The sequence below is a fragment of the Sceloporus occidentalis genome, unplaced genomic scaffold, assembly GCF_023333645.1.
Source record: "Sceloporus occidentalis isolate IW3139 unplaced genomic scaffold, rSceOcc1.0.p SCAF_3, whole genome shotgun sequence".
Lineage (NCBI taxonomy): Eukaryota > Metazoa > Chordata > Lepidosauria > Squamata > Phrynosomatidae > Sceloporus > Sceloporus occidentalis.
The window spans coordinates 48,878,596-49,022,774 of record NW_028316983.1 but is presented as its reverse complement, the minus strand read 5'-3'; the positions used below and the strand labels follow the sequence as shown (position 1 = coordinate 49,022,774).

The window sequence follows — 144,179 nt, the reverse complement described above, 5'->3', positions numbered from 1 at the left end:
TCAAATGATTTTTTTCATATTATCTCAAAATAAGGCCATATTTTGAGGTTTCTGTGTACATCAGAATCTTCCTGCCTTCAGGCCTCCTGCCTTTGAAAATATCATCTCCTGTGCAATAGTAAACTTGAAGCAATGATTTTTGTGCTGCTGAACTCTCTGGCTGTTCATTGACATTTGAATTCATTTGATTCTGTTTGGTGCATCTCCGGCTCCTAATTCATTTACAAAATATTACTCTTGTGTCTGGACATTTTTTAATCTGATTGACCTTTATGTGCTGATCACAAATATCCTTTTCTTATTGAGTTGGTATCTGAGAGATGAAATAGTTGTGAATTTTATTCCCCTTTACCTCTCTGATCATTTCGGACTATAATAAAGTTTGGATTGCTTTCAGTCATAGAAAATAAATTACAATGGGTGCATTCCCCCTCCCCTTACAAGTGCTAGCTAACAGAATAAAGGTGACGGCCTCCTTTGTTGGAAATACTGACGCCCCAGGGCTGAACAAAGTATCAGAATGAGCTTGCAGACAACATACCTGTCAAAAGCATTTGCCAAATTCCTCTGGCTCCTAATTTATACTTTTAATTTATGAATGGTATTGTATGCTCAAGGACTGCTGGCCATTTATGTGGATCTAATGAATGTAAATGGTATTATCTTTGTCCTCAAGTATCTGTATTACCAGACTGCAAGGAAGCATGCAGAGAAACATTCTTTATAGATAGCTTTCAGAGGTGAAATACCTCTCCCACTGAGACTCATTGAAGCAATGTTTAAGTCTGAGCATCTTCCAGAAAATAATTTTATTGTTCAAGGTGCCTTTTCCTAAAAAGGGAAGAGGGTTAGGATGAAAGTTCGATTGTTGTGGTTGGGATTATTTAAATATTTATTTAATGTCCAGCCTGTCTCCCACCACAGAACTCAAGGCAGCTGGTTAACACATTTGTGTTAGGGTTAACAATCTTTGCATACCTATACTCACACATTACCAGTGTGTATTATACTGACTTCTTTGTTGCTTGTCTTACCACACTTATTGTTAACTTGCAGCCATTTGTTTCTTCCATCTTTCTCCTCCATTAGGCCATGCATTTGAGTATACACATATTTTAATGAGTAAAGCTATTTTTATCTATTTTACAAAGAGGACTAAGGGGGAAAACATACTGGCAAAATGGGGCATCTTCCCAGCAGCTTGGGGATGTGGCATACAAACGATACACACACCCAAGATGCCAGGAACACACCGTGAAGCAGCCCTGCTGCCCAAACAGAGGCAATTTTTGGCACTCTAGTGGCACTGCATTTAGACGTTGCATGCCGCTGGACTCTGAAAAGCCACCACCGCTGTGGCAAAGACATCTTCCTGGTGCAAAAAAGAGCTGCTTTCTGGTTAGGGATTGCTGCAGCACTCTGTGACCGCCCCAATACAGTGTTTTTGGACCATATGTTTTGGCCCTAAGCTTGATTTGTTCTTTTGTAAACCTTATGAATGAGTGAGTGAGCATGGAGCTGGTTGTTGTTCAGCTTCTGCCTTGCCAGTTGATTAATCAGCTTGAAATATCTACTCTTATCTTTCACAATTTCCAACAGTTTTTTGCAGAACATAATTCTGCCTTTCCAAATCTGTATGTCAAATAAATTTTAAAATCAGACTAAATTCATTAATCTGACAAAAGCTTCATCAGTATATAAGTAAAGAGTCCCACTGCAACAATTGTCAAGAATATCCACCTTCTTCATGGTGCACTCCTCAGACCCACAATCTTTAGGCAATAACTGTATTTTAATGTAATAATTTACTGTCATGTTAAACAAAGGCATTAACACAAGGTGACTTCAGAAAGAAGAATACACAATATAGTTAAATCCTGAAATTAATGTCAGTTTAATTCAATTAAAAATTGTCAGAATGTCCACTGTTCTTAAGATAGCTATAGCAATTGCAATAGCAAATACATTTCTATACTGCTTATCAGTGCACTTAAGCACTCCCTGAGTGGTTTACAATATATAAGCTAATTGCCCCCAACAAGCTGGATACTCATTTTAGTATCCTCGGAAGGATGCAGGCCTGAGTCAGCCCTGAGCCCCTGGCTGGTATTTAACTCACAACCTTGTGGTTTGTGAGTTAATGGCTGCAGTACAGGCATTTAACCACTGTACCACCAGGGCTCTTAGTTGGTGTGTATCGGTTCTAGAACTGGATACCAAGATTATGCATGTGTCCCTCAGTTTGGTCAGAAGCTTGATTTAATGATTTAGATTAGATCCCAATTTGATTCAGGCTAATTCAGACCCAAACTGGAAGTAATACAGCACAGCTAGTGGCCATTGATAATCTTTTCCTCCAAGAATTCACCCACTGCAATATAAAGGCATCCAAGGTGGCACCTGTGAACACAATGTCAATTTTAAATTTTCTGGTTCAAGTTTTTACACTTTATTCAGTACTGTCTGATGACTGGGAGGACTGCCCTTGGAGTTGTGATATTTAAATATTATTATATTCATTATCTTTATATTAATAATATTTAAATATTACTACTTAACATAAATAGATATTATTCAGTATTCAAAGAGAGTGGAGACAAGCATCAGACAATAGAGAAGGAAAAAATATTCAGCATTTGTTTCTTGCCCCGAAAAAGGTTTTCCATATATTCAGAAAAGCTGGCTGGAAAAATAACACAGTGACAAGAATTTTGGGCAAAAAGAACAATTTTCTCTCTCTCTCTCTCTCTCTCTCTCTCTCACACACACACACACACACAAAAGAAAAACACTGTTTCTAAAATAAAAAAAACACATGAAGACTGGTGAAAACATTGTGAGGTTTTGGTGAGAAACAACTTCTAAGTTTGCACCAAACCAAAAGTGTTTTTTCCATGAAAAATGTATTTTTGAACTTATTTTGAGCACACACAAAATCTGTTTCCAGAAACCTACATGGCATTTTTGTGTAAAATGGGTGAGGAACCCTAGTAATTTTGCACATGCACAATCCTCATATTGCTGTTTGGAAACAGTGGGGTTTTTTGCACACACAAAGCTTTTTTCCCACCCAAAAACAAGATTTTATCACAAATCACCTATGTGTATTTCTGCACAGAATGCTTTCCTGGAGCACTTTGGAATGCATAAATACTGAGCAAGAACTGTGCAAAATTATTCATTTTTTCTAATTCTTTGCCATCATTTGCAATGAAGGAATAATTGAATATTTGCATCCCTAAGTAGACATCACTCTACTGTGGAAGCAGTCATTCAACACGGACAAAGGCAACCAATTCAGTTTTAACATCTTTATCCAAACTCTAGGCTGAACACTAATCTCTTCTACAAAAGCAGGTCACTCTTAACTGAACACCTGCAGTGAACACCAAAGAAGGTATTGTTTCCCAGCAGCATTTGAGTGAATGTGAACTGCTCTCTCTGATTAAAACTCACATATAATCCTTTGCAACACATTTATTTTACCATTGTCACCTGTGTTTGTCATGTTCAGACTTTTTTGTGATTGTGGAAGTGAGGGTTCATTTGGTCCCAGTGTGTTCCTTTGCAGCAGATGTTGCATCTTCCACGTATCTGCTATGACCCTACAACATCTTGGATTTTGTGATGGGGAATATCGTCCAGGTTTTGAGTGAGTAACGCTGATGTCATGTTAGCACCATCTCCATGATGGATAGAACTTTGGCAGCCAAGTGGTGTCATACACAGTTAAGCTTGCGGCACTGCCATTCATTTTGGGAAAGGTGATAGTTTGATAGAGTTATGGTGAGCCCATTTCCAACAATGGAGTTTTAATTGATTCCTCTGCTATAGAATCTATGCTATAGGAAATGTGCTTTTTGCAAAATGGACTTTTATATGGCCACTATTCATATATCCTCAAAAATAGTTTGCAATTCTGTTTGACTTTGCTGTTCTGTTTCTCTACAAATAAGTTCCATAGGTTCTATCCATCTAATGGTAATAACATATCTATCCTTATGGGAAGCTTATTCTGAGCTAATCATCATCGTTTTAAAAAGGGCAAATGCTGTCATCAATTCCCCTTCCAATTCTGGTATTGAGATAAGCTTTGTGAAATTGCTTTTTTGCATAAAATGATTAAATATATGTGATCACTTTTTTTGGTGAATGTTACCTTTTGCAAGTCCTTTACATATAGAATTTGGGTCTTTTTAAAAATCTAGCAACCAAGAGGACAAAATACATTTATGTCAGCCCCTATGCTCTGATCTAGGAAGTTCATTAGAGCTAAGAGAAGGGAAGCACTCATCAGGGGCCCTTCAATGCTACACAATTACATCACTATGATTCCATGTTAACTGCCATGGCTCCACCCTTTGGAATTCTAGGATTTATAGTTTATGGAGGGGTACTTACAATTCCCACTTAATGAACCCTATTGTTTCACCAAACAACAAATCCCAGGATTCCGCAGATTGCAGCCAAAGTGGAATTTTAATACAGTGTGCCCGCGTTATACACGGGCGTGCTTTATGCGATCTTGAGCGTACGCACTCAAGACGCAGGGAGCATGTGCGGCGCAAGGGGCAGTGCGTCCGTGGAGCCCCACACGCCACTGCGCCACCGCACCACCATGCACGAGCCCCATTGTTTCTAATGGGACTTGAGCATAGGCAGAATTTGCCTTACGCGGGGGGGGGGGGGTCCGGAATGGATCCCCCGCATAAGGCAAGAGCCGACTGTACTGTAATTGTGTAGTGTGAAAAGTCCCCAGGAATATGTGAGAAGCACATTGAAGCAGTTCAAGAAGAGCTTCTGAAGAAAAGGAATGTAATGGGCAAGATGGCTGATTGGCTCATGTCGTACAATCCATTTGTCCCAATTAATCCTCTGTCAACCTACATTTTAAGCTGCTCTTAAACTGTCCCAGTTTTTCCCTCCTCCTCCTCCTCCCACTTTTTCCCTTTGTGCTCATTTTACTTCATCTGCTGGAAACAGAGTTGAGTGTACAAAAGTAGTTTGCACTCAGTTAACTAGCCAGGAGAGAGGAGGCAGTAGAGTCTTTCCCTTCCCAGTAGGGTCAGGCAGGAGCAAAGTTCTGCAGCCTTTCCTAGCTTATATGTTCTTAATAGCATTTGTCATCTTGACCACAGTCTGATGTTGTTGGCCACATGTGTCCCAGTTTTTATCTGTGAATGTCAGAGGGTACACTGTACAGTTCTTGCTTTTGGCACTATTACTCATCCACTTGTCCTTTCCCTCTGGACCCAACTCAGGAGCACAGACTAAAGCAAGTGGACAATACCACTTCATCTTCTTCCTTTTTGCACTCCTTGCAAGCACAGACAGGGTCAGTAAACAGGCTGAAAAAGCAAGGTCTAAGAGGCTTCAAGGGTCAGCAATAAGAGCTCCCATGCTGTGCCATGGCAGCCCCTTGATTTTGATGACACCTGATGCCATGTCTGGAACAAACCCTTGCACAAAGGATTTATCTGGTACATAGAAGTCGTTTGTTCCCAAGCTTGTCATGGAGGAATGAATAGAATAGTCTTGGGTCCTTACTTTACAGCTGACAGTTGTCTGTTGGAAACTACCCATTAGAAAGGATATCAGCAGCTCATAAGAAGGCTGATGTAGGTGTTCATCAACAGTAAGCATCTGGAGAGCAGACTGATCAGGCACATAAGCTTTATGGTCGCAGTTGGTGAGATGTATTGGATTTCTTTGCAATTAAAGTAGTAATTTCCAAATGCTAATCTGTATACATAAATAAGTGCATAAAATTTTCCTGCAAATCAGTGTCGTCATTTTGACTTATTTCTTCATGATGTGTAAGTCAATGGTTCTCAGGCATTGGCCCTCCTGATGTTTTAGACTTTAGCTATCAAATCCCTGGACAGCATGGCAAGTGGTCAGAGATTGTAGAAGTTATCTGCCACCAGTCCATGAGTCAGACCAGCCCATGGAATATTAATGGCATGGAACTAGAAAAAGAGGACAAAAGGTTGTGGAAGGAAGGGGTTCAAATCAGCTGAGTGATAAAGCTCTGCCTTCTGTTCAAAGAAATTTGGATACAAATTTCCAAATGATATAATTATCCTATATTTTAGATTCATTCAACTGAAAACACATATTCTCTGCATTATAACAAGCTACATCTGAGCCTATAGCAGCACCATGCAATGAAACTAAAGCCATGCAACTTTCCAGATCATGTGATGAACTACAAAAACTTTTATTTTCTGTACTACTCTGAAATTCTTGTTATTGTGCAATTAATAAATGGAATGAATAAAATTTCAGCCCTGTTTTCACACTAAATTTGCTGTCAAATGTGTTCTGTGCCATCTCTTTTAAAAATAAGCCTGTGTTGTATCAGGCCATGATAGCTCTCCATTTTGAAGATAAAGCTTTAAGTTCTTGGAAGAAGCTAATAAAAGTAGCTGGGTCTTTGATGAACTTCTTAGAAGTAGCCAATCCAATCTTGTTGTTGTTGTTATGCTTTATATATAGTGCTGTAGATTTACACAGCGCTGTACATATAAACAATAAAATAGATAAAGTAAACCTGCCCATGGCATACAGTCTAAGAAATACTAGCATAATACATATAAATAATACATAACAGTATGGGAAAGTAAATAAAGTAAAGCAGGCAATAAATTAAAAATGTCAAGTAACAAATAATAGTCAGAAACATGTAAACTAGCACTTACTGAATTCTATGTCAGCTGCCAGCCTCTGGAATCCTGGATTTTGTGGTTTGGTGAGGCAGCAGAGCTCTCTGAGAGAGAATTTTAAATAACCCTCTCTAAACCTAGAATTCTATGGGATGGAACCATGACAATTAAAATGGAATCATACTGCCCTAATTGTGTAGCCGCCTACACATTTCAGAATTCTGTAGGGTGGAACCATTGTAGTTATTGAGCAATTTCAAACTGCTGTAATTGGACAGTAAAGCTACACTGTGTATTTTGCAATGAATCTCTAGCCCTTAGCCAATTCAACATTCTTTCACTGGACACTTGCCACAGATGTCTGAAGCATCCTTGTAGTCCTGGGAGCTAGAAGCTTGTACTATCCCATTTCTATGCAAAGTAGTATAGCTAAGATTCCAGCAGGGACGTAGCCAAGGGGGGGGGGTTCTTGGGGTCCGGACCCCCCCTTCCATTAGAAAAATGAATGGTGTGTGCTGCTGCGCCGCTGCACCCAAGCCCCATTATAATGGTGGCACTTAGTCTGGACCCCCCCCTTCCTAAAATCCTAGGTACATCCCTGATTCCAGCCACCTCGGAAGCCTAAGATCCTCAAAGACCAATCCATGGTATGCACAACTGTGCTGTGCCTTTTCAGAAACAATGTAGACATTCATCATTGGCATGGCCATCTCAGAGTGTGAAAAAGTTGTTGTTGTGGTTGTTGTTGTTTGGACAATACAGCTCAGAATTCCCCAGCCAGCCCAGCCAGTGATGATGCTATGAGGGGTTCTGGGGGAGTGTAGTCCAAAATGTGACATTCCCAATCTGTGGTCATTACCTGTGTAATGTACACCCAGCAGTGGCTTCTTGAGTTATTCCCCCTGAGCCATATCCTTACTGATGCCCTTGAGGAATTTATCTAGCTCACAGGAATGTGCCTACATCCCCCAAATCTGGCTGAGTGTATGAGAACAAGAGCCACAATTTATAGCAGGCTATAGCTTTGAGCTGCACACAGACACTGGAGTCCAGAAATGACTTCATTGCCTTGAAAGGCAATCTCATCATCTCTCATTCTGTGTGCTGGACACACACACACACAATGCTATCTCTATTCATCTTCATAGACCAGAAGTTTAATAGCAAGCTCTGATGCAGAAAAGCTCCTGTTTCCACAATGGAAACAGATGATAAAAATGATAAATCATTTCCTAAGAGTTATGATAATGGATTATTGATTAATAGGAGAGGGCAAAGGAAACATAGAACATGATGGAGGTCATAAATCCTGTAAATTAGTTAACCCTTTCTGCCCCTGAGATCTCTGTGAATTCAGTGGTCAGAGAGCAATCTGAGGGAGAAAGAGACTCCCCGGGTATTAATATTCAGGAAGAAGAGGCAATCAGGGCAAGTGATCACCATTTGTATCTGTTCTTCTTCTTCTTAACATTTGAACTGCATATCCCATGGACTTTTTGGAATGAAGTCCATAGAAACCCTGCATCCTGAAGAAATGCATGACATGAGTTCATGTTTAAGAGATATTCTTGCATATGGCAAGACATTTCACTTTGGCCCCACATCATATGGCAAGACATTTTGCTTTGACCCCACATACACACCTTCACATACTTCCCACAATACTTGTTTCTTCCTCCCAGAATTACAGGCTAAATTTTTTATTTTACATTTTTGTTTTCCATCCAAACGAATACAGAGTTTTTGCAGTTGTTTTTGTGGAGCCCAACACACCCTGATAAATTTTTACAAGCTTGCCAAGAATATAAAAAGAAGCAGATTCTGGGATTCTTAAGTAGGGAAATTTGTCTGCAGCGAAGAGGAACTGAGCACAACCAAACTGGTTTAGTGTTGGACTAACGAGCTTACCGCTCAGCATTTGAACCAATGAGAATGGAATGGAATAGAACAGAATGGAACAGGGGGTGGGGGGGATGTGTGTTACCACATGGGAGAATGCCGCGGATGCTGCCAGAAGTCTCCAAGCCATTCCCCAGCCATTCCATGGCAGCCAATTTTGAAGGATGATTTTGAACTGTTCTTAAAAATTGACTGCCAGGAAAGACTGGGGAATGGCTTGGGGACTCCCGACAGCATCGGCAGAGTTCTCCCATACAGTAACACATGTTTCCCCCCCGCTCCACCGGTTCCATTCTGTTCCCATTCCTCCAAGTGCCATGCAATAAGTGCCCAAATTCAGCTGCCAGGAATGACTAGGGAATGGCTTAGGAACTCCGGGCAGCATCGGCAGCATTCTCCCATACAATAACACACATTTTCCTCCTGTTCTGTTGCATACCATTCCTGTTCCTTCAAGTGCCATGTGGTAAACTCCATTATGATTCTGGAAATCAGGTTTTTGAATCCACACTTGGCGATAGAAATATATTCTGTGACCTTGGATTAATCACACACACTCATCCCCAGAAGCCCCCATGATAGGGTCACCATACATCAGAAACTACCTGAAGGCACACAGCAACAACATAAACTGACAAAGTGTTGAACTAAATGGCTGCATTTTTAAAGGTTTATAGGCCAGAACTTCCCTAGGCAGCAGATGCCAGACACAGAAGAAACAGTCTCTCCATTGTTTTTCCTGCACCCCTAAAGTAGTCTGCAGCTTCCAGATGTGATGGAACATCTTAGGCCTGTTACAGACTGCCAAAATAAAGGTGCTTTGGGTCTCTATGAAGGTATGCTATTTAAATGATGCATGGGCCCTAACAGTCCGGAGGTCGCGCCAAAGCCACACTCCATTCCTAAGCACTGGAGTGCAGCTTTGGTGCAGCTTCCAGATTCTTAGGATGCATGCATCATTTAAACAGCATATCTCCAAAGAGACCCAAAGCAGCTTTATTTTGGCAGTCTGTAACAGGCCTTAGTCTCTTGCTAGAGCTGAACTAAAATTTAAGTGCTAGTCAAATCAAGTTCTGTACATGGAATTGCATTGGGACCTTGCCTCAGGTGGCTAAGTGTCTTGAGTCAGTTCTGTTCAGGGAATTCAACTACTCCAATAAGGAAAAGGAAAGACAGAAAAATGATAAAAACAAAAAGTGGGACATTTAAAGAAATAGAAAGTTGTCAACCTTTTTAAACAATAAAACAGTTTGAATGCAGGGTGCCATCAATAAAATGATGACACTCAACTCTATTTGTTCTTCTCATTGGAGTTGGTTGGGGTTGAACAGGAGCTGGACTGGTGCCTCGATATTGTAATTGGCTGGATGAGGGCCAATAAGCTGAAGCTGAATCCCAGTCAGACAGACCTTGTGTGGATTGTGGTTCTGGAGTCTGTCAAATGGGTAAACAACCTGCCCTGGATGTGGTTGCACTCTCCCGAAGGAGCAAGTATATAATATGAAGTACTCCAAAATTCATCTTTGTTACTGGAAGCTCAAGTGGTTTCTGTGGCTAGGAGTGCTCAGTACCAACCCCCTTTTAAAGGTTTTTTCCCCTCCCCTATCAGTAAGTGATAGCTCAAAAACACAATTTATATTGTGTACAATGTGTATTGCACAATACGCTTTTGATATTCAATATCGGTATCAGATAGATAACTAGCAAGTATAGTTTGTATGTTAGACTATGACTTTGGGAGATCCAAATTTGAATTCCAACTCAGCTATGGAAATCTATTTGGTGACTTTGGGTGAGTTACACTCTCTCAGCATCAGAGGATGGCAATAGCCAGTCCCTCTCTGAAGAAATCACGCCAAGAAAACCATGAGATAGGTTTGTTTTTGATTACTATAAGTCAGAAATGACTTAAAGGCACACAACAACAAATAAATCAAACAGACAGATAGCCAGAGAAATAGATCTATATCTATATCTACATTGATCTAAAATTCTATGAAAAACTATTCCTACATGTCATAAATTATTATCAACCTTTCCTCTTTTCTTCATATTCTCTTGCCAGCAGTGCTGCGGTTACAGACACACATTTTATTGGCACCTTCCTCCTCTCACTCCCATTTGTCTTCTGCCACTTTGTGACAAACTTTTGCAAATCATTTGCATAACCCAGTACTGGAGGCTGGAACTGAAAGTTAGATCCTACTCTAGTTAACTAACATTCTTCCTTATGCTGAAATCTGGTAGAATGACAGTACGTACACCTACCACTCCATGCAATGCCTAAGTTATCTAAGAGCAGACATAATAATAATAATAATAATAATAATAATAATAATAATAATAATGATAAGTTTTATTTATATACCGCCCAATCACTGGGAATCCGAGCGGTTTACAACAGAGGGGATAATAGACGGTTCCCTGCCCTCAGGCTTACAATCTAAAAGACACGACACAATAGGAGAAGGGAATGGTGAGTGGGGGAGGGAATCAGGTCCAGTATTCTTCTCTCCCTCTGAGGCCTGGACCAAAGCAGATGGACCGGAGGGAGGGCTCTTCTTCTTCAGGCTAGCCCTGATGGAGCTGGGCCAGCCTATTCTCTCCCTCACAGGCTGAAGGATAACAATTATGGAGAGAGGGGCCTCTTTCTTCAGCATAGCCCCTGATGACGCTGGGCCAGCCTACTCTCTCCCTCAGAGGCCAAAAGATGACAGTTAGGGAGGGAGGAGCCTCTTTCTTCAGGCCAGCCCCTGATGGAACTGGGCCAGCCTACTCTCTCCCTCAGAGGCCGAAAGATGACAGGGAGGGAGGAGCCTCTTTCTTCAGGCTAGCCCAATGGTACTGGGCCAGCCTACTCTCTCCCTCAGAGGCCGAAAGATGACAGTTAGGGAGGGAGGAGCCTCTGTCTTCAGGCCAGCCCCTGATGGAACTGGGCCAGCATACTCTCTCCCTCAGAGGCCGAAAGATGACAGTTAGGGAGGGAGGAGGGAGGAGCCTCTTTCTTCAGGCCAGCCCCTGATGGAACTGGGCCAGCCTACTCTCTCCCTCAGAGTCCTACTTAGAAAAATTATTCTGCCTTGTTGTTATACATAGTGTGTGTGTGTGTGTGTGTGTGTGTGCGCGCATGTATATGTATTTAAAAACCTACACATTTATTTCTAGGATATTGATTTGTTTTGGTTTTCAGGTATCTCAGCTTTATAGGATTACAGCTATTGCTTTTTTGTTATTTTTATTTTTTATCATTCCCACCTTCCTATGTTCCACACTTATTTATGTTAATTCACTCAATCTGCACTTATTTTCAGGTTGAGCTGGATTCAATTAGGGTAATTTCAGATAACCAGGGAGACCTCCATTCACATAGCAGTGAGTTTGTCATTAATGGATTGTTGTTGTTGTTGTTGTTGTTGTTGTCAACTGCCCTCAAGTGTATCTCAAATCATGGCGATGCTATGGATGAGACATCTCCAAGATCCCTTGTCCTCAACTGACCTGCTCACATCCTCCAGTCTCAGGTCCATGGCCCCTCTGGTAGAATTCAACCATCTGGCATGTGATCTTCCTCTCTTTCTACTGCCCTCCACCTTTCCTAGCATCAGTGTTATTTTTAATGAGCCATGCCTTTCCATAATGTTGCCAAAGTATGGCAGCCTTAATTTAGTCACTCTGGCTTCAAGGGAGAGTTCTAGAATCTATTTGTTTGTCTTCTTGGCCATTCATAGTATTCTGAGTACTCTTCTTCAGCACCACATCTCACATGAGTTGATTTTCCTTCCGTCGGCTTCCTTACTGTCCAGCTCTCACATCTACGCATGGTGAAGGAAATGCAAAAGCTTGGACTATCCTCACTTTCATGTTTAGGTTTATATCTTTGCACTTTAGGATCTTGTCTAGTTCTTCCATAGCTGCCCTGCCCAGTCCTAGGATATAGTACAATAAATGATTCTCCAAGACTGGTAATCCTATTAACACTTGTATGGAAGTAACCCATACCAAATTCTGGGGAGCTTATTTCTGAGTACACATACATATTAGGATGAAAATGGAATGGGTGTGGGACACAGGGAAGCTGTGGAACTCTTCATCAGTGATACCCTGAGTACTAGCCAAGAGATATCAATGATATTCTTGATCTCAGGCCAAACTGCCCAGTCACTTGAAACTGCCCAGTCACTTGAAAAAGAAAGAGAGATCATTGCTGAGTTATAGTACAGGAGCTTCTTAGGGTTCAACCACTGCTGAGTTCCCTAAAGTAGAGTAAGACAACAAGACTCAATTTCACACTATGCACTATGCAATTGACATACTGTGTAGTTTAGCCCTGAACCTTCAGTAAACTTCTGCTCATGGAAATGCTGCCTTGAAATACACTCAACTTAGTGTTTAGCATGCCAAACTAGGTCCAAGGATACCAGATTCAGTTCCTCTTCAGGGAAGATCATTGAATGACCTCGAGGCCAGTCACCATCACTCAGCCTCACTTACTTCCAGAATTTGGAAACATTGACCACAACACCTAGAATCCCCCAGGCAGCAAACTTCCCTATTTGGGAGGATTCTGGGAGTTGTAGTCAGTTTCCAAAGAGCCTCTGCCTATTTCACATAGTAGTTTGTTTGTTTTTTAATGAAAACTCTGCTTTTTGTCTCTTCCTCACTTCTCCATCTAGTGAGTATTTAAAAGTGGCAGCTGTATTCTTTTTAGCCTGAAAAATGGGAGGAGTGTTTGTTTGTTTGTTTGTTTGTTTCTTCATCCATCAGCCCTTGTTACTTCTTCCATCCTAGGTGCGAAAGTACAACCATCTCAGCACCTGATTTGAATGCCTGCTGCATCCTCTCGCATTCCATTTTCAGACTGCTAACTAAATGCAGATTGCATGGCTTGAACATCAGTCATTTTTTTCCCTCACCTCCTTTGTTTCCATGGTTTACTCTTACATTTGATAAAGAATTTTGGTGAATTCTAAAAGCTTTTGTGACCTTGATGTGGGCTATTGAAGATATTGTCCTAATATAGATGTTGAAATCTACTTCACAAGGGTGTTGTCAGAATAAAATGAAAGGAGATATATATACACCTCCCTGAGGCTCCAATAATATTAACACCATTCTAACTGTCATGGTTCAATACTATGGAATTCTGGGATTTGTAGTTTTGTGAGCCTTCCCTGCCAGACAGCATTGGTGCCACAACAAGCTACAAATCCCAGGATTCCATAGCACTGAACTATGGCAGTTAAAATGTTGTCAAACTGCATTATTTCTGCAGTGCAGATGCAGTCTGAGAAGGTCATGAGAAAATAAAGACAATCAATTCGCAGAAGATCCTTTTTACACACACACCCAAAAATGTGTCCTTTTCATACAAACTGCATCTTTTTTACACAAGAAGAACAGACTATAGCCATAAATATTGTTCAAAAATGAATTTCCTCTTTCAGTTTTTGAACTTAACTCTGCTGAGTACAAATCTAAGATATCAGTACAAGCAATCACAGTAGTTTTGACATTACAGCCAGTCATCTTCATGCTCAGCAATTGATATGCATGCTAACTTTTGTCAACCATTCTTATCACTCCATTCCTGACCATGCAATGGTGATACTGGAATAAGGAAGGGAGGACTGTTTCACTTTTGCTAAAAGTAATTTATGTGAGTGCAACCCACCCATTTTCCTCCCCCCAGAACAATTCTACCTCTTTCCCTACGTATGTGCTTCCATGTATGTGTGTGGTATGTGTGTGTATGTGTATGTATACACTTATCTGCCAATCTAGACAATTTTCTAACTTGCTGACAGTAGACAATGAAATCAATGCAACAATCATTCTGGAGATATTTGGGACTGTCTTAATCACACGTTAAAGTAATATTACAGTTGCAGATGCTGGATAGTTTGCTTTAGCACTACACTGCCCTCTTGTGACTTCTACTGTAATGGATTGCAATAAAGGCGCTGACAGTAAGCAAGAAGAGGTGTTAATGTTTCCTTGACCTGTAGACCTGCTGAAATGAGATTTTTTTTTCCTCGCCCTACTGCAAATTTCTCGATGTAGAGTCTAAGACTCTCAGGAAAAAAGGCAGGTTATGTCGGAATAAACATCAAATTCTTCTTTTACGAAAGAAAGGGACTTTTTTTAAAAATGAGGAAGAGGCACATCCAAGCAGACAAGAGTCCAAAGCAGGTAGATTGGAAACCACTAGTGGGTTTGTAGGTTATTTGCACTAGATTACCAAAGGTTTTGATTTCCATTAACTTACTATATTGTGAGAAACTGATCAGTGCTCATAAGTCCCTTCACCAGGGTGACCAAATGTCATAACTGCAAAGGAGAACAAGGCACCACAAAATGTAGAACATTCAAGAAAAACGTAGGAAAGTAAGACATGTCCTGGTAAAGGAAAACAGAGGCTGGATGAGAGTGCTTTGATTGTGTGTTCCTGCATGGCAGGGGGTTTGGACTCAATGGCCCTTGTGTTCTCTTCCAACTCTATGATTCTGTGATTCTTCCCTTACAGTTTATTTCTAAACATGCTTTATACTTCCAGACAGTCTGGAGTTTGCCAACTCCAAAGATATTGAATGAATGAATGAATGAATGAATGAATGAATGAATGAATGAATTTATATTCCACCTTTCTCTCAATATGAGATTCATTCTCTATCTCTTATAGTGTTGGCAGAAGGAGGGGAAATGGTGTCATTTTGGCTAGCAAAGCAATGACACTCACTATCTGAACATCAGAACTAACAGGAATAATGACACTTGTGACTTCCCCTACAAAATAAAATCAGTTTTATGAGCTCCTTGGAGGAAACCAAACAAACCAAGTTCATATTTTTTGCTCTGAAAATGAACTTCAACAAGTGACTTCAGCTGCCTGTGACATCTACAACTACCTTGTCTTGGACTGTTCAGTATGCACTCACAAATTGTTACAAATAATTATTGAGGCTGGTACTTCAGGCTGATATCCCACAATTAAACATAATGATTTCATGGTGCCTTAGCTGACCAAGAACCAGGCCTTTGAAGATAATGGCTTTCCTTGCCTTTTATTCAAAGCGTATTAGGCTCCTTCAGTGCCTGAAAGGCAGTTATTAACACAAGTGCATTTTATAATTGGGTTTGTTCTGACTTGCATGCTATTCATTAAATACTTACAGTCAAACCTGATAAGATCCCTTCTCTTGGATAGAGCAAAACTGTGTTCTTCACTAATAGGAAATCTTATTCTTTTTGACATGACATTTTATCACTGAACAATCACCACCATTTTTAGTATCTAGAAAGGATTTGTAATTATGTTAGGCAAAATATAAGTTACATCCATATATGTCACAGTTGAAGTACAGGATGAAAAGCAATAAAGGATTTTGTTGTTGTTAGCTGCCCTTGAGTCAGCTCTGACTCATGGCTACCCTGCAGATGAGACATCTCCAAGAATCCCTATCCTCCACTGCTTGCCCAGATCCTGCAAGCCCTTGCACATAACCCCCCTGATCGAGTTTATCCATCTGGTTTGTGGTCTTCCTCTCTTTCCTCTACCCTCTACCTTTCCTAGCATTATTGTTTTTTCTAGTAATCCTGCCTTCTCATTATGTGGCCAAATGCAATAATTTCAACTTGATCATCTTAGGCCCGATACAAATGGGCAAAAAGCGCCATCCTGGGGCCAAAATTAGGGTTTGGGAGAGAGGAGTGACTGCACACTCTCAAGCCATAATGGCCCGCCCCCACCTACATGGGGGAGGCCATGATGATGTACACGCAGCGCAGCACCGTGCCTCATGGCACCGTGCCTCATGGACATCATCAGCACACACAAAGGTGTGAATGGAGCCATGTGCGAGGCATTTGGTTGCTGTGGCCTCCATGTGGGGCAGAAAAGGGTCGCATCTCAGCGTTCCTTTCTGCCTGTCTGTATCAGGCTTTAGCTTCCAAGGAGAAATCTGGTCTGATCTGCTCAAGAAACCATTTATTTTCTTCTTGGCTGTCCACAGTATCCTAAGTACTCTTCTCTAGCACCATATTTCGAATTAGTTCATTTTCTTTCTGTCTGCTTCCTTCACTGTATAACTCTCACATCTGGACATGGAAATTGGGACTACAATGGCCTGAACGATTCTGACTTTAGTGCTCAGTTGTATAGCTTTGCTCTTCAGTATCTTTTCCAGTTCTTTCATAGCTGCCCTTCCCATTCCTAGTCTACTTCTTATTTCAGTGCATACAAAATGGCTTCCCTCCTCCCAGCAACACAGGGCTATTGTTATCCCCACGACAGCCCTATGAGAAAGGCAAGGCTCAGAGGTAATGGATGGTCACCCAGTGAGCATCACATCAAGGTGGGGATTTAAACTTAGGTTTTTCTAGTTACAGTCCATCCCCAAACATTATATCAGATTGTCTTTCATGATTGCTCAGGTTCCTACACCATGCTAGGCCTTCAGAAGTATAGTGCATTCAGAAATGAAGGTTCTGTTTAACTAATGTGGTTGATAGGAATGTTTACTATATGACTGAACAAATAGGATGAATCTTTGGGCCTGTAGAGACAGGCCAAAATAAAGCTGCTTTGGGTCACTTTGGAGGTACAGTGCGTCTGCTCTATACATGGGTGCACCATACACAGCTTCCACTTTATGCAGAAGCCGCACTGCAATTGAATGAATGGGGTGCACACCCATGGCGTGTGCACGCTGCACCGCCATGAGCACAAGCCCCATTCTATTTAATAGGGCTTGTGCTTATGTGGAATTTACCTTACGAGGGGGGTCTGGAATGGATCCCCCACATAAGGAGAGGCTCCACTGTATGCTATTTCAATGATGCATGCATCCTAAGAGTCCGGAAACTGCAGCAAAGCCACGCTCCAGTCCTTAGGACTGGAGCGTAGCTTTGGGGCAGCTTCCAGACTCTTACTACACATCATTCCAGACTACACATAATTTAAACAGCATACTTCCAAAGTGACCTGAAGCAGCTTTATTTTGGCCTGTCTGTATGGGGCCTTTGTTGAGTGAAGCTGGAAAAATATGTATGGTGACTTGTGGTGGAGTAATTCTCATTAAAAGCCAAAATGAGGCTATCATACTTTGGAAACATCAAGAGATATCATAATGCATTAGGGAAGGCATTAATGTTTGGTAAGTCTGAAGTCAGTATAAAAGACAGACTCAATCAAGAATCAGTTAAGCCACAGCCCTGAGTTTGTAAGACCTGAACAATGGCCAGGAATCATGGAGGTCTCTTATCCATAGGATCATCATAATTCAAAGTTGATGTTATGACAGATTATAACAACAGCGAATTTGTAGCATCCACATTGACTAGAATGCTAATTGGAAACATCAGCCTCCTGACAAGAACACGGATTGCTTGTTTGCTTCTGGCAAATTAGAACATATGTAGTGTTGTTCTCTGGAATATCACATATTCTGAGGACAAAGCTTTCCTGATTTTTCAATTCTGCATAGGTAGTCACAAAATAGAGATGAGACAATACCTAGCCTGTTTTGCATTTTAGATTATAACTCAGTAACCTGGAGAGGTTTGGGAGGTTCATGCTCATTTTGCAGTAATGCCTGCTTTATTAGCTTTCTGAATTATTTAGCATAAAATCCCTTTTTTAAATATTGAACAATTAAAGCTGCTCATTGTTATGTTTCTAGTGATATAAGCACTCTTCAATCCTATGACCTCGCTCACCTCTTATATTCTCTCCAGCAGTACAAGAAGTGTTTTTTAGAAAAATAATCTTGGCTGAGGATGATTTTGGGTTTTCCTCATCCATTTTTAAAGTTGGTTTCAAAGGCCCATTTACAGAGAAACAGCAGCAGAGTTAAGTCCACGCTGCAGCTTCTCATCACGGAATGTCTCTGAGAAATTGCACCACTTACTGACCTTTGTGCAGCGTGCCTTTGCTCTGAGCTGTAACAACCTCAATAAAGAACTTCCTAAATATTTTATAAAGCCTTGCAATTGTTTCATTAGATCCTGTGTACAATTTGGCCAGGACATAATGTTCAAAAGGATCTGCTGGTGCCTGCTGGGAAACTCAGAGTTGTATTTTTTATTTGATACTTTGTAATTGTCTCCAATGAATTAATTATCTTCCTTGCTTAAAGTTCTTAGTTTGTATCCTAGCACTTCTTTGTGAATGTTGCCTTTCCAGTTTCCTTTTTGGGGAGGGGGATGAGGAAGAAAGGAGGATTGTCAAGTCTTTTTCCTGACAATGATGCTGTATCTCTGTTCCTAACATAAAAATGCAGTGGTTGAAAAAAACTATGCTAGACTTCCTCAATGCCATGCCCTCTGGATGTGTAGGACTGCAACTCCCAATTTCCTGAGCAAGCAAGGGTACAGGCAAGAATGGGGATTACAGTCCAATGCATCTAGAGGACACTAGGTAAGGGAAAACTGAATAATACTGAGGGTTCCAAATGGAAGATTTGTAGTGTGTGTGCCCTGTGTCTGTCTGTGTATGTTCCAAGTCAGTTGTTGGCATATGGCAACCCCATGAATTTCATATCATTTTCCTAGGCAAGAAACACTCAGAGATGATTTGCTATTTCCTCCCTCTGAAATACAACCTACAGCACCTAGTATTCCATGGCAGTCCCCATTCAAGTACTAATTACGGCTGACCCTGCTTAGTTTCCAAGATCAGACAATATCTAATGTCTTCAGGATTTGCAGTACTAGGACTCAAAAGGCCCTCTGCAGCTAATCCGTCTTTTTCTCCTTGACAAATTATTTTATTGACAGAGAAAAAAATGGGGTAAAGGGTAGTAAAACACAGAAGGGTTACAAATAGAAGATGAAAACATTTGCATCCCCCTCCCTGCATGCTTGAGACTGAATAAATTTAATACTAGGTTAGGGAAAGAGTTATAAAAGTAATTTTCTCTGTAAAATAAAAGAACTAAGAAAATGTACACCAAATAGGATTACAGAGGAGAGGCCATATTTGAATCTCCCACCGTGTGTGTGTGTGTGTGTGTGTGTGTGTGTGTGCTTTATTTATATAGCACTGTAGATTTATATGTTGTTGTTAAATGCCCTTGAATTGATTTTGACCCATGGTGACCCTGCTGATGAGACATCTCAAAGACCCTTTGACCTCCACTGTTCTGCTCAACTCCTGCAAATTCATACTCATGATCTCTTTATTAGAGTCCATCCATCTTGCATGCGGCCTTCCTCTCTTTCTACTTCCCTCTACCTTTCCTAACATTACTGGTTTTTCCAATGATATGTCCAAAGTACGAGGTAGAAGCTGTAATAAGAACAATGGTGAAAAACAAGTCACCAGGAACAAATGATATTTCAACTGAGCTGCTGCAATCCACACTGACAGAGTCAATTATAGTGCTAACTAACAGATATGGAAAACAAAACAATGGCCAACAGACTGGAAACGATCAGTATACATCCCCATCCACAAAAAAGGAGACACAAAAGATTGCAGCAACTATAGAACCATAGCACTAATATCCCATGCAAGCTAATTATGCTCAGAATTCTACAACCTAGACTCCAACCATACATGGAGAGAGAAGTCCCAGAGGTCCAATTGGGGTTCAGGAAAGAAAGAGACACTAGGGACTACATTGCAAACATATGATGGATAATGAAGCACACCAGGGAGTTCCAAAAGAAAATCAGCATGTGCTTTATAAACTATAGCAAAGCCTTTGACTGCATAGGTCATGAAAGGCTATGCAATGCCCTACAAGACATGGGAGTGCCAACACATCTGATAGTCTTAATGAGGAATCTGTACTCAGGACAGGAGGCTACTGTCACAACAGAACATGAAGAAACAGAATGGTTCCCAATTGGCAAAAGAGTGGCATCTTAGCACTCTACTTGTTCGACTTATATACAGAACATATTGTAAAAAAGCAGGCTTGGACACAGAAGAATGAGGAATGAAAATGCAGGAGGAAGGAATATCAGTCTGAGATATGCAGATGACACCATAATACTAGCAGAAAACCTCGCAGACATGGAACAACTACTAAGAAAAATCAAGGAAAAAGGCACAAAGGTAGGCCTATTGTTGAACATAAAGAAAACAAAAATTGTGACCACAGAGAACCTATATAAATTTGAATTAGACAATGAAGAAATAGAAATAGTGAAAGAATTCTCATACCTGGGATCAAACACTTATAGAAATGGAGACTGCAGCCAGGAAGAAGATTAAGAATGGGAAGGACAGCTATGAAAGAACTAGAGAAGATCCTAAAATGCAAGGATATACAACTGAACGCAAACGTTAGAATCATACAGGCCATTGTATTCCCTATTGCCATGTATAAATGTGAGAGCTGGACAGTTAAGAAGGAGGCTAGGAGGAAAATCAACTCATTTGAAATGTGGTGCTGGAGAAGAGTGCTAAAGACTCCATGGACAGCCAAAAAGACCAACAGATGGGTCTTGGAGCAGATCAGGCCAGAAATCTCCCTAAAAGCCAAGATGACAAAACTCAGGTTGTTGTACTTTGGACACATCATGAGAAGGCATGAATCATTGGGGGGAAAAAACTCTGTGTGTGTGTGTGTGTGTGTGTGTGTGTGTGTGTGTGTGTGTGTATGAGAAGCAAGTATTTCAGTGAGTGTTGGACTATAACTCTGGAGACCAGAATCTGATTCCCGCTCACCCATGACATGCTCTCACTGGGTGACCTTAGGCAAGACACATGCTCTCAGCCTCAGGGAAAGGCAATGGCAAACCCCCTCTGAACAAATCATGCCAAGAAAACCTCATGATAGGTTCAAATTAGGTTTCCATAAGTCAGAACTCACTTGAAGGCACAGATCACACACACACACGTTCCATTTCTTGTTTTACTTTGTCTAGCCTCCTGATTCATGTTTCTTGCATTCCGTGTTCCTATAATACTGTATGTTTTATGTTACTTCAGACTTTCCTTTCACCTCAGAGCATGCCAACTTTTGGCTTGAGTCCAGTTGCCTCATTAGCCACAGTACTTCTCATAGCTGACCTCTGCTGTACCCCAGTAGCTCATTGAGCACCATCCAACCTGGAGTTTCTTCTTTTGGCACTATCACTTGTTTAATTTTATATTGTTTTATCATAGGGTTTTCATGGTCAAAGATCTTTAGAAGGGGCTTACTGTCCCATTTTCTGTGCAGTGCTAACAATTGTTAATTGTAATAACCTCACCACACTACATGCACAAGCCCCATTGTTTTCAATGAAGGTCGAGCATTTGTTGTATTTCCCTTACGTAGGAGGGTCCAGAACAGATCCCCCACATAAGGGAAGGCCCCCTGTATAGGGCCCAATATAGCTTAGTAATTTTCATTTCAACATTTGCACACTAAACAATAAAATAGGCTTCATAATCAGGCTATTTCCTTAGAACCAGCAGGCAAATGAATAAATCTGTCTATTGAATTACTTTTGTCATCATCAGATGGAGGGGGGGGGAGAAATTGTGATAGTGAAAGACTTCATATGCTCTGTTTATGGCTGTCCCATCACTATCCCTGGATTTTGTAACTCAGATTGCACCTTTTTTAATTTTTGAAATAACAACACATTCTTCTTTCAGTTAGAGCCCTCCACATGTGTTAATGATACAGTCCCTGTCATCCCCACCCCACACAGTTACTGGCTGTGATGGACAGGGGAGGCCTAAGTGGAGGAAGTGGAGGAAGGGTATATTTCTCACCTATGGGCTAAATTCACATGGCTACTTGTACTGAATCCCTTTCTTTCCTGCACGCATGCTCCTAAGGACTCTCAAAGAATTTTGGGAGAACTAAGAAACCCTCAGGAACAGGCCAATAGGGCACTGCAGAACAAAGAGGGATCATCAGTTCCAGTAGGAGTGGTATTCAGTGGAAGCACCTATCCTGGCTTTAGTGATTCAACTCGCTTACCAATTGGGATGGATGAAGTCAGGCCCTAGTGTAGTGTTTCCCAAACTTTGGTTTTCCAGTTGTTTTGCAATTCAATTCACGGAATTCCTGACTGTTGGCTAGCTGGGGCCTCTGGGAATTGATGTTTCAAATATCTGGTGAAACAAAGTTTGAGAAACACTGCCATAGTGTCACATGCTGCTTCCCCAAAGATATTTTTGTGGCCATCAACATCTCCAGGATCCCTAGGCTGGCATTTTTCTGGACAAAAAAGGAGAATAAATTTGAATAAATAGATGCCTCCAGGGGCAAAAATAAATAAATAAATCCTTTTCCCCAGGGTAGACTGCAGGGCTATCCTGTACTATTTAACATTTTACAAACAGCCACTGTTGAGCACCAGTCATTGACTTCCAGATACTGTTTTTGTAAAAAAATTTATATCATCCTTGTGGTACCCAGAGGGTCCTTGGGCATTGAAGTACCCCCTGGACTTGTCATAGTTGCTCACCCCTGCTCTATGAGACAATCTCATGGGATACATAAATGCACACACATAGACAGTGCAGTACTATGAAATGTATAACCTGCCATTTTTATTTATGCCTTACACTTTTATATAGCCTGATAACCATGATTTTTGCACAGTATATAGTACAAACAAATATAAAATAAAACCAATGAAACAATGATGAGAGCCAGCACATGATAAAACCAACAAGCAACAAAGAGGAAAAAGCCTATAAAACAAAAATAATATCAGCAGCAAAACAGAGAAGTGCTATAAGCTAACAGCTCTTAAAATGCCTGGGAGAGTAAACAAGTGGTTTCTGTGCCTCCAAGACCATAACATAGGCATCAAGTAGCCTTCCTTTTGTTTGGGTGAAGTATCCCACAGATGGGGTGCTACCACTGAAAAGGCCTCTGTCATGCATCTTAAAGTTTTGCATACACAGTAGGCCCTTCCCATACACAGAGGATCCATTCCGGGGCCCCTTACACAGAAAGGGGGAAACGTGTATGCTCAAGCCCTGTTTAAAACAATGGGCATGCACTCCCGGATGCATGTGCCATTTAACCATAAGGTTAAAGCTGTGTATGGCTCACCCGCATATGGCACAGGCACACTGTAACAGCTGCTGAGTCTACATTTAGACCACAAAAAACAAAGGCACAAGTATAGGATGCAGGAGACTTGGCTTGGCAGTGCTACATTTTTGTTGATCATAAGTTGAACACAAACTATCTGAGCAGGTCTGTAAATTCTTGTTTCTTCATCATCACCGTCATCTCGGCAGGGCTTCTGTTTCCTCCAAGAGTAGCATGACAGGAGGAAATTCAACAGGGGAAGGTTTTTTTCCTGGTAGTGCCTCTATCAGCAAGAAAGGCAAGAAAGACCTTCCTGCTGCTCCCAGAGTTCTCCACAGGAAGCAAGGCAAGAAAGACCTCCTCTGCCTGCTAAGACCTGCCTGCTGCTCCCAGAGTTCTCCACAGGAAGCAAGGCAAGAAAGACCTGTGCTGAAAGACCTCCTGCTTGCACTGGACTTTTTTCTGCAGGAAGCAAGAGCAAGTAAGACTTTCTGCTCCCTCAGGCCCACCTCCTGCTTGCATTGGACTCTTCCTCTGAAGGCACCCCTCCTTTTTTCTTTCCTGTCTCTCCCATTGTCACACCTTCTCCTGTTGATCACTGCATAGTGAATCCCATCCTTCCCATGGCTCCACACATCTCTCCTAACCTGATCCCCATCCGGCCTCTCCCTGTCTCCCTGTTTCCGTTCCTCTGTTCACTCTGGAACTGCCGCTCTGCTGCCCCTATAGCAACAGCAGTTCATGACCTTTTTCTCTCCAAATCCTTTAATCTCCTCGCTCTCACCGAAACCTGGCTCCCAGCCCATGATACTGCAACCTCCGCTGCCCTTTCTTTTGGTGGTCTCTCCTTCACCCACTCCAGCCACCCTGAGGGTCGAGGAGGAGGGGTTGGTATCTTGCTATCTAACTCCTGCCAGTTTCAAGTTCTATCTTTTCCCCCCAGCTATCATTTCTCTTCTTTTGAGTTTCATCCTATTCGACTCTTTTTTCCTCTACAGCTCCGGGTCGCAGTTATCTATCGCCCTCCTGGCTCTGCCACCCAGTTCCTCTCTGACTTTGAATCATGGCTGACATTCTTTCTTTCAGATTCAGTCCCCACCTTGATCCTAGGTGACTTTAATATCCACGTTGACGATTCCAATAACCCTACAACATCTCGCTTCGACTCTCTCCTAGCTTCTTTTGGCCTCCAACCACATTCCAACTCTTCAACTCATTCTTTTGGTCACTGTCTTGACCTAGTTCTTGCTGCAAACTGCACTATTTCTGACTACCTGACACTTGACTTTCCACTATCTGACCATCATTTAATCTCCTTTGCTCTTATTCATACTCCACCTCCTCGTCACACTGTTCAACGCCATTTTCATAACCTTCAATCTGTTGACTCTAACCATCTTGGTCAGACCCTGGATTCATCTCTCTCTTCCCTAAATCTTGGGGATTCTGCTGACTCTGCAATGTCTTTATTTAACTCCACTCTTTCCTCAACTCTTGACCGCTTTGCCCCTGTCTCTGTACGCACTTCTTCCTCCAAGACTAGGCCTGAGCCCTGGCTTACCCCCAACATTAAGTTTCTCCGGTCCTGCTCTAGAACGGCCAAACGTCTTTGGAGAAAGTCCAAAGAGTGGGCTGATTTTATCCATTTCAAATTTGTTCTCTCTTCCTTCTCACGCGCCCTCTCTATGGCTAAACAAACTTATTACAAATCATTGATCTCCGCCAATGAGAGGCGCCCGCAGCGTTTGTTATCCATCTTCAACTTGTTGCTTAAACCTCCCTCTCCTCCTGTCTCTTCATCATTCTCTCCTAATGACTTTGTTAATTATTTCGTCTCTAAGATTACCACTATTTGCTCTGAGATAGTCCCTCCTGATTCCTCTTCTGCTCATAATCTTCTTTCGCCCTCCCCTAACAAATTTTCTGTGTTTCCTCCTGCTTCTTTGGATGAACTCGCTACACTTCTGAACTATTCCAAACCTGCAACCTGTCCTCTTGATCCAATTCCTACTCGTCTTCTTATTTCTATAGCTCCCTCTTTTCTGCCCTCGCTTCTCCATATCTTCAATCTCTCTCTCTCTACAAGCTCCTTCCCGTCGGACTGCAAACATGCTCTCATTTCCCCAATTCTGAAAAAAACTTCTCTTGACCTCTCCTCTTTGTCTAGCTATCGTCCGATTTCTCTTCTCCCCTTTCTTTCTAAGGTTTTGGAACGGGTTGTTTATTCGCGCAGTCTTGAGTTTCTTGAAGCCAACTCCATCCTCGATCCCTTCCAGTCTGGTTTCCGCCCAAGGCATTCTACAGAGACAGCTCTCACTAAGATTTCGAATTACCTTTTACGGGCCAAGGCTAATGGTCTTTACTTTGTTCTCATCCTTCTCGATTTGTCTGCAGCCTTTGACACCATCGATCACTGTCTCCTAATTGACATACTCTCTGACCTTGGGTTCTCAGACTCTGTTCTTGACTGGTTTAGATCTTACTTGTCTGGCAGATCTTTCGCAGTGGTTGCAGGCGGTCAGACTTCTTCTCCTGTTCCCTTATCTGTTGGAGTTCCCCAGGGCTCTGTTCTGGGTCCCCTTCTGTTTTTTCTCTACACACTATCCTTAGGTAAACTCATTAGCTCTTTTGGTTTTTCCTACCATCTCTATGCCGATGACACCCAGTTATATCTTTCCACCCCTGACCTTTCTCCAAGGCTTGAACAGCAAGTCTCGTCTTGCCTCACAGCCGTCTCACAGTGGATGCGCCATCGGCGTTTGAAGCTCAACATGTCCAAGATGGAGCTTCTTGTCTTTCCTCCTTAGCCCACCCTTCAACATTCCTTTTCTGTCTCTGTGGACAACATTTCTATTCAACCAGTCCAGCAAACCCGCAGTCTTGGTTTTATCTTTGACTCTTCTCTGTCGTGTATCCCTCAGATCCAGACCACAGCCAAGGCTTGTAGATTCTTTTTGTACAATATTGCCAAAATCCGACCATTTCTCTCTGCCTCTACTGCCAAAATCCTGGTCCATGCCCTAGTGATCTCATGACTTGATTACTGTAACGTCCTCCTGGCTGGGCTTCCTCTTTCTCACCTCCGTCCTTTAATTTCTGTCCAGCATTCAGCTGCACGCATTATCACTTCCACCCACCGCTCTGACCACATCTCCCCTGTGTTGGCATCCCTTCACTGGCTCCCCCTCCCTTTCAGTACAAGCTCCTGCTGTCGACGTTCAAAGCCCTCCATGGGCTGCCCCCCCTTACTTATCAGACCGTCTTTATCCTCACCTTCCCACTAGGGCCCTCCATTCTGGTAGTCAAGGTCTGCTGTCACAGCCCAGGATTTCCTCTGCCCCATCCCGGATTCACCCCTTTGCACTCGCTGCCCCTCACTCCTGGAACCTTCTTCCCCCGCGAGCAAGAGCCATCACTTCTTTAACCAGCTTCAAAACGGAGTTGAAGACCATTCTGTTCAGGGCAGCGTTCCCAGGCATTGCATAATTGTCACTTGCTATTTGATGATCTTTTCTTCCCTGTTTTATTGAATCATTTCCTGTATTGCTATGTATTTTATATGTATTATCCTACTAGAGATGCCCCCTCCCCACCCCCACTCCCTTTGTGTTGTGTCTTTTTAGATTGTAAGCCTGAGGGCAGGGATCCGTCCAATTAAAAAGATTGTATGTACAGCGCTGTGTAAATTTACAGCGCTTTATAAATAAAGGTTAATAATAATAATAATAATAATAAGAAGAAGAAGAAGAAGAAGAAGAAGAAGAAGAAGAAGAAGCTTCATCAGTTGGACCTTTGATGGAAAAGACAACAGTGATTGGCTTTGCCAACCCACTATCACTCTGCTTCAGGTCTTCACATTAAAAACTGGGAAATAAACTTGGCTACATAGGTGGGTAATTGTTGGTACAAATCAGTGTACAAAAATTGTAAAGCACTCTGAACACTTCAAAGTTCAGTAGGATATATCATGATTATAATTTATAACAGCTCCTGAGAACACAAGTTTACAGAGCCCACAGTCTTTGTTCCTCCCACTCCTGGCTTGGAAATTTTCATACAGGATAGGAATCTGTCCGTCCACTGTAGCAGGCTGCTTTTCCCTCACAGTGTCTAATTGTACCACTTCTAGCAACATTACACAGTGATTTCTGCAAATTCCTGTGAGACAGTTTGCAGGAACTGGCAAATTTTCTCATTGCACAGCATCTTGTAGTACCATAGATATTTTTTAATATGTCCGTCACTTGGGACCTACGCTCTGCAAATAAAACAAATGAGAGCAGACCCTGGCAGCTGGAATCCCTCCTGCTGCTGGATACACTTTAAATAAAGAGATTTGGAACTACTTGATCCTGGCTTATCTCCGTCTGAAAGAAGGGATTTAGCAACAGCTTCCTCACTGACATCTTCTTCTCTGTTTTCAACTGAGAGACACTTCTTGATGTTCACAACAGCAGCCCCCTCTGTCCCTTCTGGCAATGGCAAGTGGGAGCTTCTATGCTAGTGGAGGAGAATGTGTCCATGCTAGGCTTTAACCCAGACAATAAAGTTGGCAGACACATTCTTTATAAGAATTTATCCCCTTCCCAAAATAATTCCTGATAGGCTGCCACTATTTCAAACATACATAAGTCTCTCATTTCACACTATGCAATCATAGCACTATGATTCCACTTTAACTGCCATGGCTGCATCCTATGTAATCCTGGGACTTGTTGTTTGGGGAGGCAATAGATCCCTCTAGCTGACAATTCTAAATATGTCTCCCAAAACTGCAAATCTCAGAAGTTCATTATATAAGTTAAAAATGGATTGGGTAGCATGAAACAGACCTAGTTGCTTTGGGAACACTCTGGGCCTTATTGCTAAATTTCCTTCTCTTCAGACCAGCTTTAGAAATCAATAAAAAGGAATAAAAAGAAAGATACTTTGAATTTCCTGCCCAAAGCCCAGAAACACAGAATTTAACAGGATGTGGATTTCCCCCACTCGACAGAGTTGTCAGGTGGGGAGGCACTCTTTGCTGGCCTCCCAGGACCACGAGACCAAAATTTAAAAGTATACCGGGGCTTGCAAGCCACGGTAATTGGAGTCTGAGGGCAAGGCCAGAGGCCTTTATAGCCCCTTTTGCCCTTAGCTCCTGCCTCTTTGCTTTTGTCTTGGACCCACTCTTGCACCACTGACACAGTGTGAAGTCTCTTGGTTGCCTCTGGGCCAGGTAGGAATTTTTTCCGCTTTTCCACAGGTTTTTTTGCCTACCCCACATTGTCACAGTTGGATTTGGACAATTGGCAAACGTAGTATCTAAATAAGTTGTCATCTGACATAGACTGGAGGAAGAATTTGAGTATGGTGAGCACCCAGGTCACTGTTTTGGTGATAGGGAGGTATCTGGAACTGCCTTTAGGTCTTGGAACTGGGGAGGCAGAGAAAAGGGTTTCCTTTGAGGCTGGCCTGAAGGATAAACCCTCTCTTTTAGCCTCAGGGCTTGGGAGAGGGACCATCTGATTGTCTTTCTTGATGCAGACTGGCCAGGGAGTAATGCACCCTGGGGAAGCTGCAGCTGCTCCCACTCTAGGTTATCCCCATTAGTTGCAGTTCTCCTGAGAAAACAAATAAATTAATAAATAGGTAACTTAATAAAGTGGCCCTAATTTCAAACCCATTATCTATGTCTGGTCTCTTTATTCATGGGCTGGTCAGCAAAGCTTGTGAAAACCCTAAAATACACTTAGTAGTTTTGCAACCAAATGACAAAGATGCACTTAGTGAGAATATCCTTTTTCAAATACACATTTATAACTGTTTTACACAATGATTTTTAATGTTTTGTATTTTAATGTTTGCTGGCTTCTTTTGTTTTATTTTTGAAACCAGTTTAATCACTGTACAGTGCTTCATCTCTTTCAATATGGTACGAAGTGTATACATTTATTGTGATAAATAATAAATAGTGCTATTATATTCTTTATAGTCTTTTATTATAAATAATATTAATATTTCATAGGTGAAAACCAGGATACATGTGGCCAAACAACATCAGAGTGTGATTGTGATGGCAAACCTTATTAATGAGGAAAAACACAGAAGCTAGGAAAGGCTGCAGACAACAGGAAGGGCAAGATTCTGCCCTCTCTGTTCCTCTCCCCTTTGTTAAGTTAACTGAGTACAAACTCCTTTTGCATATTTAACTCAGTTTGCAGGATGTGATGTAAGCTGAGGACAAAGGGTGAAAGTGGGGAAAGGAGAGAGAAATTTGGATATGTTAAAAGCAGCTGAAGAAACAGGATTACAGAGGATTAATCAGGACTGTCCCTGCCAAACTGGGACAGTTGGAGGATATGTGAATGTCCAAATAAGAAAAACAGGTCAAGGGAAGGAGGAAACAACAGAAGGCAACAATGACTCAGAATTCCCAATAAAATAAAGTCTATCTAACATGCCTAGTTACATATTGCCTCCTGAAGTAGCATCTTGGGTTCCAGAACCCTCATTGCAGAGTGCATGGTGCATGCCAGGCAGAATACTGTGTCGTCTTTGGGGAATTAGATGAGCCACAAGGAATGAGAAAATTCTTAGTTTAATGAAAATCTTCATTTAATAAAATCTGTCCCTTTGGTGGAAATTATCATTTATAGTTTCTACAGTATTTGTTTTTAAGTGGTCTAATCAGCAACCCAATCAATTATGGTGCGTCTAGACCAGAAGAGGAAAAAATTCACCTCTATAATGATCATAAACATATATCTCATTTGAACCGGACACACTATGGTGCAAAAGGGCTTGGGTTTATGGATGTGAACTAGATAATAACATACAAGATATTCAGCAATTTAGGCTGGCCAACATGGTGCTAATTTACCAAATACTCCAGACATGCTCTGGAGACAGGTAATGTATATGTATGTGCCTTCAAGTTGCCTGTCAATTTATAGTGACCCCATGAACTTCATAGTTCCTTGACTGTCTCTCAAGGAACTGTCTCTTAGGAGACAATCTGAACGCAATCATGAGGTTTAACGTTGTTGTGTGATAACCCACTACTTGCAAATTCGAGCAATGGGAAGTCAGTCCAAACGCAATCATGGGGTTTCACATTATTGTGTGATAGACTGCCACACACAAATTTGGGCAATGGCATGCTATTTTCTGGCAATGGGAAGCCAGTTCAAATGCAATGCACATTCATGTAATTGGGCTAAACTAGCGACTTTAGGTGATTGCGTTCTGGCCCCACTTTCTTTTCATTCAAATTTAAGAGAAATTCCTCCCGTTTGATAAACTCCTTAGTCAAGGAATACTCAGAGATGCTTTTGCCAGTTTCTTCCTCTGAAGGACCTGATATTACTAGTTCAAATTAAGATCTGTCTTCCTTATGGAAAGATGTAAGTATAATGTAATATAAATCAATTAATATCACCAGCTTGGTCCTAAAATACATGCACAGTTAAAGATCTCTAAAAAGGTAATAACAAAAATCCAGCTTCTCTCTCTTTTTTAGTAGATCTAAAATTTTGATTATGATGAAGTTTTACAATTCCTCATTTATCCTCTTTCTTCCCAGAATGCATTGGGTTATTGTTGTTTTGTGAAATAAACAACATATGAATCACTCAACCATATGCTACCACTACTAATCCTAACTCCCTGAGGAATCACACTGAATTACACTTACAGAAGGTCAAGGTCTGAACTGTTTCTCAGCCTGCAGTGTGAACCCCTTTCCACACTGCAGAACAGATTTAGGCCTCATTCACACTGGTGGCATTGCTCCGGAAGGAACTGGGCAAATTCGCCCCCCCCCCCTCCTGAATCTCTCCAGAAGCAAGTGCTGACTACCAATCAGGGGCATTTTAACACGAATGCCCTCTTGGAGAATTCGGGTTTAAGGTGAAGGTGCCTGGTTGTCAATCAAAGTTAGTTCCACGATGGTCATAGGTGACATTTCCAGCACTGAAAGGGGCATCAGAAGTGTGCTTTCGACTCCTCCTTTTTTTTTAAAGGACCAGGCACCACTTGTCAAATTTAAAAACCTCGTGTGTGTGTGTGTGTGTGTGTGTGTTGTGGGCATTTGGTCAGTGTTGTAGATTATGATCTGCCCTTGGCCCCATTTTCAACCCCAAAATGCAAGCTAATGCATCCTGTATCCCCCACTCCTTGCCACCCCAGAATGCCTCATACACAGGTAATAATAATAATAATCACAACAACAACAACAACAATATTAATTCTTCACCTCGGAATGCCAGAAAAGGATGCATTTTTTCTCTCCCTAGGCTACCCCTGAATTCCTTAGAGACAGTAGCAAAAGCTGTATCAATTTGCTAATTTACATAATTGGAAAGAGAAACATTACATTCAATTGGTAACATTCATTCGCATTGCAGCAGTCATTCCAAAGGAAATAATAGGCTACCACTCAGAGACAGTAGCAAAAGCTGTATCAATTTGCCAAGTTGCAACATTACATTCGATTTGTAACATTCATTCGCATTGCAGCAGTCATTCCAAAGGAAAGAATATGTGCATAGACAGCCAAAAATAATTTTAAAAAACATTCAAAGGAAAAAGGTCTCTGCCAGATAGCAGAGGCTTGCCTTGCTGTAGTGCCCTGACCTGATCTGAATTGACCCTTCCTCCTGCTCACGTTCTATCTATCTCTCTCTATATCTATCTATCTATCTATGTATGTATTTCTATTGCCAAAAACACGTGCATTTTTTGCCAAAAATAATTTTAAAAAATCAAAGGGAAATGGTCCCTGATGGATAGCAGAAGCTTGGCCTCCTCTGCCCCCCGACCTGTCCTGAATTGACCCCGTCAGTCACCCCCTTTTTGCCTTCTGTCACCCTTTGCCTCCAGATCCCCCTTTTTCCTTTGGCTTTTTCCTCCTCCCCCTCCCCTCGGATGAGGGGAGGGAATGCTCTGACCTCTGCCCACCCTCTGACCTTAATCCCTCCCTGAATTTGCCCCAATCATGATTGAGGGCAAGTTCATATTTCGCGGAACCTGGGTCTTTTCAGAAAAGACGGATTTTAGCCCGATTCCCGATAACCCGCGGTAAGGGGCATTTCCTTGTGCAAGCCTCGACATGGATTGTGAAAGAATCGGGCCCAATGTGAACTTCACGTGGAAGAATCGGTTTCAAAACTGGTTTAAAAGGTAATGTGAATGGCTCCTTAGTGTTGGGATCCTGGCAGGCAGAAGGCAGGGAAGAGAGACAAGGGGAGAGGGAAAGAGAGTGTGTAAGCCAAACATGCCAAATTTGTTACCGTGTTACTGTTCACGTTTTTCAACTAACTGTGACCAATTCACTTTTAAACCTGATTCAGCATGCATTGCAAAACAATAAAACAAAAAGATCATGATGTGATTGGTGAGATAATATTCTCTCCCATCAAAGGAGCAAAAACTAAATGTCAGTGCTATTTCCTAATAAATAAAGCACATGTCCATGTGGTACAGAGGGAGACAGCCCTTAATGAAGCCAACTAAAATACTGTACAAGCTTTCAAGTTCTCTAAAAGTGTTCATCAGAAGCCCTTCCACACTACACAGTAATAGCATTTTGATTCTACTTTAACTGCCCTGACAACATTCTATGGAATCCTGAGGTGGGTAATTTGGTGAGGCACTGGGCCTCTGGCCAAGAATTCTAAATGCAATTCCCTAAACTGTAAATTCCCTAAACAGCAAATCACATTGTACCACAGGATGACCATGGCAGCAAAATAGAAGTATATTGCTATAGCCATGAAAAGAACCTAGTAGACCAAACACCTAGTAGACGACAGTGGGCTATGCTGTTTGGGAGTTGCAGTCCAAACATCTGAAGAGCCACACATTTCCCCAGCTGTAGGCTAGGTAGTAAAGCAAAGTTGTGAAAATTGGGGGGGGGGGGGGGGGGCACCTGACACAAAAGTGATGGGTACTGCTTTTAGTCACAGTCTTAACATGAAATGTGTTAAAGAGGTAGCAAATATTCAAATTGCACTCTGTGTGGTGCAATATTGGTTACAATTTGCAGAAACAAACTGTGGTTGATCCTGTTTAAAACCAGGAAATTAAACTGCTATCCAGATCTGCCTACATCCTTAGACTAAACACCCATATGGTAACATTTGTTGAGAGCTGAGGCATGGCATCATCACAGTTAATGACAATCACCATAGCGGGTTGAATGACTTAAAGATATACCAGAGTAGCTATTCTTGAGTAGTAACTCAAGCACTACTGCCAAAATCAGTCTCACAAAAAGTGGTACAGGCATGCACTCTCTTGATATGCAACAGTAGACCCAATTCCCTAACAACCAGTAAGGGCCACACTTAGGAAATCTCCTAAGCAATCAGAGAGTTTTCTGTGGGGTGAGCAAAATGAGAGAATTGCCCCCAGATAAGAATTTTACCTCCCAATAAAATTTTCCTTCAGTCCTCAAATTTCAGCATTGCAGAGAGTGGGATATCAAAAGTCATTCACATCTAGAATACTTATATTTGCTAGATTCACCTTTCCTCATTCACTTTGCCTTCCCCTTTAGAGATCTAAACTCTCTCGGTACTCAAGTGAAGTTTTAAGTTATTGCAGTGCCAGAAATCTGGGAACTGAAGGTAGTGCAACCACTTCTGCAGCACTTTGTCAACTTAACTGGGCCTTTACAGTAAACCATTCCTGTGCAAATTGTGAAAAAGTGCAACCATTTGCATAATAGCATTTATGAGAGAATAAAGAAGACACATCTCCAGATACTGGAAAGATTATCTCTTTTTTAAAACTAATAAAAGACCCCATCATGTATCTTCTTTTTCTCTTATGTATTTTAGTGGTTGATCTCTGATTTTTGCCCCTTTTATCATAACATTTACATCAATATAAAGCCAGGAAAGGATTCCAGCCTTACAGATGTAATCCAAAATAGCAAATTTTCCAAACTTTGTCCCACACCCACCCACTATGAAAGAACTGCTTTCTGCTGATCACTCTGACAGGAATGAGTTTAACATTCTTAATCTCTTCCCAAATACCAGCAACAGCGCCAAAACAACATTTTGTAGGTGACATATTTCTTTTCCTTCCTCTGAGAAATTAGAAAGATTTCTGTCTATTGCCTCTAGCAATTCAAGTGACAGTGTTCTTTGGTGAATTTGTAATTGGTTGTCTGGCCAAACCCAAAGGTGCTCAACAATGGCTCCTTTTCAACCTGGAGAAAAGTGACCAGTGGGATACCAAGGGGGTCTGTCCTGGGCCCAGTGCTATTCAACATCTTCATCATTGACTTGGATGACAGAATTGGGGGCATATTTATCAAATGGGCAGATGACTCCAAAGTAGGAGGAATAGCTAATACTCCAGAGGACAGGATAAAAATTCAAAATAACTTGAATAGATTAGAAAGCTGGGCCAAAGCTAACAAAATGAAATTCAGGATAGAGAAATGAAAGGTACAGAGGGTGGAAAAAATGAAAGGCACAGATCTAGGATGGGGGACACCTGGCTGAATGAAACTACGTGTGAAAGGGATCTAGGAGTCCAAGTAGACCACAAATTGAACATGAGTCAACAGTGTGATTTGGCAGCTAAAAAGGCCAATGCAATTTTAGGTTGCATCCATAAAAGCATAGTGTCTAGATCAAGGGAAGTAATAGTGCCACTCTATTCTGCTTTGGTCAGGCCTCACTTGGAATATTGTGTCCAGTTCTGGGCACCACAATTCAAAAAGGATGTTGAGAAACTGGAGCGTGTCCAAAGGAGGGCAACTAAAATGGTGAAGGGCCTGGAAACCATGTCCTATGAGGAACGACTTAGGGAGCTGGGGATGTTTAGCCTGGAGAAGAGAAGGTTAAGATATGATAGCCCTGTTCAAATACTTGAAGGGATGTCATATTGAGGAGGGAGCAAGCTTGTTTTCTGCTTCTCCAGAGACTAAGACGCTGAACAATGGATGCAAGCTACAGGAAAAGAGATTCCACTTCAACATTAGGAGGAACTTCCTGACAGTAAGGGCTGTTCAACAGTGGAACAAACTCCCTCGGAGTGTAGTGGAGTCGCCTTCCCTGGAGGTCTTTAAACAGAGGCTGGATGGCCATCTGTCGGGGATGCTTTGATTAAGATTTCCTGCATGGCAGGGGGTTGGACTGGATGGCCCTTGCAGTCTCTTCCAACTCTACAATTCTAGGATTCTATGAATATGTCCATGTGTGCCTGTGTCTGTGTGTGGGGATCTGTAAGTCACTTGTCAACTTATGATGACCCCATTAATTGTATAGGTTTTTATTAGGCAAGGAATACTCAGAGGTGTTTTTTCCAGTTCCTTTCTCTAATATATAGCCTACAGCACCTGGTATTCATTGGCAGTCTCCAAGTACAAACCAGAGCTGTACTGCTTACATATTCATTAACAACTCTATTCTAAAAGGTGGTAACTTTCCAAGGTACTGCTGGGGACAATATTCATTTTGAGATGAAGAGCCACTGCCACACCTTGCCAAGAAAGACACAGAAGCATGTGGCATTTCAAAGACAGAGACTCAGCTTGCCACAGTTATACTAAAGAAAGGAAGACCCACCATTCTGTTTCAGTCTGAGAGACTGTTTACATATTTCACAGAAAAGGGGGGTTATCAGATTTCAACAGGCTGCTACAGTAACCCCCAAAACAGGCTAATGCATAAGCCTTACAATTTAGCAAAGGGAATTTTCATTTATTAATTCGTTTTACACTTCAGGAAACTAACCAATACCATTTCCTTGTTTAGAGATCAGTGCAAAGCAATAGATTTAGATTTTGCATAAGAATAAACGTGGTTGGTTGCTGTTTTTTTACTTATGGCAATTAAGGCAAACCTATTTTGGAGTTTTCTCAGGAAGATTTGTTCAGGGAGAGGATTGACTTTGCCTTCCTCTGAAGCTGAGAGAGTGTGACTTGCCTAGAGTCAGTGTGTTTCCATGGCTGAGTGAGGTCTCCAGAGTCACGGCCCAGTGTTCAAACCACTACACCATGCTGGCTCTCTAAGAAATATGAAGATCTGAAATATTTTTCTTCTTGTCAATGAAAGTAGGATATTCTTTGAAAAAATCACGAGGAGTGCTGCTAAACTGTATTTTTAGAAAACCTCACATCTCTCTCAGGCCCAGGATACAGCCATGGCTATGTTTGGAATATCTGAGTTGACATAAAGGAGAAAGAACCAAACCCCCATTTTTTCTTTAGTAGAGTGTAAATAGTGCCCAACAAGACTGAGAGTTACATATTCTGCCTCTTGTCTGGCCACTTTCACATGATGTACGATAGTCTTTAATGCATTCATCCTCACAACCTCCCTGCTGCTTGGATATGCTGAGGCAAATAAAGGGCTTAGCCTTTAGGACTCCTGTGGGAAGAGAATAATAAGCAGTCCATTTGCTGTGGCCTCAGCAGCTCTGTGCTACATCCCTCTGCCATGCAGATGAAGACAATGAAGATATCAGAAAGGTGACACTCAGTGGTGTGAGACTTGACTCTTCGTTACTGACTCATCAAGCTGTGGGATCGATTCCATTTTCCCACAGTTTATTGTAGTTCAAAGCTTGGTTAGCTTTAGCATTTCATTTTCTAAAGGGCTCCCTGCACTCCTAAGACAGACATCAAAGAGAGACTAGTATTAGAGAGGTCAATGAAGCACTCGGAAATGGCAAGAGCACCTGTGGAAATGGATCACTCTATTCATTAAGATGTATGACAATAAGCCTGTGCTCAAAGAACACTTGCAAAGAAAACAGCCTTGAAAGAAAAGACCTTGTAAGTTCAGCACAAGGCGATGGTTTGTTAAATCATCCAAGACCTACAGTAATTCAGAGTCCTATATTCGAAATGAAAATATGCATATTCTACCATTGTTCTGTGGCCTGCCATTCCAGTTATCTTCCCTGCCAGGCACACAGCCTCTGAAAAGTAGGCACGGAGATAGGTTCTGTGCTGGGAAATATTTTCTCAGACTTCCTGAAATGAATGGCCCTTTTTGGACTGGGATTTAGGAGTAGCAGGCAAAATCATACTACTGTGTTTCCTGCATGCTATTGTCAAATAGACAGCAGGGAGAGATGAACATTACCTAGGACAGGGCTGAGAAATTCCAGAGACCAATCTTCTACCCTGGCACCCACAATGGGATAGCACTTCTGGTTCAAAAAAAATAAAATAAATCTCACTCCAGTCACTTGTGGTTTTTACATAAATATATTTTTCCTTTTTAAAAAACACAAGATGTGGTTCCAGGATGTGAAACAGGGTCTAACTGGAAGGCATAGTTAACATAGTGGATGATGTATAAAGAGACAGCTTTTAAATCAGAGATGGTGTGATAGTGATCATGTTGATGTTCTGCTCCTATCCTCACCATTGGCTATATTGGCAAAGGCAGATGGGAGTAGTGGCATTATTAATGGGATTCAGTGACTGCAGACTGCACTGGATGACACTAGCAGAGGGGTGAAACCAGCCAGCAGTGAGCCAACCTATACAGCCTGTCCTCTGGAAAGAAAGCCGGGGTGGGGGGTGGGGGGGGGACTCTTCTTGATGTGCCACTCCATTTGCAGGGAGGAGGGAGGACAGGAGTGAAGCCATGGACCTTTTTCTCTGATCCCCTTCTGCAACCTTCCCTGCATGATCTATTCAGCTCATTTCCACCATTGCCCTCTGGAGGAGCTGTTAGCAGTAACTTCCTCTTTCCTTGATTAATTTCATAATTTCATAATTAAAACACTGTTCTTGCTCATGGAAGGGGGGAAGTCCTATCTTTTGTTTCAACTGTCTCAGATAAAGGGGTGGTGGCAGAAGGATGCTGAGTTCCCCAGTGTAAGACCCTCCTCCCCATGCCATAAGGTCCATAGGGGTGACACCATGAGTTATCACACTGGGTGATACCAAACTTCATGATGCCACTGGATGCAAGTTCTAATCAAACAACAACTAGAAAAGCAGACATTCCTTATCCCTGCAGATTCCTGCATTGGCAGAGGACTGGATGTGATTACCCTTGGAGTCCCTTCTACTTTTACAATTATATGAGCCTTTCCTACAACATATCATGCTTATTCCCTGACAAACCTGGTTAACATCAAGACAGTAGAAGCAAACTCCATTCTATCCTTATGATCATGCTAGTACTATGATTGAAGTGAGTTTAACGTACTAAATGCACACGGACGGAGCAGTTCCTTTTCCTTTCTTCTTTTCATACTTTTGGCAGGCAGGTTTCAGCATGATTTGGTTATATTTTTTATAGAAATGTTACAATAATTGTACAGAATCATGTGAAAGGAGACAAGGAGGTTGCACTGGATGGCCCTTTTAGTCTCTTCCAACTCTGTGATTCTATGATAAGAAATACTCCTGGCTCATCCAAAGGGGTGGTTCTGTTAACATGAGTAGAGAAACTGCAGTCTATAGGCAACCCCAAATCCTATTTTTTATTTCACCAGTGCTTCTATTACTCCAAAGATTGCTAGTATTTTTAAGAGACATTGCAATTTGGTGCCAAAATTTTACAGCAAACCACTACGTGCATCAGGGTCAGTGGTAAAAGGAACTAAAGGCAGTACAATCATCCCTTCACATTCATGGGGGTTAGCCGTGCAAGACCCCCATGAATGTGAAAAAATGTGAATAACTTCCCTCCTCCCAGGAAGATAGTTAAAGTGACGAGTGGGCAGGGCAAGAGGAGAAGGAACATGTGTTTTCCTCGCCTGCACTTCCATCCCTTTACCAGGTTCACCAGGCAGCTGTCAGTCCTGGAAAGGGCTGGAGAATCGGTCCCCAAGCCCCTTTCCAGGAGGGAGAACTGCCTGGTTCACCAACGAGCTCTCTGTCTTGGAAAGGGGTGGAGGATCAGTCCCCCAAGCACCTTCTCAGGAGGGAGAGCTGCCTGGTTCACCAAGGAACTCTCCATCTTGGAAAGGGATGGAGGATCACAACCCCCAGCCCCTTCCCAGGAGGGAGACCTGCCTGGGGAACCAGGCAGTTCTCGGTCCTGGAAAGGGGTGGAGAATCAACCTGACCCCTCCCCCCAACACACACACCATTTTCCAGGATGGAGAGCTACCTGGCACGTGCACCCTTCCCAGTTTCCCCCTCCCTCCTGGGCTTTTTTCCTCCAAAGGAGAAAAGCCCAGTAGGGAGAAGGAGGAGGGGAATGTGTTCATGTGGCAGCCTTGCCCTCGCAAATGATCGAAACTGCGAGTGTCAAAGCCATGAATGTCGAGGGACAACTGTATAGTCAATGGGATAATCAATATAGTTGGTAGTATAGTCAATTTAGCTCCTTTCAGTTCAATATCAATTGCCAATACCACACACAGTAATCATATTAGTGAAAAATAATTCAAGTTCATTTAAAGTTTATTTGCTAAATTCATTTATACAGAGTATACATTTCAAAATATTCCATCAAGAATGAATGGGGTATTAGTTGATCTAAATATGGTTAAGGATATTTTCATAAATTTAATCTCATTTAATAAGGATGATTTAAAAATATGTTCAGCTAATTTTAAGATATTTTACATCCATGTAGCTAATTACATGGATTTGTAATTTGTTGACTGACCGAAGCCAAAGCGTGCTCAACAATGGCTCTTTTTCATGCTGGAGAGAAGTGACCAGTGGGGTCCCACAGGGCTCTATCCTGGGGCCAGTGCTATTCAACATCTTTATCAATGACTTAGATGACAGAATTGGGAGCATATTTATCAGATTTGCAGATGACACCAAATTAGGAGGAATCGCTAATACTCCAGAGGACAGGATCAAAATTCAAAATGACCTGAATAGACTAGAAAGCTGGGCCAAAGCTAACAAAATGAAATTCAACACAGAGAAATGTAAGGTACTGCACTTAGGGGAGAAAAATGAAATGCACAGATATAGGATGGGGGACACCTGGATGAATGAGACAACATGTGAAAGTGATCTAGGAGTCCAAGTAGACCACAAGTTGAACATGAGTCAACAGTGCGATGCGGCAGCTAACAAGGCCAATGCGATTTTAGGCTGCATCAATAGAAGTATAGTGTCTAGATCAAGGGAAGTAATAGTGCCACTCTTTTCTGCTCTGGTCAGGCCCCACCTGGAATACTGTGTCCAGTTCTGGGCACCACAGTTAAAAAAGAACATTGAGAAACTGGAGCGTGTCCAAAGGAAGGTGACTAAAATGGTGAAGGGTCTGGAAACTATGTCCTATGGGGAACGATTTAGGGAGCTGGGGATGTTTACCCTGGAGAAGAGAAGGTTAAGAGGTGATATGACAGCCCTGTTTAAATATTTGAAGGGATGTCATACTGAGGAGAGAGCAAGCTTGTTTTCTGCTGCTCAAGAGACTAGAACACGGAGCAATGGATGCAAGCTGCAGGAAAAGAGATTCCACCTCAACATTAGGAAGAACTTCCTGACAGTAAGGGCTGTCTGACAGTGGAACTCACTCCCCCGGAGTGTAGTGGAGTCTCCCTCCTTGGAGGTCTTCAAACAAAGACTGGAGGGCCATCTGTCGGGGATGCTTTTATTTGGATTTCCTGCCCAGCAGGGGGTTGGACTGGATGGCCTTTGCGGTCCCTTCCAACTCTTTTATTCTATGATTCTATGATTCCCCCACCCATGAGCAGTTGAACATTTGGCCAACTTAAATAGTGAACCTAGCTCCATCACAGTTACCTGCCCCTGTTTAAGGCCATTGTGTTCAAGGCCTTAAATGATCTAGCTCCCACCAAAGGTACTGACTCTGATAACAATTGCTACTTTATTATATAGTTTTTCAGAAACATTGAACCAAATTACTCTTGATCACACCTCTGGAGCTAGCCTTATCACTGGCTGATAGCTAGCTCTTTCTTTAGCTTCCACAGACATCTATCTGAACAAAATCAGCTGTTAATTTGCTGAAAGAAAATCTGTATGACTCATGTTCAGGGCAGGTTTGGGGAAATGGCACATTAGCATAGAACTCATTTTCCTTCTCAGACGCCCTGATGGGCCATTTGCTGTAATGGTTAAGAATGATAACCAAGTATCCTAATTTGAGGTCCATAAATGACATGAAAAGCAGCTTATATTTTCTGAAGGCATCAGATCCTAGCAGAGCTTAGAAGCTAAGTGAGGTCAGGCCTGGTCAGAACTTGGACAGAGGGCCAACAAGGATTACTAGATACTGTGGCTATATTCAGAGGAAGACAAAGCAAACCACCTCCTTGCGGTCTCTTCCAACTCTATTATTCTATGATTCTATGAGTATTCCTTACTTAAGAAAACCCTATGAAATTCCTGGGGCCACCAACAGGTGACTTGATATCATTTACACTTAGACACAAACTACATAAAAGACAGGTTTTAGAGTTGAGAAATTTGACTGAGTGATTTGATCTGGTCAAATTGGTTTGGAGGCATATTATCTTACATTGCTCTTTTCCCTCCATAGGGAATATATATCCTATAAACCAATAGGCTTATATATATCCTATAAAACAGTAGGCTTATAGGACGGGGAATAGGCTGGAAGGTATATTTGGCTCCTTCTGAAAGAGTCCCTGTGGCACTAACAGTGTTCAACAGCTACTGAAACCTTTTCCAACTGAAGTTATTGCATACCTGTAGTAAATCCCTACACCATTCTCATCTCTATGTCAGGAAACTAAGGAGATGAAGGTATATGCTAGGGAAAACTTCACCTGTTAGATTTCTATCACCCACACAACTGTTAAAGGTATAGAAAGCATTTAAAAAATTGTAGGTGAATGTAGATGTAATTATATGACATTAGCTCATCTTGACCTGACCCCCTCGAAAGGATATTGTTCCTTTTTGGTTACTTGGAAGTCATTTTTATTACACACACACACACACATACACACACACACACACACACACACACACACACACACACATAGTTATATATATAAATTTTCTCTTTTTTTTTAATTTTATTTTTCTTTTGCTATCACAAATATTTTGGTATGTTTCAATTTCTTATCAGTCTGAAATTTTGGAATGATGGATATGTTTGTTTTTTAATCTGTTTAAAATCTAATAAAGATCATATAAAAAATAAAGAAAGAAAGCTTTTAAAAAATTCAACACAAAAAGGCAACTCTGTTTTGCCATAGCTGAGAGATCTTGTCTTATTTTGGTTAAATGTACACCACATGCAGGTTTATTTTATTTTATCTATTTTTAATTGATTGTATGTATAGTGCTGTGTAAATTTACAGTGGTTTATAAAGAAGAAGGAGGAGGAGGAGAAAGGAAATCTCCCTCCCATGCTAGTGAATTCTTCACTTGCTAGATTTTTACTGCTCACACAATAAAGGCACAGAAAGCAGTGGGCATGAAAACAAAACAAAAAAGCAACTCTATTTTATGATAGCACTGAGTGATTCTGTTGTATTTTGGTTAAAGGATATAATAATAATAATAATAATAATAATAATAATAATAATAATTTTTATTTTTCTATTTCCAGCCTCTCCCTTCAGATCGAGGCAGGATCACATCAATATCAGCAATACAATTTACAAAATACACAACAGATTAAAAACATCATTATATAACAACAATATACAGTAAAATACAATACAATACTATTCCTTCAACACATGGATTGATTCTCTTTTAACACGTTGATTGCATTTTCTCTTTCTGATAGTGATCATGTTTTAATATCTGAAACACTATTATTTTTTTTTTTTTACTGTTACAAAGGATTCCAGACTAAATCAGAGCTTAGTGGTTCCAATATAAACAGGGACACTCAAGTTGGAATGGCTACCTAGAAGCTATTGCCAGGTCTTGGGATAATACTGTCAGCACATTACCAGAAGCAGAATGTATCACATTCCAGCCTTAATGCAATGTGCAACACTCTGAAGTGGAAACAATCAGCACCTGCTGAACTTTGCTGATATCTTGCAGTTTAGGTGGTTTCTGTCCCCTTCACTGAGCCTTTTTGTGCAGTGACATTAAAATCCCAGTAACATTTGCTAAACAGGGGATCTAGGAAAGGTTGGCAGCTTTCCTTTTCCACCTGACTCAGTGGCCTGACATCTGCTAGGTTCCACCATCAGCCAGAAGGCATGTGCGTAAATGGAGGTACTGAGCCAAGCGCTACTGGAGAAGGGAGATGGCTAATTGCCTGACGGGGAAAAGATGAATACGAGATGCTGATCTTTAATTGCAAACAGTTACATTTGCAAGAAACAAGCTCATCCTCATGCAGCTTTTAATTGAATGTTAAACACATCCATCCCCCCTTTCTCTTCTCCTTCCCACCCCCCTAGATTTTCTGTAGAAAGTAATTAACAGCCTTGTCTACAGGTAAACCATTAATTAATACTTTGCTCATTATGATCAAGATCAGATTGCTTTGATTTATTTAGTGTTCATTTTTCCCTTAATGGAATTAGACCCAATTCTCAGAAAGGGGCAGTGGTGGCTGATTTTTTATGCATGGGAAGAGTCAAACTTGAAAGTATGCAACAATGCACTTTAGTTCAGCATTTCCTAGCTGGATCCAAAGTACAGGTCATTGGAGGAAGCTTCTGACTCCCATGTCAGTAAGGCAATGGATCTGTTGTGGATTTTAATCCAAACTCTAAAAGAACTATCCAAGGAAATGGACCTATTTTGGGGGAAAGTCCAGCACCTTGTATAGGTCCCTTAAAATTCAGGCTAAAACCTGGAACAAATTCACTGCTCCCCTGATATCAGATTCACCAGCCTCTGCTATAACTAGCCTGAAATCTTACATGCTTTATAGACATATCAGATTTGACCTACATCAAAATGTCCATCTTCATCCTTTCCCTTCTTTCTTATAAGAAACATAGAATCAAGAGAATGTGCATGTGTTCCCTGTAAGGTAAGATGCTTATAGCCATAATTTGGTAGAAATTGACACTCATTACAAATTTGGTGACCATTAAAATTGTAAGGCAACATGATTTTGTAAAGATTTAGAAACTAGGTTTGTTAAGCCTTTGATGTAAAAGCATACTGAACAATTCCATTTACTGCAATGTTATTCTACCAACTGAAATCAAATCTGTATATTTACCATACTATTTTGTCCATTTTGGGAAAAAATAGACTAAATGAATATTAGAAAACCTACTCATTTTCCAATATAAAAATTATGAGACTGCACGACGTAAGACTGGTTAAGTGGAATGTTGAGGCTAAATTTGCCTATTTGGATTTTACCATTGCTCATGAGTTGAGAGCTCAGACAACCATAAGGTGATGAGAGGGATCTCTAAACAGATGCAGATTAGCTGACAAACAGCAAAGAACATTCAGTTTTTCAGTCTAAGGAGACAGAGGTGAGGAACCACAAAATGAAGGTGGCCTAGTTGATGCAAACAAACAATAGAAAATACGAAATCCACAGGTGGACAAGAGTATTATTAGAACTAACTAAATTTCCATTTTACTGTGCAAACTTTCATCATCCCCAGAACTTTTAATAAGATTAAATAGAGGATAAAAGTTAGAGGGAAGAGAAAAGAAGCATGCAAGTCCAAAAGCTGGTCTATATGTTTTAAACTCTACAGTTAAACGCTGTCCCAAATTTGGGATGAGGACAGAATGGTGAGTGTCCATTTCTGGAAAAACAAGAAGCTATGCAGATGTATCTGAGATGACATGAATATAATTAAAGTGGGATACTCTGATAGTTTTGTAGTGGACCCAGATTTGCAGGGTAAAAGATGCAAAAACTCTATGATTAGAGTGACAATATGGGTCAGTTGCTATCTCCTCAGGCTTGCCTGTTCCACATGACGTTAACTGCAGCAGCTCCAACGTTTGATGACCCTGTCATAGGGTTACCTTGGCAAGATTCATACCAAAGAGGTTTGTCATTGCCTTTCTCTTAGGCTGAGAGGGTGTGACTTGCCCAAGGTCACCAGGTGGGCTTCCATGGCTGAGTTCAAACCCTGGCCTTCTGGAGTCCTATTCCCCTCCATATACCATGGTGGCAGAAGTTTAATTGTAACAGAATGACTATGTGCAGAGTTTGGGAGAGATTTTCCAGCAACAACAGGTATCACTGTTGTTATGCAATGTACTGGGGGCTGCTTTGGGCTTCAGTGGGCAATTTTGGCCCATTTGCTCCTGCTGGAAAGGAAAACTAATAGACCTATTTGCTGATGGCTATGGAGAGTGACATGATGAGCTCCTCCACTTCAAAATGTGCCTGCTAGCTGCCATGTAAAACTCTCTCAAACAGAGTGGGTAAAAGTGTGCCCCTAAGAGCTCAAGGTATTGTTATTTGCTATATACCAACATATGGAACTCCATTCTTGGAGAAAAGGCAGGATATAAATAAAGTGATTGACTGGTTGATTAAACTACCAGAATTCCTTACCATTGGCCACACTGGTTAGGGCTGCTGGGAGTTATAGTTCAACAACATGTTTTTTACCACTTCTTCTCTAAACTTTCAAATCATTCTTAGCTATGGCTGAATTTGAGTTGGCACTAAGCTTCTTCTAGTGAGAAAGAACTTGTGAGAGAATTTCAAATGTTTTGTTTGAAAATTGGCTGCAGACAAAATATTCAAACAGGTAAGTAAGTAAGTAAATTTATTTGTGTAGCATAAGCCATTACAAAAAAGGAATCCAAACAAAACACAAAAATCAGATGCATTATAAAAGTACTGTAGTATGTTACACCACATAGCCAAAACCATTTAAAAACTTTAACCTTATAGGCTCAATTCAAACTAAATAAACACAGAGATCAGATACACTGGGAATATATGACATTACTTTATAAAGATAAAATCATCAAAAAAGAATTTTTAAAGGTTCAAATCTATTCTGAAACCTAACCATCACCTTTACAAAACTTCATTCTTAAAATTGATGCTTTAAAGGCAAAGCAAGCTACTTTTTCCAAAGTGTATAGTACAGTGTCCCTTAATAAAAAAATTGATCAAATACGAATCAGAACTATTTGGTACCAATCCTAGCTCTTTGAGTAAGGCACCTCTTAGATATACAAACAGGTAGCCATGCTAGTCTGTTTCAGTATATAAAAGGAAAGAAAAATATCCTTCCAGATTGGCCAACTCTTTGCCATTTAAATAATGCTTTCCTGAAGCACTATGTATTTCTCTGTTGTATGTTTTAAGATTATATTTGAACAATTTTTCTCATTGTAATTTTTGCATCCACCTCCAACTTAGTCTATCTATGGGTTCATTCTCACCTTCCACATATCTTAGACAAAGATGTTCCTCTACTATACATGTGTTTACCAGCATTTGGACGTGCTTATCAACCACTTATGTTTTTCTAACAACCATTCTAATGACTGTAGTTATCACCTCATCACCATGCTAGCAAATTTTATGTTACTGTTACATTTCACATCCTCCCTTAAATGTGTATGTACCTAGGCTACACAGTGGGTTGTATCCCAAGAAAGCCTATGCTGAAATAAATGGACTCCTCTTCAAGGTGCCACAAAACTTATTTTTCTTCTTTTTATCCTACAGCCAGCATTATTTGTCTGTTTTCAAAGAGCTTGTGCTGCCTTCTGTGCTCAGTTGGTAACACCAATTTCTTATTTATTTGCCAACTACCTGAAGTTATTTCCTTTTAAAAAAGTAGCAGTATGATCAACCTTTAACACAAATGGTGAGTTGCTGTTTTATTGGGCATGAAGATGAGGAAAAGGTCCTGGCTGATTTCATGCTGGCAATCTTTGGCCATTAAAATAAAAATGGCAATCTCACAGGTTTCAGATCCTGCTGTGTGGACAAATGTCAAAGAGGGCATGGCTGCTGCAACCTTTAACAGTTGAGCACAAGGGACTGCTGGGTGTGGTGATCCAACAACATCTGAGGGACCACACAAATCCCATCACCGTGCTAAATGTTGGCAATGAAGGAGCAGGAGGAGCAGTATTACAAACATGTCAACCTTATTCATCTACCACATTCTCAGGGGGCTGTTTTAGAAGTAAAAACCTCTTGAGAAATCTACTTGTTCCTAATTTACTTAAAGCTCCTTGGTTGTAACTAGTTTGTGTTACACACAGTTCTTCAATTGACAACTGTTGTGGGAATTATGAAGCCTATGCAATAAAACTGGCAGAAAACTACTCTCCTTGTAAAGAGACAGTGTTAACACTGTGTCTCTGTGGGTACTCATTGCAAGACAGCTGTTACGATAATCTCACACCCAAATTGGTAATCTGGCCTTTGCATTGCTGAGACTTGTAATCAGACGAATTGCCACTAGAGGATGCCCTAAACTGCAAAATGAAACCAAGCCTCAGGCAAAACAGCACCTCCTGAAACATATTGAAAAACAAAGAAGAGTTGAATTTCCCAGTTCCTTTCACCCAGAGCACTAAAACTATACAAACCAGATGCTTACAGTGCCTTTTGATAGTACAAGGCAATACAGAAATGTATTCTCAGCATGTGCACACATACACTTTTTCTCTCCAATATATGCATGGATGCAACTTTTAAAAAAATGTTTTGAGTGAATAAAAAGTCTCAGTATAAGGCTCTGTTCCTGAAACGCACCTGGCAACCATTGCTTTTTATTGTCAGTGATGCTGAGAGAAAAGATCTCCAGCCTTTCTTATCTCTCACCCATTCATTCCCAGGTAAAAGGCATCAGGATCAGCCCTAGTTAGTACATGGACAGAAGACTGCCAGCAAATGCCAGGTGCTGTTGGATCTATTTCAGAGGAAAGAATTGGCAAAACTACCTTTGAGGTTTCCTTGCCTAAGAAAACCCTGTGAAATCCACGGTGTCGACATAAGTCAGCATATGACTTGAACACACACATACACACAATTACCAGAAATTCAACACCCTAAACTTAATAATAGGGGATGCAGTGGCTTAATGGTTAAGACGGCAGTTCTGGCAATTGTAAATTCAGAAGGTTGGCAGTTCAAGGCTCAAGTGCTGCATGATGGGGTGAGCTGCTTTCACTGCCAGCCTAGCAGTTCAAAAGCATACAGATGCAGGTAGATAAACTTTGGTAGGAAGGTAACAGCATTCTGTGCAGTCATGCTAGCCATATGACCACTCAGACTACACTGGCTCTCCAGCTCAGTAACAGAGATGAGCACTGTCCCCCTATAGCTGGTTACAACTAGGCATTCATGTCAAGGGAAAACCTTTACCTAATTTAATAATGTTTTCGTAAAGTTAGAAGTACAGGCATTCCTTGTCATGAATTATTGATGATTGTGTGAGTTTGTGTTTTCAAGTATGTTTTTATATTTTAAAAAGATGGATATTTTAACTGTGACTGTGACTGAAAGATAGGACATTTTAACTGTGACTTTAAAAAGAGTAAATATAGAATTACAGATATCTATAAATCACATCCCCTAGTTGCATTAGTATACCAATAGGAGAAAGTAATGAAAAGAGAGAACCTTTGAACAATTTAAACCATTTGTTTTTGGCACGAAAGAAAATTCAACCTTTTGTAGCAAAGCAAATATCCTAAATCAGCAGTAGCATGCCATTCTGAGCTGTCAGCCTATGGCTGATTCAGGGAGCACTTCATCCTTGCCATTGTAAGAAGAGTACCTGTGCCCTGCCAGCAACAATTTTCAGCAACAATCCTGCAATAGGAAGTAAAATATGGAGTCTAGTATTGCCAACACCAGGCTCCAGATTTCTCAAAGGTTACACACACACACACACACACACACACACACAACCCAGTTATAAAAGCTTACTACCACTTTAACTGCTATGGCCTACAGAACCCTGGGGTCTATAGTTTTTTCAGGTCCCATTCCCACTCACCCATTTGCCCTGGATAGAACTGGGCCGATCCGGGTTCCCCAAATCGAATCTGCTTGGAAAAACGTGCCCCCTACCCTTTACCTCGATCGGGGCAATTTGTCCCTCTGAAGTTCACATTTTTGCAGTACTGCTTTAAAATCGAGCCTCCTTTGTTGTCAATCAAATTCACTCCCGCTTTCGTCAAAGGTGACCTATCCTACAGCCATTGGCCAACTGAATAGGTGCTTCCCCCCTCCTTTAAAAAAAAAAAATCTGGTGGCAGTGTGCGCATATTCTGTCAACTTGTCAAATTTAAAAACCTCCAGCTGTGTGTGTGTGTGTGTGTTGTATTACAGATTATGGCAACCTTAAAAGGATTCCATCCTGGGGTTTTCTTGGGAAGATTGGTTCCGAGGAGATTTGCCATTGCCTTTCCCCGAGGCTGAGAGAGTGTGACTCCCCCAAAGTCATGGGTTTCCACAGCCCTCTTTGGAACCTCTTCCCTTCCAGCCCAAAGCATCCGCATAATCTGTCACAATAATAATAACAACAACAACAACAATAAATGTCGCTTGCAGGGGAGGCCACCTGAATATTTTTTATCTAAATCTGTACATTGCTTTGATCAAAAGTTGGAAAAGCGGGATAGAAATAAACTTTTTATTATTATTATTATTATTATTATTGCCATCTTTGCATCCTCTTTCTTTGCTTTCCTTTCGATTGCCACCCCAAAATGCCATCTAGCCTTCCCTCCTCTTTGGATCTCCTTGCTGTGCTTCTGTTATCCATCCCAAAATGACATTTATCCTTCACTCCTCTTTGGATCTCCTTGCTCTGCCTCTGTTTTCAACCCCAAAATGCCATCTATCCTTCCCTCCTCTTTGGATCTCCTTGCTCTGCCTTTGTTATCCATCCCAAAACGCCACCTATCCTTCCCTCCTCTTTGGATCTCCTTGCTCTGCCTTTGTTATCCATCCCAAAATGCCACCTATCCTTCCCTCCTCTTTGGATCTCCTTGCTCTGCCTTTGTTATCCATCCCAAAATGCCACCTATCCTTCCCTCCTCTTTGGATCTCCTTGCTCTGCTTTTGTTATCCATCCCAAAATGCCACCTATCCTTCCCTCCTCTTTGGATCTCCTTGCTCTGCCTTTGTTATCCATCCCAAAATGCCACCTATCCTTCCCTCCTCTTTGGATCTCCTTGCTCTGCCCCCGTTTTCCACCCCAAAATGCCATCTATCCTCACCTTAGAATGCCATCTCTGCATCCTCTTGCTTTGCAACCCCAGATTGCCTTATATATACATATACATATGTAGCAAAAGCATTCACACATTGTATCAATTTGCCAAATCTAAAAGGAAATACACACGCATATTCTGTCACACACACACCCAGTGTGACAGTGAAGGCTAAATACCTCACAAAACTACAAATTCCAGAATTCCATAGCATTGAACCATGGCAGTTGAACAGTGATGAAACTGCATTATTTCTGCACTGCAGATGCAGCCAAAGTCACTAGACTTGGTATGTTGTCTAATGAGATCAAAATAAAACCTCTAGTAAGATTTTTGATCCAAACTATCATATACCTTGGGGGATCTCCTGAATAACTCTTTCAAATTTTGGTATAGAATGTATATTTACGAACCAATTTTTACTAAACCTGTTATTTACACTTAGGCTGGCATCCTGAACATTTTCAGTTAAGTTATTTGGCTTTGGAGGGGGAAGTGTTGTATTGGTTCATCTTGCATGGAGGCTGGTGTGAAATAAATTTTAAAAATGGTAGGTGCTACTGCGCAAATTTCTGTTTCATTCAAATTATAAGGAAAATCATCAGCCTCAACATAGGAAATGACAAGTACATTCCGGAGTAGAAGAGAATCTTGAGGGAAAATAATGGATGATTTATTTGTTGGGATTGATTATCTGTCCCTTTTTAGTTCTGGTTGGGTGATATATTAAGAGAAGGCTTGCATTTCTTTTTGATTTTCTTTTTGGTCTGCTCTCAACCATGTACAGCAAGCCCCTATTGCCCTCCTTCCAGAACAGAAAGTACCCTGTGTAATTGCTGGGTAATTGTGTAACTGCTGGATAAATTGCTAGTAAGATTCTTAAGACAAAGGTGGGCAGTTGTGGCAGATCCAAGCGCCACTGTCAGAAAGTTGCATGGACTCTCAAAAAAGTAAAACAAAGCAAAAGAAAAGAACCCCCAAGTGGTATAGAAATCCACCTCTGTTTGTCAGACATGGTTATTCTTTGATATTAAACCATACCGAATAGCCTTGCAACTTTTTTGAAAAGGTCAGTTTAAAAGGCTTCCAGGAGCACCAGTTCACCTTCTTTTCTTGTCAGAAAAACATTGGTCTGGGATCCTGGTGGTGTCAAGGGCCCCAAAAATATCCCTAAGGGCTATACTTTGTCCACCTCTCCTTTAAGATGTGTGAAACGAGTCCTTGAGCTCAAGCAAACCTTTGTGGGGGAATATATATTGGTGACCTAGCAGCTCTGGTGGTGGCACTCAAACCCTTGTGGGAGGGGGGTGGCTCTTTGATCTTATTCCAAAGAACAGCTACATCAATTTGTCTACATACTACTCTCCTGTCACACGGGCTCCCAGTTTATTTCCAGTCACAATTCAAAGTGCTGGTTATGATCTACAAAGTCCTATATGGTCCAGTCTTCCCATATGAGGCTGCCTGGGCCCTGAAATCATGAGAAGCCCTCTTCTCAGTCCCACTACCACAACAAGCCTGGTTGGTGGAGATGCAAGTGGGGGCCTTCTCGGTGGCTGCGCCTAGGCTCTGGAATTCCTTTCCCAGGAGGCCAGAGCCCCTCCTTGCTGTCCTTTCATTCGCAGGCTAAAATCTTTTTATTAGGACAAGGTTTTAAAAAAGAAAGTTTTTAAAGAACAGACTAAGGTGTGTTGTATTCTTTTGTAACTGCTCTATTTTTAACTGCACTTTTCATTCACTTTTTAGATTGCACCTTTATAGATTTTAACATTTTAGATACTAGATTCCTTTATAGCTATTAATGCTAAAACAAGATAGCATGGCTATCAGTCTGAATACTAAAAGCAAGAGAATATCTGGTACTATGGTAGGATCAAATTAGCCACATGTGGGTAACCATGATGTATCAATTCCAAAAGTTAGAACATACACCCACACCCACACACCCACACACCCACACCCACACACCAATAATAACACCAAAAAACCTAGGATCCTGTTACTCTTGGATTTCCCCATAAGAGATAGAGCCCTTCTCAGCCATGCTTTAGTACTATTCAAATCCATTACTATCACTGGAGGTTTTTTTCAGACTTTGCTCCTGCACTAATTCCCCCACCCCCCAATTTCACTGTGATCATATGTCCAAGTGGATAACATTTGGCCCTCCAAAAAATATGGACGTCCACTTTCCAGATGGCCCCACTAGCATAGCCAATGGTAAAGATTGTAGGGATTACACTCCAAAACACCCCTTATCATATGGTCTCTCACTGTTGCTATTTTTAGGTGCACACGATTTCACTGCAGAACACACCCAGGAGCAGCCCTGTACACTTGACCTTCAAAATGAATCATTTACTATTCAAGGAAACCCTACCCAAAGCAAGGTACAATAAGAACGGAGCAAATTAGCAATATACCAATGAGATGGGTACTCTAAGGCAGGGAAATATATAAGCCCGTTGACGTGGGAGCTTAGCAACTAGCTAGTTCTTATTTGTTCTGCAGCTTTCCTGCAAGTCCTTCTAGACCTACTTTTCCCAAGACACAGAGCTTTGAGTAAGCAGCTTTCTCATCCTTCATTTTCTCTGGGCTTAGCTGGTCTCATTCGCCTAACACCCCACACCACTTTAATAAAACACACTTTGAATGTTTGAAGAGCAACAGCTTCAACTATCCAACAAAGACCTCCTGACTCAGCAAAGCTCAAATCTTCTGGCAAATCTAAATAAAAGGCCTGGGCTGAAGGGAAAGGCGGACGGGCAAGAATGCCAATCCCCTCCTCATGGCCATCACATGAATGTGCTCAGTGCTCCCAGTCTTCAAAAGGGATTGAAGTGCATTATGGTAATGATTAAGCTGCTTTACAATTGTTTGAATGCCTGCTTCTTTGTGTGTCAAGGTACTGAGGAAAGAAAGGTCACAAGGACAGACCTATTCTATGCCAAAAAATGGAGCCAGGAAAAGCAATGCCATCTTCAAACCAAGGTTTTGTCCTAGAAATCATCACAGTATTGCTTGCTGTTGCTGCAGGCTGTGGCAACACCAACATGACAGGCTAGTAAGCAGCTAATAAGTGCAGAGGATTAGGGGCAGAGATAAAGATAACAGACAGGTGTGGTTACAGAAAACCCAGCAATGTGTGTGTGTCATCTTGGTAAATGAGCACCAGCACCAAGTTACATAGAGAGCTACAATTTCAACACACAGAAAAACAGGCCACGTGGCATGTTTCCTCATGACTCTGCAACTGAACTTTTATTGTCAAAAGTGGGAAGCAGGTTATGTAGTTGTAAAGAATTACACTGAGAAAAGGCATTGAAAAATAAAACAAAATAAAACAACCTAATTTATATAAAGTGAAAAACAAAGATGGAGGACACCAATGCATTCTTCAGAGGCAAGATGATGTACATATACCCCTATAAATGCTGTCTTCCCTAGTATCTAAAGCCATTTAATCGTCCCAACATTGTTTTTAAATGTTGTGAAGCCGCTCTGAGTCCCAGTTCTGGGAAAACAGTGAATTTCAGTTTTCCAGGCAAAGAATACTCAGAAGTGGCATTGCTAGTTCGTTCCTCTGAAATATAACCTACAGCACCTGATTGGATTGCTCATTGGTAATCCAAGCACTAACCAGAACTGATCCTGTTTAGCTTCCAAGACAGTTGGATTTACAGTATTTAGACCCTAGAAGAGTCACAAAATACAATGTTAACATGTTAAGCACAGAGTCACCTTTGAAACTTACATGTGACCCATTCTACTGCATCCAGTTTGTATAGTTTTATATCAACATACATTCATTTATTTAGATTTTTCCCATTCCCTTTTGCAATACAGGAGATTTGCATGGAAACATAGATCCACAGGAAAGCTTGAAACTCAGTGTTTATAATGACCGTACACATTTTTGTCTTGGTAAGTTTTGCAGACCTTTTTTGTGTTTTTTCTTGAAATTTAAAATTGTGGTGGGGTAGTATGACCAAGGTCCTCCTACTGTTTAGAAAGAATTTGACCCTGTCAGTATATCAGTAACTGATGGATTTAGATATGATTATAAGAGAACTGTGGTGCCAATTTTATTTGTCTCCAATGCTTTTGAAGAACCACATATATTTTTCAAGAGTTTCTCTATACCACTAAGAAATAGGCAAAAACAAAGGTCACAAAAGAACAAATCATGAGAGCCAATGCAAAGTCATGCCTTTTCCAGTTACCATGAAAGAGAAACAAGGCGACTGAGCCATCTGGGCAGCTCTGTGCCACAAGAGTTGCCTGAGATGGAAAGGTATTTTAAGGAGATGCCATTTCTTGTATGCACAGAAATGAAAGGTGCCATGAAGATAAGATAGCCCCTTCTGAAATGTGTCATTGGCATATGAAGAAATTCAACAGGCTTAACACAGTGAAAATACTTGCAAGCTCCCTTTTGCCCACCTCACAACCCAATGCCAATGACTTGGATCCAAATTACAGGAAATAAACGTTCCTTCCACCATTTCTATTAAAGCAAATGCAAACACAGGGAACTACGATATTTCATACAAGTTGTGGTGGGAAAGTAGAGAATGTTTAAATCCTTGATCTTCTTGTCTGACTGGCTACAACTGGAAAGATGGAGATTAAGGCACAGATGTTGTATAACAAAAAGAGCAAACAGGAATGGGCAGCCAATTCAAATAAACTAGGAAATAATATTGGTTTTTACATTGCTACATTAGAATGCAATACCCAGGATGGCATGGATCGTTCATGTCAAGCCAGGAAATATTTCAAAAATGGACAAAACTGAATGTTGAAATAATAATAATAATAATAATAGTTTTTATTTATATATTTCCTGCCTCTCCCTGCAGATCGAGGCGGGAGTACAACAGTAAGTTTAAATTACAGTTCAGTTAAGATTACAAGGTATATAAAATGAAGTCCATAAAATCACAACAGTAAATCAGTCCTATAAAAATTCTATTATCAGCATTTCACTTCCAATACATGCTCAAAATGAAGTGTCTTCTTATAATTGTTATAGCAGATCAGGGGGAAAGGCTCGCCGGAAGAGATCCATCTTGAGTGCCTTCATGAAGGCATCTAAGGTGGTAATAAGACGGATATCCTCCGGCAAGCCATTCCACAATTTGGGAGTCATAGGCCCAGTACAGATGGAACTTTTAGCACGTAAGGAATACGTGCTAGGGTTGCCTCGGGGTGTCGCTTACAGATGCCTCACAACCCCAGCACATATTCTGTATGTCAAAATGGCGGCGCCCTGTACAGATGGGAACTGCCATTTTGACGTGACAGACGCTTAGCATCCACACATCATGGTGCGCTTGTGACGTCACGAGTGCGCCATTGGCGCACTCGGGCATCACAAGTGCTCTGGGAAAAGAACCCACTTTCTGCTGGTTCTTTTTCTGCCGGCGGTAAACCGCACGGTTTATCCATTGCAGCTTCCCGCCGGCGGAAAAGGAGGCACCGGCAGAGCATCCTTTTAGGATGCTCTGTATCAGGCCATAGCAGTAAATGCCCTGTGGGAAGTTGATTTTAGTCTAGTTTTTGGATAATCCAATAGATTATTCCCAGTTGTTCTGAGAGTGTGGGGTGGATTGTGTAGGGAGAGGCATTCCCTCAAGTAACTCAGGCCCAAGCCATGTAGGGCTTTAAAGGTAATAACCAACACTCTGTACTATGCCCGGAAACTAATTGGCAGCCAGTGAAGTGATTTTAGTACTCGTGTTACGTGGTCTGACCTAGGTGTTCCGGTGACCAGTCTGGCTGCTGCATTTTGCACCAGTTGAAGTTTCCGAACATGGTACAAAGGTAGCCACGTGTAAAGCACGTTACAGAAATCACGAAGAGAGATTACCAGTGCAAGTACCACTGCTTCAAGGTCCTTTCGGTCCAGGTAGGGACGCAGTTGGCGTATCAACCAAAGTTGATACCAGGCACTTCTGGCCATTGCATCTACTTGAGATGATAACTGGAGAGATGGATCCAGAAGTACTGCCAAACTGCGAACTTCATCCTTTAGGGGAAGTGTGACCCCCATCCAGGACTGGTTAACAAGTCTCCATCCCTGGACTTCGTTTTCTCTGGATTCAGCTTGAGTTTGTTTTCCCTCATCCAGCCCATTAAAAACTTAAGACAGGCATCCAGAAGAGAGATGCCATTCTTAGTCACTGCATCAGTTGGAGACACAGGCGCAGTACAGACCAACCAAAAAGGGTGGCTTGCCAGCGCCTGTTTTCCGTCGGAGGGGAACCTCATCTGCCAAACCGCGAGGCTTCCCGCTGGTGGAAAAAGAACCTGCAAAAAGTGGGTTCTTTTGAAGCCATGGCGGCGGCGTAACAAGGGCACCAATAGCACACTCGTTACGTAAGTGCCATGCTGTACCTTGTGGACGCCGAGTGGCACTTACCTAACAATGGTGGTGCCCATGTATACAGGGTGCCGTCATTGTTACGCCCTTGTCACGTGCGAAGGTTGTGGGGCGTGTGGGCACTCTGCCCTCACCCAACGCCTAGCACATGAGGAGGGCTCTTAAAAGGCCCGTATGTACCGGGCCATAGAGAAGTAAATTTGGGTATCATCAACATATTGATAGCACCGCACCCCATGTCTCTGGATGATCTCTCCTAGCGGTTTCATGTAAATGTTAAACAGCATGGGGGACAGGATGGCACCCTGAGGGATGCCAGATGTCAGCTCTCTTTTAGAAGAGCAAGTGTTCCCCAGCTTCACCATCTGGAATCTGCCCAAGAGGTAGGAGTAGAGCCACTGGAGCGCAGTGCTCCCAATACCTAGGTCTCTCAGGCGTTCCAGAAGGATACCATGGTCTATGGTATCGAAAGCTACTGAGATGTCCAAGAGCACCAACAAGGTCACACTTACCCTGTTGATGCCCAGACGGAGATCATCAACCAAGGCGACCATGGCTGTCTTAACTCCGTATCCCATCCAAAAGCCGGTTTGAAATGGGTCCAGATAATCGGTTTCATCCAAAACAGCTTGAAGTTGGAGGGCAACTGCCCTCTCAATCACTTTGAAATGGGGGAGGGGGGGAATTGATCAGAATATACAAATGGACCAATGGGAAAATATGTGGAATAAATAATTGAAGTTTACTTTCAGCTATAATCTGATTTTTTTTTACAAAATGATGTATCATGCTTATTTAACATCAGAAAAGATTTCTGAGATTTAAAAAGATACTTCTAATTTTTGTTGGAAATGTCAGAAAAAATGAAGGGACTTTTTATCACATGTGGTGGACCTATGAAAGAGAAAAAAATGACACAAATACATAAAGTGACGGGACATCTACTAAAATTGAAAATTCAACTGAGAATATTTTTTGTCTTGGAATTTTGGAAGAACAGAAAAAAATAGGAAGGCTATACAATACATGTAAGAGCAGCCAGATTGTTGTAAGCACAACCTTGGAAGGACTCAGTTTTTCCCTTCCAAGAACAGTGTATAAAGCTTAATGAATTTGCAATAATGGATAAATTAACTAATCTTATAAGAGGGAAGTATAGAGTCTCTTAAAGCTGAATAGAAATTAAGGTACTTACTATTGGAAGAAGAAACTGAGATATTTAGCATTTGACACTATGAAGTTGGAAGTCATCTGTTATCCCCATCCTTATAATTTATTATAGTGTTTTTGTTGATACATGACTCCAAGTCATTTTAAATTTATGGCAACCCTAAGGTGAACCTATCATGGGATTTTCTTGGTAAGATGTGTTAAAAGGGTTTGCCTTTGCCTCCCTCTGAGACTAAGTGTGAATTGACCAAGATCAGTGGGTTTCCATGGCTGACCAGGGATTTGTACCCTGGTTTCAAGTCATAACGCTGGTTTCAAGTCATACCACACTGGCTCTATAGTAGTAGTAGTGTGCAGCTTTTACAAACAATTAGCAAATATAGTAGAAAAAAATTTCTGTTTTATTTGTAATATTTGTAGTGTTGTAACCTTTTGTGTTTTATATTAAGGAAATATTTTTGTTCAAAATATGAAAATGGGCAAAATAAAGGAGGATATATTGCAAAGAGCAGGTTGGTGAAAAGGAGTGTTTATATCTGCCCAAGATACAATCTGTTCTGGATCTGAACAGTCATTTTCTATCACTGTTAAAAGACAACCTTGACCTATGCAAATAGAATTCTTCTTTTTAGTAGAAACATGTCCTGGAGGCATGAACACTTAATCCAGGATGCTCTGCAGTCCACTGTTTCCCATGATCTCTCTGAAGCTGTTTTCCCTCCTTTGCATCAGTATAAGACAGAGTAATGATATAGTGCAAAACAGTCCCTTGGCATCTCCATCAATACCAACCAAGTCTGGGATGCAGAAGGGAAGGGGAAGAGAAGGAAAATGTGGTCAGTGTAATATAGGACAACAACAAAGGAAATGTTTGGCAGGAGCACTGGAAAGGACTTAATAGAGCAAGCTGCAACAAATTCCTTTTTAGTGGTTTATTTGTGCAGTTGCAACAGCTATGGAAGGAATCTTGCTGGCATCTCGTCTATTTACTCTTTGCAAGCAGTAAAACAATTAGCAAATTATGTGGAAGGATAACTGTACAAGACATCCAAGTTATTAAGAGGCACTTCATGTACATATAAAAACTAGAAAAGCATATCAGTACTTCTTAGCTTAATACAGCTACAGAATTACTCAGTAATGTGGGCTGTAACCACAGGAATATGACAGGGAGAGGGACAGAAATACACTACAGATTGCTACAGAATAATGGAATAATTAGCAGTCAGGATTGCTGTTTGTCTTACAAATGTCATGGTTTACTTGATGTCCTAGAAGTGGCAAATGGAAAACAAATGCAAGATTACTGGAGATGGTCATCTTAAAAAATATAAGCGTGTTGCTGTAATTACCTTTGATTTCAACTAAATTACCTTTAGGTTACAGTATTTCTTTTGTAAAAAACATTGTGCTAAAAAATGGCTTAGGTGCCCACAGAGAACAGCTATGGGGGAGTCAACAGCCTTCTATTTTAAAAGGGTTCTTCCAACTACATAGTCACATATGATTAGAAACTAATGTGGCCTTCAAGTATCTCAGGTAATAGAGAAATTGTTAGCTTTTGATCATTACTGTGCATGTATCATTACTGTGCGTGTTTCAGGCTAGAGCTGTAGAGCTGGATTCCTGCCCAGGAGCATGTCCTGAAGAAGCAAAAGAGGACAGATGTACTCAGTTACTAAGCCTCCAAGGCTCAGCAGATCACAGAGATCAAGATAAAGGTATGCTATTTCCACACCTTGAGCTGCTTCCTTCAGTTTATTTGTGAGCAAAGTTTCAACTACCGGACTCAATACAAATGGATTTTGCTTGAAGAACCATAACCAGCATGTCTATTAGCAACCCATATTTTGGTATCTAAAATAATAATAATAATAAAATAAAACTTTTATTTATATACTGCCCTTCCACTGATCAGGGCGGTGAACAACATAATACAAATAATACATACAATAAAACATTTTAAAACAATCATAAAACCCCCGGTCAGCCCTCCAAATTGCAGTCAGCAAAGGGAGAGAGGCCATCTAAGACTTCACTCGGGGAATGCAGTTCGAAATAGGAGGGTCTTTAAATCCCTCCTAAACTGAGCCAGGGAGGTGGCCGAGCGGAGCTCTGTGGGCAGCGTGTTCCAAAGGGTTGGGGCAACGATGGAATACGTCCTCCTCGATGTAGAGGAGAGTTTAGCCCCAGGTACCCTAAGTAGTTGCTGCCCAGAAGTTCTGAGGGTGCGGGGCGGAATGTATGGGGAGAGGCGGTCCTTCAGGTATCCTGGGCCCAAGCCATGTAGGGCTTTATAGGTAATCACCAACACCTTGTACTGTGCCCGGAAGCGAATAGGCAGCCAGTGCAGGTCTTTAAGCACCGGTGTTATGTGACTGGTCCTGGAAGTACCAGTGACCAGCCTGGCCGCCATATTCTGTACCAACTGTAGCTTCCGGGTATGATACAAGGGTTGCCCCATGTAGAGCGCGTTGCAGAAGTCCAATCTAGAGGTTACCAGAGCATGTACCACCGTTTCTAGGTCCCTCTGGGCCAGGTATGGGCGCAGCTGGCGAATAAGCCGAAGCTGGTAGCAGGTGTTCCTGACCGTCGCATTCACCTGGGATGTAAGGTGAAGCGACGAATCAAGAAGCACCCCCAGACTGCGCACGGAGTCCTTCACAGGAAGCGTAATCCCGTTCAGGACAGGTGGAACCACCGCCATTCCTGGGCCAGGGGAACCTATCACGAGTACCTCCGTTTTCTCTGGATTCAGGCTGAGTCAGTTTTTCCTCATCCAGCCCATTACTGACTCCAGGCATGCCACGAGAGGAGAGACGCCATCCTCGGTCACTGCATCAGTCGGAGACATAGAGAAGACTATTTGGGTGTCATCAGCGTACTGATAACCCCGCGCCCCATGTCTCCGGATGATCTCTCCCAGCGGTTTCATGTAAATGTTAAATAGCATGGGAGACAGAATGGCTCGAGGGACCCCAGTTGTGAGAGTCCTCTTATCGGAGCACACGTCTCCCAGCTGCACCATCTGGAACCTCCCAGAGAGCGCAGTGCCCCCGATTCCCACCTCAGCCAGGCGCTCCAGAAGGATACCATGGTCTATGGTATCGAAAGCCGCTGAGATGTCCAAGAGCACCAGCAGGGACACGCTTCCCCTGTCGATGCCCAGACGGAGATCATCGACCAAGGCGACCATGGCCGTCTCAACCCCGTAACCCGCCCGAAAGCCAGTTTGAAATGGGTCCAGATAATCCGTTTCTTCCAAGACCGACTGAAGCTGGATTGCATCTACTGCTTTATTACTCTAAACGTACTTCAGGGATAGTAGGACTGTTTAATGTGAAGTGAAAAACATTAAATATTTGAAGGATCCATAAGTTCAAAATACACATCAATGGAGCAAGTGCCCTCTGCACCTTTACATAAGTCAACACTTCAGCCTATTTGCCTGCAGCTAGTCTCACTCACTCTAGAGTGATAAAGTGTACAGCAGGCCCAAAGTATTGGCAGGCTAGCTATCTGCAGATTGGAGTGTCTGAGGGCTTGCTGTATGACTCAATGTCAGAACATGCTCATGGATTGGATACGCTGATGTGGGATGCATGCATGTCACCATCCACTGAATAACATGGGGCTTGAGCATCTGTGTTCTTTTCGCATCTGCAGGGGGAGGGTCTGGAACTGAAGCCTCATAGCTGAAACGGTTCACTGTAATAACAAAACAACCCATACAGAAAGCTGTCCGTGACAAATCTACTTGAATTACAGCTCAAACCATGCTTTCTTCTATTCAAGAGGCATACAGAGTGATTTAATGAAAAATTTAAGGGGTGGGATCAACTGATGGTTTATATATATATATATACATATACATACATACATACATACATATATATTCAAGCAGATGTTAAAGCACATTGAATCTAGTAGGAATTTGGGAAACACAATCCACACAAAATTTTAAATCTGAAAAATTAAACACACTTGTATGTGTAGTAATGATGAAGGAAGAAAATATCAGACTCCTCCATACTACATTTAGCATCACAGTACTTTTCGCCTTTTTATTAGTGTGCAGCAAGTCATGTTTATACAGACATAGGTACTACTGATTTCCATGGGGCTTATGCCCTGGTAAATAGTATTAGTCTCCTTATCAGATAAACAGGTGAAAATTAATTCTCGGGTGGAAAGACTTTAACACCATGAGCAGCATTTTATACAGCATAAAATATGTGCTGGAGAAATGAAGACATCAACTTGTCCTTGTTTGAAACATACCACAATCCAGACCACAACAGTATAAGAAAAAGGAATATTCTGATTTTCAGTGAAGGAAGCAACTAAATGTGCTACATACTTAGCTGCTTCAGCTAGTGCAGTTCCAGAAAGTCCACATTCCCATGTGACCCATCTAACAAAAAAAGTCAGCTATTGTTCATACTATGGCCTACCAACTCTTCAAAGAATATGTCACTAAGTACATACTGGATGGAGACTCTCATACTGATAACTGAGAATAAGACAGAAATGGATGTGTGGCTGAAAAGCTAACTTGGGCCTTGGAAGTCTGAAAACAATTCCTTTTATCCTCTTAAGAAAATTAAAAATAAAGATTCCACTAAGGACCCAATGTTGATTAGATATATCCAATATTCTCTTGAACAAGTTGTGCCACAACTTTGATCATACCCTGATAGCTTCTGCAAGATTAGACAGCCCACTCCATCTGCCTCTAAAAGCAAAGATCAGACGGGACCTCAAGACCTTTCTGTTCCGGACCGCATTCCCTGAATAAGGTCCTATAAGCCTCCTCCGCCGCACTGGCAATGGGACTGGCTAACCCTGGGGCCTTTTGTTTTTATGTTTTTGTAATTGTATTATGCTTTTATCACATTGTATTGTATTTTAAAATGCTGTAAACCGCCCTGATCTGAAGGAAGGGCGGTATACAAATAAAAACTTTATTTATTATTATTAAAGAATTTTTGTTGTTGTTATAATTCCTAATTTGCCAGTAGCAGATATTACAACATCCTTGGATTCTATTGGGCTGTAGCACCAAAAGCCAATGGCACCTGGTGTTCTTTTCAATCATCTCCTGTCCCCCACTCAAAAATCTCCCTGTAAAACATGATTTTTCCTCAACCTGCAATGACAGCTGCAGGTTTTTTCAGCTGGAGGTCATGTCAAATCAAAACACTAGAACAAGCAAACAAGGGTTCTTTTGTGCCAGCACAAAATCTAGTCTACACCAAACAGGATCAGGCTCTGATAAAGCACTTTTTACAAACAGGATGTTGTAGAATCACTGAGATTTTGCTATGTATAATTTATCCCAGTATTGCAAAACAGTAATGGCAGCAAAGGTTGATTCAACATTAATAAATACTAGTCCTGCCTAAGCAGCTCTTCAAATCAACATTAAATAGTTCAAAATCCAGTATTCACCACTGGATTATACCTGCTCCAGCCTTATTCAAATACCTGAATACGAAATGCTTCAAACTAATTGCTCTGAAGTGGACAACTAGAACAACCACTAAAGGATGGTTAAAATTAAACACAACTTTATGGTTGATCTGAGTAAATTATTCCAGATGGCCAAAAGAAGTAGGACAACACTGTCTTTGGTGCTAGCATATTTCCTGAATTACACAGCAATTTCATTGATAAATTTTAATTTTGGCATTTTTACTCCACCCTCTGAACATATTCTCACAGTAGCAAGTGTAGTGCTGACACCAAAAGCTTCTAGATGCAGATGATCTTCATTACTTACTCTCAGAAGAATACAAACCACACTAGAAACTTTTCAAGATTAGTTTATTGCAACAGGAAACAGTTATCATGAACTCTTGACACATGGAACTTTTGAACATATAACAACTTGGTTTTACAATATTACAGCTCAACCAGTACATAAAATCTCTTTATACAAAATACTCTATTGGCTTTATAAACATATTCTAAAGTATGAAAATACCCTGACCTGTTCCTTTTTATACAATTTTTGAGCAGAATGAAGTTGTAATTTTTTAAAAAAAAATCAGCAGCTAAGACAACAGAATAGAGGATTTCACAGTGCATTGTGTAATACTGTAAAGGGACTTCCAAAGGCTTTAATAAAGGAAAGGTCACTTGTCAGAATTTATGTATTGGGGTGGAGGAACAGAGAATGTAAATTTTAATTTGTTCTGGTTCATTCATATAAACTTGAAGCATGAACCAGTTACTAGCACTATTATTTTACACAGCAATATAAGCATGCAGACTGCTTATTTTGCTTTCTACAAAAGTATTAAAATTTTATCTTTGATATGAGCTTTGACAAGGCAGGAGTTTTGTGGAAAAGTGATTTTGTGCTACTAAAACTTTGCAGGATACACAATGAAGGAACACCATAGGTTTAAATCTACTGGATTCAAATAGTTTAAAATAGACATGTTGATTTCAACTAAGAGAAAAAAAGTTCTCTGTTGAAGGACAAATTCCTTCAGCATAATCTGTTGGGGATCACATGCCAGTGGGAAGGGTGAAGCCAAAGTGGATCCAACTAAGCCAAAGAAGAGAAGCTCATCTCTTTTCACTTTCTCTCTCTCTCTCTTTTCAACTTTTCTCTTTCTTTCCGACTGTCTCCCACACACTCTTGCAAAAGCTTGACCTCATCACTTGCAGAAGACTTTAGAATTTAGAGCAAGGAATAGACGAGATCAAGCCAAAGGCCATATTTTATTTATTTTTATTTATTTATATCTCGCCTTTCTCCCACAATGAGATTCAAGGCGGGTTTGGACTAGTTGCCTTTGGAGTAGAGCACTATGGTATGATTAATATTTAAATATATCTGTGTGGGTCCATTGTGGTATGTGAAGGTGAACAGTTAAATTTCTTAGCTGTTGCTCACTTCAACACTTGCATGAGCAAAACATCAAAAGCATTCATGTTAAAACTATATTTCTATCCTACATTATTTTCCAACATTCTACTAGCCTTCATAGAGCAAACACAAAACATCACATCTTACATGCTAGAAGTCTGAGTCCTGTTGTTATTGTCTCAGAGATACCTAATCACCCACAGGCCCCACAAAACCCTATGTTGTTCCCACAAAAGGGCATCTAGGGGTGTTAGGGATTCTGGGATCATCATTAGCCACAAAGTTTATAACTGGAATTGAAAATGTGGGTGTGCAGAACTGCTAAACCACAGCAAGCCTACTTTCACCTATAACGAAATAGTCTCTGCAAAAGAATGTATAATCCCTGGCAAGCTTTTAGAGCATTTAAAAAAAAAAAATAAGATACATAAGAAGTTCCCATGCTGGCATCATCTAAAGAAGTGGTTCTCAACCTTTGATCCTCCATTTTTTTTGGACTTCGGTTCCCAGAAGCCCCAGCCAACTTGACCAACAGTCAAGAATTATGGAAGCTGAAGTCCAAATCATTGGAGGACCAAAGGTTGGGAACCACTGATCTAAAGCCATTACCTGAGAGAGAATCCAACGAATTCTGAACGCTCAATGTTAAAGCCTTTGTGTAAGAAACATCTTCCCCAATTTATCAAGCCATACATATTATAACAAGTTTGTGAGTGGGGAAGGGAAAAATAAATTACAGGTTGTAATTGCATAATCCGATTCACATCAGGTTATGCTCAAATTTCTAAAACACGTTCAAAATATAGAAAATTGATTTCCCCCCCATATCTTAAAACAACAAATTGTAGTATTGCTTGCTTTGCATATTGCCAGAGCTACAGAGAATGGGTGGCTTCCCAAATGAGAGATATCCAGAATCTCTTCCTCCTCTCCCAGATCTAGCACTACAGGACATGTGCTTCTGGATTAAAACAGTTTGTCTTATTAATAGTTGAATACAAGCAAGGTACTATTGTTCACTTCAGCTATTACATTAACACTACCCTAGTTATACAATGACCCAGAATTGTGTTTTTAGTAGTCATTCTCTTGCAGCCTACTGGCTTTCATAGGTTTAACTGAATCAATATATGACATCTTAATGGAACATAATTTTACAGTTTAAAGGGCTCATCTGCTTCTATCTCCTTACAAGTAGGCCCATAATGTATCATTGTATTCATTCACTTTGGAATATGGCTGTGAAAGGTTAAATGCTAAAAAAAAATAGTTTAAAGTAGGAAAAACCCATCCACAGTTGGTGGTTGTATTTTACATCAGAATTTATTTGAAAAAGTCAACAACTGAGAAATATTGATTAACACACAGAAAAATTAGCCTATGACCAGAAGATGCTCTCTGCTTATTCTCCCATATAAAGTATGGTGTTTGTCAGTACTAATAAAAAAATAAAAATAAATACACACATAAAAAGGATTCTCCCATCTTTTACTAGATAAAATGTCTTGCAGATGAGCAGTTACCTATCACTGCAAATTCTTAGTCCATTTGGAACTGGGAGCTAAAAGAAAAAACATACAGAACTGTGAACAACAAGTAATGCACCTGTTTTTGATCCAGTTAAAGAATATACATGCTGCTCTTTAACAAATTTATTCTGAGCACGTTTCAAAGAGGTATCTGCTCTGGCAATACAGCTATAGTGTTCAACACTGTTCTCTGAGCACTACAGTATATAATTGAACAGGGCAGTAGGTCTTCCCTAAGAATATTTAGAGGAAAGTAAAAAATGAAAATGCATCCCTTTGGAAGCAGTGAAGTTGGTTAGATGCCGGGAGATTATACTACCAGCATGAGTGGCAATGATGCTGACCACATGACAGACACTAAATATGTTTAGCTGTGATTTGGAGAATTATCTTCAAAGAAAGCATGCTTAGGATGAGATCTTTAATCTTTTTAATTCCAAGGTTAAGTTCATCTACAGAATGCAGAAGACAGTGAAAATTGGTTATTTAGATTCTCTAAATTATAGTTTAGGCATATACTGTTTAATCACCTCACCTCCTTGAAAATACCTGCTTCATTTCTTAATATTGTATCAAAACAGAGATGGGAATCATACAGCCCTTCAAACACCACTGGCCTGTAACTCTGAGTAGCTTTAGCTAGCATAGCCAATGGTGAACACTGTTGTCTAGCAGTGTCTGGGTCACATGATTCCCACGCATTTTAGGCTGATGAGAAGGAGAAAAAATAACGATAGTCGCAAAGTAGGCTAGACTTTATAGTAAGTCAAGTGAAGACAGTATGCAGTGGTATCTGCATATTTTATTCAATTTTGAGATGTCAAATTTAATTAGGAAGCAAAAAAAGGAAAGAACACTATGAACAATTAGAAATGCTTTCAAATGTTATTCAAAGTATCAGCCAAGCTGGCTTGAATCCAGCATCCAAAAACATTTGGACTGCAATATTATTTATTAAATATTCACAAACCTTTCCTCACCTGTGCTCCAAAGAAGTTTGTACTTCTACCACATATCTGAAAGTAATGAATTTTAGAAACATACGCAATAGTGTTCAAGTAACCCTGAAACTTATTGAATAAAAGTAATCATTCTTTACAGATATAGCCTAAGTAGACTACAAACCTGCAAGGAGGTTTATAGAATGGAGTTAAGGCTTTGCCAGAATAGCCTAAATGTGCAAGCTCTAAGGCACATATTAGTACATTCACATTACTGTTAAAAAAAAAGCCAGAGTACAAAAATTTCCCTCCCTCCCCATCCAACCCCCTGTAAAAAGATGGCACTGCCCAATGAACTTTTACTTGTGTCAAATGCTGATAAAAAACAATTTGCAGCTTTGTTTTTAAGGTAACCTGATTTATACATTGCTCACCACTATTCACTACTGGCAGTGCTCACCCCTTCAGGCTGATAAAAATCAAACCCTATTGGATTAGATACCAGTCTTTCACATGTGGCTATCCTCCTCCTTTATACCATCTTCTGTGGTTTTCTGGGGCTGATTAGCCACATCATTGCTGGGCTCCTTTTGTTTTTCAGCTTCATCAATATTAGTTTCTTCTTCCTTCCCTTCAGCCTTCTGCTTATCCTCAGCCTTTTGTTCTTTTGCCAAAAGCTGGTAATTGATGCCCATCCCAATAAACAAGAAGATCCCAGAGACGATCAAGATGATTCCACATGCCCAATAGGTGTATTTGTAGTCACCATATATGTCATTGAGTTTACCTAAGAGAAGTGGGGGGGAAAGGAATTCCTTGTCAGTCTGGAAAATCAATATTCAAAGGGATCTTATAGCACGTTTGTGACCCGAAAGAAAGAAACTGGTAGCATAGATGTGAATCAGCTTCCTCAAATTTTGTGGGAAAATAACAAATAACAATTATAATAATAATTATAATAATAATAGTCTCAAAGATGCTATGGAGGGAGAGGGGGAAGAAACATTATAAGATTGGCTACTTTTTAAGCATACAAAGTAACTCAAAGCTAGGCATGCAAGTCTACTTCTTCATACTTTGAAGAATATTTTAGAATGGCAACTACGTCTTCATACTTTTAGGTTAGGTGGCTTTCTACATCTACTTTGATTTATGAAGCTGCATAATCGGTCAGTACAGTCCGTCCTCGCCTTACACGGAGGGATCCGTTCCAGATCCCTCCGTGTAAGGCGAATTCCGCCTATGCTCGAGCCCCATTGGAAACAATGGGGCTTGCGCGTGGCGGCGCGGGCGCGCACGGAGCTCAACGGGCACGCGCACCCATTCAATTGAATGGGACGCGCCGCCCCTTCCACCCCGCACGCGCGCCATGGCTTGAGCGCGTATGCTCAAGGCCGCGTATGGCGCGCCCGCGTATGGCACGGGCGCACTGTACTACCATGGTTGTATAACCCAACGATGTGGCTACTATACTTATGAAAATGCTTTCCCGATATCTGCACTGTGCTGAGAATAGCATAATTACTGCAGCTCACTAAAGAGCAAGCACAAGACAATCATGCACACACCCAAAAATATATATTGAAAATACTCTACCTAGAAGAGGTGGTCCCAAAAGCACAGGACAACATTCCACAATAGTCACCAATCCAACAGCACTGGAGAACCGTTGTGCTCCAACTAAATCCATCAATGTTTCGAACAAGACAGAGCTGAGCCAGCCAAAGGCAAATCCAAAGAAACCCGCATAGATGCAAAAGCCAGCATAGGTGGTGGACAAAGGTGCCAGCAGGTGACATACTCCATTATAGACCACTGACACAGCAAAGAAATACTGGACCCTGGGCCTCACCCACTTTGTGTTTGCTACCAAGCCCATGGATGGTCTGGCAACCATATCTACAAAGGCCAGAATGGACAGCAGGAAGGCAGAAGATTCTTTAGAAAAATGCATACTCTTCCCATAGTTACTGAGAAAAACTAATGGAGTAAATAGTCCAAAAAACATGACTACATTGCCAAACAGATAGAGCAAGAAGCCACGATGTGTGAAGAGTGACAAATCCAAAAATTTGTTAATAGTCTGGAGGACTGTAGATTTCTGCTTTTTAGCCTTCCCAGCAATAAGATCTGTACTGACATCTCCTGCGCCTTCTTCTTTTCTCATTACTTTTCCAGCTTCTTGCAATGCTTCCTTGTTAACCTCTTTTTTAACTTGATCTGGCTTGGGACCTATTGGTCTCATCAGGGACCCAGCAACACAACAGTTAAGCAAGAGACCTCCAAGAATCAAGAAGCTCCCTCTCCATCCAAAAATACTGTAGAAATATTGGTTTAAAGGAGCCAGAGTAGACAAGAACACAGGGCTGCCTGCCATAGCCAGTCCGTTAGCCAATGGACGCTTTTTGTAGAAGTACTTGCCAATCATTGTCAAGGCTGGGTTTAAATTAAATGCAAGTCCAAGACCTAGAATAGAAGTAAATACATGATTAAATTTAAAGACATAACAACTGTAGATGCAACTATAAACAGTGTGTTTAAATGGCACATATATACTGGTATAGGCTGAGCAAGAGGACACAGATTATGCTTTTAATGTAAGTATGGTATGTGCTCTCTGTTTCCTGATTTGAGTTATTAAAAAAAGATTAATGCAGATTTTTTTGAGCCAGAGGCTTCATTCTTACCAATTCATGAAAGAAGTGCAGAGAATTTTCTGTTTCACACATGAATTCTCATGTTTTTTCTTAAACAGAATTGGATTATATTTGCAGCAATATTTGCCCCTTCATAATGAAGAATCAAGTACAAAAGGTTTGTGTGAAAACATCCTTTCCAAGCAAAGCATGGCAACTTTAGCCCACCAGGTTATTTTCAGCCCCAGTTCTCATAAGGCATATAATGATGGCACTATACAGTTTTGATGTTTCCGAACAAACAAACACCCACAAAAGGATATTCCCCTCCAGGCTTTTTGTGGGCAACTGTTATGAAACTCACATATAGAAAAAGACTTTTCAGCATGATAGCTATCATATATACTCAACTATACGTTGACCTGATGTATAAGTCGAGGGCAGATTTTCAGGATTTTAATCTGACCCATGGATAAGTCGAGGCATGTAACAAAGAATATAAAGGATGAAGCTAAAGAAAACAATTCCAAAGAACTTGTAACTGGATCAGTGTTAGAGTGTTATGAAAAACAGACTTCTCCTTTCTGCTCAATTTGCACCAAAGTCACCCCCCCAAAAAAAAAAGATTGTGGGGGGGCAGGTGGATGTGAAACATACAGTCGCAAAGACAAACAGACCTGAACACTCAGCATTTTTCAAAAATGCACCTAATGTTCCCTCCTCCCAGATCACCCAGGTTCCACCAAATAGCCTGTAGTATCCCTGCTTGGAAAAGAGAGTTTGGTAAAGATAATATCAGTCTAATTTAATTCAGGATTCAAGATTTGTCCAAATCCAAAGATATGGTAGAAATATGCAGGAGGCATCTTAACTCTGATTAAAAACAGAGTAGTTATTACAACTTCATAACACACACAAGAAATAAAAATCCTAAGAAATTAGAAATTCCTCAGGTGGTCTCAAGATGATAACAATGACCCTAGGTGATCCTCTCCAAAGTCATTCTAAAAGTTGGATGATACCAGAGAAGCTATCATTTGTATTTGTTCAAAGGAGAGTGACAGCTTCCAAATATAATCTAGGTTTGTGTGGGCAAAAGTGATCTGTGATGGACACTTGCCCCTCCCAAGGCATTTGGTTGAGCTAGATAATGAAAGAGGGGAATTATGGATTCTTCCTGGCCAAGCCTCTGCTTTTTAAATGGGGAAGCCTGAGTATGCACCATTGAAAACAATGGATTTGAGCATCCGCAGTTTTTGCTAGCCACTGGGAAACAAAGCATGGGTCCTTACTTAACAGTACCTCACATTAGCTTTCCTCAAGCAGGATAAAAATAATGTTTGTTCTTGAGTGGTCTATTCTAGTATTTATTAATTTCAGTCAATTTCTATACCAATTCCCATGTCTAAAAACATCTTGCTTAGATTTACAGGCTAAAATACTTGTAGTGGTTCACTCACCTCCCACAACCCCAACACAAAAGTAAAGCTCTTCCACAGTATTACAGAAAGAGGCAGCAATTAAACCACACCCTGACAGGCAGCCTCCAGCAATCATGACTGGCCGACTTCCATATTTGTTCACCAGGATACTGCTGATAGGGCCTAGGAAAAATCAAAAAGGTAATTATTATCCAGACATAAAATATATTTGCATTGTATTACTTTCTGCACTTTTGAATAGGTATATGCCAAGCAAACAATTAACTATTTGTAGACTGTGGATTCACAGCCTTCATCCATCATGAACTAAATGAGAGCAAACAAATCATAGTCGAGCCAAACAAGACAGAGGGACTCCTGATCAGTTGAAAGTCAGGTCTGGGTATAGAGATTTAGTCTATGTTGATGGCTTACAATCTTACCGAAGATGCTGGTTCTGTTTACTGGATATGCCCTAAGCCTGAAGGCCCAAGATTCAGTATTTAATGTGCTCCTTTAAAGCTAGTGCACACCAGTATGCATACTCAAAGATGTTTGATCTGGCCATAGTGACACATGCCTTGGTCACAATCCATCTGGAGTATTGTAATACCTTCTACCTAGGGCTGCCTTTGAAGTGTTCAGAAATTTTAATTGGCTGAAAATGCTGCAGCTAAATTATTAACCAGGACATGAAATATACAAGTCCAAGATACTGTATCTCCCTGTACTATCCTGCCTATTTATTTATTTAATATCCTGCTTGTCTCTTGAATGAGATTAAAAGCAGTTTACCATATAGGTTAAAATAGAACATCTAAAACAATATGACGTACAAATGAAGTTTTTTTTAATGAAGCTCTTAAATCTTTGGGGAAGGCCCTTCTCTTTGTTCCACCACCATCCTAGATACTGTTCGTGGGTACAAGGGAGGCTACCTGAGGAGGCTAGGATGGGTCTCTCCATGTACTTCCTCTGAAATTTCTCCAACAGGCTTTCAGAAATTGATTGCAATGGGTGTTTAATTGTGTAGGTTTTTTGTTTGTTTGTTTCCTATCTTTTAATTATTTTTAATTTGATTTGATTCTACAGATTAATTTAGGCCCGGTACATACCTCCATGAAGCGACATCCTTGGGCCAATTCTAGGGTTCAGGAGCGTGCAGCAACCACACGCCCCAAACCCTAGGATGTACGAGTGCCACCATGACTGCGCGGCCATGACGCAAGTGCAGCGCAGCATCCATACGTTGCTGTGCTGAGCCACTGATGCACCACAGTGTGCTAATGGCGTCGGGAACACACTCTAAAAAGAACCCGTTTTTTCCAGGTTCTTTTACGTGTGGAGGGACACCGCGCAGTTTGGCTGCTGCAGCGTCCCTCAGGAGCAGAAAGGGGCAGTTGCAGACCACCCTTTCAGGATGGTCTGTACAGCCCCGTAATTGCTTTTTAAAATACTTGTTATACCTTAAAATAACTTCTATGTATTTTTACTGATTTTTGCATACAGTGGGTCATTGGTATCCTCTGGGGTTTGGTTCCAGGAACTTCTGTGGATTCCAAAATCCATGGATGCCCAAGTCCCATTAAATACAATGACATAGTAAAGTCAAGTAAAATGGTAAAATTAATGTCTGCTATTTCAAATTTATATATATATTTAATATTTTAAAACTGTGGATGTTTGAGTCTGTGGATAAAGAGGACCAGCCATATGTTTTTATTTTAGTTCCCTGCTATTCAACATTCTGCTACTATTATCTTTTTTGTTTTGATTATGTCACTCCACTTGTGATTCTATGGTAATGATTTTTATATTTGTATTTGACTAGCTTGTTTCACAATTGTAATGTATTGGTTTTATATATTACTACATACCTTCCCTGTATTCTTTGTTCCTATTTTTTTTAAATAGATTGTACACCTTTGGCAAGGCTGTTTCTTCTATTGTTTTATTCTGTGATGAGTCACGTATACTGATTTGGCACTAAATAAAATAATAATCTTAAGGCTTTCAGCAAGAGCAGTAGCTAGATTTTAGTAAGAAACCAAAAGAAAGGTTTTCTGTTTTGGGAACTTCACACAGCATCAAGTAAGTTCCAGGTGAAAATTCTCTACAGAGGTTTTTCTATCTTAGTAGTGCCTTTTCAGACCTAAGGGATCAGATTGCTATTATCCAGTTTAAGCTTTTCTACCTTCTCTTTACATCACAGAAACATAAAGGAATTTGCTATGTATTATAGTAGTGCCAGGACAGATGTCAGATAAATTTGTGTTAGGATGTGTGGAGAAGGACCCCTGAGGGTGTATATGTGAGAATCACTCAAAAGGGTGGGTGGAGGGTGACAAGATTTGGAGACTCTGATCCCTCCACCTCCTCCCCATCCCAAACCTTTTCTGTTCTGCGGAGGAACAGAAAGACAAGGAGGGCACTTGGAGCAGACATTTTTGCCTGTGGGAGGAGAAGGAGAGTGAAGGAGCTTCTTCTTTCCCCATCTGTCCTGTTACTGCTGTAGTTCTCGGGATGAGATGCTGCTGAAGCCTCAACCAACACACCTGCTCAGTCCAGTGCACCCTGAGCACAAAGCAGGTGAAGGAGAACCAGTATCTGCAATGGTCCCTAGTGGTGGAGAAGGCTGGTAGAAACTGATGCTAAGGGCTGCCACCTAACTCTGGCTAAAACCGCTCAGAGGCAGAGGAGAAGCAGCCTGGGTTGCTCCACTCTCAAATGAACAGCATATCAGACCAGCTAGCCATGGAGAAGTGTGCTGCTTCCTGTGAGACACTGGAGCAGTGCGTGCGTGCCTAGGCTCACCACTGACCTACACTACCACCTTCACCTTCCCACTCGCAGGCAGAAGTGCATGACAGGCCTAGAAAGGCAAGCAGGGCAGAGCAGGGGTTGAATGAGGCCCAAGGAGAAGAGGAATGAATGAAGAGGCCTTTGGGCACCCACTGAAGGTGGTGGGGGTGGAGGAAGATTTGGACACCCAGCAGAACCAGCTTCCAAGAGGTCCCATCTCTCTGCCTCCCCAAGCACTCTTACATGTACGCTCACTCTTTCTTACACTCAGACACAAAGTTTCTCTCACTCTTTTTCTTTCATTCTCGCAGGGGTTCATTCACACTAATTCTCTGACCCACTGGCCCACTTCTGAGAGGAATTTCTTTCAGCCTCGAAAGGTGCTACACAGGATTTTTTAAATCTGTTTGTGGCAAACATGAACTTCTCTCTTGTTAGTATTTATTATTATATGATAGCCCTGTTTAAATACTTGAAGGGATATCATATTGAGGAGGGAGCAATCTTGTTTTCTGCTGATCCAGAGACTAGGACCCGGAACAATGGATGCAAGCTACAACAAAAGAGATTCCACCTCAACATTAGGAAGAATTTCCTGACACTAAGAGCTGTCCAACAGTGGAACAAACTCCCTCAGAGTGTAGTGGAATCTCCCTCCTTGGAGGTCTTTACAACAGAGGCTGGATGGCCATCTGTTGGGGATGCTTTGATTTCCTGCATGGCAGGGGGTTGGACTGGATGGCCCTTGTGGTCTCTTCCAACTCTATTGTTCTATGATTCTATGATTTATTTATATGCCACCCTCTTCTCAAAACTGGGATTCAGGACAGCTTACAATATTTAAAAAAACAGTACAATTAAAAGCATACAAAAAGGTACATTAAAATAAAATTAAATTATTACAATATTAAAACAACTTACATGTTTAAAGAATAAAATACAGTTTAAAAGGTAAAAATGTTTAAAACACTTTAAAACAATGTAACATTGGGGATTAAAACTTTGTTTTACATGCCTGTCTGAACAAGAAGGTCTAAGCCTGGTGGTGGAAGGCAAACAAGGAGGGGGCCGTTCTGGCTTCCTTGGGAAAAGTGTTCTATAGTCTAGGGGCAGTGTAGGCCCTCTCTCACGTCTCCACCAGTCATGCTTGTGATGGGGCTGGAACTGAGGGAAGCGCCTCTCCTGATGGTCTCAAAACCTGGGTCGGCTCATACAGAGAGATACTGTTTGCCAAATAGCCTGGAACTGAGCTACTGTCTAAAGGGCTTTATAGGTCATAACCGGCACTTTGAATTGTGTCCAGAAACAAACAAGCAGCCAGTGGAGCTGTTTCAACAGGGGCCTTGTGTGGTCTCAGTAACCAGCCCCCATTAACAGCCTGGCCACAGCTCTTTGGACCAGCTGAAGTTTCCAAACACTCTTCAAAGGCAGCCCCAAGTACAGCATGCTACAGTAGTCCAAAAGGGATGCAACTAAGGCCAGATACGGCGTCCCAAGAAACAGGGACAGTTGGTGCACAAGCTTTAAATATGCAAGACCACTCCTAGTCACTGAAGAGTCCTGGGCGTCCAGGTTCAAAGCTGAGTCCAGGAGAACCACCAAACTGTGAACCTGAGTCTTCAGGAGGAGTGTAACCCCATCTGGTTGTATCCCTATTCCCTGATCTGCCTTCCAACTGACCAGGACCACCTCTCTTGCTCACATGCACACGCACATACACATGCTGAGCTTCTCCTTGCTCGCTTTCTCTCTCACATCTTCTTAGTCAATTACAGTAATTCTTACAGACACACTCTCAAATCATGGTCTCTTACCCTCCAAGACATATTCTCAAATCACTCACATCTAATTTTCTCACACATATGCACACTGTGACACTCCTTTTCTTTCATAGTCAACACATGCATTCTCACAAATATCCTTGGTTTGTCCCACAGTGTGCAAGTGACTTTCTCTCACATGCTAATTCTCTCTCACATACACTCAGTAAAGTTCTTCTGACTCCTCCCCTCTATTCATTTGTTAACACACAATCTCACACACAAATTATCACTTACACAGTCACACTCTTCATCTTTTTATACATTCACATATGCACTTGTATATACCCATCTATACACAACAGAATGAATATTTCTGTGTGAGAGAGTAAATGAGTATGTATATATGTGAGTAAAAAAGAATGAAAGACTGAGTGTATACATGACTGAGTGTATAGATATCTGTGATCATTGATGGATGTGAGTGTGGCTGTGCATGAGACAGTATCTGTAAAATTTATACATGTGTTAAGTATTGAATTTATTGAAATAAAACTGCTCTAATCTGAACAATGTTATTCCCTTTTAAAATATATATAGACATGAATGTGTAAATAAAAATATGCACACTAAATCGACAAAATATTTTATTAACGTATTACACTGAGTAGCAGGGTGACATCCATGTGTAGAAGTAAAGGGGGTCGCGAAGGTAAAAATTTGAGAACCACTAATGTATACTGTTGAAGAGCATATCCACATAGGTGAATTTTTTTAAAAAATCAACCAGACAAAATCTGGTTTAGAACTTATTTAGTGACAGTGGCCTGTTACAGACGGCCAAAATAAAGCTGCTTCAGGTCTCTTTGGAGGTATGCTGTTTAAATGATGCATGCATTCTAAGAATCCGGAAGCTGCACCAAAGCTGCACTCCAGTGCTTAGGAATGGAGTGTGGCTTTGGCGTGACCTCCGGACTCTTAGGACCCATGCATCATTTAAATAGCATGCCTCCAAAGAGACCCGAAGCAGCTTTATTTTGGCTGTCTGTAACAGGCCATTAGCATTTTTAAAAAATGCAGATTAAAGATCAGGTAGCAGAATGGATACATGAACCACTTGCCATACCAGAGCTGAAAGCATGCTTTTCCTTTGGTAACCATTATCTATAAACCCAAAAATGGGTGTTTAGGTAAGCTCACCGTAGCAAACTTGCATATTTACTGTATGTCTGAAATGTGTTACATTAGCTTCAGTATAGCCTCATGAATGGTGAAAGAAAGAGCAGAGGTGAATAAACAAAATGTAACCTATGAAACAATCAGCCAAGGAAGACTAGCATTATTCCTATACTGTATTCCATTCAGAGCCAGCCAGTAACTGTAATTGTAGCTCAAATCCTCGTTAGCCAAACTTGTTTATGTACAAATTGTATTCTTTTAATTACCATCCAAATGTTTGAGTTTGATTAGTCCATACAGCAGTATTTAAAATACTTCATTACAGAAAGTTCCTAAATCCAAAGCAAACAGCGATTAAGGGCAGACCGAATGTTCTACAGACACTAATGCCTGTTTAAATAAAACTCATACCCATTATGTCCTGCATATTAACTGATCTGGTTTCTCCATTAACTGATAAAAAAAACTGTCAACATACATCAATACTCAGCCCCACGGTGACCTCTCAACCTGGATAACTAAGCAGAAGCTGGCCAATTGTCAACAGTAACCTGGTTGGAAAACAATACATTCTGAAATTCCATTAAGGAATCCACTGTGTCATGTCAGCTGTCCTATCATGAGCCCTTCTGTTGATTTTAGGGCAATATGCAAAATCATTCCTTATGGTGGGTGCTTCACAGCCTTGAAAACAGTTATTCTCATAAACAATGTAATTAAAAAGTCCACAGGAAAATCATTAGCTCAGTTTTGCAGAATGATCGATGGGTAAACTCAATTATGAACCAGTTCCACGTCTGAAAACATTATCTAAATATGTCTCTAAAGCCATATTCTTGATTCATTCAACTCAAAACTGACTAGACCTCCCCTGACAACAGCTATCCCAGTTTTCAGCAAGAGGCCTATCTAAGCCCTACTACTCAATATCGTCTTTAGAGATATGAGGGGCTCAAAATGTGACCTTCAGTATACAAAGCATGTGTTCTTCCTGTAAGATGTGGCACTTTCTGCACTATTTCCTCTTTATATGGCAAGGTCACCCAAATCCTTCCTTTGACATTGTGACTACACTAATGAAAAAAAAGTTTTGTTTAGTATTCATTAATGTGTAGTACCTGTACACATGATAGTCACCAAGTTATGCATATATTCATAGATACTACTGTATTATTTGTTGTTGTTAACTGCCCTTGAATCAAGCTTGACTCATGGCTACCCTGTGGATGAGACATCTTCAAGATCCCCTGTCTTTCACTGCTCTGTTTAAGTCTTGTAGATTCATGCCTGTGATCTCCCTAACTGAGTCTAGCCACCTGGCATGTAATCTTTCTCTCTTTCTACTTCCCACAACCTTTCTCATCACTATTGTCTTTTCAGATGAGTCATACCTTCACATGACATGGCCAAAGTATGACAGCCTCAATTTGATCATCTTGACTTCTAGGAGTATTTCAGGCTTGTTCTGTTCAAAGACCCATTCTGTTCAAGGACCCCTTTTTGGCTCTCCACAGTATTCTCAGTACTCTTCTCCAATACCGCATCTCAAATGAGTTAATTTTCTTTTTACATGCTTTTTTCACTGTCCAGCTCTCATATCCATACATAGTGATGGGAAAGACCATGGCATGGATGATTCTATCTTTAGTACTCAATTATATAATTTTACTCTTTAATATCATATCTAGTTCTTTCATCACTGCCTTTCCCATTCCTAGTCTTATTCACATCTCTTGACTGCAGTCTCCATTCCAATCAATGTTTGATCCAAGGTATGAGAAATCTTTAATTATTTCAATTTCCTCATGTCTAGGTTGAATTTATGTAGATTCTCCATGGTCACTATTTTTGTTTTCTTTATGTTCAACAGCAAGCCTTTCTTTCTTTCTTTCTTGACCTTCTTCAGTAATTGTTCTAAGTCCGTGATTTTTTCCGCTAGAAATACTGTGTCATCCGCACATCTTAGATTGTTGATGTTCCTTCCTCTTATCTTCATTCCTCCCTCTTGTAAGTCTAAGGCTGCTCTTCACATGATCTTTTCTGAGTACATGTTGAACAAGTATGCTGATAAAATCACACAGAACATCTGGGGCCAACCTATTGGAGGTCCCTAAGTCTCGTTTTGTAACGACCTCACAGAGGGCCTTTACTATCTTTGCCCCCACTTTGTGGAACAAGCTCCCTGTACAGCTTCGTTCCTCTGCATTGTTACTTTCTTTTAAAAAAGATTTAAAAACACACTTATTTCGGCTGGCATTCCCACTTCAGTAATCCTGTTATCTTTTGCCCCAACTACCTTAAAGTTGTTGTCTTATCTTTGCCCTGATATCTTGATTGTTTGCTTCCCGTCCCTACTCCTCTGATGATGTTTTAATTTTTATATGTAATATTTTAACTTGTATTTTATTGTCTTCTTATCTGTAAGCCGCCTTGATCACATTGTGGAAAGGCGGGGTAGAAATAAAGATTATTATTATTATTATTAATATGCAGCCTTGCCTGAGCCCCTTGCCAGTTGAGAACTATTTTGTTCCTCCTCTCCATATTCTGTTCAAACAGTGGCTTCTTGTCCCGAGTATAGATTTCTCATCAGAAGTATCAAATGTAGGGGGATTCTCATGTCTTTGTTTAATAGTGACTCTAGAAATAGACCACACTAGGATATGATTTTTTTTAATGGTGATTATGCAGCTAGGGTTCTTAACAGGACTATTTTCTTGATAAAGCACCATTAATAATACTAATAATAATACTAATATTAGCAACACTAATAATAATCTCTTTGAGAGTGTTCCATAGCTTTTTGTGATCTATGAAGTCAAAGGCTTTGCTATAGTCTATAGAACATATGTTGATTTTCTTTTGAAATTCCTTGGTGTACTTCATTAACTATTGTATGTTTGCAATGTGATCCCTAGTGCCTCTACCTTTCCTGAACCCTACTTGCACTTGTGGGATTTCCCTCTCCATATGCGATTGAAGTCTGTGTCACGGAATTTTAGGCATAATAATAATAATAATAATAATAATAATAATAATAAGTTTTATTTATAAACCGCTATTCCAAATAGATCATAGCGGTGTACAAGAAAATTATAAAACAGTACAAGAAAAATCTACAATTAAGATACACTGTATCTTCAGGCTAGCCCCTGATGACGCTGGGCCAGCCTGTTCTCTCCCTCAACGGCCGAAAGATGACAGTTATGGAGGGAGGGCACTCAGTCTTCAGGCTAGCCCCTGATGACGCTGGGCCAGCCTGTTCTCTCCCTCAACGGCCGAAAGATGACAGTTATGGAGGGAGTGCACTCTGTCTTCAGGCTAGCCCCTGATGACGCTGGGCCAGCCTGTTCTCTCCCTCAACGGCCGAAAGATGACAGTTATGGAGGGAGTGGGAAATTCCTTGTGTGGGAAATTAATGCTAGAGCCCCATGTTGCTACTGTCTCCTTTTTTTTCTTTTTTCTTTTCTTTTTTGTGGATGGGGATGTATACTCAATGTTTCCAGTCTGTTGGCCATCGTGTGCTTTTCCATATTTGTTGGGATATTTTAGTTAACACTGGAGTTGATTCTACAATTGAACAGCTACAATTCACACATATTGCCATTAAATTGTAGCATCATTCAACTTATCAGGAATATGTGGGCATATTAAATACTCCTTTGTGCTCCCAAGGACGTGAGTGAAAGAGAGAGAGGAAGGAGTTGGAGATAGAAACTAGGATTTTGGAATTTATAAGTTAAAGCGCAGAACTTAGAGAGAAGATACAGTAAGCTTTTTTTAAAAAAAATAAAAGGGTCAATAAGACAAGAGAAAGGAAGAAAGGAAATGAAGGCTTATATTTAGTTAGTTAATTGATGCTTAGATTTATTTAAGTTAATTAATTCTGCCTTGCTTTTCTCCCCCAAAACTGGACTCAAAGATATTAACAAAACTGTTGTTGTTGTCAATAATAATAATGATAACAGATTTAAATCATTACAAAGGGTTGGACCAGATGACATTTGACATCTCTTTCCATTCTTACAGGTCTGGGTTTTGTTTTTTGTTTTTTTCAAATTTGTGTGCAATCTATCCCAGGATAGTAACAATTAAGGATAGGACACAAACTGATTGATTGACAGTTATTATTAATATTATTAGTGTTGCTAATATTAGTATTATTAATAGTGCTTTATCAAGAAAATGGTCCTGTTAAGAACCCTAGCTGCATAATCACCATTAAAAAAAATCATAACTTAGTGTGGTCTATTTCTAGTGTTACTATTAAACAGAATATGAGATACAAAATCTGTAAACTACGGGATAATCACTTTTGTATAAACCCTCACTTTTATATCATAGTGGTGAACAAATGCCCAGTTATAATTTTGCAAGAGAAAATGTTTAAGGGGAGAGGGCGCAATGTCTCATTCTGAAGACAAATGAGCATTTCTGGTCCATTTATTTATTTTCTACAGTATGGTTCCCTCACAGCTTCTTCAAGTAAGCATTCAAGGAATGAATTCTTTGAACCATTAGAAGCAAACAATTATAGAGGTCTCATTAAGAGTTACAGTTTACATGCTTATTGTTAATACTGAAGCAGGGAAGTCTGCTAGTTGCCTAACTGGCTGAATAGGAACAAAGCAGACACTGTTCCCTTCTAAGGAAAACTGTCATCTCATTCAACCAACGTCACTTGTTTTTGAGGCACAAATGCAAAATAAAACCTGGCCATTCGTCCATCACAGTTGCAGCAGCATGCAAATTACAAATATTCAGCTCTGTTTTCAAAGGAGGATATAACACTGTCCCAAAAGAAAGGGCAAGGGAATGGACAAGTATAAGAGATGAAGAGAAGGGGAATCCTCCATGTGCAATGCTTTTACATGTTGGGTTACTTCTGTATAGCTCTTCTGTGTATTGCCTCCAGCATCCAGCTAAACATATGCTCGCCAACATATTCCTGGTATGTCTTGCAGTTAATTTCTTATTTCAATTGTACAGTGGAAGTAGACCACAGAGTGAAGCTGGAGGATCTAAAGATTCCTAGAAAGAACATATTAATCAAATCTGCAAAGATCAAAGTCACAAATGTGGATGGCCGAATGTAGGTGTTTTGTTTTTACATGAGCCTTTCAGGATAGCTAGCAATGTATCACATATCTACCTATTTATTTCCAAGACCAGACAGAAAACCAAGGCCACAATTAAGCATACAAGAAGAATCGAAGATTAATATTTGTAGTGAACCATGGGAAATTAAATTTACAGTTGTTTATCCTCAAATTCAGCAAATGTTAATTTTCTCCTTCTCCTATATTTTGTCATTCTATGTTACATAATTTTTCTTTAACTAATTATATAAATGTTTATATAATTTAGGGGCTGTGCATACTGGCCATAAAGGTTGGGTTGGGGGCCAAGTCGGGGTATAGAGTCCATATGACAGAAGCCCTGGCTCCACCCCCAGGGTGGCATGACACCATGCGCCGCTCTACACGGCGCACAGCACTCCTCTGGCACTGCATCTGTACAACACAGTGCCAAAGGAGCACCGTAAAGCCGTGGCAACGAGGCTATCACACCCTTTGCAGGGCACAAAAAGGAGCCCTACAAAGACCAGATCAGGGCCAAGGCATGAGGTTGCCGCACCCCTGATTTGGCTGTGAAAGGGGTGACTGGAGGCTGCCCCTTCGGGCCTGTCTACACAGCCCCTAAGACTAGTAAATGTTGGGCATTCAGATTAACAGAGATCATAATCCTCCTTGACTACCTATATTGAAAGAAAAATCCCATTTTCAGTAGTTATGGAACCTACTATAATGAAAGCTGGAAAAGCTGGAAATACATATAGTGCGCCCGTGTCATATGCAGGAACCCTACACGCAGCCTTCAGCTTATGCTGAAAGCCGTGCAACGAGGAAGAAATGGCGCACGTGCCCATGTTGCGTGTGCATCACTGTGCCCGAGCCCAATTAGTTTTAATGGGGCTCAAGCATACACAGAATTTGTCTTACATGAGGGAGTTTGGAACAGATCCCCCGCGTAAGACAAGGGCACACATAGCCATAGCTATGATACCATCTCAACCACAATTTACTCTATAGCAGAAATGTTTCTTATTGTCAAAGCTGAAAATCCAGTATCTTTGAAGGCCAATTCTTTATATGTTGCTCCATTATATCCTTCTGTGACCTACAAATCTGAGCTTTGATTTCCTTTCAGATCTAAATTAACACAAGAAAAAGGAATGTGCCTTAGCTACTTAAAACAACTATCTTGAAGTTATGCCAGGTAGTGCCAATTCTGATTTACATAAATAATAATTCCCCAGAAAGATTTTATTTGTAGTTTTGCAAGGAAGCAGAACAGATTAGCCTTTTTTTAAATAAATAAACCTTTTACAATAAAGTCTACACCACTACATAAGGAACAAGATTCAAGATCTATTAATGATATCTTACCTTCTCCAGCTAATTCAAAGACTAAACCAGAAGCAGCAACTAAATCAAACATTCATATATGAAGATACTGAAGCTTTCTGAGTCTACAAACTTACCTCCTCCATACATAACTGCCAGCATAATGGAGGAGATCCAGGACACTTTGCTGCTGGACGCTTCAAAGATGATCTCTATCTCTTTAAAAAATACGGTAATGGATTTTGGGAATGCATAGGAAAAACCAATAGAAATAAAGGCGCCAACAACTACAGCCCAACCCCACCCTCCTTCTGGTGGGGTGTATCCTACAGGACCTCCAATGGCTGGCGGCATCTTGATTGAAGCAGTAGTAATTCAACTAGGAATGAAAGATCTGCAAGTAACACAGAACAAGATAGTTAGGGTTGTTGAAAGAAAAGTTGCCTACTGAAATTTCTACTACTATTCAGAAATATTCAAGAAAATGTTCCATCCAAATAATTCTTCATCTTAACTGCTACCATCCTGGCCTCAGAAGGAGAGAAGAGGCAGACACATCTCCACCATGCCTAGCACTAAAGGAAGATAAAAGACCCACCCTCCATTTTAAATGCTACCATCCTGGTTTCAGAGGGAGAGAAGCAGAGGCAGGCACAGCTTCATCATGCCTAGTCCCAGAAGCAAATGGAGGACCTCCCTTCATTCCAGCTACCACTATCCTGGCCCTGGAGGGAGAGACGAACCAGCAGTATCTGCTGGACTTGATCCCCTTCCTCGCTACCATTCTGTTCTCCTTTTGGGTCGTGCCTTTTTTAGATTGTAAACCTGAGGGCTAGGAATTTTCATGTTAGCAATCTATAAACCACTCTGAGAGCCTCTGTGGCTGAAGAGTAGTGTATAAATACTCTAAATAAATTAATAATTAAAGTCCATCATGTGCATTCTAGTTCTCCACTGTTTTTAGAGAGCTAGAAACCAACAAGAGAGTGATGTACACAAAAATCTACTGAAATTAAACTTTCATGCTACATTAAGGATAATGATATGAGACACCCCTTTTATCAATACTGGATAATCCCAAGTCCTGGTAATGAGGAAAAAGATTAGCCAGAGGAGGAGGAGGTGGAGAAGGCGGTAGAGATAGCACTGGCCCCACACCAAAAATGAAAAAGTGTAGTTTATCACCAACTCTACAATTCTATGATTCTATGAACTTCTTAATTATGATTTTTTTGTTGCTGTGTGCCTTCAAATCATTTCCAACTTATTGAGACGCTAAAGATGCAGTCAAGATGCTAATTCTGATGATAGGAAGATTGGAAGGTTGGCAGTTCGAGGTCAGGGTGCTGTATGATGGGGTGAGCTCTTGTCACAAGTCCCAGCTTCTGCCAACCAAGCAGTTCGAAAGCATGCAAATGCAAGTAGATAGATGGGTTCCACTTCTCAGTGGGAAGTTAACAGCATTTGGTGAAGTCATGCTGGCCACATGACCATCTGAGCTGTCCTCAGTCAATGCTGGCTCTTCAGCTTAGAAATGGAGATCAGCCCCGCCCCCTACAGTCAGTTACTAGACGTTCATGTCAAGGGACTACCTTTACATTTAAGGTGATCACATACAGATCTGTGATTGACCTTAACTATGGTTTGTAGAAGCAAATCAACTTCAAGCTAAGTGTAACAACTTGGTTTGAATCAGAAACTACTTAGTCACTGCTAAATTATAAACAGTGATAGCTAAATAGTTCCTGATTCAAACCAACTTAATGTACAGTACTTAGTTTGAAGTTGATTTGCTTCTACAAATTGTAGACAAGCCCTCCCTTCATCCACCATCTTGAGGGAGAGAGAGGCAGGCCAGCTCCACCAGGCCTGCCTGGAAGACGAAGAGCCCTCCCTTCATCCACCATCTTGAGGGGGAGAGCGGCAGGCTAGCTCCAACAGACCTGCCTGGAAGAAGAAGAGCCCTCCCTCCAGTCCATCTGCCTTGGTCCAGGCCTCAGAGGGAGAGAAGAATGCTGGACCTGATTCCCTCCACCCTCACCATTCCCTTCTCCTTTTGTGTCCATTCCCGTCTCCTTTTGTGTCATGTCTTTTAGATTGTAAGTCTGAGGGCAGGGAACCGTCTATTATCCCCTCTGTTGTAAACCACTCGGATTCCCAGTGATTGGGCAGTATATAAATAAATCCTATTATTATTATTATTATTATTATTATTATTATTATTATTAGTTAAGATCAACCACAGATCTTTATTTCCATGCAGAAATTATATCAAACTGTGATTAAGCTAAACAGGAACTGAAAGCTTCCTAAATCCTTGTTATGTGAACATCAAAAGGACAGCATGTGAAGCAGTTAAGAGATAGACTCAGTCTGAAAACGCTGTATTTCAATTGCTAAACCAGTTTAGTGTAGCCCCCAAAGTAGCCCTTAATGATTATCAATTAGAGGTAGGTATGTTTCTGTATTCCTAAACAAAAGCATAACAAAGTCTTATTTATGCTCTTGTACAATGTCATGTCTAGCTTTGAAATGCTCAAGACTAGACTGTTCTGCACCTCATGACTAATTAATAAGAAAATACTACTGAGATGTAAGAAAAACTTTTAAGACAAACTACCATAGCTCAAATTTGCACACTGAAAAATTATGTAATGTTCCTTTTACAGCACTGATATACTGAGAAAATAAAAATAAGATAGTAAAGATACATATTTTTGACAAGTGATGTTTTTCAAGAAAAAGAACTACCAATTTGACAATCCCCGTGTCGCAGCACCTGCATAAATGTCATACTTCAAACTCTTCAATAAAACTGCTCATCCTAGATTCTAGCTATTTATATTCCAACACACACACACACACACACACAATCCCCTAACTTTTTAAAATAACATATCCATCATTTAATACATAACAAGTTAATTTAAAAGCTGTTAATCACATGGGGTCAGGGAACTACAAAACAGTGTGATACATTTCTCACATCATATTATTGAATTACAAGGCATTTCAAAAGCATTTAGTCACTGATTAAATCCACTCATTCCTGAAATCTTTCTTCAGACCTATGGCATACAATGTTTAATTGGCATAAATTTTTAGAAGGTTTATTTTAGGTTACATCTTCTTCAGATGGGTTAACCTAATTTGAATAATCACACAGCTATCAGCCAAATATACAGACCCCAAGTCCTCAGGAATGACTGTGTGCAAGAGTAGCACAACCAATGACAGACATCCTCGATTTTGCATGCACTACAGACATGTGCCCAAAAGACACATAATTCTAGCCATGCTGCCCCTGTGATCACCACAAAGGCACACATCAAGTGAGCCTGGTCTGTAATAAGCCATTCCTCCCCCAATCATATGAATCACACTTTCATTGTCCCTCAGCTGACAGACACATCCATATTTCTAGCAATACAGCAATATGGGACCGACAAGCCTTGCATTTTTAAAAACTTCTGAATGACTTTTTATGGCTACAACTATTTAGTAAGTAATACCCTTCTCAAATATATATTCCATACAAACCCCTTTTCTCTGCTCTGTAAACATATTTCCAGTCCAGAAATTCTGTTGTATGCATATTTTTTATATTGAAATTACCTACTGTTCAACATAAGTCCATTTAATATTGGTTCTCTTTCCCAGAAAGAGATGATTTGGAGAAAGTTAACATCAAATTAACATGGTTTAATTATTTACAGATAAAAAGCAAATTTAAAGAAGATATAAAAGAAGATGAAATCCAACCTAATGCAAACAAAATTGATAAAATTCTGTGGTTACCAGATAAAGGAAAAATCTCCCGACTTTATGAAATATTTTTACAAAGGGAACTAGAACAAGAACATATCAAGAACTCAATGATAACTTGGGCAAGAGATATAGGACACCCAATACCTTTAGAAGATTGGGAAGACACATGGAGGAAATCCAATTCATTTACAGCCTCGCAAGATTTGAAAGAAAACTTTTTGAAAATCTCCAACAGATGGTACTTTACACCAACAAAATTAAAGAAAATAAACCAAAGCCTTAGTGACCGATGTTGGAAATGCCAAAAGAGGCAGGATCTCTATACCACATGTGGTGGGTTTGCCCAACAGTTCAAAAATTCTGACGACAAGTACATAAAATTATACAATCATGATTGAAGACACAAATACCCTTTACACCGGAACTATTCTTACTAAATATGACAGCTAAAATACAAAAAGAAATGGTGATAAAACACTGGCAAATAATTTTATATTTAACTACAACTGCAAGACTAATTATTGCCAAGGGATGGAAGACAGAAAAACCTCCAGAAATAGATGACTGGAAAGTGAAAGTTGAAGAAATGAAATATATGGACAAATTGACTCTTATGATTAATCAGAAATCAACACAAAAATAGGAAAAGAATGGAATTTATTTGAAGATATTCTTCGGGATGATTTGAAATAACTGAAATAAAAGCAAACAAATAATAATAAAAAAAACATTGAGTTTTCTAACGCTCCAGATTGTCAGAACTTGAATGAAAGAAATGTGGAGAAATTAAAATCAGCATAAGAACAAGACTTACAAATTATTTTCTCCCAGAACATTAAATTGTAACATTTAAACTCAGTTCAGACATATTATAAGAAAGAATTGGAAAGTGAGATATGGTTTATGAAAAATAGCAAACTAAATCAAATAGATTTATGGGGGAAATAAGCTAAAAAAGATATACAGGACTCTTTTTTAGAAGAGGTTTTTCGTAAAAAAAAAAAAAAGAGTATACAGTTAAATATGTAAAACACAGGATAAGAAAAGACGTAACATACATCGAAAATTTAATTTTAAAGAATACTGTAATACCCGAGTGGCAAGGTACAAAAAAGATGACAAAGATACCTGAACTTATAGGAAGAACAACAAGGAAGTCATGCAACATCTGGATAATCTAAATGTTAATAACTGTAAATTACAATGCAACCTTATTATATATGTTATTGTATATTTTTAAAAGACTCAATAAAAATAAAAAATAAAAAATCACGTACTGTTCAACATAAGTCCACTTAATATTGGTTCTATAAGTTCTTTTCATTTGGAGCTTTAAAGAATTCATTCTTAGCTACTTCACCGGCAGCTCTCTGACTACCAAATGGTCTTCATGAAAACACATCCCAGGATTTTCCAAAACATCACAGATACCCAATGCTCATCTCTTGCCAATAGAACTCATTTCTGTTGTGGCTGTCTGATTCCTGTACACCTTTTGGGGTCAGAAGAATCACATTACATTAGATTTCTGTTGCTCTGTACCTGTGTGGAGCTGCACAGAGACAGGCTTTTCCAGCTACACTTGAGAAATGACAGCCTAGTTTCTTTCCAGGTATTCTTACACAAATAGGAAGTATTGTGATGCCTACCAAAGACCATTCCTCAAAGCTAAGACTTAACAGTTTGCTGACTAAGTGACTGAAACAGTCAGCAATTGAAAATTTCCCTTCTTTGAGAAAATTATTTCTGTATCATTTCTTAAAAGGAAAATTGTAAGGAATCCTGTAGAAAAGGAGACTGCACCACTTCTGGAACCAATCCACTGCTTCAGAACTAATAACCAAATACCAAAAGCCATTCACCACAGCAAAACTGTCTGAAGCTATTGAAAGAAGGTGAGACTGGGAGTATAATATCTGCGGGGAAACCATTCCTTCTGCAGAAGAAAACAAGTTCCCCATACCTCATGCTTTACCATCACCCTTGAAAAGGGCTTGAAGGTCAATGAACAAGATTAAATTTAGTATGACTAATAACAATGGGAAATTTAAATAGATGTCTACATGCCTTGCACAGGCCTCATGAAAACTGCTTGGAATGTAGCCTGTGCTGCCGATCTCCCAGCAACAGTGCCAACTTTAGAGTACCATGAAGATGCTAATGGAATGTTCTAGAGCAGACTACTTACATGATCTATTAGGAATATCAAACACTTCCCATTATACAATAATTCTTTCAACTACTGCATAGAGAATCCATCTAAGGCACAGCATCCAAGCATCCATTTTAGAACAATCCAAAAGTACTTGAAGAAACATAAAACTGAAAGAAGCACTAATGCTATAAATCAGCCTAGACAAAATATGCCTGTTATTCACTGACAAAAAGTAAGGCGTGAATTAAGAACTCTATAGCTCCAGGTTCCAGCTGTATTAATTTTCACATTGATCACATGGCCTGTTCTAAATTTAAAGCTACAGATATTTAATTAACAGATCAAGTTACTTATTGCTATCCAAAAGCTCCACTAAATTAATATTCCATTAAGGGCATCTCCCTGGGCAACATCTGTATAACAGAAATACAAGCAAACTAAAGAAAATGTTCCAGTTCTATGACCAAATATTATGTTAACTGCAATATAAAAAAGAATTTAAGGAATAGCATTATGAGCCCTAACTTCACCCACAATATGCAGATCCCTAACATCACCCACAATATGCAACCAATGTCTACAAAAAATATTATCATGAAAACATAAAAATATCACAAAAGGAGGCCTGCAGTTGCTCATGAACTTTAGCATAGTAAAAACTGTGGAAACGCAAATAGTCAAGTAAAGTCACAAACTCCATGTGTAATTTTTCAAGTTCAAAACACAGTCAGCCCTCCATATTCACGGTCTTGAGACTCACGGTTTCAGTTATTCAAGAGATCAAGGCTGCTAATGTGGGCATTCCTCCTCCCTTTCCCTGCCTGATCCTCTCCTTGGGCTGCCCAGGGAAAGGATGGGGAGGCAAAGGGACTTGGAGGGGCCACAGCACCTCTTGCCTTCTCCTCCCCAATCCTCTCCTTCGGTTTCCCAGGGGAAGGATCAAGGAAGCAATGGATCTCAGAGAAGCCAAGGCACCTCTTGCCTTCTCCTCCCCGATCTTCCCCCTAGGCTGCCCATGGAAAGGATCGGGGAGGAGAAGGGGCAGGGAGTCAATTAAAGGGACGGGAGGATGGGGGGGAAGGAGCATGCAGCTCTGTTCCTCTTCCCCCACTCACTCTTCCCTTTAACTGGCCTCTAATTTTTTTTTTGGGGGGGGGGAATTATTCATGATTTTTCCATATTCGTGGGGGGGTCTCATTCCCCTAACCCCCATGAATATCAAGGGAGGACTGTATTAGGTTCCAGGTGCAACCTCAATTCCATAGCAAATTCTTTAGACTTCACAGACATGACCAATAAAGAAAACAAATCTAATGAGAATTGTAGTTATTTTCTCCCTTGTAGAATTGTAGAACCACACAGTGAAAAGTTAGGCATGCTTAAGTTCACTAAAACTGATAGCTTAAGAATAACTGTGAAGACCACATCCAACACCCCTGAGATATGGGCTCTTGCCCGTGGGATTTTGAACAAGAAATGTAGAGAACTCAAGAAGCTGGAAGTTCAAACTGGGAGGCAGGTCCCCTGTGAGCTAAACTCCACAAAAACATTTGTATGAAATTCAACTCATGTAACTGTTACCTCCCCTTGGACTAATATGTAGTCAGAAACACTAAATGGTTCAGCCTGTGGCAAAATGTTTCTTGGGTGTTAGGTAGGGAGCCAAGCCCCAGATCCCAATTAAAGGCACTTTTCCCAATAAAACTATATGTGAAAAACATAGGTTCGAATGTGTCAAGTTGAAGATGAGAGGCATTTTCAGGATTCGCTGGTTGACAGGAAGGAGTTAACCTTTTAATCTCCAGTGGTGCAGCTATCCATCGGACCTTCCAGTCAGGTTTTTAAAAACCTCCATCAGCACCCAGAGTAAATGAGAGTCTAGCCATTCATACTGGGGCCTGCATACTGGTAGCAAAGTGGTCCTACTCTTTGAGGGCATGCAGCCCCCACTATCATGTATCTGCTCACGTAAAAATAAAAAAATGAGTAGGCATACATATTCTGTACTATTTTCACTTCCCCTTTCTTATTTGTCATAGACTCTGAAAGAGCTGGAAATTTAAGTAATTGCCTCTTTTCAGTCACTTTCTGAAGTATGTTGGGTGGGGGAGCATTACATTAACATGCTTTAAAATTTCTCTAGAAGATTGCAACATCTCTTTAAACTGCGTTAATTCTGCTATAATATCATACCCAGATACCCTGAGTTCCATTTCCAGTTAACTGCATATATAGACTCTGATTCAAGTACAAATAAGCAGATAACATCAGACATTCTAGAAGTTGCACATTTTAGGTCATTTCCAATTGCTTTTCCCAGAAGATTTGGCTGAAATAAAATTATCCCACTTAGGGCTCTTTCATACATCACTTTTCCTATACAGAGGTCCCCCGGGTTACGAAATTAATTCGTTCCGCGGTTAATTTCGTAACCCGAAAACCTTCGTAACCCGAATTGCCATAGGCGCTAATAGAAAAAAAGCCGCGGCTCCGCCGCGGCTCCATTTGAAACAGCGCCGGGGTTTTTTCGTAACCCGAAAAAACCTTCGTAAGCCGAAGCAATAAATCCCTATGGGATTTATTCGTATCCCGAAAATTTCGTACCCCGGGTAATTCGTATCCCGGGGTACCACTGTACATGAATAATTTCTGTACATATATTACATCATATGAAGCAACTCTCAACTCTACACAGGGGTGGGTGATTTCAATTGGTACAGGAAGCAATTTTTGGCTTCACTATCTACAGGGGTTGCACTCTGCCCAAAAATGGAGTGGTAGAACAACAACCACCACCTTAAAAACAAGTGATTTTGTGTTAAACAGTATGGGAGTTGCAACCAATTTAAGTGGTGAGTTTTTATGCATGGACACCTCCGGAAGAGAACTCTTCAAAACTCTGAGGTCTGCATGAAGACCTACAGCCACACTTTGTGTACCCCATCCCAATGTTCAACCATGCCAAGAAAGGTAATTCAACTTTCCCCATCCTGGACAACTATTAACCAGATTACATACAACATTACATATTTCCATATTGCTAACACAGGGTGTCTTATTAAATGTCTTGATTTGATCTCACTTTTTGTGGGGTATTTGTATCAGTCATGACATCACAGTGTCCTGTGCTCCTTTCACCTTTTTTTTCCAGACCGAAAGAAATCTAGCTTAAAATAATAACAGAACCCAAATACAGATATCTCAAATTGTTAGTGATCTGTTAGTGATCCAATGATACACTGTTTATTCTGTTATATTCCCATCCCTTCTCTGTTATGTTTAGATTCAGTCAGAGAAACAATGAAAGTCTACTAGAAATGCAGAGTTCAATTATGTCTTTCTTGCTCTCTCTTCTTGGGCTGTCTTATCCAAAATCATGTTGTACTCCTCTTTGACTCATATATACACAGAGACCATATCTGGATGCAGTATTCTGTTTTATTAGGTAAAAACTGATCAGACATGATAATGAGAAGTACTGGTAATATATTTATGATCACAAGCTATCACTGTTTCTTCCTTTTCAGGGAACTCATTGCAGACTGGCTTGCACACCAGCACCAGTCCCTGAACCTCCACTTTTATGTGCTTTAAACTACATCAAAAGAGGGAGCTACTGAGAATGGGCCTGACTTCTGAGTTAATATAGTTGAAAGTTAAAGCTATCCTACTAATCCCACACTATCCTATCAATCCCACCTACGCAAAGGTAAAGGTAGTCCCTTAACATGAAGGTCTAGTTGTAACCGACTGTAGGGGGCGGTGCTCATCTCCTTTACTAAGCCAAAGACCCAGCATTGTCCAAAGGTGACTCGGGTGATCGTGTGGCCAGCATGACTGCAACTAATACTGTTACCTTCCCACTGAAGCAGTTCCTATTTATCTACTGGCATTTGTATGCTTTTGATCTGCTAGGTTGACAGAAGCTGGGACTAGTGGCAGGAGCTCACCCCTTCATGCAGCACTCGGGCCTTGAACTGCCAACCTTCCGCTCTTCCGATAATCAGAATTGGTATCTTTAACCACTGAGCCACCACATCCCCCCTCCTACAAATGCCCCCTCAATTTAGATGCTGTGGGGATACAACATTCCAAAACTGCTAGGGGGCAGGTTTACTGTGTACATACAATTTTAATTCACATTGAAACTTGTTATGTAAGAGCATAATCTCAGCAGCTTGAAAGGATTCAGAAAGACAGTTTGAATTTTTTGCTGTGATCAGTCTATGTATATATTGTACCATGTTTCAACATGTGAAAAGTATCAGAATATTCCTGAACCAGTTTAAATTCACTTCATATGAAACTGTCCATGACAGGTTCTACTGTTTTCAGCCCTGAAGATGCTTCATACCTTTCTGAGACCTTGTTTCAGGACTATTAGGCTCATTTCTTCCATTCCAGTGTGGGGGAAAAAACCTCACTTCAAGCAGTCATTTCAACATACAAATTTTCCTCAAAATCAAAAGCATAATTTATGACGTTTCCAGCTCTGTCTAGAAAACACTGCTACGCGTTAGACGTGCTTGGCAGCTGAATTCACAGCTGCCAGCCATTTATAGGCATGAAAGAAACCACATTTACAGTAATTATGCCTGACCAAGTCAAAAATGACTCTGCAAAAATCATATTCTCTCCCATACTTTCAGAATTAGCAGGGAATTAGCAGCCAAAGGTATATACAGACAAGCTGTTAGAATCAAGAAAAGATGACTGAATTAATTCTATTTAGGGAAGGAAATTTTTGTAAGGAAGCAGGCAGGAACACAGGCTCACCATTTAGTTAAATCAAAGGGTTGAAGGAGAGAAATTAACATAAAGAATTTTGTGTAATATGATTTTGCATGTTCAGTCTGCGTGGTAAATGGTAGTTTAACACAGTCTGAATGAGTTGGAATGAAAATGTCAAGGGGTGTGGATGCACAGGAAAACTGCAGCTGGGAGAATCTAGTTCCCTATCAAAGGCGCGTTACTGCCGGTTGCTGCGTCCAGGATCCACAGCAGCCAAACCGTGCATTTCCCGGGCGCAGCAAGAAAGAAGTGCCAAAATAGCACTTCTTTCTGCGCCTCAGGAATGGCGCCGCAAGACATCCAGATGCTATGCATCCGCGACGTCAAAATGGCAATGCCCATCTGTATAGGGCGCCGCCATTTTGACGCACTCGTTATGCACGAGGGGCAAGGCGCGTCAGTAAGCGCTGCCCCTCGCACGTAACGACAGCGCCTCATGGGCCCGTCTGTAACGCACCTAATATTAGTTTCTTACCCCTGAATGAGGAATGAATCAGAAGCACTGTTAGCAGAAGACTTGCGCCTTAGAAACATACCTTTCTATTTCCTATTTGTTAATTCATAGAAAGAGACACAACAAAATACCGTACTCCACAAAGCTACTTTAGGAACAGATTCACAGTGAAGACAGTTCTATGCATATTTGTGTATATTCATACAGAAAGAAGCCCACTGTTTTCACCAGACTATTTCCAAGAATGTTTTTAAAAGTATGCCTTCCAATGTTAACTTTTCCCAAGGAAAATTTTCAATTTTTTTAAAAGAAGAAATAATTGTTTTACAATATTCAATTGTAATAACAAATGGATACCAAGATAATATTAGACAAGTTTCAAATTATAATTAAGTCTTTTTCTAGGAAGCATTTGAGTTCATTTTTACTGATTTATAAATAGGGGTAAAATAAAACAACTACACACAATAATTAAATCAATATCAAGTCATGAATTCACCTTTTAGCTATACAGTTTAATCAAAACCAAAACTAAAAGAGAATGGGCACATGGCCTTAGTGAAAGAGAGGTCGACTGTACTGTAAGTAGGGTAACAGACCACACAAAAGCATATGTGCAGCTATTTGGGTGTGCTAAAACTGAAGCGCCAACAATATTCACCACCTTTGCCTCTTAGATTTAAATAAATGAAGCACTTGTATCATTTTTAAAAACTGTTTCCAGATTATATACATGTGTACCAGCAGATAATATATTAGAAGGCATACTGTCTTCCATACAAAAGAAAAAGGAAATCTAGCACTACACAGCTTTTTAAAAAAAATATTTTAAAATTCAAAACCTGCTACCCAAGAGATTTCAAAAAGCATCACACATTCATCTAACCCAAATGCGTCAGATTTAGCAATAGCAAGTACAGTTCTATATCCCTTATGAGTGCAGTTAAGCACTCCCTAAGTGGTTTACAACTGTCAGCTAATTGCCCCCAAGAAGCTAGATACTAATTTTAGTGATCTCGGAAGGATGCAAGCCTGAGTCAAGCTTGAGCCCTTGGCTGGTACTGAACTTGCAACCTTGCAGTTTGTAAGTGGCTGCAGTACAGGCATTTAACCACTGTGCCATCAGGGCTCTTTATTTAAATTTAAATTTGTGTAATCTATTAATTTAGCCAATCTACTGAATGTTGCAGCCTCATATAAGCCATACGCTAAGACAGCACCCTCTTAGCAACAGGCATGTTTTCTGGTTATCAACCCTAGATTATGATAAACACCCATGATTTTGCAAAATTAGCCTGCTATAGCAAAACAATAGGCAATAAACTCTTTTTCCATAAGATGATCCACCCATTCACAGACAACATTTGCATCCTGCCTTTCCTTCAAAAATCTCAGGTATATCTCTCTCTGGCTTTTCTTTGCAAACAAAGATTCAAGAAGGACTTGTTAAGGAAAATGCAACATGGGCTATACAGTGATAGAAATAAAACATGTATGTGAGAGTCACTATGACTAAGCAAAAGCAATTAAGAAACCACACAGGTGTAAAAGCTAATGTAATTTAGCAGTCCTAAATGCCAAGGACAGAAATGTAGAGTGTATAATTGAAAGCACCTGAGAATCATTAAGTGGACAAGGTGAAATGATGAAATCATTAATTATGGGTTGAACTATGAGAACCAATCAAAATGGATGTACACGCCCACTGGGTGGAAACTGGCTAAGTGGGTGGTGTTTTACAATGGCTATAATAATTGCTATGATTCCCAATGTATTTTGTGGGTAGTTGTTGGATAGTTGTGGGGTTTTGTGAGTAGTTTGGAGATTGTAGAGATTGTGATTTGTGAGGGTAGTAGTATTTTTATATAGTAGAATAAAGTAGATCTTTTATATAAGACTACTGAGTTGTCTGGTGTCTTGAGTGAAGATACAAGAGCCAGCAGGATCCTGGAGAAGTGTGAAGACTTCTGTGGAAGAAGAGTGAGAAGGCTTGGAGAGTTTGTCAGGGTCTTCAGCCTATTCTCTGAAACTCTGCTGCTTTGGAGAAAAGCATTAACCACTGGCCAAAGCTGGTCAGCTCCGGTGCATAACAAGGTGGTGAGTCAGAGCCAGAGGTGAAGAGCTACAACTCCCATCATCCCTGACAGGACTCATCCTGTGCTTTCTACAAGCGTGTTGATGACTAAAAAGACCAATCCGAGATAAACAAGTCCAGTTGTAGACTCTTTTCCTACAGCGCTTTGGCAATATATCAAAAACAACATCCTGCAATCTGCGGAAGAATCCTTAGGATTCTCCCTCAAGAAAAATCAAGACTGGTTTGATGAAAACAAGCAAGAGATCCAGGAGCTGTTGGCAAAGAAGAGAACTGCTCACCAGACACACCTCGCCCAGCCATCAGGTATATAAAGCTGCAACATTCAGTTGGGAAGTCTTCACAACAGATCTGAGAGTGTTGACAATTTCTGAGTTTTATCATTGTAGACTGTCCCAAAGGCATCTGTCAGTTGGGCACCATATAAATAATTTAATGAATATATAAAGGCCTCCATTAGGCAGTTGACAGCTTGCATTTTGCTTCCTTTGTGTAAACTGCACCTGGAACTTCACACTTCATCAGTGTATCTCAGAGGGGGACAGAAAATCTATCTACCAATCCTGATTTGTTAAAACTGACCAATAAATGCCTATCCACAATTTCAAATGATGCAATGGATTCAAGGTTTAGTGGTAATACTCCTTTACAATATATCATCCTCTCTCTTTTAAATTAGTAGTTAAGTAAAACAACACCTTTTGAAAGAGACATGATGATAAAGAGACAGATTACAGTAGAAGCAAATTAGCGCTTCAGTTCACTTTTGGAAAGTGCAAACTAAATTTAGCAAAACACATAACCAAATAGTTATAAATCAATCTGTAGTAGTTAATTCTCCTCTCAAAGCTATCTACCCATGGAATTCCCCTTTCAGAAGTGCACATCCAAACAAAGCTCTTTGGTAAAGTTCAACCGATTATGTGCCCTGAAATATACATTGGATCTGCATTGGTTTATTGGCTAATACACACTGTTTACTGCTACACTGATATTTTAGTTATGAAGGCATTGTAATGTTTTGAAATTACCTTAGCTAACACAGGAACATTGTTTATGGGGGAACACATTTGGTTAATAATAAATTTTTCCAGCAACAGTGTGAAAGAGAGACAGAAGTACAAAATAGTTACCCAATATTTTACAGAAACCTGATGTCCATTGCCCCTTCATCTAAAACTCTGCAATATACTATGGCACTTATTAACAGCTAGTGACGTCATGGTCAGTGTAAGTACACAAATTCTCATGTAACCCTCACAGGCCCTTCTCAGACTATATGCCATATTTATTTGCATCTTCTACAAAGATTACACTGTCCTGTATTTGGCAAGTATTTTGCTTCATACTGTGGCTCAAGCCTCTCTCTAGACTTGAATTTTACAAATATTAGTTGGGCATTCTCTCAGAGGATTGCTCCACAGCCTTACATGAGTTTCTTGGAAGGAGAATAGTTGACATGCTTGCATGTTCACTTTCTTCTGCTTGTTATCATCTTGTTAGAGTATGTCACTGACCCCTGCTTTTACAGATTATGAAGCCTCACTATCTGTTTCAAACCTGAACCAGAAGCCAATTTTTCTTTTAATGTTTGATACCATACAGTACATAAACCCCCACTATTGGTAGCTTCTAAGGCCACACACAAAGGCCTGTTACAGACTGCCAAAATAAAGCTGCTTCGGGTCTCTTTGGAGGTATGCTATTTAAATGATGCATGGGTTCTAAGAGTCCGGAGGTCGCACCAAAGCCACACTCCATTCATAAGCACCAGAGTGCAGCTTTTGGTGCAGCTTCCGGATTCTTAGGATGCATGCATCATTTAAATAGCATACCTCCAAAGAGACCCGAAGCAGCTTTATTTTGGCAGTCTGTAACAGGCCAAAGATTCATTTCCTGACATGTCCTTCATTTGGGAATCATCCTAATAGTGCTTTACAAATAAAGGACAAAACATTCCTTATACAGCACAGCCTTCCCTTATGTAGGGATCTGTTCTGGACCCCCCCCCCCCCACGTAAGGGGAAAAACACGTATGCACGCAGCATGCCCCATTACTTCTTCCGAGGCGCGAGAGGAGTTTTTCCAGCGCGGCTTCCAGCATATGCTGGCAGCCTTGTATGGCAGGCCCACCTATAACGCCGGCACGCTGTACTAAAAAGGAGAGTCAAATTCTAGAATATACATTCTCTGAAATGTAACTTATCAATGTTTTATTGGAAAAATTGCAGTTGTTAACGTTAGATATAATGCAGTCATAGTGTCATTATGAACCTAGTTATGAATGGCTGAGAAAGATTGAAAACATAATAAAAGTACACTCGTCCCTCCACATTCACTGGGGTTAGGGGCACAGGACCCCTGTGAATGTAAAAAAACTGCAAATAACAAAAACCACAATACCAGAGAGAACACCTCTCTAGGAGTCTCTAAGTCCTCCAGTGTAACTGGATGCCAGACATCGACCATAGAATTGTACTGGAGGAGCTACGAATGCCTAGTAGAGTGTTCTCTCTAGGAATCTCTAGGTCCTTCAATGTGACTTTTCGTTAAACTTTACCCTAGAGTTGTGCTGGTGGACCTAGATATTCCTAGAGATAACATATTAATAAAATTCATGAATAATCAAATTCATAAAGGTCAAAGCCACAAATATGGAGGGACGATTGTATAGATTTCTGCATCATGTGGAGTAATTTTACAAGTATTTATAAATAAAGGTGTTAAGAGTTCAGCGAAATACTATTCTGTGATCTGGAAAGTAACAGGGCAGTGATTAGTTTTGGAGCATTTTTAATTTTGGATGAGGGATACTCAACCTGTAACACAAGGATAGGACCAACCTATTTCCTATTTCTGAAAGTGTCTTCTCTCACCATTATTACCCCAATCCATGTTGAGAACCATCATCATTATCCAAACCCCAAATGTACCCATGAACACACAAAAATGAATTATCTCAGTATTCTCCCATTATAAGTCAAACCCTACTTATATATTTAAAGAACAGTCTTCCCTCCAGATTTTCAGGGGTTAGGGGTGGAGGACCCTCGTGAATATGAAAAATTCGTGAATAATGGGTGCGGACTAGCACGTACGCACACACGCACGCACATTTCCCCTCCAAAGCCTCAAACACCTCTAGCAAGCTATTTGAGGTGCTGGGAGGGTATGGGAGTGCATGCTGGCTGCTTCTTCCTTCCCTCCCAAGTTTTGAAAGAAGTCAGAAAACCTCTTTCAGACCTTGGGAGGGGGGGGGAAGGAGGGTACTTTGGCCACGTCCCCCTTCCCTCCGAAGGTTTGAAAGAAGTTCAGGGACCTCTCTCAGGGCTTGGAGAGGAAGGGAACAGGGTGCTTTGGCCGCATCTCCCTTCCCTCCAAAGGTTTGGGAGACGTCCGGGGACGTCTCTCAAATCTTGGGAGGGAAGGAGGGTGCACCTGCCACTTCCTCCTTCAGTCCCAAGGCTTCAGGGAGCTCAATTAGTTGTGAATCCCTAGCTGTGCACGAGCACCCTCCCGGCTTTTCCATCACTCACAGGGGAAAAGCCTGAGAGGGACAGAGAGTGAGGAGTGTGTACACACACAGCTAGGGACTTGCGAATAATCAAATCCGCAACTCCCAAAGGCGCAAATTCGGAGGGACAACTGTATTCTCAACATCTGCAACTTAAGAAGTTTGAGACTGGGATCCAAAACCATAGAGTGTTATATTTTCTACCTGTGAAAATAAACATTGGTTTATTTTAGACATTAGACAATTACTGGAAAGATATAGAATTGATAAAATGGAACATGAATTTACGGACAAAAGAAATGAGATCGCTCCTCCCTCCCTAACTGTCATCGTCCGGCCTCTGAGGGGGAGAGAAGGCTGGCCCAGTACCATCGGGCTAGCCTGAAGAAAGAGGCTCCTCCCTCCCTAACTGTCATCGTCCGGCCTCTGAGGGGGAGAGAAGGCTGGCCCAGTACCATCGGGCTAGCCTGAAGAAAGAGGCTCCTCCCTCCCTAACTGTCATCGTCCGGCCTCTGAGGGGGAGAGAAGGCTGGCCCAGTACCATCGGGCTAGCCTGAAGAAAGAGGCTCCTCCCTCCCTAACTGTCATCGTCCGGCCTCTGAGGGGGAGAGAAGGCTGGCCCAGTACCATCGGGCTAGCCTGAAGAAAGAGGCTCCTCCCTCCCTAACTGTCATCTTTAGGCCTCTGAGGGGGAGAGGAGGCTGGCCCAGTTCCATCAGGGGCTAGCCTGAAGAAGAAGAGCCCTCCCTCCGGTCCATCTGCCTTGGTCCAGGCCTCAGAGGGAGAGAAGAATGCTGGACCTGATTCCCCCCCCCTCACCATTCCCTTCTCCTTTTGTGTCGTGTCTTTTAGATTGTAAGCCTGTGGGCAGGGAACTGTCTGTTATCCCCTCTATGGTAAACCGCTCGGATTCCCAGTGATAGGGCGGTATATAAATAAAACCTATTATTATTATTATTATTATTATTATTATTATTATTATTATTATCATTTTTGATGAGGAAAGAGGACATATCTCAAAATATTATAAATTACTAAAACAAAAAGATCTGGAATCAGAGAGTGTAAAACAATGTATAGTGAAATGGGCTCAAGATACAGGAAAAGTGATAGAAAAGGATCTTTGGGAAAAATCATGGCATGACACCAATTTCTTCACCCTATGTCAAAACTACAAGGAAAATCACATTAAGATTTTACATGTTGGTATCTATCTCCAAGCAGATTAAATAAAATGTAAAAGGTGGGGAGTGGTAACTGCTGGAAATGTGGTAAGAATAAGGGTACGTTTTACCATCTTTGATGGGTATGTGTAGAAGCTAAAAAATATTGGGGGGGAAATACACATCTTGATATCAAAAGTATTGGAAATCACTTTACCATTTAGCCCATTACTGTTTCTTTTGAATATGACTGGTATGATAGAAAGAAAACTAGAGAAAAAATATATGAGAATTATACTATATATGGTAGCAATTTCAAGACTTATATATGCTAGATATTGGAAACAAGAAACTATTCTGACAGAAGAAGAATGGGTGGAAAAATTGGAAGAAGCAATGGAAATGGACATATTAACAGCACGGATGAGAGATTTAAAGATGGAAGAGAGAGAGAAAGAATGAGAATGTTTGAAAAGATATAAAGAAAACAATTAAGATGAGGAACTATAGTGAACTGCTAATGAATAACCTTTTTTTTGAGAAACAAAAATTCTCTGACATTAAGTATATAAAATATACTAGATTATATAGAAAGCAACAACTTTGTGGAAGCCATATTAATAGGTAATTGTCATGAATTCAACAAGATGGTACTTTATAAATATATGTATTGTGTATATATATATGTATGTATGTATGTATGTAACAAGTATTTTGTAGGTAGGAGTATTGGGGGACATGGTTAGCAAGTTAGCTGTATAATGTCTAATATGCATTGTTTATTTTGTTATGTGTCATTTCTGATATGTGTCAATTTTGTCTTTTATTAATAAAAGAAAAAGAAAATAAACATTGGTTTTATGCCAAAAGATACCTTAAACCTTTTATAAGCCATCTGGCCACTATTTTAATATTAGTGGGTCCACTTTTTTCTTTCAAACCAGTGGTGTCAATCACAATGGCAGCTATCTGTGACACTGAATCCAGTATTTATCAGGCACTAGCAGGCATCCTGTTCGGTAATTGCAACTAGAGTAGACTGCTAAATGAATTGCTGAATGATGAATCAACACCTAGGTAAATCTAACTGCTTCAGTGAGTCTACTCCAGTCAAGACTAACAACAGGATTTATGCCACTGGTTCAGTAGTAGTCTCAAACCAGAAAGGGTATGAAAAATTCTACTGTGAGACTGGAGTGAGTAAATACTACTTTTTCCAACAACAAATTCTCTTCCACACTGAAAGCTAAGTATTTCCCCATCAATGCCCAAATCAATTACCCCCATACTTCTACTGTGGCACAAGATTAGTTTACATAGTGGATCAGAATAGGTTTAAATGGCTTTTATCTAGCTATGCATACTTTTCAAATGGAGCTGTGTCACCACTCTTATCTACAAAGGAAAGCCTCCCCCAGATAATTGAATCAGTTAAAAAAACTGTGACAAAAAGGGGGGGGGGGGGAATTTCTCACTTAGCAGATCCAGAAAGAAAATTCATTAAACAGAACAAATCTCAGTGGCATTCATCTGATCAAAATGAAATAAAACTCATTATTACCACAATTTCTTTTCCTTCTCTTTAAGCACAGGTTGGATGGCACTCAATAAGCCACTGGAGTAGAGCACAGGACAACTACAAGTAGCACTGTAACTAATGATGCAAGTGGACTCGGGCCGAAAGTACGTTCAGCTGTTGATGTGCTAAGAGGTAAAATTAAAATCTGAAGCGGTGCAGCACATTATAGGAACCTGGGATGTGAAAAGCAGGGGAAGCTAAACATAGTAAAACAAGAAATGTAACATATAAACATTACAATATTTGGAGTGAACAAGTTAAAAATGGACAGGAATGCAACATTTTGAGTCAGGTAATTATATAGTTGTCCCTCCCCCTCAACCCCCACAAAAATAGAAATCTGCACATATTCAAGCCCCACTAGCTTGAATAGCTACACCACGGGCACACACAGCATTTTAACCCTCCTCGCTTGCCAGTCCACAAAGAAACAAGAGCATGGTCTCGAAGTCCACAAAAATGGAGGGACAACTTTACAATGTTTTACTTAGGAGATTCAAATCTAAGAAGAAATGGGGTGGTATTTATAGTGAGGAGAGATGTAGCAAAAGCAGTTAAAGGACAGAATGCACAGTCTGATCAAATCATGTCCATAAGACATCACAGAAAAATGATCAATATAAACTTGATCTGATCTTACGTTTTAACTACATAGGCAGAAAAAGGAAAAAATGAAAGATTTTATGCTGGAATCCAGGATGAAACTGACCACTCATTGTCCATCATAGGTAATTGGAATGCAAAAATAGGAAACAGAACAGAATCGAAGATTGTAGGAAAATTTGGCCTGGAATCAAGAAATGAAGCAGGAGTGACTGATGAAATTTTGTGAGGGCTATAGTTTGTTCATTACAAATACATTCTTCAAGCAACCACAGAGGTGACTGTATACATTAACATCACCTGATGGCCAATATAGGTATCAAATAGACTACTGGTATATAAGTGGAAAGAAGATGGAGAAAGCTCCATTCTCTCTGCAAAACAAACCAGGTACAGGCTGTGTCACACCACAGACTATTTACATCACTTAAAAGTACACGATGAAGATATTGAAATAGTTCAAGATTTCCATATCTTTCATACTTTGTGTTAGTCACTAATCGGAATGGAGATTACAGTCAAGAAATCAGAAGAGAACTAGGACTTGGAAGAGCATCTAAGGAAGAATTAGACAAGATCCTGAAATATACAGGCATTTTTAATGATAAAGTTAGAACTGTCCATGCCATCCTATTTCCCATTTCTATATATGGTTGTGAAAGTTGGACAGTGAAGAAAACTAATAGGAAGAAAATCAAATCATTTGAAATATGGCGCTGGAGGAGAGTTCTACAGGGAGCGTGGACTGCTAAAAAGGCCAATGAATGGATTCTACACCAAATCAAGCCTGAACTCTCCCTAGAAGCCAAATAACTAAACTGAGATTGTCATATTTTGGTCACATCATGAGAAGGCAGTAATAAAAGAGAAGGACTGCATTCCAGGTAGGTAAATGCAATCAAGGAATCCACAGCCCTGAGTCCGCAAAACCTGAACAAGGCTGCTGATGATGGGGTGACTTGGAGGTCTCTCATTCATGGGATCACCATAAATCAAAATCAACTTGATGGCAGTTGACAACAATAAAGAATTCATTTGGAATGGAGTTTCCTTCTGTGCCTTTGGCATAAGGTAAAATCTGGCTGTTCTTGGTAGACGTGACTATTTGGGGGTGTCTAAGGGCTCGGTATCCCACAATAGACAATTGAGGGCCTGCTGAGTTATTTCAATGCTCACAGGGTGAACTAAGGTCAGCAACACGCAGACAGAGAGCTACTCAGAATTTCTCAACTAGTGGAAGTGAGACAACATTCCTTTTCATGTCAGCCACAGCATATCCCATAGGCAAACAGAACAACCACATCATCTTTGGCACTCATGACTTTGTTAAATCATAGTCCCCGAATTGTGTATAACAATGCTACTCAAAGTGATGGTCCATGGACCAATGCCGGTCCACAAGCCATCAGCTGCTGGCAAGTTTCTATAACAGAAAGGAACAATTATACAAATATAGTGTCAGTTCCTGGCACATTGTGTGTGTGTTGGGGGGGGGGGGGGGGTTCTTAAGAAAGTTTTTTAAGAAACATTGGTGTACATCACTCTTTCAACCTCATCCAACAGTAATTCAAAAATTTAATCACATGGCAGACTTGGCATGTTTAAATGTGAAACAATTTCTTGACTGGGAGATAAGAAGAAATTTCTGAATGCTATGTTTGTTTATAGTAAGTATTATCTATAATGTCAGAACATATAAACTATAAACTTCAAACAATTCAACAGAAAAGTCAACCAGACGTCCTTGAATTCTTCACCTTCATGATAGGACAATGTCCAGATTTTATTTAACTGTACTGAAAAAGGAAATGAAACTAAATTGATTCCAATGAATTGTTATTATTCTACTGCTATTGCCAAACTGCAGAAATAAAGTGAGCATCAATAGCATGAATTTTGCTCTGATGAAAACAGGCAACCAGTGTGGTACTTTAAGAAGTATCTGAACCAGTTTTACAGTTCTTACAACAAATTCTACGCTAATTAAACCTTGTGATTTCTCGTCAATGGCAGCACCCAATATATTACCATAATCCAATTAAGAACGTATGAGAGCATGGACCACCATGACTAGATTATTCCCACCCAGGTGTGATCAAAAATAGTGAAAGGCTAGTCTATGCCACTGATGCTACTATTGACCCTAGTGATAAATCTGGATCTAATTGCATCCTAAAGTTACAGACCTACTCTTTCAAAAACAGTGAAACAGAATAAGTTGAACACCTTTTCTCCAATGCATTAGTTAGTGCCCCCCATTTCATCAAGATTCACTTGTTCATTAGCCCTCACCCAGTCAATGAGGTTTTATAATCCATTCTAAATACATGGAATTAGATTAGAAAAACTGCAGGTCATTTCAGATCTGCAGTTCAAAGAAACCAGCATGATCCCTTTCAAGAGTCTTATGGCTAAAGGCAGTGTCTCTGAATAATCTATGAAAGCAAATGTGGCAGGATTTATCTATATATTATCTATATTATAAGGGTGTTGATTATCATGTTGTAGAACTTTCAGGCAATGAACAGTCCAACAGAAAAGCCAACCAGAAGTCCTTCAATACCTCACCCTTTTGCTAAGCAATATTGTTAAGAGATTTTATTTAACTGTACCAAAAGGAAGAACTAAAAGTAAATAAATTTTAATGAATTACTATTTAGAGAAATATTTTTCTAAAATTTCCCATAGCTCATGAAATACTACAGAAGTAGAACTTTCCCTGCTTCTTGCCCTCAAGCAAAACATAGTACAGTGGTACCCCGGGATACGAATGCGCCGCCTTACGAAATTTCCGGGTTACGAAAAAAATTCAATTAATTAATTATTTCCGGGTTACGAAGGTTATTCCGGGTTGCGAAAGAAATTTTGGTGCTTTTCGGCGCGATTTCACCCGGAATCGCGGCTTTCGCTATTAAAGCCTATGGGCTTTTTCGGCTAGCGAAAGTTTCCAGGTTACGAAGGGCTCCGCGGAACGGATTACTTTCGTAACCCGGGGTACCACTGTACATGCAGACAGCAATTGATCTCGCTCAGTCAGTGGTACAGATTATATGACTTCATTTCCATCACCCCATCAAGATCTGCAACATCCAAAACTATCCCAAGAGAAATACAGCCTTTAAAAACCACACAATACAGAACTGATACTACATTTCTTTGATGTGTTATTGCCATGTCCTTCTTTCATTTCAGATGCTGAACATGTTCCAAGTGTTTCAACATCATGTAACTTGTCACATTGCAGTACAAATCATACTATCTGGAAGAAAGTCCACTCAAATCTGTTGAGCCTACTTGCCAGTAAAGATGGTGGGAGATACAATTATCTGTAAACTCTTGAGATTTTCCAGATTGACAAACATTTCACACACAGTTCTAAGAATGCTTACTCACAGACTGCCATCTAAAACACACATTTGCTTCTCAAAACATCAGCACTAAGTGCTATCTTATCACTTTACTCAATTTACAAGCAGCAGCTAATTTCTTTCAAGAAACTCTCAAAACCCTTTCCCCTTTCCCTTTTCCAGGTCTTGTTTCTGTCTTGGGACAAACAGCCAAACATTTGCAGTCTGTCACAGTATAGATGAATAAGAACTCAGTACAGGGATACTGCAGTTAACAAAGCCTCTGAGAAAAAAACGTATTTTATGAAGTCTTTTTAAGCCTGCCCAACCCCCTTCCTTCTTGTTTTCTGTCTAGCTGAAAGGTTTTTTCAGCAGCATCAACATTGGGAAGGTGGTGAAAGAGGGCTGGAGAAACAGGCTTTCAGCAACACCATCGCTGCAGCAAATAATGTAATAAACCTTGAGCTGGGAAACAATGGGATTCTACTTTACCTAATTGCACTGTAGCTGTATGTGCTGGCCTACAACAGGCAATGTAAACAGCAGCTGCCTCCATAATCCCATACTGAGCATGTATTAACAGCAAAACAAAGGGAAAAAATGGGGAGAGCACTACTCCCAGCACATTAAAAATGTCAGATTCTGGACACCAAAATGTAATCATAAGAAATATGGAGATTAGTGGTGGTGAGGAATCACCCCACATGCATTTTGGAAGAAGCTTTGCTCCCTAGAAGGTTTGACATGTTTCTGTCTTCACATACAAGGCTTACCTTACCATTCTAAATAAAACATCTGCTGAAACATGTTCAAGCTGTTCTCTCTCTCTCTCTCTCTCTACACACACACACCCCTATACATATTCTTTCCATGGGATCTGATGTTTTTAGGGCATTTAGGTCATCTGACCCTAAAACAAGGAGGAAGGAATGAAATGAAGTATGTCTCACAACAAGCCCCTTATTAGATTATATGCACTCATTTTAACATATGTTAAATATTAAAGAGAATTACAGCATTCTAATTTCCACCTGAGAATATTATTTTTAATCAGATTAGTGTCCACACATGCATATATATGCATGTATAAATACATGTATGTGTATTTTACTTATAATCTTCACTGTAGCTGCTGTGATCAGTCAGCACAATTTTAAACTCAAGGTACAACATAGAATGTAAGCTTAACTTTCTACCACAAACAGAATCTGTTCATTCTGGATACAACGGAGCAAGATTTATGCTTTCAGTGTGGTAATGAAAAGATAAAAATAGTTTATGGGCAAACATAAAGAATGGCCAATTACTCACCTGATTTTTATGCTTAAAAGTATAAAAGTACTGGAGGATGGCTGAAATTTCCATACATACATACATATATACATAACAAGCCAACAGGTCACTGGAAAAAATGTGTAAACTAGAAATGTGCCATGATGGATTAGGAGGTCTGGAGCACTCCTTGCCTCCTGCACAATCCCACATTATTTCCATGCTGAATATAACGGGAAGGGGCTTCATTTCCTATATATTCAGTATGGAAATGCAGTGAATTACTAGAGGAAGGATGATGAACTCAATGCTTTCAATGGCTTGCTGGAAAGAGGAGAGGGCATTCCCCCATTCCTCCCTAGGTTAGAAATGCTATTCTGACATCTTTCTCATCTTGAGAATATAGTACCTTGCAATGTTTTCTACTGCCATGCTGAGTGTCAACAGAAGAGAGATTAAAAACTTCAGTCCACATCCAGTTTTCTATATGTCCATACAGAATATGAAAAAGAGAGCATTTTTCCATTTCTATACTGACTACTCAAGACAGAAGGATACATCACTGTCGTCACTCACCTACACTGAACTTCATGCATCTGCTGTTTCCTATGGCAACTAGGCAAACAATTTAAGAGGGGTAGTTAAGATTAAAATTAGAAATTTCATCATTTATTAATTACATTTATATCACATCCTTACTCTTGGTGAGCTAAAGGTGGGCTTTCCTCCTTTCTGTGTTATCTTCACAACAGTACAATAGGCTAGGCTGAGTATGTGATGGGCCTGAAGTTATGATTTGTGGGACATGAATGTGGATCTCCTCAGGAAAGAAATATATGAGAGAACAAACATTCTCCAGCACGGCAGAGACAGAAATCTTAATTAGTACAGAATGAAGACAAACCTGCCTCCAATGTCATGTTGTTGCTGTTGTTGCTGTGTGCTTTTAAGTCATTTCCTGCTTTTATTATTGTGTTTATGCTTTTTAAGTCTGATATCAAACATTTCTCCTCTGTATCATTTTAGTGTCAATGGTGCTTTACAGAGCGCCCAAAAAAGGCGCTCTGCCAGTGCCCGTGTTTGCAGCGTGAGGGAGCCGCAGTGGAAAAACCGCGCGGCTCCCCCACGCAGAAAAAGGACCTGCAAAAAGCGGATTCTTCTTGCGGCACAGTTGTGACGTTGCAAGGCGCCCATGGCGCACTTGCGGCATCACAACCGCACCGCAACATGCAGATGCTAAGCGCCCGTCACGTCAACATGGCGGTGCCCATGTGCATAGGGTGCCGCCATTTTTACGCCCCCAGTACGTACTAGGGGTGAGGCCTGACGTCCTCGGCCAACCCCTAGTACATGCTGGGGGCGGAGCAAAGGCCCGTCTGTAACAGGCCCATGTTTCTGACAAGAAATTTACACCTAAATAAGACTGTGATATGAACCCCTACCTAATCGGCATCAGCTGAACTTCTAAGACAGCTCTCCTCAACCTGAGCTTCAGCTCTCCTCTATCTAACCACAGACTATGCTGACTGAAACTGATGTACGTTGTAACTCTGCGGTGGGCAAAATGCAGCTTGCAGCCCCCCTCAGCTTCTATTCTGTATCCTCAAAAGATTCCCAAACACTCTAACCTCTCCTGGTTTTTTTAAAATTAGGACCCCCCCCCAAAAAAAAAAAACCCTCTCACCATAAAAAAGAAGCAGTTTGGATGGATTCACCTCCACTATCTCAAATTCTTCAACTCCTTCCCCACAAGGAACAGAAAGGCTAATTGTCAGCCAAAACTCAAAATTATATCATTTCCAGATCAGATATAACCAGGTTACCTAGGATTGTGAAAACTGGGGTTTGGTTCCAGGACCTACCATGGATACCAAACTCCATGGATGTTCAAGTCCCTTTAAATACAATGGATAATAAAATAGCGTCCCTTATATAAAACAGCAAAATCGAGGTTTGTTTAGTGTAATATCTCATATTTCAAGCTGTGGAGACTTCACTCTGTGAATATGGAGGCCAACTGTAGCTGTCACTGGAGTTGCTGACAAACAATCCTACAAAACCCTGTTCAAATCAACTATGCAGCACAGAGAAGATGGGACCAAGAAAAGGTCAGAGACCAGGAGTTGCTAATACTGTACAGTGGGCTCTTGGTATGTGCTGCAGTTTGGTTCCAGGACCCTCCCCCCCCCACAACATGTTCAAATCCCATTATACACAATGGTGCAGAATCTGTGGATATAGAGGTCCAACTTACTCTCTTGTACATCCAAAGAGTAATCAAAACTAACTGCCCAATCAACCCTCAAGCTTGTAAGTCTTCCCCATACTCATACAGTTCGTTGCAAAGCCATCTCCTAAGTTCAAGGAAGGACGAAAAGAAGGCCAGCCTCAAGAAAATGCTTACTGGTCCACACAATCCTATGAATATCTGCTCAGAAGTTAAGTCCAACTACCAAATGGGTCTGATTCCCACGCAAATGTGCACAGGATTGCAGCTTACAATTAGGAAGGAGTGTAGAGAGATCTTGCAGCACTTTTGAAACTAACTGAAATAAAGAAGTTACAGTAGAGTCTCGATTATCCAACCTTCGATTATCCAACATTCCGGATTATCCAACGTCGCTGCTCAGTGATTTCTTTACATTTTCAGAGGACTGTTTATACATTACAATGTTATTCCTATAACGTTACTGCAACGTTACTTTTACTGTTACTGCAATAAAACTTCAATACCTTTGCAATTCATAGTGATTTCAAGGCTTTTCTTGGACCCTCCTGATTATCCAACATTTTCAGCTATCCAACTATCAGCCCGCCTGTTTATGTCGGATAATCGAGACTGTATTTTATTTCAACGTGAAGGCGACATTTTATTTCAGTTAGTCTCAGAGGTGCTACAAGATCTCTCTACATTTTGATTCTACAAACTAACGCTGCTATATCTTTGAATTAGGAAGGGGTTTGCCTCCATCTGATATCCAACATATATTGCACATAGTTACTTTTCCAGAGGAAAAGTATTGGCAATGTACTCTTGTGTTCAAATTATGTTGCCTGAACTAGCACTCTGGAAATAACAGTTTGGTTTCCAATCTTTTCTGCAACTTTGCACTCTGAATGTTAATCAGCAAATGAAAAGAAAAATGTTATTTTTCTATTATGCCCCTTCTTCACCTGCCTGATGTGGAACGCTCCTTCTACTTGCAATAAATAGCACTACCCATTTTTTATGTGCCACATTATATGAAAGGGAACTACAGAACTGGGCTGCCAAAGTGTTACATAAAACCTCACTACAGGATGTTTGTATTCAGTTAAGCAGTTAAGATCAAAACAACTCTTAGTTAAAGACATTAATCCATTAGCAGCTCTAGATTGTAGGAACACAAGATTCAAGGATAATGCTCTGTAAGGAGCAAAAAGCTTTCCTTGAGCACCTCTGACTGTATTGCAAAGCAAAGTTTCACTTGAATAAGTGCAAAATGTCAGTAGGAACTGTTGTGATTATGGGAGTACGAAGAAATAGATGTCTTCAGAATTGGCTGTTCATGTTGCATATTGATGGCTATAAAATCAGAGAACAGAACACAGTCTTGGACTAAGACTACACATGACACAGAGGAAGGGATCTAACTCTTTCCCTTTTCACATAGAGATGAATAGTGGGCAAAACTGCTTTTTGCCCTGCTTACATACATATACGGACAGCTTTCATCAGGAAATTGGATTTAGATATACAGTTGCTATCTATAAAAGATGAAATTGCTATCTACAAAAGATGGAAAGGATGGTGGCATATTTCCATATCTAAGACATAGTACTGAAGTCCATCCTCACTTTCCATGGCAATCTCTCTCAACAGTAGCTCATTACAGAGGTACAAATCTTCCCATGAACAGTCTGATACAATGCTTCCATGTCCTTCTTCCCAGATATGATGGATTTGTTGTTCTACCAATTTTGCCCAAGCACATGCTTTCAGGGAAGACATCTCACTAAAACATAAACCTAATTCCAAGGCTGCATCCTCACTGCAGAAATAATCTGGTTTAACACCGCCCCAATTGCCATGGCTCCATGCTATGGAATTCTGGGAATTGTAATTTGTTGTGGCACCAGAGTCACTACAACAAACTCAATTCCCAGTTTGTTAAATTAAGGTGGTGTCAAACCAGATTATTTCTGTAGTGAGGATCATCCCTAGTCTCCGCTAGAGCAGAACCACTGAATCAGCTGCTGAATGCTAAATCAAAATTTACATAAATCCCACTGAGTCAGTGGGTCCACTCTATTTGAGACTAGCAATTGGATTTAGATATAATACTTTCATCTACTAAAAGTGCAGAAATGTGAAGGTTTGCTTCTCATCTTGCAGAGCCTCAAGAAAGCCTCACATTTTCAACTCCCTCCTTTCTTGCCACATAGCCTCAATGCTCTTAATGTATACTGGTAAACTGATGCAATTGCAGAAATGTGACGTTACTTGCAGGGAGAAGGAAGGGTAAAAATTGAGATATTGATTCTGAAATAGCTACAGGAAACAGCCCAGATAATATTACCCAGAGAACATTTAAAAAAAAATTAAGATGTTAATGGGGCAAAGTGCATAGGTGTTGACACATCCTTTGTTACTAACTCAGCTGCAAAAATGAAGTGTGAAGTCAGAATCCAAAAAGCTTTTAAAATTTACAAGGCAGAAAAACCGGAAACAGTGTCTTTGTTTAGTAAACTGAAATAACATGGCTGCTGAAAAGGATGTAAGTGATGCTGAACAGGACTTGAGGACAAAATTAACTGATGTAATCCAGGGTCAATCTTATCTCTAATTAGTATAGCACCTGATCAACCACTTCTCCAAGACACGCTTTAATTGAAAGTAAGCTTCACTGAACCAGTGGAAGCTTGTCTGAATGAAACATGCACACGAATTGCATCATAGCTGTGTTTTACCACTATAGGAATTAAAATGCATCTTAACACAAATACATCTCTAACTGAAGTGTTATCAGTAGGACCGGGAATATGAAGCAGGTTAAAGCAATTCAACTTCTTTTCTTCACTAGCACTTACTACAAAAGACTGAGCTGCTATATCAACATATAAAAGTAGTCCCTATGTAGTTTAGAACCATGTTGACGTTTTTAAAAGGGGTGAGGAAAACTATGTTTTATGAGGTGTATGCAGCCCCCTCCCTCCATATTTTAGAAAACATTTGTTTTTTTACTGCCTGGTGGAGGGCAGAAAAGGCGTCACAGGAGCCTAAAACATCACAACGAGGCAAAAACCATGCCCCTAGAGAACAATGTGCAATGTCTGGAAATACACTGGGCTTCATACAAGAAATAGTTAACAGAAGACACAAACCGCATGGCAGGCAACATGCTAATCTATATCACAGCCACAGCTAAACTGTATCTTCAACAGTGGTCTGAAATTACTGTATTTGGGGAAACTCTAATCAATTACAAAACAAAAATCCTCAGCCCTGCTTTAATCACAGGCAAGAAAGATCACATGCAACAAGTGATGGCCCTAAAAATATACACTCAGCTTACTGTATACACTCATGTATAAGTCTAGAAATTTTAGTCAAAAAATTGACCCAAAAATCCCAGGTCAACTTATCCATGAGTCAAATGTAAATATTATACTTTAACTCTTATTAAAAAGGGAACAATCCCCTGGTATAAGGCAAGAGTGCAATCTGTCCTAGAAGCACTGACCTCCTTCTACTCTCTTCCATCCAGCCTTTAGTATGAGTTAAAACAGTTATGCCTGCCATAATTTTGCAGGTTCTTTGGCATTGTTTTCCTTTGCTTCTTTGTTTAGATCCTTTGTTACATGCCCCTAAGTTTTACCCTCAACTTATCCAAGGGTCATATCAAAATCCATGATTTTGCCTCCAAAACTTGACCTCGACTTATACATGAGGTCGGCTTATAGTCGAGTATATAGAATCACAGAGTTGGAAGAGACCGCAAGGGCCATCCAGTCCAACCCCCTGCCATGCAGGAAATCTCAATCAAAGCATCCCCGACAGATGGTCATCCAGCCCCTGTTTGAAGACTTCTAAGGAAGGAGACTCCACTACACTCCAAGGGAGTTTGTTCCACTGTCAAACAGCCCTTACTGTCAGGAAGTTCCTCCAAATGTTGAGGTGGAATCTGTTTTCCTGTAGTTTACATTCATTGTTCCGCGTTCTAGTCTCTGGAGAAGCAGAAAACAAGCTTGCTCCCTCCTCAACATGACATCCCTTCAAATATTTAATATACAGGTAATTAATTAGATGGGCATCACAATACAAAGGTACATCTGCACCAGCAAGTCTAACAAAAGGCTGCTCATGTAGATCTACCATATTTCCATTTCTGGATAAGAGTGGGTGGGATTATATGACTGGAAAAAGCAAATCAGGCTGCCGAAGAAACTAAGATCCTGCCCCACTGCAAGACATGCCTTTTTAAGCCATGTGGCTTTCTGTAATAGCTTTCAGAAGATACACAAACCTGAAAACCTCTATAACAGCATTGTGCCACACAGTAAGGTACACAATAAACTGAATCTTGAATAGTTATATAACTTCATCTCAAAATAACAAATACAGAACCCAGCATTACCAATTGATTACACTGAGCTTTAACTATTAAACTATGCTTGCATTGGAACAGAAGAAAACATGCCAATTCAGCTCACTTGCCTCTATACTCAAGAATGTTTTCAGCATCTGCCTTGAAGTGTCAGCAATCTTAAGGTTCAAAGAGTCACCAAAAAAAGGCACAGTGAACAAGGGAAGGCCTTATGTGAGAAACTTCCTGTTCCTTGAATCCAAAATGTGCCAGTGTGAAAAGCTGATAATCTCACACAAGAAAAAGCATACATTTCCCCCCAAAGATTTCATATCCGAAGAACATGTGAATTCAAGGAGCACTGTTTCTGCACCCCCCCCCCACACACACACACACAACTGGAACTGCAAGCAGCCTCAAAATCTTATTGACACAACACACCATACTACATTCTTATTATGCCAAATTAAATAATCCACTGATTTACTTAGAACTGATTCAAATTCAGAACTGATTCGCATATGCTGCTCATCACACTCATGACATTCATGTGGGAAAGCCACTGCAGAACTCCATTCATAATCTCACATTGCAAGGCCAGCCCTACTATTTACAGAGTGAGGTATCCATATCAACCAGCAGATCCCAATGGGAAGCAAGTTGGTAGCTATTTTATTTCCTGTTATACAGTTTTATTGCCAGTAGTGGATTTAAAAAAAAGCTTGTAGTATTCTTTACCTTGGGAAGAACAGGGGATATTTGCTGTGCTGCCTCAGGCTATCAAATGTTTTCCGCCAAGCTTGCCCCAGTACCTTTTTGTCGCCACAGATGCAATTCACACTCTGAGCTACAAATCAACAAGTGATGAGACAACATATCCACAATCAACATGTAAACTAATACAACATCTCTACACTTATAAGCACATGTTGGGAAGAGCAGAACTTTACATACAATTAAATGTTACACAGCACTGACATTGCAAATCATTTTGAGGAGAGTTAACGAAGTCAGCCAGTGCCTGGTAAATAAGCCATCTACTGTATTTGGAAAATGAGGTCGCTAATAACGATGACTGGAAACCAGGGTTTGATTCCCAGCTCAGCCATGAAACCCACTGGGTCACCTTGAGCAAGTCACATTCTCTCAGCCTCAGGGGAAGGCAATGGCAAGCCTCCTCTGAACAAAGCTTGCCAGGAAAGCCCCAATGATAGACTCACCCTAAGTCAGAAACGACGTCAAGGGACTGAACAAACTACAGTATTAAGATGCACTATGGAGAAGCAAGTTATCCTTATCTCTCAAACACAGGCACACTTATTAAGCTGGGCAAGTGCAAAGTGCCTACAGCAACCCTACCTTAACTTCAAATGGACACTGGTTTGGCCCATTTAACTGACAAAGCCCCCCTCCAAAACCAGCCATCCCCCACGTGCTGAATTTAAACAAAGAGGACCACAAAGCCTCTTCCCCTCCTCTGCAAAAACAAAAAGAATAGCAAACCCCCACAAATTGGGAAGCAAAACCCACTATGAGGGTTGTGTATTGCGTATCGGTTGTTGTTTTAAACTGTTGCATGCTTTAACTATGGAGATTAACTGATGTTGTTAATTGTTGATTTGCTGTGGTTCCCTGCCTGGATCCATGGGGAGCAGCAGGTAAGAAATAAATTACTATTATTATTATTAGCATCAATAAATAACTGAATTCCACCCCCCCCCCCCACACACACACCCCAACAGCCATCGTGACAGGATAACTATTCCCTCACACCACAACCAGCCCTCCACCTCCATGCTCCCCATCCTTCTCAATAGGAAACCCCTTTCCTCTGGAAGTGGAACCCTCCCCACAACTGCAAAAAGCACCCCAATCTGTCCCTTTCCCCTCCTGCCCTCAGATTCTCCCCTCCATCTTCTACCTCAGCCCTGAGCTAGACCCTGAGGAGGAGACCCCATCCTCCTCTTCCAGGACATGACTTCCATTTCCACCTTCTGCCCTGGAGCAATTCCCAAATGCCCCCCATTTTGAGCAGAAGCATGGATTTCTAATTCTAGGAGTGTTTTTAGCTCAGGATCCTCCTTTTCCAGAACATGACCTTCATTTCAGCCTTTTGTCCAGGAGGAATTCCTAACTGTCCTCTATTCTGAGCAAGACTAAGCAGCACAGATTTACATATGATGCATCTGAGGAAGTGGACTGAAGTCTACAAAAGCTCACGCTGCCAACTTCTTTATTTCAGTTAGTCTCAAAGGCGCTGCAGGATCTCTCTCTACATACAGATTTATAGTATGTAGTGTCTTCACAGGGTGACCAGGTGTCCTCCTTTTCCAGGACGCATCCTATAGTTCACCCTCCTGCCCTGGGGCAACTCCCAAATGCCCTCCATTTTCAGCAGGACTAAGAAGCTGGGTCTTATATATTTAAAGGAGTATTTTAAAAATTGTTTCTATCCTGTGAGCCGCCTTGGGTCCCTTTTTGGGAGAAAGGCGGCATAAAAAAGAAACCAATCAATCGATCGATTTTGAGCTTTTTTTATGTGACCACACGTCCTCCATTTCTTTCTGGAAGGTCCTACATTGTTGAGGTGCCTGGTCCTCCTTTGAGGTGAGGACACCGGGTCACTCTGTCTCTTTGGCTCTTATTTGGCCATGCCCTCCATTTTTCTTGAACATCCTCCTTTGAGGCGAGGACACCTGGACTCCGTGCCTTTTTAGCTTTTCTTTAGTCATGCCCTCCTTTTTTTTGAGGTGCCTGGTCCTCCTTTGGGGCGAGAAACACTCCCTTCCCGCCACGTGGAGCTCCAGGGCGGGCAGGCAGCTCCCCGAGGCCCGGCCCCCGGCTCCCTCCCTCCTTCCCCGGCGGCGCCATACCTGTCCCCCAGGCTCCTCTCTCTCTGGGCCCCTCACTCCCTCAGCCTGGACCCTCTCTGAGGCTGGACTCCGGGCTCTTCCCTCCCCTCAGGGGCTATAACGGGGCCGGGAGAGGCAGGCGGAGGCGGGGAAAGGGCTGGGCCTGGGAGGCCAGGGCAGGCGATGGCGGCAGTGGGCCTCCTTCTTCCCTCAGGCGCCCTCAGCAGGAGGGAATGGCGGCGGCGGCGGCGGCCGAGAGGCCTTGCTTTGCCCTCAGGGGGACCCTGCGGGAGGGAAGGAGGAAGAGGGAGGCCCATGGGGATGGTGTTTGCTGCACGTAGGGCTGGGATGCATCCACATTGGAGATATAACCCGGTTTGGTCCCGCCTTAACACTTTTGCTGGCTCAAGGCTATGGAATTCTGGGCTCCGCTCTGGGCCCACAACAAACTCCATCTCCCAGAATTCCATAGCAGAGAGTCAGACAAAGAGTTAAAGCGGGACCAAACCGGGTTATTTCTCCAGTCTGGCACTCAGTTCTGCAAGGAAATAATTGTGTTTTCTACATATGTCTTATTCACCTTAAACATTTTGATCCAGTTATTAATAAAGCAAAATCCTTTCCTCAGGAAAGTCCCGAAGTCTGATTGTCAGACAATCCCTTTCGAAGCATCCTTTGGAAGAAAGTGAAAATGTTGGGTGACTGAATTATTTTGCAACAAATACATCCTGTTACCCATTTTAAAAAATGCGTTGAGGGTTTTTCTTTTCTACGGGGAGGAATTTCACAAGAGAGGAGTTTAATACGCTGGTTCTGCTTTGTAGCTGTTATGGGTTCTCTATTGTAGTACTTTCTTCCCCCCAGCAACCATGTATATATGCCTAATACATGTTCTGAGTTAATTTTGCTAAGTGTGTGGGGAGAGAAAGAGAACAGGAAAATTCAGTTGCAGTCTGCCATGCAAATATGTTTTCAGTTTTAGACTGCACTAAGAATGGTAGTTCTTCTGTCCAGTGCCATGGCTTTTCTTGGTTGGTTTTTGTTGCTATGTGCCTTCAAGTTGTTTCTGACTTATGGCAACCCCTATCATGGAGTTTTCTTGGCAAGATTTGTTCAGAGGGAGTTTGCATTTACCACTGTTTCTGCCCATGTGGGTGGCTAGCCAGGCAGGCAGCCTCCCTCCCTCCCCTATTCTTCCTTCTTCCTCCCTGCTCATTCTTCCTCCTTCCCTACTTACTCTCCGCATACAATCTCTGCTATAGATTTGCCATGTGCAGTTTTATCAGTAGCAATATCATCTTTATTGTAGTCAGTAAACCAGGAATAAGGTGAACTTTTGTGGCAGACTCCTTCTGCATTACATGTAGAATAGGCTGTATAGAATGAGTTAAATGCCACAATTGTGCTGCATTTATTCCTGCTGTTAACTTGACGTAGCAGCAGCCACTGCGCTATAGCTTCAGCTTGTCCAGCTTTACATCTCACCCTTTGTTTGAATTTTTCCAAAGCCTTTCTGTATAATTACTAAAGCATTGAACATTTATCCACAAACTGTTCAGCTGATTGGAAATGTTACATCTGTTTTTAAATAACAAGCACGAAAGCAAAGATGCAATTTTAGCCTTTTTAAGGTGTTAATATTACACTCATTTACACTTCCTCCTATGTCTGAATCTAACTGCTAGTCCTAATTAGAGTAGACCCATCGAGTCAACTGCTTAACAGTAAACCAACACCTATGTAAATTCCATACTGCTGGGAGAAAATAACAAAGGCTTGGAACTATTACTGAAGAAATCAAGGAAGAAAGATCAAAGGCCAGTTTACAGTTGAACATTAAGAAAACAATAATAATGACCACAAATGATTTACTTAACTTTAAAGTAGAGGATGAAGACATTGAAATAGTTCAAGATTTCCCATAACCTGGCTCAGTCATTAATAGACTGCTGCAGTCAAGAAAACAGAAGACTAGGACTTGGAAGAACAGCTAAAGTTAGGATTGTCCATTGGTATTTTCCAGTTTCTGTGTATGGTTATGAAAGCTGGGCAGTGAAGAAAGCTGATAGGAAGAAAATCAGCTCATTTAAAAAGTGCTGGAGAAGTGTTCTACAGATACTGTGGACTGTTAAAAAGACAAATAAATGGATCCTAGAGCAAATCAAGTCTGGACTCTTTCTAGAAGCCAAGATGATTAAACTGAGACATATGAGAAGACATTACTCACTAGAAAAGTCAATAAATTTGGTTAGAAGGAAAAAAGAGGAAGACCACATTACAGATGGACAGACTCAAACATGAAAGTTGAATTTGCCAGGCCAGAGCAGGGCTGTTGATGACAGGTTGACTTGGAGGTCTCTCATTCGTAGGGTTGCCATTAGTCAAAGTCAACTTGACAGCAGTTAACCACAACAAAACCATTGTATCACTTTGAGATGCATTACAAGAATTGTCAGAGGGCTGCTTGACATGTGCTTTCTCTTCATTTCTGATCCACCTGTCATTGTAAACTGAAATTAGCTGAGGCAGATTCATATTGTCTTTTCCTAAGGATGAATGTTTAACATCTAACATCTCATCCTCAGATGAGAGATACATGGAACAAACACAGTCAAACTGTGAGACTAAACAGATGAGAAATGGATCTCCTGCCACATCAAAGGCAAAAGTCATCTCCACAACAGGCATTAATCACTCACAGTAGACTTCATAAATGTTAAGGCACTTAACAGATGCTGAGAAGTGAAAACAGGACTTTGTACATTGGACAATAACACCATTATTCTGAACCTGGGATTAGACCATTCCATTCATCCTCCTCTTCTAAGTGAAACCAGTGTCAACATAAGGCAGTCAGATGACCAAGTTTCTTTTGAATTTTTTAAAAATACTGTATGGGTTTAAGCAATAATATTTTATTCATACTGTGTGGGTTTTTAAAGGAAAACTCCAACTACAGCTTTCTTTAAGCATTTTCAAACAAGTTTATATTTGGTTTTGGATCACATGGTTGCCATCAAAATAATCACAAGCTTTTAACAGCAAATATAATTTGACAAAATGATTTAATTCAAGATCTAGATACCAAAACTCCTATTAGCACCATTAGGACCTTTGGTTTACAGATCTGGTTTTATATCCTTTTATCACAAATTCATTTTGCGCTTAATACCATTTATTTGTTATTGAGAGAGGGCCATAATATCTGGTGTTGAATCATCTCACAAGGAAGGAGTGGCAGAACTGGATCTGAGTCAGTGATTCAGTCTCAAGTAGTTGATGGGGAATCTGGGCTCTTCTGTAGGGAAGTATGAAATGGGCTGAGATAGCAACAAGTAAAAGTGTTATGCACTCTCTTAATGGTGTATTGATGTCCCTGAGTGAAGTCTCCACTCTGCTCTGTTTGTCTTTCCACTTCATACAAGGTATTTAGTATCCCTCAATTATATTAGATTGTAACCAGTGTACCTGAATGTAAAAACTAATGGAGTGTAAATACCAACCCCTTTTCAGAGTAGAGTGGTTAAAGGCAAGAGCTTAGTCCATCCCAGGAGAACTAAAAGAAGCACAAATCCCATCTATACTCTCCACTACAGCTTTGCTTCTGACTTTTTTGAATGCATGGGTGGGGAAAGGGTGGCTGGCGGTAGTAGCTCTTTGGTGCTTCCCCTCAAAGGATTGCAGAGAAGAATTGGGCTTTGAAAGATCTGAATGACATTTGTGTTCCTTTGTCATTTTTTCTGGGTTAAAATCAGACAAAGTTATCACATTAAAGACTACAGTCATACTAACATAGTTGCCATTTTCTTTGTTTTGCCTTTTTATCCATGTGTGTGTTTTCTTAGCCCTACCTGTGCCTGGTCACCTCCCACACACATGTCACAGCCACGATTATCCATCCAGTCTTTCAGGTGAACATAAGCAGTTTCTGTCAGAATTTTGTTCTTGGGCATTGTATTTATTTGAGCCATCCGTTACATCCTTTGTTACATACCCCTATGTTTTACTCTCGAATTTTCTATAAGTTATATTAAAATCCACAATTTTGGCCCCCAAACCTGCCATTGACTTATACATGAGTATTGGCTTATAGTTGAGAATATACAGTGCGTCAGCAGTTTTGAGAATCAGCATTGTGTAGTGGTTTGAATGTTGGACTAGAACTCTAGGAGACCAAGACTGGTCCCCACTCGGTGACCTTGTGTAATACACTCTGTCATCCTCTGAGAATGGAAATGGCAACCCCCCTCTGAACAAATCTTGCCAAGAAAATCTGTGACAGATTTGCCTTAGGATTGCTGTAAATCAGAAATGTCTATTAGGAACACAACATAATGAGACTTACTTGTATTTGCTGTGCTGGTCATTACACAGGTCCAATACTGGACACAAGGAAAGACTTTTGCTTCCAAGACAGCATGCATGGTGTCTGTAGACAGATTCACTCATTATAAATATTATGACAGTCCTTGGTACTTGCAGCAAACTAGTATGTAGAGAGATCTTGTAGCACCTTTCAGATGAGGAAGTAGACTGAAGTCTACAAAAGTTCATGCTGCCAACTTCTTTCTTTCAGCTAGTCTCAAAGGTACTGCAAGATCTCTCTACATACTGATTCTACAGATTAACACAGCTATATTTTTCAATTCTGCAGCAAACCAGGTTTCATTAACATTATTGAAAAAGTAAGTCATATGTACACCAGGCTGAGGGTTATCTATGAGTAATCCCTTTATAACTAGCAACTGTTTATGTTATGCATATACAGGTACACCAGTGCAGTACACACCACACTTCTAAGCAGGGAAGTACAGAAGTACCTTCTTAAAGATCCAGTTTGCTTCCAGAAATATTACCCGGAAGTTTTAAATTAAAAACATGCATCTTCACATTTTTCAATTACATTTAGTGCATGGGACACTGTTCTAGCCAGGGCAAGAACTATTGTTCTATAACCTTGGTAAAACAATAAATATCCTATGGTATTTCACCAAAAAAAGGTCAGGACAAAATGGGGAGAGCAAGACAGGAATCAAATGTACTTTGCCTTGAGGTCATTGGAGAAAAAAATATTTTTCTTTAATAAATGAATGAAAAAAAAAGTGTAAAGCAGGTCAGAAGGATAACAAAAGGAGTATTTGTATTCTCCTGGGATCCCCTAGTATGTCCTCTTGTCTACTTTCCAGGGAACAGGTACAGATACCTGATCTAAAAGTTAATTTTTAAGTTTTCACCTCCAAGAACAATACATTGAGTTTAGCATAGCCATAGACATAGAAGTTCTAGACCATTAATTCTTTGTTTACAGATAGGATATCCTTTATGATTTTGACCCCATGTCAGCAAGTCAAAGGAGACAATGGAGAAATGCAGGACTTCGTTGTTCTAAGTTGGCAGTCGCATGTCTTCACCACACTTCAAAAAGTAAAAGCCAAAACAAAAGTTCATGCTGTTTCAAACAGATTGTGTTATGAGTTTGAAGTGTTGAGGAGAATGTGGCTAATTTCTTAATGTTTTCCACTAATGCTTTTTGAACTAGGAAGAGAGTAAAAATTGTCCAATATTTTCTGCCAGTGGGAACAGGCTGACACTGAATTCTCCCACCCCATTATGTGACATAGGCAGGGTTTGAAATTAGGATAGGCAACTGGGCTCCTCCAAATATTGTTGGGCTACAACTCCCAGTATTTATCACCATTGCTTATGTTGGCTGGGGCGGATGGTAGATGCAGTCCAATAACATCTGTAGGAACACAATTGCCCATCTCTGATCTACAGAAATCATCCCTGTATTTCATGTCTGAAAAGGAGTGGTTTACAACAACCATTCCTTGTTGTATGATATAGTTCAATATTATTATCCCAACATTTCAGAATGGAGAGAAAGAGATTGAAGCTATGTTGGTGGTTTACAACAACCTCATTTTGTTGGCTGGTGTTATTATCCTGTCTTTTAGATTGGTGGCTATTGTGTATTCTTATTATGATCTTCAGGTTTTTGATGGGAGATGTGGATTAACAGATAACATACCACTATTGTGTAATGAAGACTTCAAAAACTGTCAACAACACCAACATCACAGTATTCCATAGTGTACACATTGTATTTGGTACAGACAATTACACTCCTTATAGAAACCTCATCTTACTAACAGTCTACTTGTGCTGAAATCATTTGAAATCATTAATCATTATGAAAAACTAAATATTGTAAATTCAGGATATTGCCTCTATGAGTATTCTGTACTCCAGTATTCTGGTACCTGGCTGCATTATTACTGGGCCTTCTAGCCTGATGGAACTGCTGTTAAATATCAGGTCCATCTGTAATTAAATATATGGATGAGGAAGCTGACCTCATCTATATTTCTAAGAACCTGGGTTGGTGAGCTGCACCGTATTCTTAACTGATAGATAAGATATTCTTAACTGGTAGTTTTAGAAGTGGTGTTGGGACTACTGTGAAGATCAGGTTGAAGTATCAAGTGGACACAACTATCAGGGGTTTTGGGGTGTGGGTATACTCAGTGTGCTGATGACACTCAACTCTGCTTCTCCATTATATCTGAATCAGGAGATGCCATGAATGATCCAGAAAAGTGCTTGAACAAAATGGCTGGTTAGATGAGGTCAATAAGCTGAAGCTGAGTCCTTATAAAAAGGTGACACATTGAAAGAATGGCTGTCAAGTTTAGCTGGATACTTTTTCATTTCCCTAAGGAGCAGGTAAAAAGTTTTGGATTGCTCTTACAGTTGATTACCACACTACCCTCTTATTGTGCTGCTATTCCACTTTAACTGCTCTGGCTGCCTCTTGTTGCATTCTGAGGCTTGTAGTTCAGTGAGGCTTAAGAGCTCGCTGGCTGAGAATTCTAAATACCCCTTCCTAAACTTCAAATCTCAGAGTGCAGCAGGAGGCAGCCAAAGCAGTTAAAGTGGAATAGCAGCACTATAAGAGTGTAGTGTGGTAATCTCCATTGTCACTGAAAGCCCAATGGCCTCTATGGCTTGGAGCATCTTTAACCAACCTTGGCTGGTTCACCAAGTGCACCCACTCCTGTGTTCATCCTAAAGACTAGATTATTATAATGCATTCTGTGCAGTGCTGTCATTGAGACTTCTGGCTGATTTGGGGGCATGCATTTTCTTCTCTGAAGCAGCTGGAAGCCACATTTTTATTTTTATTTTTTGCTTGTGTGATTTTAGCCTAAATCTCATTTATTAGCCTGCACCCAGCTTCAAACAATGGTTGAGAATAGGCACTGTAGTTGTATTATCTGCATATTGATGGCACCCCACACCATCCCTTGCACTTTTGTTCAGAAGTGGTGAAAAAATGACCTTTTTTACAGCTTGGGTCCAAGCTGTTCGGAGGACCGTTATCTCCCCATACAAACCTGTTCAAGCACTAAGATCTTTGGGAGAAGCCCCTCCCTCTGCCCCCTACCTTCTCTGGCATATTTAGTGGGAACAAGGGAGAGGGTCCTCTTGGTGGCTGCTCCCAGACTTTGGGACTCCCTCCTTAGGAAGGAAAAATTAATGACACAAACTCTTTTAAAGAGATTACTAGTTGGCCTTCAACAGGACTGCCATCTACATCAGCTGGAAAATCTGGTTCAGACGCTGCAGCTAATGTTGAATGCTCCAACAAGGCTATTGAGTAGAATACCTTACCATGTTATATAACACCTGTGCTGAAAATGCTGCACTGCCTGCTGATCTTCTACCAAGGTATTATCTTTATTGACTTATAAAAAGACTTAAACAATGTGGGCCAAGACAGAATGATTGTCTGAAAGATTGTTTTCCCCTATATAAATCTGGAATCATAGAGTTGGAAGAGACCACCAACCATCTGCCTTGCAGGAACATACAATCTAAGCCTTTCCTATCAGACCATTCAACAATAATCAAGTAAGATACTGTTGTCTTGAGCTGCATTTTGATGATAACGGCCCTTCTTTGAAATAGCCTCCTTTCCTCATATAGGCACATAGAGGGAGAGATGCACTCTGAAGAACAGGTTTCAAATCCCCCACTGGGTGGCCTTGAGCAAGTCACACTCTCTCATCTTCAGAGGAAAACAAAGACAAACCGCCTCTGAACAATTCATGACAAGAAAACCCATAAGTCTGAAACAATTTGAAGGCACACAACAAGCTCCCTCAAGTACTGGGGTCCCAAGCCACTTAGGGCTTTAAATGCCATCACAAACTCCTTAAATTCAGTTTAGAAGCATATTATTGCCTTATTCAGCCCCACACATCCCAAAGCCAATATTTCACTGATTACCAATGCCTTGTCCCCCCAGTCATTTACATGCCTAACAAAATAAAATGTTGGTTCCAAATAAAACAGAAACTCAAGTGAATTAGAGGTACTATTCTTGAAGTTCTAAGTCTGTGTTCAAAATTATTATTTTATTATAAAATTCAAAGAGTTGTGGTAGACACTGTGCACTCATTTCCTTGGTTTTTTCACAGGCTGATGAAGATTCACTATTCTAAGCTGTTAACTGGTAATTAACTTGCTTGATTGTTTATGTATACATTAACAGAATAAAGTGTCCTTTGCTGATTAAAAGAAAGCCCCAACCCTTTTATCAGGAGTTAGTGCTCCCAAATGCTGCCTTAATTGGTTAAATTATAGCTTAAAGCCTGGAGCCTTCTTCTATTGTGTTTTCTACCTACTATCAGTTTAACAAACATTTCCTTGTTCAATAGGAAGCCAGTCCTCGTTGAGATCTTATCACCAAATGGCCCTTAAGTTTCTGTATGCACATACTGATGTCTCCAGGTTTTATTTTATCAGCAACCTCTATGCCAGTGCCTGTCAACTAGACACAAAGCAGTATTTCCCATCTTTCCAAACTGATAAGATTTAATATCCACTGGACAGTTAATTCATAATTCAAATTCTTTGCAGATAGGTTGGGTAACTAAAGGATAGGATGGAGGAAAAAGAACTACGTGAGACACAGCAAGTCCATCCAGACCAGAGGAATTCCAGTTCTTTCAGATGTTCCTGTACTCTGTGGCACAGTACTCCACAGCAAGGAAAAGTAATCCATAACAACCTGCCAAGTGTCCAGCTGAAGCAAACACATTCTGTGCATGTTAATACCTCCTATGCAATGCTCTCCCCTTGATAGTTTTCACACCCTTTGGCAAAAGGATCATGGGAGCATCTGCACTGTCAAAATAATGCAGTTTGATGCCACTTTAAGTGCTGTAGCTCCATCCTATGGAATCTTGGGAATGAAAGTTTTACAGGCTTTTCAGCCTTCTCTGCTTGAGTGCTGGCTCCTTACAAAACTACAAATCCCAGAATTCTGTCAGATGGAGCCTTGGCAGTAAATATGGTGTCAAACTGCATTATTTCTACCGAGTCAATGCACCCTAAGTCAGTGGGAGAGGGAATCATAGAATTGGAAGAGGCTGCAAGAGCCATGTAGTACATCCACTATACAGAAATATATTGCTAAAGCACTCCTTAGAGCTGTTGGACCAATTTAAAGACCTCCAAAGAAGGAAAGTCCACCACTCTGAAGCAGTTTATTTCACAGTTCTTACCATTAAGATATTCTTCCTAAAGTTTAGCTAGAATCATTTTTCTTCTAGTCTGAATCCTTTGGTATATACTCTATTTCCTTTTCACACTACATAAGTATAGCACTATCATTCCACTGTAACTCCCATGGTTCTGTCCTATGGAATCCTGGGATTTGAAGCTTAGGGAAGTTTCCAGAATTCTCAGCCAGAGAGCTCTAGTGTCTCACCAAACTACAAAATATCTTAAATTCCACATAGTGTTGCCATGATATCGTAAAAAAAAAAAGGGGGGGGGCTAGTCTCTCAAGCAGCAGAAAACAAGCTTGCTCCATCTTCTACATGAGATCCTTTCTGATATTTAAGGATAGCTGTTATGCCAGCTCCCAGTCATGTCTTCTTCAAGCTAAACATCCCAAAAGAGAATGTATCAATTTTGTCAAGGCAGCTGAACCAATATTCCTTGCACTAATTCAATTCTGCTTTGTTTCCCAGTTGAGGCAGAGTGTAGATGTAAGTGTGCATTCAGATTGAGAGTAATGCAGTGTGGACAGATGACAGCTACATTTAGGACAGATGCAGATGCCACCCTTTCTCTACTCCTGTTCATTTATATTCTGACTCTTCACCGGTGTAGGGACAGCACTCCTTTCAATGTGAAAGTCTTGTATTTCAGTATGTAGTCTTGTATAAACCTGTGTAACTAGTGCTATATCAGGGTACAAGTGCTGTCACATTGTGTTGACAGGCAATTAAACTTGCTAGGATCAAGACAATTTATTGCTGTACACCACTTGCAACACATACTGACACTGACAAACTGTGGGAGCTATAACTATCAGTAACATCTCTGATGTTTAAAAATCCCAAATGTTTACTATTTATTATTATATTGAAGACAAGTCATTAGACTGAATTTATCTCTGTAATTATGTCTACAGTTCTAAGCATATTTATTAATGAGTAAACCCCACTGAGCAGAGATAATATGTATATCCAGAGCTCATTGTTCTGTTTGTAATCATTGTATGTAGCCTTAGGCTGTATTTTTATTCACAATTTATACTGTTAAAAAGTGATTTGTCTGGCTCATAGGTACAGCAGTACTGTTCCTGTATAATTTTGCGGGGGTTTTGTTAGGGCATATCACACGACTATAAACCACTATGGCAAGGATTCATCAGCTCACTGTTCTGTATTCAGTAGTAATTTGAGTGCTTAAGACATAAGAACTGCAATACTGTTATTTGTGAAATGATTGCCATAGACAAGGATTGCAGAGATAGCCTTCTTATCACAGGAATACAATATACCATCAAATGTATCAAGTAACAAGTTTATCGTCAGGTAGCTGTGATCTTGCTTGCCTCCAAGAATTTGTCCTCACTGAATTCTAAGCTAGAATTCATTAAAATGAGATACTGCAAAGATCTAATGATATCCTGATTTTTACCACCAATTTGATAACTTTATGAGAACCTGCTGTTGTTGTTAATTGATAGCAAATTTGACTTTTATTTTATTTATGAGAGAATGAAGAGAATGAGAGAGAATGAGTTAGTCTGTTATCAATGAGCTGGCTCAGGTCTTTCAAACTCAAGGCCATAGCTTCCTTGATTGAGGCTATCCAGCTGTATCATGAGAAATACAGGACTAGTTTATATATATTTTAGCATATACATGTAAAACACACACATACACACACATACACACACCTGTATTAATTACAAATAAAATACATATTACTTACAAACATGTTTTTAAAATATATGTTCCATATTAGTATGAGCTTCAGGAAATTTCAGATGAGACACCTCTACTTGAAACAGATCCCCCAACTCTTGTTCCAGTGCTTGAAATAGATCCCAAGTGTGAAGACGCATGTCTTTGGTCCCACATTTAAAAAGCGGATAGTGTTTTTTGTTCAAATCCACACAATGAAAGCTGAGTCTTATATCTACATCTCCTGAATTCAAGACTGATGTTTAGTATGTTGGGAGTAGCATTTGCTGTTTCCCATTTTCACTTTATTGAGTGAACTTAGGATGTAAGATCATATCACTTCTGCACATACTGTACATGATTACTAAGTGTGATTTCAAAGGTACTTGATATTTTATCATAGGGGTCTTAGCAAATCAGGTCCTGGTCATCACTACCTGACTGAGAAGCCATTTGGGAATCCTATGTGTTCCCACTGAAAAAGAGTAGTCATCCTAACAATGTCTTCCTCCAGCTTACCTAAGCACATTCTTCAAAAAATTTCTTCAGGTCTTGTTTCAACTGGAGGATACCATACCTTTGGCCCATTTGTTATTCCACAATAGTTCTTTTTAACCCCTTAGATCCTATTTTGACACCAAACTAAAGGTTGACCATATAAGTAGCCTCTGTTTTCACTTCTATTGTTTTTTTAAAAAAAACAAAGTAAGTAAATGACAATTTACCTCACATGTTCCAATGTTAGAACTCATTTCCCCAACTCCTTTCCTAATGCTTTAGAAAGAACTGGCATTCTAATACTTTGTAATCTTCCCAGCTCTGTCTTTCCACACATAAACTTGCATCCTTTGGCCTAATTTAAAGAGCAGGCCAGCACATGTTGCTACTGCCTCTCAGGGATGACAGGGTGGGCATAGATAATGTATAATATTTCTCTTCTCTCAGGCTTACTACCTTCACAGGTACTTCTGGTGGGAACATAGGACAAATCCTTCTCAATGGCTGCTCCCAAGGTTTGGGGGGTCCCTCCTGAAGGAGGTATGGGTGGCTCCCTTCTTGCTGTATTTTTTGTCAGCAAATGAAATTTCCAACAAGCTTTTAAAGATCTGGCTGCAAGGACTTTTAACAGTGTGCTGTTCTGCTGACTTTTGTCTTTTTAATGGAATTGTTTTAAAAGGTTTTAATTCCATGAATAGTTTAACTGCTTTTCAACAATAACTGTTTGTGCTGGTCTAACTTCTGACTTTTAAGTCTATGTGGTTTTGTAAGCTACTATGAGTCCCAGTTTGCAGGGGGAAGGCAGGTTATAAATACATTAAAATAGAATAATGATAACTCCAAAAACTTGACATAACCATTTCCTTCCTTCTTATGAATAATATTAATGTTATTCCCAGAGGGGAGGAACATGTGTGGGAAATGATGGATCAGAACTGAAAATCAGTATACATGTACTATATACTTAAAGATCTTTCCTGGATAGCCATGGATTTTTATTTCTGCCATTATTTGTTCCGCATATGTTCCTCCATGGGACTCATTCCAAGACCAGTTTGGAATGGCAGTCATCAAAAACTCTGTAGCAGGAGTTTAACTGGCTTATAGCACTTATATGTGTGGCACAGTGCCACACATATAGGAAGCCTTGCCAAATGGGGCATTGAGTCTTTCTCTGTGAGTAGCAGCCACACAGGAGAACTAACAGAGGATTTACGGCTGGGAAAATTAGAGCTAACAGCTGGAGGGCATGCTTGAGCGACAGCCAGAAAATAGCGAGTTACTGTGCCTGAATGAGAATCATTGCTTCATTTGGGAACTTTATCAGTCAAGAATTGTACCACCGATTTCCTTGGTGGAAATCACCTAGATGCAGCTTTCAAGCAATCACCTACTGGCAAATTTTAAGCAAACCACTGAGTTGTATTTTCAACTCTCTTCAGTTCTTCTCAATGTCCAGTCAGGAGTGTCAACTGGAAGTTTCCCATAATAATAACTTACCTGCCCTTACTTTGGTATCAAAAGGGAGTGTAGTCTCTTGTGAAAAGTCAAGCAGCATACTGAAAGGCCTCAGAAATCCAGATGCATTGCAGCTCCCTTCTCAATGCCTGAGCTCGTTTCTTTTATAAGAAATTGAGTCAGCGAGAAAAACATAGCCTCTCACTTTCTGAGGGAACTATTTGCAATCTAGGAAACCAAATGATACCTATACAAGGCAGTGCATGGGTATTAATTGCACTGATCTCAAATTGCAGTTAACTTCATTGGAGGCTCACCTTTCTCTGACCATCCAGTGTAAATCAATTAACTCAAATGGAATTCAAATAGTTCTTTAACACTGAATAATAAGCCGATCCAATGGAACATGTGGTAGGTTATAATGATGGAATAGGGAAAGTGGGTACATCATTTTATTTTATTAAGCACATTGCTGATATTATATTACACCTGTGTACTATACCTATTTGTTTGTTTATTGCAAAGTACCCAGGACTCAAGCTCAGACTATAGAAAATGATAAAATGTAATTTTGAAATTTTGTATTTAAATAGTTTACTCCGTTTCTTCATCACAGGCTTTTCATCAGAGTTAGCAGTCGCTTCCTGACTTCTGGGTACATAATTTATTGAGGGCATAATAATGTACTATGCCTGTTAAAGAATACCTCCTACTCAGAACACACTGGGCATGATAATAATTTGGATTGCTTCTTTAAACAAATAAAACATTTTTGTTCCTTTTGAAGTCAGACTAATTTGTTATTTCAAGATCAGTGCTGATTTCCTCCTTTTTTTTCCACTGAAAAAGGCTCCGCAAGTCTTGCTTCCTGTCATAAACAGAAGTAATTACTGTACTTTTAGATGTCCCCTACTGTGTATGAAGACATGTGGGTAGTTTTTATTACATATTTTACAATCTTTCCATTTGGTATAGTTGTTCTTCATGTGCATTTTGAGATATTGGTGGCTGTGAAGTCAATGCCAGAAGACTACAATACATGTACATAAGCATTTTAAAACAAGAGGCAAAGGGAAACTATTTTGATATAAAAGTCTGTGTGATAAAATCAGTGTAACTTCTGAAGTTGGCTCAAATTTGGAAGAGGTAAGTCAGGCACCAGAGGCAGTGCAATAAAGCCCTTAATCATGGAGTTGTCTCTTTGGGCCATAGCCAAAAAGTTGCATATACAAAAACAAGCAGAAATTTCTAGAAAGGAGGAAGAGGGATGTTGGCTGTATTTGTCTATTCCAACAAAAGCCACAAAGAATCTTGAGGTGAAGAGATTCCACCTCAACATTAGGAGGAACTTCCTGACAGTAAGGGCTGTCCAACAGTGAAACACGCTCCCTCAGAGTGTAGTGGAGTCTCCTTCCTTGGAGGTCTTTAAACAGAGGCTGGATGGCCATCTGTCAGGAATGCTTTGAGATTTCCTGCATAGCAGAATGGGGTTGCACTGGATGGCCCTTGGGGTCTCTTCCAACTCTATGATTCTGTGATTCTAAGACTAGAGATTTATTTGACATTAGCTTTTGTGGATTCCAGCTCACCTCATCAGTTGCATGATGTGAAGCCTCAGTTGGCAGATACTTAATCCAAGTAGTAGGAGAGAGGGAAGATAGGAATGCAAAAAGGACCTGCACAGCAATGATCTTCACTGTGTTTCTTATTAGATGCTGAGATGTGGTGAAGACATTGTAGTACAGATAAAGAAGGTCAGCATATGATGAAGATTGGAATTTATTTGCAAACCAAGTACTTCTGTATATAACTCACAGTTCTTCTTTCTATGCAGCTACTAGAAAGGCTGAAGTAAGGTTCATAAATTGAACACAGTGTGAGACTGCTGAATTCTAGAATTAATTTGTGTTTGCTAAATCTTACTATAGACATTTCACAGTGAGCTCCACCTCATGCATTACCAGAGAAGCTAAGAAAGCAATAGTATGAGTCACCAGTGTTTCTGCTTTTTCTGTTTTTTGTAACACTTGTCCCAGATCTGAAGCAGCACCCTCAGGCACATAATTCATCCAACCAGAGTATTTCTTCTTCATTATTTTTCAATATTCAGTGTAGTCAGCTCTACAGGACTTGCATTTATCTCCAAGGAAGTACTGTATGAAAGGTGGAAATGAATCAAAAGCAAATCAAACAGCCCTCAAGTTTTTCTTTGTGAGAACTACAGTAAAAATGGACAGTCCGTATTGTGATAATATATTTATTACGGGCCCATTCTAACTACACAGTTATACCTGTATGATTTCACTTTAACAGCCATGGCAACATCCTATCAAATTCTTGGATCTGAATGAAATCAAAAAGAAGAAAGAAAGAACTGTGAGTTATACTGTACTTGGGTTGCAAAAACCTACTGAGAAGCACATGCTTCCACCACTCCCTACCTCTTCTCTTCCCCTACTGAGTTAACTAAGAGTGAACTACTTTGGCACTTTGAATCAGTCTACAGCAACTGAAATAAGCTAAGAAGAAAAGGAAGAAAGTGGAGGAGGAGAGAGAACCTGGGATGTTTTTTAAAGAATCTAAGAAAGTGAGATGACACAGGATTAATCAACATGACCCCTGCAAAATCAGGGCAGTTGGAGGATATGGGCATGGCATGGCATGAGCTACTTTGAATCCCAATTGTAAGAAAGAGGTGGGACATAAATAAATATCATCATGATCACCGTTTGGTTTTGTTTGATCTAGCAAAAACATTCCTTAATGATAAGAACAATTTCAATTTTGGTGATATTGTGTCCCTTCTGATCTTACTTTAGATTAAACTCATGTTAATGTTACACTCCAGTCTAAAAACATTCACGAAAACTCAGCTTTATTGGGGTACTAAACTAAACAGTTCAACAGAGGCCTAAGGGGGCTGCCACAGCTTTTAGAGGAACCCACCAAAACAATCCTGAATTCAGTCTTTTCCCTCTTTCCCCCAATAACAATGAACAAACGCAATGTTTCTAAACTAACAGAAAATAAGACAAATCCAACAACTTTTCACACTAGCTGTTTTGAAATATAATTTGATATTCAATAGAAATTATCTAGCTCTCTTAGCCAATGCTTTCTAATCTGTTCCCACCTTTGCTGAACCAGTTCCCCACTGTTCTGTCTGGCATTTTACTACTACTGTTATTTACATGTGTGTGTGTGTGTTTTCCTTTCAAGATGTTTTCAAATATAGCCACCATGCTGTGAAGGAAGCACTCTTACCAGGCAGGGCTTTCTCGGACAAGACTTCTTGCTGTTTAAGACACTCAACACATTTTCTGACTGACTCTCATCCTTTCTCTACAGGAAAGCAGTTTTAGGGCCAATTTTAGTTTCCTCTTTTGGTCCCTCTGGACCAGCCATGTAGATACAGTATTCATAACTCAAAATCATCCTATTTGATAAAACACTAAGCAAGAGTCCTCTTTTGGCTATCGATTAAGTCTTCCTTTTGTAGCTGTGTAAACAGCAGCTACTGCTTTGGGTTATTACGTGCAGCACAGCACATTTGGATTTATTTGTCCTTGCCTATTAACACTGTGCTTGTGCGCTTGGATGTGAAGAATTCAAACAGGCTTACTAGAGCCAGAAGAGAGTCAAGGACTCTCAGGCCAGCATCAAACATGTTGCTCCAGAGGCCAAAGCACTAAGGCCTTATTGCATAAAATCCATAACATTGGAAGAAAGGGCTTACCATGTATTGTTAGCCATTAGTGAGCTCACATATCTAACCAATGTGTATTAACATTAAGGGGGAGATGTTTAACAAGTTTGATTTTTACGATGTTAGTTAATAACATTACTATTAAAAATAGGGTTGCCAGATCTCTGGGCCTGGCCTCTATTCTCCAGTCTTGGGGAAGGAATCTCAGAGTAAGCAAGCATGCTGTCTTGAAATCTGCTCTATGTGTATGTTTATGCGTATTCCTCATTTGTTAGATTTACTGTTTTTAACTTGCAACTGCACTTGACACTTGATGTATCATGCTTAATGACTTTATTTATTTATTTATTTATGAATCCCATTTTGGGGGAAAGGCAGGATATAAATCCAATAAATAAATACATAAATAAATAAACTTTATGTATTTATTTTTTATATGCCACCTTTTTCCCAGAATGGGACCCAAGGCAGCTCAACATCACCAGAGGCTGTCTCTTGTAACTCACAAAGACTGTCTCTTCTAACTCCCTACGTCTCAGGTCTTGCTGCTGAAATCTCAGGGCCTGAAATAGTCTTGACCTGGCAAACCTAATTACAAACCATAGGACTAATGGTGAAAATGGTATCTATAATACTTCATTTGACACTGCTTCAAGTGGCACATTCTGTTGCTGGCTTTCTCAAAATTGCTCTTTGAGGGATTTAAGATGTTGCCCTAGCCTGGCACTTTCTAGGTCCCACAATCAAACTGCTGGTTGGGGATGATGGCAGATGTATTCTAACAAATCTGGGAAATGTCATGTTGGAAAAGGCAAGGCATCTAACAACAAGCATAATTACGTTGGGTCACTCACCAACAGCAACATAATGCTTCTTTTCTTTCCATGAACTATTTGATTCACCCTTCAAAAAGCAAGAATTGTTTAAGAGAAACCAGCATGAATCTTGGAAAAATACCTGTTGAGATAGCTCTGAAAATGATTTTTCAAAATATCTTTTTAAAATAACTATAATGTATTATTATTATTATTAAACTTTATTTGTGAAGCGCTGGAGATGTACACAGCTCTGTACAAAAAGTCAATAAAATCGAATAATATATAAAGCCTGTCCATGGTGTACAATCTAAGGAGTGTATTACTTAAATAGGTCACGTTGCTACCACTCATACTGTTACTTTTGAAATGCAACTTCATTATTCCCATTACTAAAAACTATTGCAGATAACTGCATTCTTTTAATTTGTTGCTTCCCATTTCTGATAAAATCAAATTAATGCCCAGGATTTAAAGTCAGATAATCAGTTAGGAAGCAATAAATTATCTGTATCTGTGTATGCATGTGCACATGCCTTGGAGTCTCCTGTTGATTGATGGCAACCCCATGAATCTCATGGGACTTTCTAAAGCAAGGAATGTTCAGAGTTGGTTTTGCTAGTTCCTTCCTTTGAAATATAGCCTACAACAATTGGTATTCATTGCCAGTCTCTCATCCAAGTACTAGCCAGGGCTGATCTGGCTTAGCATCCAAGATCAGATGGGATTTGGTACCTGTAGGATATTTAGTCCCTGTGTTATTTATACAAAGAAAAAAAAATGTAAGCATACTCACTGGGATTGTGGTAACCATGGACAAGAAAAATTCAGAAAATATGTATTTGTAGGCCAAAAGAAAAGCACACAGTTCAGCATCCTACTCAAGAGCTTTAAGCAGTATACCAGTCTCAGAGCAAAGAACTTTATGCATTTATAGCCACTCAGTGGAAAAAGTAAAGTTCTAATGTAGATTTGAAACTGGGTGGCAGCACTGCTTAAACAGCTAAATCTCTTACCTTGGAGCTCAGTATCATTAGGAACAATTATTGCTAAACGTTTTGGAAGCTCAGCATGACATAACTTAGGTCTGCTTTTCCTTTGGTCTTATAAAGGTACAGCTCCCATTAATTTCAGTGTACATAATTTGCAGGCATTCTGAAAAATATTTTGTTGCCTGGAAAAGGTGAAGAAATATGGTAAAGTACGGACTACAGAGAAACACTAATGAGCTTGCTAACGCTTGCCAACATTTCATGTCTTGTTAAGAATTGGTCTGCTTTCCATTACAGCTCTAATGGAAATAAACTTTACAGTATTTATTCTAAATTACTAGGTATCTTGAATAGATGGCCAGACTTTGAAAGAGATTTGTTGTTGTGGGCCTTCAAAATAGTTTCCACTTATGATGATCCTAAGGCGAACCACACACAAGATTTTCTTGGCATGATTTGTTCAGAGGGGGAGTTACCTTTGCCTTCCTCTGAAGCTGAGAGCATGTGACTTTCCCAAGTCAACCAGTGGGTTTCCATGGCAGAGTGATGATTCAAATCCTGGTCTTCAGAATCATAAGCTGCTGCCACACTGCAGAATGAATGCAGTTTGACACTGGTTTAACTGTCATGGCTCTATCATATGGAACCCTAGGGTTTGTAGTTTGTTGTGACACTTGACTTCTCTGACAGATAAGGCTAAATATCTAAATATTCCAATGCTCAAACTACTACACCATGCTGGACTTTGTCTCTTAAAAGATGGCCAGATCCTATACACCATGAGCTCATGCTTCTCTCTTCTTCACTCTTCTTTCCCAGCCCTTTCCAATTCTAAGTATTTATACTTCTACCCTAAATCATTCTTTGCTTTAAAAAAACAAAAGCCTTCAAAAATAGCCCCATGGTGTGAGTGATCGTGTGCATGTACAGACATACAGGCATGTATTACTTGGCACTAGTAACATCAAAAGCATTTACTGATGCCTCTGGCAGTTGTACCTACGTCTGTTATAGTCCTGCTGATCTTACCAGTGGGAGTTTAAGAAATGGCTTTTTAAAGTACTGCCTAAAGTGCTACAGAAACCTGTTGAATGAATTGGTCAGTTCAAAGACTAGTGGAACAATGTCCTAGTGGCAAGGTGTAAAAAGCTTTAAAAAGTAATGTGTACCAAAAGCAATAATAGGTCTATGGTACAGCAACCCACATCTCTGAAAAGTTGCTTTCCATACACAGCCCAAGAAACCAGAGATTTGGAGCCAAAATGACTTTTAAAGTCCTGTCTTCTGATTCTAGGAATTATCTGAGCACTCTGGGATTAAAGCAATGCTTTCCTTACTTGTTTGAAATGGCCTTCTTAGCAATTGTTTTAGAAGGTTATGGGAGCATAATTAGATTATAACTGGGGAAACTAGGGTATGAGTCTTATGGATTTTATTGACCCAAAACCATTTGTCCTATATTTTGAGCACTGGGTTAAAGTAGCACAATCAAGAGACAATTTTCTCTCATTGACATAAAAGGAGATCTTGATGACCTGCATAGATAGTGCCTGCTCGGAGTCTGAACCCAGCACCCTGACCCTTTCTGAGATGGCAAACAATCCATTAAATTTAACTGTTTCAAAAACAAACTACAGTGCTTCAGCCTACTGTGCATTGCTTTTTGTTTACACTACTACTCTCCCCACCTCCTGCCATAAGAGTACTTATTTTAAAGAGCTTATCTATGTACTTCAAAGCACCTCACAGGCTCCCTCTTTTATGTTTGGCTTCTTCTATTCTGCATGCTGGAACAGCAACAAACCAGGCTGCAGCAGGGCCAAATTGGGATAATCTGAATCAGTCTGCAGGACAGTCCTCTGACGGTGCTGCATATACAATTATTTGTGAATCAGGAAATGTCAGTCCTGCTCATTTGAAATACAGTGAACACCCCCCAAAAGACACTGGTATAAGGTTTATTGTGGGAAAATATTCATGGAGTAAATCTTAACCATGCTGTTGTGTTCATTCAAGTCATTTCCAACTTATGAAGACCCTTGACAAGATTTCTTCAGAGGACATTGTCTTTTCTTTTCCCTGAGGCTGATACTATGCGACTTAACCAAAGTCAACTGGTAGGCTTCCATGGCTGAGCAGGGATTCATACTCTGGTCTCCAGAGTCAAAGCCCAACACTCAAACCATTACACCAACTATATAGATGCCTAAAGTGTTGTTCTTAACAGGCAGATTGTGTACATGTTATGCAAACATATGCCAATGTGTACACAGAGAAACTGAAAGAACAAGAAAGAGAGCACTGTAAACAGTAGAGTCAAAATACCATGAAAATTCAAGAGATAGAATCAATAGAATTTTTGTGTAAAGCTCTAATGTATACAAGATAACCACAGTGGCCATTCAAAGCAGCAGTAAGTGTCGATAACACAGTCTTCTTAGCTTTGTTGTGCTAATTTAACAGAGTCTTAAGCCAGGCAGAGATGCTCCCATAGTTCAAAGGATTTTGTAGGTGGACTGAGTGACAGAATAATATTCGTGTATTAATTATTGTTGTCTAGTGACACACACTGGGACATCCCAATGGTTACAGAAGCAATGAAGACCCCTTTGGCCCAGCAGTAGCCTCAGCATAGGATCTTGAAGTCTTCCAGGTTCACTGTCTGGGCTGTCACAACACCAGAATCTGACACTGCTTTGGTTAAGGATGTTCTCATGGTGCAGGGTGAGTTGGACGAACAGCATCCTATCCTGTCCCTATAGCCCAACACCCAATACCATATTTGTTGTGTGCCTTCAAGTCTGACTTATGGCAACCCTAAGATGAACCTATGATGGGTTTTTCTCGGCAAGATTTCAGAGAAGGTTTGCCATTGCCTTCCCCTGACGGTGACAGCATGTGACTTGCCCAAACACGGGGAATCTGGGCGGCTAACAGCAATAAGAGAAATACAATAAAAAGAAAATACAATAATATACAAAATACAAAATAATCCCTTCCTGATCACATAACCAATACTTAAACAAACATAATAAGCAATATAAATACAATAAGAAATACAAGAATGCTGCACAAGTTAAATAAGTATAAAATTAAATACAAAACATACTCCAATAATAATTAAACAAATTAAGAATAAAAATAAAGCAAACGTAATCCAAGGTACAGACATAACAATGCAAAAACCAAAATCCAAGGTACATAACTTAATAATAATTGGTACATAACATATTAATCTGCTAACAATATTCGACCTTCCCCTGGCGGTAAAAGTAACAGTGCAATATAAATACAAGACAGCAAAATACAAAAGCAAGGGCGATGTTCCGGAAGACGGAGGATGGCTTTTGAAAATGCCGCCTCCCCCTCAGTCCCCGCCTTCTGGTGCCTCGTCTCAGGCAGCTTCTCAGTCCCAGGTGGAAACAGGGGAATGGAGGAGCCTCCAGGCTTGGTGTTCCTTGGGCTGGAGATATAGAGGTCTTCATACCCTACTTGGGTGGAAACGTCTACTTGTGATAAAAGCTAAAGTACCACTGAGACTGCAAAATCACTGTTGACCCTATTGATGGACTAGGTCAAGACCTTATGACCTCCATAACAGGAAATGATGGAGATGTCCCGGTTCTTATCAGAGCCACAGACAGGGCATATCTTAGGTCTAAATTCTGTCCATATGTATAAGATGGATGGTCAAAGGAGAAAGTAAGTTTGAGCAATACCACTGTCATGGCCAAACATTCCCCTGTTGTGAGTTCAGCCTTTGCCACCAGGCAAATGGATTTTGGAGCCCCTGTTAGCATCATTGGCCAAATATTAACAGCTGTCCAGTAGTGTAGAAAGGGTTAATTTGTACTGATAACTTTGTTAGTCACTTCTTGCATTAATTTAGCAGTTTGTGGTAGGAAAAGGGCCCTAAGATCCTCAGGAGAAGGCTTTCTCTCAGCCTCACCACCATCCCAGGTTCGCCTCGTGAGGACACGAGAGAGAGCCTTCTCAGTGGCTGCTCCCACTCTGTGGAACTCCCTTTCATGGGAGACTAGGCTGGCCCCTCACTGCTGGCCTTTTGCAGGCAGACAAAGACATTTTTGTTTAAGCAGGCCTTTTGAGATCTGGCAGGGTTGGTTTTATTGGGGGATGGTGTTGGATTGTTAATTTTAACTTTTTATGTTTTAAATTTTATATTTGTAATGTTTATATTTTTATGATTTTAATTGTTGTGTTTTATGTATGTTAGCCGCCTTGGATCCCACTTTGGGAGAAAGGCAGGATAAAAATAAAATAAACAAATAAACAAATAAATAGATAATAAAAGATATGAAGGCTGAGATAGAACCTGAGGAGTGAATTTTCCTCTGCTGCTTAACTGCGTGGGCAATTCTCATAGTGGGGATGAGAGATGGGTCACATTTGTGTACTTTTGTTTTTCTCTGTTTCCTTCTGTAAAATATAAATTTTGGGAATCTATCTCCCATGGATTTTGCATTGGGAGCAGTCTAATCCAGACCAAAGGCTCCCATTTATCATCCACAGGGAGTTGGATTGCTGGCCAGGATAATCTGAGAAGAAGTAAGTGTTTAGGAGCCCAATTCTACATTCATTCTGAGGGGATGCTGGATCCTGTTAGCAAAAGTGGTGGAGTGCTTCTCTGTTGTACACCATTTGCTGCATCATTTACCTCCAATAAAGCTTATATTATAACAGCAATGTTCAGCAACAGACTCTTGGAAAGGCCTGGAACGACTGCTAGTTTCATGACAGAACATCCTCCTCTACCCAGTGAGTGCAAAGCCTGTTTGGGGATTGCACTCAGTACCCAGGCAGGTAACCTGGTTGAGGACAACATACCGTATATACTCAACTATAAATCGACCTTATGTATAAGTCGAGGGCAAGTTTTGGGGTCAAAATTATGGATTTTGATATGACCCATGGATAAGTCAAAGGTAAAAGTTAGGGGATGAAACAAAGGATCTAAAGGATGATGCAAAAGAAAATAATGCCAAAGAACTTACAAAATTCTACATACAGTCTGCCCTTCCTTTACACGGGGATCCATTCCAGACCCACCCCCTGCATAAAGGGAATTCCGCCTATGCTTGAGGCCCATTTAAATGAATGGGGCTTGTGAATGCAGTGGCGCACATGCCCCATTATTCCTTATGGGACGCGCCACCCCTTCTCCCAGTGCAGCTTTCAGCATATGCTAAAAGCCGTGTAAAGCGCACCCACGTATGACATAGGCGCACTGTATATACAGTACCTATATTGACCCATGGATAAGTTGTCTCAGTTTTTTTGGGTCAATTTTTTGACTAAAATTTCTAGACTTCTACATTATATACATTATACACACACAGCAGTTCACCAACATAGAGCTTAATGATGCATTCCAGGTGACTCTCATCCACAATGAAATTAATAAATTATGTGCTGGGCAGGTAGGGGAAATAGTAAAGAAATGGATGATGTGATCACCAATTTCCACTCTGCAAAGGAGAGGAACTGCTGAGAGAGGAAAGCAAATATTCCAGGGTTGTTTTTTTTTGGGGGGGGGGGGTGCTAAAGAGTATAGATAATCAGGAATAGATTGCTTAACCCTCTCCAAGTTTTGAAATAGCATTCAGAATCAACTGGTACATCAAAGCTTTGACAAAAATGTAGCTAGAGTTGGGCACATCTTTAGGTAATCACTGAAAATAACTTGGAAATCTTTAACAGGTTCAACCCTCAAAGAACCCCTAAAAGAAAATAGTATACTCTGAATTTTCCCAGGGAGTATATAAAGGCCAACTTCTAGCACGGGCATGAGGAGCTCCCCATCAGTTAAGCTTTGCAATCCCTGTTCATTGCCAATTAACTTGTAATATTAATTCTTGTAATCATACAGTTAATGCATATAATTTTATGCATTTTCAATCTGTCTTCTGCATATGTAGTTCACACTATAAATAATTTATGCTGCAAAGTACCTCTATGGTAAATTTACATATGTGAAACACTAGATCTTTCAAGAAAAAGGTGAATCTTGGAGCATTGTAACATATGAAATGACTTGAAGCACTGTTGGTTAGAGAAACTGTTCGGAACCCCATAATAAAACTACTAGGTTTGCTTTTGGGACAGCAGTAAACTCAAGGATCAGTAACTCCTATTCAGATGGGAAATTTGGTAAATAGTCAAGCTTTCCTGCATGGACTGAAGGATAACTGAAACATATTTTCTAGAACTAATATTATAACAGGGCTGTTGTTGTTGTTACATTAACTATGGGTGCATCTGAATAATGTAGTTTACACCACTTTAAGTGCTGTAGCTCCATCCTATGGAATCCTGGGATCTGTAGTTTTACAAGGCCTTTAGTTTTCTCTTCCCAAAAAAGCTGATGCCTCAACAAATTAAAAATCCTAGGATTCTATAGCATAGAGTCATAGCTGTTAAAGTGGTGTCAGAATTATTTCTACAGTGTCGATGCACCCTCAGAATTAGAGGATAGTTAAAGTACAAAAGAGTGTATACAATCCAAATACCTATTATCATACATTTATACTCAAAGCAAGGATATTCTGAAGGCAGTAAAATCAAAGCTAGCCTAAATTTTTTGTTGCCTAAGGCAAAAGCCAAGATGGCCCCTGCCTTCTTTGCATACACAGAAGTGAACTAGACTGGCAAATTTAGTTAATCATATTTGGTGGGGCTGTATCTTTCACTGAACCTTAGGGCAGAAGAGTAGTTGTGGCACCTCTCTCTCTCTCTCTTTCTCTCTCTCTCTCTCTCTCTCTCTCTCTCACACACACACACACACCCCTACCTCTTTCTCTTCTTTTCTGCAAAGATGAAGATCAGGTAGGATGAGAAATTGTTCTGGTATACCTGTGTCACTAAGAACAGTAATAAATCATTGCAATGGTATGTCATTTTTCTGAGAATAATTTTTGACAATTTGCAGGGAAATAGTTTATTGAAAACCAGAAGCCGTTATAATGAAGAGAGCAATTTAGAGAATGGCTCCCACTGTAGCAAGGCACAGGCTGGAAGTGACGCTATCAGGGTGCGCAAGTGTGCCCCTCATGCACCTTCCAGGAAGCTGCTTTTGGCAGCTTCTTTTTGCTCCCGGGAGGGAGCGCATCGTTGCCACACCATTTGGTTACTGTGGCAAAAAATGTGGGGCAAAGATGAACAGCACAGAGCCGCCCGTCTGTACAGCCTCTTAGTGTGACAGAAAAATGAGGTGAAGACAACTAGATAATACGCAATGGTTTACTTCAATAAATATCAAAGTATTATGGCATATAAGCAAAACTTTATGAGAGCAAAAGAATCATCTGGAGCAATTGCCTAAAGCCATAGGTATGCAAGAATTCAAATTACATATTCTGTTTGGGTCTTTAAAACACTTGAGTGACCTCACTATAACAACAACAACAAAAGAATATCTTCATTTCATTACTACACAATCAAGCTGCTGGCTAGAATTAGAAAATAAAATTTTCTGCTTTATCAGTATGAGAAATACCATTAGCTCCTAGCATCAAATTTACTGTCTCCTACACACAATAAAACGAAGTGAGTAGTTACTTTGCCCTAAA

The 144,179-nt window shown here is 40.4% G+C and overlaps 1 protein-coding gene across 2 annotated transcripts; it reads right to left on the bottom strand.

Annotated features, from left to right (window-relative positions):
* Positions 1 to 65,432: 65,432 nt before the first annotated feature.
* SLC16A1 (solute carrier family 16 member 1) lies at positions 65,433 to 118,038 on the bottom strand. 2 transcript variants are annotated; one of them, XM_089514392.1, is made up of 5 exons: positions 117,876 to 118,038; positions 83,833 to 84,089; positions 71,587 to 71,730; positions 69,087 to 69,956; positions 65,433 to 68,277 (listed from the first exon to the last, which is right to left on the bottom strand). In XM_089514392.1, the coding sequence occupies exons 2-5, from the start codon at positions 84,047 to 84,049 to the stop codon at positions 68,000 to 68,002; spliced, it is 1,509 nt and encodes a 502-aa protein (XP_089370518.1). In that variant the 5' UTR covers positions 84,050 to 84,089; positions 117,876 to 118,038; the 3' UTR covers positions 65,433 to 67,999. The 2 variants fall into 2 exon arrangements, with proteins under 2 accessions (XP_089370518.1, XP_089370519.1); XM_089514393.1 differs by lacking the exon at positions 117,876 to 118,038 and adding an exon at positions 115,741 to 115,849.
* Between the last annotated feature and the right edge of the window lie 26,141 nt (positions 118,039 to 144,179).

What these genes read in the sequence shown, in the direction of transcription:
- SLC16A1 (XM_089514392.1), bottom strand. Translation starts at nt 84,049, where the DNA reads ATGCCGCCAGCCATTGGAGGTCCTGTAGGATACACCCCACCAGAAGGA. An exon ending in GGCAGTTATGTATGGAGGAG is followed by an intron (nt 71,731 to 83,832) that starts GTAAGTTTGTAG and finishes GATTTTTCCTAG; the next exon opens with GCCCTATCAGCAGTATCCTG. An exon ending in TTTGGGACCACCTCTTCTAG is followed by an intron (nt 68,278 to 69,086) that starts GTAGAGTATTTT and finishes CACTTCTCTTAG; the next exon opens with GTAAACTCAATGACATATAT.